Below are 144,179 nucleotides of genomic sequence, written 5' to 3'. Positions count from 1 at the left end.
GTGTGTGTGTGTGTGTGTGTGTGTGTGTGTGTGTGTGTGTGAGAGAGAGAGAGAGAGAGAGAGAGAGAGAGAGATTTGTGTGTGTGTGTGTGTGTGTGTGTGTGTGTGTGTGTGTGTGTGTGTGTGTGTGTGTGTGTGTGAACACAGGCAGTGGTGGTATGGCTAATGAGGCCTGGAGTGGTGAGTGTGAGTGTGTGGGTTGCCAGTGTGTGTGACTGAGGTCCATTATCCAGAGTGCAGTCTACCCTGACCCTCAGCAAGCCTGTCACTTGGAACCAATGGCCCTTTACACATACAGAGAAGGGGGTGTATTCCTTCTCATTCACCCCTGCAACTTCACCAGCAGCTTACACTGTTTGCTAACAATCTCCCTCTCTCTCTCTCTCTCTCTGATCTGTCTTTTTCTTCAGACTAGCATGTTAATCATTTCACAGTACATAACAGTACATTCACACAGAGAAGCAGATGAGTGCTGAAGAAGCCTCAGAAGACGCTGGCTGATTAAAAGAGGGAGTGATCCAGTGGAGCTTGCCAAACTATAACGTGGCTTAAATGAACACCAGGCTTGTCTTACAGTCTATACCTCAATGTCTGATTTCTGTTGCCAAATCCATTTCCCTAATCCTTATCTTATTTCCTATACAGATACAGGACATGTAAGCAAAGTATGATTTTGAATATCTCCAAAAGAAGGAAAGCACAAACACAGAAAGCAAAGATGATTTTTGATATGTCAGTGGTTTTAAAATATCCTGTTTGGTATTCAACCTGACTGCAGGGAGAGAGAGAGAGAGAGAGAGAGAGAGAGAGAGAAGTGAGTTAGAATGGGTTATGAGATGAGATCTCATGTCTTTGGGAGAGTATTGGCAATTCATCATAAGTGTGTTTGTGTGTGTCCTTAAATGCTGTATTCACACACTTTCACACATTCCCCATTAAGAGTACCCATATACATATAATCTTGCAGAACATCTATCACACACATACAAAGGTACATGGCCTAGCTTGCTGTGCTTCAGCTGGTGCTCTTTGTAATTCTCAAAGCGTTACTGCACTCCTCTGCTGCAACTGGCAGGGGCCAAGAGAGTTAGTCTAGACTCAGGTGATAGACATCTCATTAGGCTTCCACACACAGCACCACTGCCAAGCAGGCAGGTAATAGAAGAGAGAGAGAGAGAGAGAGAGAGAGAGAGAGAGAGAGAGAGACAGACAGACAGACAGACAGACAGACAGGGGAGGGAGGCTACTCTGACTCAAGGATGGAGAGAATGAGATGATGATAATGGCAATAATAGTGTTGAACAAGGGGGGCTTTCCCAGAGGCAGGCTCCATTTCTCTGCTACCGCCACCATTTCCAGTCTTAATTAATTTCTCACTCATCGCTGGAGGCATCAGTGCTTCTGCCACTTCTGGCCCCTACACCAAGACTTTTACTTCCCTTCCTGCCTATAAAGAACTAATTCTTCCTTAAGAACTGATCTCTGTCATTCATGGGTTCCATTTAGCCTCACTGACCCGTGCTCAGTCCCTTAGTGGTGATAGGAGGGGGGTTATACAGTAAAAGATGGACCTTGAGTCAGTATTTTTACACACACACACACACACACACACACACACACACACACACACACACACACACACACACACACACACCTGGTGCATCTCCTCCTACTGTAATTGCTCAGGGAGAGAAATAGTTATAACTGTGTATGCAGTTTCCTTTCCATTATGAAGGACACCTGGAGGAGCTAGGTGGGAAGAGCTATGATTCTGTCTTTGATACCAGCTGACCGAACAGGAGAGGTTAAAGGCCAAAGGTCATTGGTGCTTTTTTTTTTTTTTTGAGGGGCTTAGGTGGGTAAATGTATATTTTCTCTTGGTGTGGTTGCAGTGGGATGACTATTTTTACCCAAGAGTGGATGGGTGGAACATTTCCTGACTTTTATGTCATGCTTCATGGTGTCCTGTGTTCTCAGCAAGGACCACCAAGACCCTTTTTTGGCCCTAAGCAGCATGAGAACAGAGAAATTCTGTACTAGTAAATGAGCCCCTGAGGAATACTGCACCCAACCAGATGTGTCTTCCAGCTGTACTGTCTTTTTCTGTTTCTCTTCTTTTCTCACTCACCCTCCGCTTACCCCATATATACTGTATACATGGATTCTATACATGGATTTTATTATTTTCAATGCTAAAAGTTTAAGACTGATGAAGTCATATTCTTATTAATTTAAGGTGAAAATTTTGTTTAGCATTAATTAACAAAACAATATGACAGTTAGGCTGAAATAGGTACGCTGAACTATTCAAGAAAATTTACTAAGCTGTTGCTAAGAAACAGTTGCCACGTATGTAACCTTTCAATACAATGGATGATCAGTTAGCCATTTAAAAGTGACAAAAGATAATTATAACAAATAAGAACATTCATTGCTGCTCTCTCCTACTATATTTCTCTTTTATGAAAAGAAGTTTCCTGCAGTGTTAGTGTCTAAACTACCTCAGTTCTTTTCAGTTGTTCAACCCCAATTCCTAAAAAGTTGGGACACTGTATAAAATGTAAATAAAAACAGAAGACAATGATTTGCAAATCCTTTTTGACCTATACTCAGTTGAATACAATACAAAGACAAGATATTTAATGTTCAAACTGATACATTCTATCTATCTATCTATCTATCTATCTATCTATCTATCTATCTATCTATCTATCTATCTATCTATCTATCTATCTATCTATCCTCATTCTGAATTTGTTGCCTGCAAGATGGTGCAAACAAAGTTGGGACAGAAGCAACAAAAGCCTGGGAAAGTTGTGGAATGCTAAAAAAACACCTGTTTGGAACATACAGGTAAAGTGGTTAATATGTAATTGTAAAAGCTCAGTTGTTCACAGGCAAGGATGGGGTGAGCTTCACCAATTTGTGAAAAACTGCATAGGCAAATAGTCCAACATTTTAAGAACAATGTATCTCAACATACAACTGCAAGGAATTTAGGAATTTCACCATCAACAATCTGTAATATCATCAAAAGATTTAGAGAATCCAGAGAAATCTCTGCACTAAGGGGCAAGGCCGAAAACCAACATTGAATGCCTGTGACCTTCGATTACTCAGGCAGCACTGCATTAAAAACCGACATTATTGTATGAAGGATATCATTATTTCAGCTCAGGAACACTTTGTAAAACTGTTGTCAGTAAACACATTTCATCGCTGCAGCTACAAATGCAAAGCAAAAGCCATATGTCAGCAATATCCAGAAAAACTGCTGAATTCTCTGAGCCCAAGCTCATCTAAAATGAACTGACGCAAAGTGGAAAATTGTGCTGTGACCTGACAAGTCCACAATTTGAATTGTTTTGAAAATCATGGACGTTGTGTCCTCTGGGCTAAAGAGGAAAAGGACCATCCAGATTGTTCAAAATTCAAGTTTGCACAAAGTTCAAAAGCCAGCATCTGAGATGGTATGAGGGTGTGTTACTGCCCATTGCATGGGTAACTTGCAGATCTGTGAAGGCACCATTAATGTGGAAAGGTACATACAGGTTTTGGAGCAACATATGCTGCCATCCAGACAACGTCTTTTTCAGGGACATTCCTGCTTGTTCCAGCAAGACAATGCCAAGCCACATTCTGAATGTGTTACAACAGTGTGGCTTCACAGTAAAAGAGTGTAGGTGCTAAACTGGCTTGCCTGCAGTCCAGACCTGTCTCCCATTGATAATATGTAGCACATCATGAAGTGCAAAGTGCAACAATGGAGACCCCAAACTGTTGAACAACTGAAGTCATATATCAGGCAAGAATGGGAAAGAATTTCATGTTCAAAATTTCAACAATTATTGTCCTCAGTTTCCAAATGTTTACTGAGTGTTGTTAAAAGAAAAGTTGATGTAACACAGTGGTAAACATGCCCCTGTCCCAACATTTTTTGGAACATGCAGGCATCAAATTCAGAATAAGTGTATATTTAAAAAAAAAAAGTTTAGCACTTCGAACATTAAATATCTTGTCTTTGTATTGTATTCAGTTGAATGTAGGTTGAAAATAATTTGCAAATCATTGCATTCTGTTTTGGGCGGCACGGTGGTGTAGTGGTTAGCGCTGTCGCCTCACAGCAAGAAGGTCCTGGGTTCGAGCCCCGGGGCCGGCGAGGGCCTTTCTGTGTGGAGTTTGCATGTTCTCCCCGTGTCCGCGTGGGTTTCCTCCGGGTGCTCCGGTTTCCCCCACAGTCCAAAGACATGCAGGTTAGGTTAACTGGTGACTCTAAATTGACCGTAGGTGTGAATGTGAGTGTGAATGGTTGTCTGTGTCTATGTGTCAGCCCTGTGATGACCTGGCGACTTGTCCAGGGTGTACCCCGCCTTTCGCCCGTAGTCAGCTGGGATAGGCTCCAGCTTACCTGCGACCCTGCAGAAGGATAAAGCGGCTAGAGATAATGAGATGAGATGAGTGCATTCTGTTTTTATTTTCATTTTATACAGTGTTCCAACTTCTTTTGGAATTGGAGTTGCTCCCACTCCAGTTTTAACCAATTATAAATCTCTTCTGCATTAGATATTATGGTTGAGAACAAATGACAGAAATTTTTCATTTGTATCAAGTTATTCACAAAATAATGCCAGGGTGGTTATACAGTCCCCTCTGAAAGTACTGGAACAGCAAGGCCAATTCTTTTGTTTTTGCTGTACACAGATGACATTTGGGTTTGATCAAAATTTCAGATCAGAATATCAATTGATCAGATTGAGAGATCAGAATTTCAGGTTGCATTTCATAATATTTACATCTAGATGTGTTAAACAACTTAGAACATGGCACCCACCATTTTTCAAGTGATCAAAAAATATTGGGATATGTTTGTAACAGATGTTCCTTGTTGCCCAGATGTATCTTGTTAGATTGATTGTTTAAACAATTAATAGATCTGAATGTCTACTCTTGAGAAGAATGTATTTGTTGTTTAAAAAGGATAAACCAACATGAAGACCAGAGAGTTGTCTATGGGAGAAAATCAAGCTGAGAAAAGAGGGAAAATCAAAGAGAGCCATTGTACAAGCATTGGACTTAGCCAATACAACAATTTGGAATGTCCTGAAAAAGAAAGAAACCACTGGTATACTAGCAACTAGACATCAAACAGGTCAGCCAAAAAAAACCCACAACAGCAGTCAATGACAGAAACATTGTGAGAGCTGTGAAGAAAACCCCCAAAAAGAAGAGACAGTGACATCACCAACAACCCTTCAATGGTGGTGTAGTGGTTAGCAGTGTTGCTTCACAGCAAGAAGGTTCTGGGTTTGAGCCCAGCAGCCAACGGGGGCCTTTCTGTGTGGAGTTTGCATGTTCTCCCCATGTCTGTGTGGGTTTCCTCTGGGTGCTCCGGTTTCCCCCACAGTTCAAAGACGTGGTTAGGTTAACATGGGGTGGCCTTAGGCTGAATTGCCCTTGAGCAAAGCATCTAACCCCCAACTGCTCCCTGGGAGCTGTAGCATAGCAGCTCACTGCTCTAGGTATGTGTGTGTGCTCATTACTCACTCGTGTGCGTGCATGTGTTCACTGCTTCAGATGAGTTAAATGCAGAGGAGGAATTTCACTGTGCTTGAGTGTGTATGTGACAAATAAAGGCTTCTTCTTCTTCTAAGATGACATTAAGAGCAGAAATATAGAGGCCATGGCACAAGATTCAAACCACTCATCAGCAGTAAAAATCAAAAGGACTGACTGGAATTTGTAAAGAAATACAGATATAAGCCACAAAAGTTCTAGAACCAAGCTTAACTTCCACCAAAGTGATGGAAAAGCCAAAGTGTGGAGAAAGAAAGGATCTGCTCATGATCCAAAACATACAAGCTCATCAGTCAAGCATGATAGAGGCGTGTCATGGCTTAGGCTTGCATGACTGCTTCTGGAATGGGCTCACTAATCTTTCACTAATCTTTATTAATGATGGAACTCATGATGGTAGAAGCAGAATGAATTCAGAAGTCTATAGAAACATTTGCTTGCCAATTTACAGAGAAATGCATCTAATCTAATTGGGACAAACTTCATCAAGCAGCAACACAATGACGCAAAACACACTGCCAACACAACAAAGGACTTCATCAGGGGAAAAAAGTGGAAGGTTTTAGACTAGCCAAGTCAATCACCAGATCTTAACCCAATTAAGAACGCATTTCACTTCCTAAAGAGGAGACTGAAGGGAGACTGAAAGAAGACACCCCCCCCCCCCAAAAAAAAGAAGAAGAAAAAGAAAAACCAACCCCAAACAATCACTGAAAGAAGATGCGGTACAAGCCTGGAAAAGCATCAGAAGAGAAGAATGCAACAGTTGTTGTAGAATGCAACAGGCTGTCAGCTTAATGCAGTTTTTGCAAGCAAAGTATGAAAGCATGATATGCAACCAAATATTAAGTGATATTTACTTTAATTTACTTTAAGACTATCTGTTTGTATATCTACTCACCAATAAATTGGGTGGTCTGCCAGAAGATGCCATGTTCTAATTTAAAAAAAACAAAAAACAAAACAACATCTAGATGTACAGTGGTGCTTGAAAGTTTGTGAACCCTTCAGAATTTTCTATATTTCTGCATAAATATGACCGAAAACATCATCACTTTTTCACAAGTCCTAAAAGTAGATTAAAAAGAACTCAGTTAAACAAATGAGACAAAAATATTATACTTGGTCATTTATTTATTGAGGAAAATGATCCAATATTACATATCTGTGAGCGACAAAAGTATGTGAACCACTAGGATTAGCAGTTAATTTGAAGGTGAAATTAGAGTCAGGTGTTTTCAATCAATGGGATAACAATCAGGTGTGAGTGGGCACTCTGTTTTATTTAAAGAACAGGGATCTATCAAAGTCTGAGCTTCACAACACATGTTTGTGGAAGTGTATCATGGCACGAACAAAGGAGATTTCTGAGGACCTCAGAAAAAGAATTGTTGATACTCATCAGGCTGGAAAAGGTTACAAAACCATTTCAAAAGAGTTTGGACTCAACCAATCCACAGTCAGACAGATTGTGTACAAATGGAGGAAATTCAAGACCATTGTTACCTTCCCCAGGAGTGGTCAACCAACAAAGATCACTCCAAGGGAAAGGTGTGTAATAGTCGGTGAGGTCACAAAGGATCCCAGGGTAACTTCTAAGCAACTGAAGGCCTCTCTCACATTGGCTAATGTTAATGTTCATGAGTCCACCATCAGGAGAACACTGAACAACAATGGTGTGCATGGCAGGGTTGCAAGGAGAAAGCCACTGCTCTTCAAAAAGAACATTGCTGCTCATCTGCAGTTTGCTAAAGATCACGTGGACAAGCCAGAAGGCTATTGGGAAAAATGTTTTGTGGATGAATGAGACCAAAATAGAACTTTTTGGTTTAAATGAGAAGTGTTATGTTTGGAGAAAGGAAAAGACTGCATTCCAGCATAAGAACCTTATCCCATCTGTGAAACATGGTGGTGGTAGTATCATGGTTTGGGCCTGTTTGCTGCATCTGGGCCAGGACAGCTTGCCATCATTGATGGAACAATGAATTCTGAATTATACTAGTGAATTCTAAAGTAAAATGTCAGGACATCTGTCCATGAACTGAATCTCAAGAGAAGGTGGGTCATGCAGCAAGACAACGACCCTAAGCACACAAGTTGTTCTACCAAAGAATGGTTAAAGAAGAATAAAGTTAATGTTTTGGAACGGCCAAGTCAAAGTCCTGACCTTAATCCAATCGAAATGTTGTGGAAGGACCTGAAGTGAGCAGTTCATGTGAGGAAACCCACCAACATCCCAGAGTTGAAGCTGTTCTGTACGGAGGAATGGGCTAAAATTCCTCCAAGCTGGTGTGCAGGACTGATCAACAGTTACCGGAAACGTTTAGTTGCAGTTATTGCTGCACAAAGGGGTCACACCAGATACTGAAAGCAAAGGTTCACATACTTTGGCCACTCACAGATATGTAATATTGGATCATTTTCCTCAATAAATAAATGATCAAGTATAATATTTTTGTCTCATTTGTTTATCTGGGTTATCTTTATCTACTTTTAGGACTTGTGTGAAAATTTGATGTTTTCGGATATATTTGTGCATAAATATAGAAAATTCTAAAGGGTTCACAAACTTTCAAGTACCACTGTAAATATCAGGAAATGAAAGCTGAAATTTTGATATATCGTTTCTTCATGTTTTAATCTCAAACCCGAATGTCTTCAGTGTATAACAAAAGAAAGAACAAGTGTATCACAAAAACAAGCCTTGCTGTTCCAGTACATTCAGAGAGGACTGTATCAGTGGACTTTGGATTAAAAACATCATATATTTTAAACCAGTAGCAGAGTTAAAAATGAGACTATTCTTTGAGAAGAACTCACTTTTATGCTAAATTGTTCAGAGTGAGCAATGTGGGCTGAAGGCTTCCTTTGATGTTCCAAAAGGACTCTTTCAGACAGAAAAAAAAGTAAGACAGCTTCACAGATCATATTACTTTCATCCAACCGATGTTTTGTAAAGCTGAATAAAAAAATTTGTAGCAATAACAGTGACTTCGCCAATTGCATCTGATTACGCATCCTTAACTGTTTGGCACATAGGTTATTCTTTTATAACTTTATTTTTGCATTTGTATTTGTTTCTACATCATTTTTAAAATGTGTTTTTTCCTACTAGGTGCATTTTGGTTAAAGCAAAGTTTTATTTTGTACTTGGTCAGAAATATTTAACCTGAAAACCATGTTGTATAATAAAGTTTTAAATTAGTTTTTTATATAATTAAACATTTTTAAACTATTTGCATCGTTTCTGTATGTATCTTTTTGTATCTGTCTTTATTGGTAAGTCAGCTCTTACCTCTGTGGAATGAAGGAGTTTTAACACAGCACTGGCTTCCAGTTGGTACAGTTACATGAGTACAGAGTTCCAGGAAGGACTAAGACCTCCAGTTTTTGACAGTCATTCAAAAACATCAATTATTTTCATATTTCAGTAGAAAAATAGCTTTTCTTGCTCTTCTTAACATCTGACCTGCAGCAGCATTCCATATCAGATCTGTAAGAAAACTAGCACGTGTTCATTAAAGAAGAGAGTGGAAGCAAGAGAGATTCTGTTGGAGGAGAGATGTCTAGGTGTTTCTTCATTCCAGTCTGGAGGACTAAAATTGTTCTCTCTCTCTCTCTCTCTCTCTCTCTCTCTAGTCAGTGAGCTGGGTGAATAATTGATAGGCATGGAGCTAAAAGTTTGATGCTTTGCTTGTGGGCAGATTTAACCTGCAGGGGGCATGCCTGTACCCACTGGCAAGTTTCATACTGCCAAGGCCTGCTTTATAACACACACACACTCAAAAGATCAGTCTTCATAACATTCATACAATTCATTCATTCAGTCTGTGTTGATTATCCATCCATCCATTATCTGCAGCCACTTATCCTGTCCTACAGGGTCACAGGCAAGCTGGAGCCTATCCCAGCTGACTATGGGCGAGAGGCGGGGTACACCCTGGACAAGTCGCCAGGGCTAACACATAGACACAGACAACCATTCACACTCACACCTACGGTCAATTTAGAGCCACCAATTAGCCTAACCTGCCTTTGGACTGTGGGGGAAACTGGAGCACCCGGAGGAAACCCATGCAGACACGGGGAGAACATGCAAACTCCACACAGAAAGGCCCTCGTCAGCTGCTGGGCTCGAACCCAGGACCTTCTTGCTGTGAGGCGACAGTGCTAACCACTACACCACTGTGCCGCCCTGTGTTGATTATGCAACAAATATTTAGCATAGGCACTTGAGTGTATCTGGGGAAATTAGCATGTACTGAAATACTCTTGTGTGCACTTTGGGACAGTGTGAGGAGTTAGAAAGTATGGTGTACATGGCTGCATTTTCCAGCCTTACAGAAATGTCATGTTGGTGAGAAGGAGTGCCTACCTCCTGCATGATTTGATTTTTAATATCATTTCCACTTGCACAAGATGCTGCATCTGAACTAAGCATGCTGTTCCATCAGTGTTCACATGTGTGGGCTTGTACATAGCTCTTTGTGGGGGTCAAATGCAATTATGATTGTAGGAATATGTGACAATTTATGACAACGTGTGGGAGCATTTGGCATGAAGAATTGGCTTTTATTAAAAATGGAACTTAATTTTATTTTTATCTGAAAATGCCAAAAGATTTTGTTTCGGTTAGGGTCAGTGTTTGGCAAAGCATAAGATGTGATATTTCGTACAGCTAGTGTAAGGTTGTATCAGTAACCTGCTCTGGATCATGTGCAATCATGTCTCATAATTAATGTATGCCGATTATACAGTTGAGCTTTCATTTATCACTGGAGCAGACAGTGTAAAATATGTTCAGCTAATACCATGCTGTGTCGAACCTTCCTACTGTGTTCCATTGTGTGGGAATGTGTGTGTTACACCTAAGTGTATACAAGGGGGAGGGGTGTATGTTATGCCATCCTGCTGATATGGTATGGCACGTAGGAGGAGGGGATATGTGTGTGTGTGTGTGTGTGTGTGTGTGTGTGTGTGTGTGTGTGTGTGTGTGTGCGCGCGCGCGCTCTTTGTAGTTGTGTGTCTTGCTGTCATTCCTAAATATGCATACATATTAATCTATGTGCATACATATGTATAAACATAGATGAATGTATTTTCATCTTGGTGAGTACTAACACTTCATTAGTACATTTCAGACACTACACATCAAGCCTAGTTTCTAACATTACAGCACTAGAGTTCCATAAACAATGTTTACTATGGAACATAATAGTGTCCTGCATTTACATTAATGTTGATCTGCAATCAGTATTTTATATGACTAAAGCCAGTGACATTTGGTGGGGTGCTTTAAAGTATACAAATCTTCCTCAAATGTCAGTTTACAGAACAGACCTTTATTTATTTATTTATTTATTTATGCACACAAGGGATGAGAATCTAACTGACATACACCCTGTATTTTCATTATTTCGATTTACACAAGCCCTAAAATGAATTAACAGGAAAAAAGTGGGCTGAAACTACTTTACACTGTGATGGGAGACACTGAATAGAAGTTGATGTGTAGAAAATGGTTTTATTACAAATCAGCATGCTATGACTCCTGTGTGTGTTTTACACAGTGTGTTATGTTGAGCTTGGTAGAATCACAGGTATCCATTTGTGTGAGAGTGTGTGTATGTATGTATGTGTGTGTGTGTGTGTGTGTGTGTGTGTGTGTGTGTGTGTGTGTGTGTGTGTGTTAATAATGAACATTCCCTTGTGAATAAATCCAATTCCAAGAGTGATCAGGCTTGGAATTTATTTATTAATTTATTTTCTTATTGGCGACTCTCATTTAATGGTGGAGGGTGGGGGGCTGGTGATGTTGCAGACGAGGGTTTTGTAGGAAGTGTAATTTAATTTGGTTATAATCTAATTTGCTTTGATTAAAAATTTATGCAAATCCCTTTCAGCACAGGAATCAGTGAAGAGAAGCATCTCTCTCTCTCTCTCTCTCTCTCTCTCTCTCTCTCTCTCTCTCTCTCTGTGTCATACCTTAGTCCCTTCTCCCTCAGCACAACTTGACAGTAAAGTGATTACAGAGTTTTTCAGGTTCTAATCCATTGCTGGTTCTTAAGCTCTTCAATAACATGATCTAACCTAAAATACATTGCATGTAACACATCAAAATACGCGATTCTAACTTGTTCACAACATATGCTTAATACCATGTATAGCTCCAGTGAACTGAATGAAAGACTGTGAAAAGGCAGTCTAATTATTATGAAGCAGGAACTGTGCTAAGGACATAGCTGACTAACTATTGCATTATACTGAGGCTAACAGTATAATAGTCTTTTAGTCACTGGGTACAAGGAAAAGGCCCAATTAAATGTAAATTGCAGGATGAGGAATATGTAACTCAGTGCAACAAGATAGACCATGATCTTAATAAAAAGAGTTAAATCCTTTAAGGTGTTTCGGGCTGTTACTTTTATGGAACGCTTAAAGGGTCTGACTATAATGTTAAAACTGAGTGCTTTCATATCAGAAAGGGGCACTATAAGTAGAATCCCTTTAAGGAACTCAATAACCCTTAACTATATAAATGTACCCTATAAGGTATACACACACTTGTTTTTTAATGCATTAATCACGGTATATAGTTATAGTCACAAATTGTCACAAATATATAAAAGTACTGTTAATAAAATGTTTATTTATAGGTAGCAACTATGTGTGTGTGTGTGTGTGTGTGTGTGTGTGTGTGTGTGTGTGTGTTCCAAGAATCTTAGAATGTGTGCCCTCAGATGTAGATTGTCTGAGAGTGACTTTGCCAAGTCTCAGATGTCTCACTGAAGTTAACATCCCCTCTAGCTGCTTACTGGTGAAGGTCAGAGCTCTTCTTGCTCTCTCTCTCTCTCTCTCTCTCTCTCTCTCTCTCTCTCTCTCTCTCTCTCTCTGTCTCTCTCTCTCTCTCTCACACACACACACACACACACACACACACACACACACACACACACACACACACACACAGAGTCTCTTGACGTCCACTGCAGCTTGTCTTCAGAGCTTCAGTGTCTCCAGGACTATGGTACCAGGCACTCTGGTTTCCCTCTGGCCACTGACAACCTTCTACCATCAACTTTGCCAACACACTACCTGTGAGTCTTTGAGCCTGAGGGTTCTGTATGTTTCTATGTGAGTGACTGGGTGAGAGAGAGAGAGAGAGAGAGAGAGAGAGAGAGAGAGCGAGCACAGACAGTGGTGGTATGGCTAATGAGGCCTGGAGTGGTGTGAGAGAGTGTGTGGGTTGCCACTGTGTGTGTGACTGAGGTCCATTATCCAGAGTACAGTCTACCCTGACCCTCATGTTCCTGTTTTATCCCTTGTTGATAGTCGAGTATACTATACTTTTTAACCTGTTTTCTTACTCATTTGCTCAGTCTTGCTTTGTCTCTTTCTACCTTTCATTTATTTCCCATTCTGTCTTTCCCTATGAGTATTTAGCTCTCTTCTTCTCAGTATCTCTCTTCCTGCTTCACTCAGACAGATGCTGAATCATCAATTGCCCTCTGGCTCTCTAAGCACCCTGAGGGCGCCAGGAGACGAATCTCTCTCTCTCTCTCTCTCTCTCTCTCTGTCTCACACACACACACACACACACACACACACACACACACACACACACACACACACACACACACACACACACACACAACTTATTTACAACTGGACTGTATAAACAGGGGCTGGTAAGGCCATAGGTCAATCTCATGTACACTTCCTTAATATTGTAAATGTAAGCATTCCACTGGACAGGAGGGGAAGGAGAGAGAGAGAGAGAGAGAGAGAGAGAGAGAGAGAGAGAGAGAGAGAGAGAGAGAGAGAGTCATCTGGATCCCATCTAGGTGTTTTGATGTAGTGGACTTAATTCTTAGTTTGAAGAATTTTACTTGTGTTTGTACTGATTGGCTTGAACAATATATGTTCAGTAGAGAACAATAAGTAGAGAACACCAGAATGTAAAAGCACACTTTCACTTTCCAAGTGATTTTTTTTCTTTTTATAAGAAACAGGGAATGTCAAAACAAACATTTGCTTGATTCACTGTTTTGACTGCTACTATTGGTTATATCTATAATGCACTATATGCACTGTACAAAACAATATTATCACTGCTGTACATGGCAACCTGCATTTCTATTATTATTTAATTTATATCTAAATGCATCTTGCACAATATTTTATTATAACTCATATTTGTGTATCTGCCCACAAATCTAGAAATTTCCTTGAATGCACACTACTTACTGACTGATTCTGGTCGTGATCAAAAAATATTAAATTAATTCAGTAAGACTGGATAAAAACTCAAGGATGGAAACTGTGTATTGATGAGAAGTTTATAATCCCTATGCACTGACAGTAAAGAGTTTTTGAACACCCTATATTTTAGTATTTTTTGTCTAAATGACGGGCAACATGGTGGTTAGCACTGCCACCTCACAGCAAGCACTTTCTGGGTTTCCTCCAGGTGCTCCAGTTTCCTCCCACAGTCCAAAGACATGTGGATTAGTCAACTGGTTACTATAAATTGCACATAGGTGTGAATGTGAGTGTAAATGGCTGTCTGTCTCTCTGTATTAGCCCTGCAATTGGTTGGTGACCTTGCCTGATTGACACCAGGTCACCCAAGACCCTCAATGTATAAGTGGCATAGAAAATCAATGAATGGATAAATGACTCCATTTAAGTATTTTACATTTTTATAAACTTAACCAAGCAATTGGTATAAGTGAGCCAATAAATGTTTATTATTAAATGTATAGCAAATTAAGAAATGTTAGAAAGAACTTTTCTTTTATTTGAATAATATGGAACTAATCTAATCAGACAAGGCCAAAATCATTATTACTCTAATTAGACACTTGTAGCACACCACATATTTATGTTTTACAGTTTCCAATTAAATTAGATTAGATTCAACTTTATTGTCAGTGAGCAGAGTACAAGTACAAAGCCAATGAAATGCACTAAGCATCTAACCAAAAATGCAGAATAGCAAAGAGTGCAGAGACAATGAGGCAGCGTGGTGATTAATGACAGTTAATGCTAACATTACCTATGAGTCTTCTATTTATAGGCTTAATGTGTTTTACCTCCAAGTGCACATGCCTTTAATAAAGCACTCATAGTTCCATTAGGATGTGAGAGTGAGCAGTTCCACAAAGATTTTGGCTTTCTTATTTAATTACTATTCCGTATCATTTTGTTCGGCTTGGTGGCTTTTGACTGGAAGTGTAGTTTTATGAATAGTCTTAGAATAGCTGTCATAATAATAATAATAATAATAATAATAATAATAATAATAATAATAATATCACATGGACCATGTGTGTTTCATTGAAAAACACAAATCCCATCACTTAATTAAATTATTTAGGACTGACATTATTGTCAAATTTCCTACAGTGTTTCAAAGATTTTATAATAGATTAGGGCCTATATGAACCAAGCAGCAGCACCAGCAAAATCAAATGTTAATGTTATGAACATATTATTTACATGTCTTTTTTAATCTTACTCATAGTCTAAATGTTATTGCTCAGTAACATGATCTGGGCTCTGTGTTGTTTGAATTTTATTTGTATTGTATGAAAGGGATAGTTTTTAATCTCAGGCAAAAATTATGCTCAATAAACATAGTCAAGGCATGGAAGAAACGTGAAAAGCAACAACAACAACAACAACCCACCAACCAAGAAATAATATGCAAAACCTGTATTAACTGATGTTAAAATAACCACAGTTTCCAGTCTGACCTTTCTACCTTTTGTAAATGGTCGAATTTCTAACTCTCCCCAGTTCTAATATTGATTTCCATGAGCTAATTCTGAGACTAAGATCATTTTGATTAGATTTCGTTTTAAGTAGTTTATGCAAGCAAATATGTTCCTTACAAGTCATTTGGTCTGCAGGCAGCGTATCTATGAATATTGGTATAAATTGAGAATGTAGTATTTGTAGCAATAGAAAACTTGAAAGTAACTCTGCAGCTGTCTGTCACCTGATTTAGCCTGTGGGGTTTAGGCCATTGAGTCAAGGCTGAAGCATTATCTAACACATTACTTCTTGGCTTCGGCACTACAATGACTACTGCATCATAACAATAAACTCTCAGTTAACATAAATAATTAGTGACTGTTTTTGAACGCAGTGTAGCAATCTCTGACTACCGTGACACTTTTATCCTTTTGTCTCTTCTTCATAACTACCACAGTCCTCACAATTTATTTAGCATTTCTCAAGAGACACCATAATGCATTCTACTCAGATTATTTTATTTAAGGTCTATTCCTTTTTACCTTTCACCCTCATATTTATTCATTTTTTGTTTTTGTGCTGTCTCTCAACCAGTGTTCTCCAATTTATTCCTGTCAAGAAGTCCTGTACCCTTTCACACACCTATCTCTTTTCTTCTCACTCATTCCTCATGCTCCTTCTTCCCTATTCCCCCGCTCTCTTCCTACTGCTTTCTCTCGCTCTGTCTCTCATCAGGCGAAGGCAAGAATAGAACAGGGGAAGCCCTCTCACCTCTCTATCCATGTTGCAATATTAGCATATTCATGAAGGAGTCTATACATTATACATGAGATCCTGGGGGGAAACAGGAGCAGTATGAGGCACGCAAGCACATGCACACACACACAGACACACACACAGAAGAAGACAGAAAAATAATGGAGGCAAATGTGATGTGAGTACACATGAACAGAAATAAATCTGCAGCAGTGTGTATAATCCTAATAGTGAATAATAAAATAATAGACGGTTTTGTTATATTCAGTATTTCAGCATTACCGAGTCATTTAGCTACATATATGCATGTAGAATGCATTTAAAGGTATGTGTAATAAGAGAGAGGAAAATGTAATTTTGTACTTTAAATGATGTAAATTAAGGGAATAGATATTGATATCAGATCATTAAATGATATTTTAATAGTCCACAATTAGTAAAAGTGTACTGTAGGGGATGCAGTACAGGCTGGGACACATAAGGCCACATCATCAGCACGAATGTGAAACGAGGGATGTTCACTGCATGGCAGCATGTGGCTGAATATGGGCTAATTGTGGAAAATGTCTGTGGAGACTGAAGCAGCCAGAGGTAACAGCTGAGAGGAAAAAGGTTAATGCTGCAAGCTCTTCTCATAAGAAGCTGGGCTGCCTCTCAGGGACCCTTAAGGAGAAGAGACGCCATAGCAAACAGACATGTACACACATACACACATTTGCACACACTCTCTCTCTCTCTCTCTCTCTCTCTCTCTCTCTCTCTCTCTCTCTCTCTCACACACACACACACACACACACACCTTGATGGTACAGGAGAAGCTTTTAGTATATGTGGATTACGCTGATACTGTCAAAGATAAAACAAGGATTTTCAGTTGTTATGCAATTCAGAAGAAAGCTTATGATTATGAAGCCATTGCCTAATGGTTAGAGAAGCAGCTTTGGGACCAAAAGGTCACTGGTTCGATTCCCTGGACCAGCAGGAATGGCTGAAGTGCCTTTGAGCAAGGCACCTAACCCCCAACTGCTCCCCAGGCTGGGTGCATTGTACATCACTCTGAATAAGAGCGTCTGATAAATGCCTGTAATGAGAGAAGAGAAGAAGCCTTTATTTGTCACATGCACACTCAAGCACAGTGAAATTCGTCCTCTGCATTTAACCCATCTGAAGCAATGAACACACACATGCACACACACACGTACCCGGATCAGTGGGCAGCTATGCTACAGGGAGCAGTTGGGAGTTAGGTGCCTTGCTCAAGGGCACTTCAGCCCAAGGCCGCCCCATATTAACCTAACCGCATGTCTTTGGACTGTGGGGGAAACTGGAGCACCCGGAGGAAACCCAGGCAGACACAGGGAGAACATGCAAACTCCACACAGAAAGGCCCCTGTCAGCCACTGGGCTTGAACCCAGAACCTTCTTGCTGTGAGCCGACAGTGCTAACCACTGCACTAATGTAAATTTTGATTGTCTTCTGTTAAACCTGCTGAAGTATGAAAAGACTGAACCATTCTAATCATACCTAGAGAGCATGTACTGAACATCTCCTGATAGAGGTAGCATCTTTCAGTTCTGAGCAATAATCAGAACAACAACAACAACAACAAAAACCACTCATAGTTAAGTTCTTTCTTTCTTTCTTTCTTTCTTTCTTTCTTTCTTTCTTTCTTTCTTTCTTTCTTTCTTTCTTTCTTTTTAATGAGACCAGGTGGACAAACCTGTACAGTATGTGTGAATATTTTACTGGAGTAACAAGCTAATGAGTCACTTTATTCAAAAAGAAGAAAAATACACAAAATTCATGGCAGTCACAAAGAGAACGAACTCCTTCTATATGCACCCACACAAACACACATGCACAATTAGCAATCTCTGCTTGCTCTTTCTTAATTAGACAGAAAACCAGAAAGTGAAAACCAGGAAAAAGACATGACTTAATAGCCAAAAATAAGAAGGAATTCAATTTTTGTCTGTCATGCATTTCACAAACCAAATGTATACCATTTCCTCCCTGTGTGAGGCCAACTTGCCATTATTTTGCTTAATTTACTAGCTTTAGTCTCATGTAGTAGCAAGTGTGTGTGGGAGTGAGCAACTGGAGGTTGTATGTGCAGGAGAGTGATGGTCTCCCCTCAGCCTCAGTGACTGAAGATAATGTCACATTACTGCTGTAAATTTGCCAAACTCCCTCATTAACACTAATAAGACTTAAAGAGGTCATGTTTCAGCTCAGTGTAACCCCTACAAACCCCCAGCTGCCCCTCCACCCACCCACACACACACACACACACACACACACGCACACAAATCTAAAATTTAACACTAAACCTAATTAATAATTAAGAATTATTCAGTACATCAGTCATTTGCACATGTAAACCTTCCTTTCCTAATTTTGTACTCTAGTTTTTGGATTCAGCAAACTCTTTCTCTCACACTCCTTCTGTCCCCTCTCCATCTCTCTGTTTCTGTAGATCTCTGACTGTCTCACTGTCACTTTATAGCTGACTCTATGTGAATTCTCATGACTTACAAATCAGTAAATAATTATGGATAACCAATTCGCATGCACAACACACACACACACACACACACACACACACACACACACACACACACACACACACACACACACACACACACACACGGTGTTAGAAAGCACCATTAATCCACAGGTTGAACAAGGTTACTGTCAGCATTATTGACTCATATGGAAAGCACAAAATGCCATTAATTATTACACACCATAATGAAAGTAATAGGAGCAAATATATATCTGTAATGGTTTTAAGTAGGGAGCTCATTGCCTGGATAATGTTTTTTTAAAGAACAGTGTGTGTGTGTGTGTGTGTGTGTGTGTGTGTGTGTGTGTGTGTGTGTGCTCAGAGCCCTTCATCTAGCATGCCCTTAAAAGACTGTCATCATCATTCAGCACAAAACCAATGTGTAGACTTTTATTTCACTTTTAATAAACTATAAAGGGGTGGTTAATTTTTCTATAAACTATAAATAACAAGTCTTAAAAATGAGGACAGTTAGGACTGTAGCCAGGCCCTGAACAACAGTTGTGACAAGATTTCACATAGCCCCTTTCACATATGAATGCCATTAATGTATCAGATAAAAATCACACATTATAGAAAACAAATTTTAATTCCCACTCAGTCTTCCATAACGGTAAAGTAATGGGTTTAATGTATTTCCACCTGACTTTATTTAACAGGATGCTATGGAGTACAGACCTCTGCATGACGTATTAAACATGTGAGAATATGATCAGATATGATGTATAATGCATTCCAGTTTTCGGCCATATCTACCAGTGTTTTCTTTCCTAGTTCTAAATTTGTGGCCAAGGCAGTAAGAATGTTCAAATTATACACCGATCAGCCATAAAATTAAAAACACTGAGAGGTGAAGTGAATTATATTGATTATTCTATCCACATTCACTGGATATGAGCAATTGTGCACTCTGATTGGCTACTCTACTATTAGGATATCAGCTCATATACCGTGAGTAGAGAAAAACAAAATGGTGGAACGCACCAATCAGATATGTCACTTTGTTATCAAGTATTTAAAAAATTAAGAAGAAGAACAACTTTATTCATCACACGCTTGTGAAATTCCTCTCTGCATTTAACCCATCTGAAGCAGTGAACACACACATGCACACACATGTGAGCAATGAGCACACACACATACCCAGAACAGTGGTCAGCCATGCTAACAGCGCCCGGGGAGCAGTTGGGAGTTAGGTGCCTCACTCAAGGGCATCTCAGCCCAAGGCCATCCAATATTAACCTAACCACATGTTTTTGAACTGTGGGGGAAACCGGAGCACCTGGAGGAAACCCACGCAGATTGCCTGTTTCACACTCCAGCTTAGTTGGGGGCAGTAATGCACCTTTAAGTTGGTTTGCCAAACTGCCAAAAAAAAAGCCTAAAGAAGAAGAATAAAATGGTGGAGCGTGTTGCTGAACCATAATGAGGACAAAATACAAACTCTACTTGAAAACAAAACTCCAAAATATACAAAAAAAAGCAACAAAATATCGAATGAAAGTATTTGATGGGAAGAACATATCTGTTTTTATTTTTCAATAATTATTATTATAGCAATTTTCACAAATTGCTACTGTTATTTTGCCAGTTTGTTTACATTCTAAGCAGAAATTATTTTGTCGGACATTTTGTCTAAAGTTTTTATTTACCGAATTTGCAAAAAATAAAAACACTCTGTTTCTCAAAATCCAGTGAATGTGGATAGAATAAAACAGTTATTCCACTCAATCTCATTGTACATGGCTTATAGCCAACTCGGCATTATGCACCTCGTCGGCTATCAGCTCATATATGACTTGATTTCATTGAATAAATGTTAATTATCTCATTACAGTGGCACCTATCAAGGGGTGCGATATATTAGGCAGAAAGAGAACCATCAGTTCTTGAAGTTGAAGGGTTGGAAGCAGGAAAAATGGACAAGCGTAAGGATCTGAGTGACTTTGACAAGGGCCAGATTGTGATGGTGAGATGATTGGGTCTGAGCATCTCCAAAATAGCACATCTTGCAAGGTGTTCCCAGTATGCAGTGGTTAGTACCAACCAAAAGTGGTTCAAGGAAGGACAACTGGTGAACTGGCAACAGCTTCATGGGTGTCAAAGGCTCACTGATTTGCATGGGGCATGAAGGCTAGCTCATATGATCCAATCCCACAGAAGAGCTACTGTAGCACAAACTGCTGAAAAAGTTATTGCTGACACATTTCTGTTTTCGCCAGCATTAACTTTTCAGCAGCTTGTGCTGCAGTAGCTCTTCTGTGGGATTGGGCCATATCACAATTTGGTCCTTGTCAAAGTTGCTCAGATCCTTAGTTACGCTTGCCCATTTTTCCTGCTTCCAACACATCAAAAGTCTGTGACCAAGAATGCACTTGTTGTTGAATCAGTTAAACATTCAGGATATACAGCAGTTTGTCTGTAAGTAAGTGAAGTGATGTATCTTAAAGGAATATTTGCCAGCTTCACGATAACCATGAATTAAGCCGAAAGTGCAGAATCAGTACAGATAGAAAATGGTAGAGCTATTGAATCGCTATTAAACCACAGCTTACACAATTTTGCCATCAGAGTTATCAACAGAAAATGTCATTACAAACCATTACAAAACCAACAGAAAGCAAAATAAATAAATCTATCTATCTATCTATCTATCTATCTATCTATCTATCTATCTATCTATCTATCTATCTATCTATCTATCTATCTATCTATCTATCTATCTATCTATCTATCTATCTATCTATCTATCTATCTATCTATCTATCTATCTATCTATCTATCAGGGTGCTCAATGCCTGTGTGTTTTAGCAACTAAGAAGCAGGAAGTTTTCTCAGGAGCAGTAACTACAGCCCAAAGTCTGTCATTCTGTGTGCGTGTGTGTGTGTGTGTGTGTGTGTGCGTGTGTGTGTGCGTGTGCGTGTGCGTGTGTGTGTGTGTGTGTAACATATGATTACAGTTGCCAAAGAGCAGACAGGCAATCTTTTAAACCATATTTCTTCAGGACACACATAGGCTACTCACGATGTCTATCTCTCATTCTCTGTCAATTTTGCACCCCACACCTATCCACCCCTCATTCCCTCTCTTATTTCAGTTTTTCACATCACTCTTGTAGATAATTGAAGCCTCGCTCTCAGTTCCTCAAAAACCAACAATCCTGGAACTGGTTCCTGCACTACTCTTTTCTCACAGCATATTCTGTTGAATCTTAGCTCTCTCACTCTGTCAGTCTATTGCAGTCTCAGGCAAAATGTGTTATCAACACTGCTGAACTCTCAACCTTCTGCCTAATAGTTGTTAGGAGTTATAGCGAGAAAGGAATAGTCTCAAAGGTGATACTGAAGAGAGCAAAATGTACAATGGTGACTTGGAACAGCAAAACAACAGTGTCAAGAAAGTAGCATCTAGCCATCCCTGGATGCTGCTTCTGTCTGATTACAGTCACTCCTCTCTCCATCTAATAGGCCTTTTCCTGAGCTAATTTCCTCTCAAAATTAATCCTGAATGCAGCATCAAAATCATAATTCTACTCTGTACCTCTGATTTCACTTGTAATACAAATCCTCTCCATACATTTCTTTGTAACGTTATTATCGACAGATTACCATATTATTGTATGAGCAGAGTTTGATGGGACATATTATGATAGGCAAATAATCAACAATGTGGAAATTAGTTCCCACAGTTATTTTCCACCACTGCTATTTTATTTATTAAAGAACATATTGTACATTTGATCTGTTTAGGGTTATAGATAATGTTGTGGAATAACCATGAAAGATAGTAGTTCCTGATTTCAGTTACATTATAACAGCTTTAAACAGTCATTCCCTCACAACCTCCTTCTCTCTCTCTCTGTCTGTTTCTCTAAGTTAAAATGTTGTTAATAATAATAATAATAATAATAATAGGGGCGGCACGGTGGTGTAGTGGTTAACACTGTCGCCTCACAGCAAGAAGGTCCTGGGTTCTATCCCAGCGGCCGGCGAGGGCTTTTCTGTGTGGAGTTTGCATGTTGTCCACGTGGGTTTCCTCCGGGTGCTCCGGTTTCCCCCACAGTCCAAAGACATGCAGGTTAGGTTAACTGGTGACTCTAAATTGACCGTAGGTGTGAATGTGAGTGTGAATGGTTGTCTGTGTCTATGTGTCAGCCCTGTGATGACCTGGCGACTTGTCCAGGGTGTACCCCGCCTTTCGCCCGTAGTCAGCTGGGATAGGCTCCAGCTTGCCTGCGACCCTGTAGAACAGGATAAAGCGGCTAGAGATAATGAGATGAGATGAGATGAGATGAGATGAGATTAATAATAATAGGGGTGGCACGGTGGTGTAGTGGTTAACACTGTCGCCTCACAGCAAGAAGGTCCTGGGTTCTATCCCAGCGGCCGGCGAGGGCTTTTCTGTGTGGAGTTTGCATGTTGTCCGCGTGGGTTTCCTCCGGGTGCTCCGGTTTCCCCCACAGTCCAAAGGCATGCAGGTTAGGCTAAATGGTGGCTCTAAATTGACCGTAGGTGTGAATGTGAGTGTGAATGGTTGTCTGTGTCTATGTGTCAGCCCTGTGATGACCTGGCAACTTGTCCAGGGTGTACCCCGCCTCTTGCCCATAGTCAGCTGGGATAGGCTCCAGCTTGCCTGCGACCCTGTAGGACAAGATAAGTGGCTACAGATGATGGATGGATGAATAATAATACAACCCCGATTCCAAAAAAGTTGGGGCAAAGTACAAATTGTAAACAAAAATGGAATGCAATGATGTGGAAGTTTCAAAATTCCATATTTTATTCAGAATAGAACATAGATGACATATCAAATGTTTAAACTGAGAAAATGTATCATTTAACGAGAAAAATTAGGTGATTTTAAATTTCATGACAACAACACATCTCAAAAAAGTTGGGACAAGGCCATGTTTACCATTGTGAGATATCCCCTTTTCTCTTTACAACAGTCTGTAAACGTCTGGGGACTGAGGAGACAAGTTGCTCAAGTTTAGGGATAGGAATGTTAACCCATTCTTGTCTAATGTAGGATTCTAGTTGCTCAACTGTCTTAGGTCTTTTTTGTCGTATCTTCCGTTTTATGATGCGCCAAATGTTTTGTATGGGTGAAAGATCTGGACTGCAGGCTGGCCAGTTCAGTACCCGGACCCTTCTTCTACGCAGCCATGATGCTGTAATTGATGCAGTATGTGATTTGGCATTGTCATGTTGGAAAATGCAAGGTCTTCCCTGAAAGAGACGTCGTCTGGATGGGAGCATATGTTGCTCTAGAACCTGGATATACCTTTCAGCATTGATGGTGTCTTTCCAGATGTGTAAGCTGCCCATGCCACACGCACTAATGCAACCCCATACCATCAGAGATGCAGGCTTCTGAACTGAGCGCCGATAACAACTTGGGTCGTCCTTCTCCTCTTTAGTCCGAATGACACGGCGTCCCTGATTTCCATAAAGAACTTCAAATTTTGATTTGTCTGACCACAGAACAGTTTTCCACTTTGCCACAGTCCATTTTAAATGAGCCTTGGCCCAGAGAAGACGTCTGCGCTTCTGGATCATGTTTAGATACGGCTTCTTCTTTGAACTATAGAGTTTTAGCTGGCAACGGCAGATGGCACGGTGAATTGTGTTCACAGATAATGTTCTCTGGAAATATTCCTGAGCCCATTTTGTGATTTCCAATACAGAAGCATGCCTGTCTGTGATGCAGTGCCGTCTAAGGGCCCGAAGATCACGGGCACCCAGTATGGTTTTCCGGCCTTGACCCTTACATACAGAGATTCTTCCAGATTCTCTGAATCTTTTGATGATATTATGCACTGTAGATGAGGATATGTTCAAACTCTTTGCAATTTTACACTGTCGAACTCCTTTCTAATATTGCTCCACTATTTGTTGGCGCAGAATTAGGGGCATTGGTGATCCTCTTCCCATCTTTACTTCTGAGAGCTGCTGCCACTCCAAGATGCTCTTTTTATACCTAGTCATGTTAATGACCTATTGCCAATTGACCTAATGAGTTGCAATTTGGTCCTCCAACTGTTCCTTTTTTGTACCTTTAACTTTTCCAGCCTCTTATTGCCCCTGTCCCAACTTTTTTGAGATGTGTCGCTGTCATGAAATTTCAAATGAGCCAATATTTGGCATGAAATTTCAAAATGTCTCACTTTCGACATTTGATATGTTGTCTATGTTCTATTGTGAATACAATATCAGTTTTTGAGATTTGTAAATTATTGCATTCCATTTTTATTTGCAATTTGTACTTTGTCCCAACTTTTTTGGAATTGGGGCTGTAATAATAATAATAATAACCCAGCTTGTCAAGTTACTGTAAAACTGCAAAGTACAAAGTACTGAAGACCAACATCATGAAGACCATGGCAGAAAAGTCCCAAGTTTTCTGGAGACTCCTTTCAAAAATGCTAAATAAATGTCTCCTCAGAGAAAACCTAAGCATATTGTTGATTATACATGTTTTTCAATCCATTTATGTAGAGTCTCTGCCACACAAGTTCCTGTGTGAGTTGTTACTATAGAATTGGTAATGTATTAGAATAAGTGCATTAATAAAAGCCTGTGATTTACCTTGCTGCTTGAACTATTGTCAGAGCTGTGCTGTTACAGAAAACTAAACACCTTTTGACCAGGCGGATTCAAGAACTCAGTACCACTTGAGCTAATTTAATTGTGTATGACTATGTGACTGTTGCTTTTAAGGGAATGTCATAAAGCTGGTGAATCCAGTCCAGTGTTTGCAATATTGTTCCCTTTGTTACACGTGGAGTCTTAGATGAAAGAGTGTATGAATGTTAAATGCAGTGTACAGACTGTCAGTGCTTTCTCTCTCTCTCTCTCTCTCTCTCTCTCTCTCTCTCTCTCTCTCTCTCTCTCACACACACACACACACACACACACACATTCATATTCCTTATGAGAAGCTGTGTGTGGGTGCAATTAGCTTCTCCTTTACTGGAGCAATTGGCACATCCTCAGCTATACTAGAAGAAGGGGGAGAAAAATAATTGCCCGTTTTGGAGAAGTGTAATGTATAAAATCTGTGTGTTGCTCAGTGCAGCTTCAAAAGGCCTTTTGCGACAGTGCGAGGGAGCGAATGTTAGTGCGGAGCGTTTAGGACTTCAAACGGCTCACAATCAACAGCCTTACAGAGAGCTCCTTCCATGTTCTTCACTGCAGAGTGAAAATAACCTACCTAGCTCCTCTGGAACTTCAAACAAGTCATCATGAGAGAGAGCGTGGAAGGGGTGGGGGTTGTAGAGCTGAGCTGCAACTTCAAATGAAGAGGAATCAGAGAGAAGACAGAAAGGAAACAAGCAGCATGATAAAAAAATGTTACAAATGTTCAGCCAATAAGTTTTGCTCTGGTTCAGATTCAGGATGTCCATTCGCTCAGAGTAAAAAGGGTACCCTGAGGTACCCAGGGCTCAACATGATGCACCTTAATTGAATTACATTTCTATGCCGACCTTTAGTTTTCATTTTTAACCTCTGGTATATCTGAATGCTGCACAGCAAATTCCTCAGTGTTGAATTAACACTTTCAGAGTTAATTTGTGTCCAATTGGGCCTATATAAACACAGTAGGGTGTTAAATCAACACTCTGGGTGTTAATTCAACACTGGGGATTTTGCTGTGTGTCACGAAGCTTAACACAATTAAGACCTAAACAAAAAGAATAATGGACCACTTTAATGATGTAACCTTTGCCTTTGTGTGTTGTGATTATTACAGGATACGCAGCCTTATGTTGAGCTTTTAAACATTTCTTGTGGTTTAGATTGGCGCTATTTCTCTCATTTAATGAATTTCAAATGAATAGGTCGTCCAAACGTGGAATGTCTGCATGAGTGAAAGAGTAAATATCCAGGCAAGTAAGGTGGGGTTTACATTAGACCGTATCAGCGGATCATCAGATTAACGTTTTTAAAACGATTAGCGTGCACACAGCAACGCCAATACACGATTCACGTGCACACAGCAACATCAATACACGGATACGCTTGGCTCCGCAGGCATCCTGCGCTCCAAATCACTCCGCCCTGAACAGCGAGTGCCCTCTGGAGGGTGCGCACTCCGGCCCTGCGCAGCTCACAGAGCGTGCGAGTGGAGCGCACAAGCAGTGATTTGGGACTGAGCCGCTGTGTGTGTGATCTCAGTGCATGTCGGGCATGCGCGTCACTTACCACTTGCAAGTGGAAGGATGGCAAGCCTAAAGACAATCATAACTACACAATGGGCAGTATTTGCATCAGTATTTGCTGTATTTTCATACTTTTATACTCTTTAATGAAAGGTGATACAAGGCGGAAGTCCGCGCCGTTTTTCAGCAGTCGCGTCACATGACCAACGCCAGTGAATCAGGAAGGTGGATGTCACAGTGACGTTGTCCAATGACGACGCCAGCTAGAGCTCAGCACAGCGTATCTGCGTATTCTCAATGTTTGCACAGCACCGGACCAGACACGATCTGGATTGAATACGTGGACCCTGGCGGATTCCCGTTTCCCGGCGTTTCCAGGCGTTTTAATGTAAATGGACAGTGCATCCGCGAAGAAAACGAGACAGATACGGTCTAATGTAAACTTGGCCTAAGTAAAGAACTGAATGCTTATGTAGGTCAAAAGAGTGAACAGTTCAATAACAAAGAGATTGTTTATCTCATCATCAGAATACTCTTTTATTTTAATGGCTGGTCCTGATACTGTGTTAAGATGTGAGGGTTAAAATCAAACACACCAACAGCTTGATAATGAAACTATTAGGGTTGGGCAGTCAAAAGGTTTCACCACTGGGATAATAAGAATGATGGTGGGGCAAAGTATCATATTTTTTAATGTGTTTTAAGCGTGTAATGTTTTACTCGGTTCATGCAGTGTTTCTCATGTTATGGATAAGTCAATAACATAATCTGTAAAAATAAATAAATAAATAAATATCAGCTCAATAGCAAACATGCCAAACAAAACAAAATGAAACAAAACCTCCAGAAAACTATGGTTCTGTCATCTGTCCGTATGTGTAATTTGTACTTGCACTGGATAATGTGCACTTAGTCTATATATGTTTCCAGTTCTCCTCCAAAGGCATTTTAGGGGAAAAAAAGGTCAAATTCATTACTTCCATGACTGTATTTCGCATGCATTTTCTCAATAACTGATAGCATGTTATGGATGTCAATAATGTAAGCTGAAGAAAAAAAATCAGCCAAAAATGAAAATCAAATCTAGGAGCATTTCATTCTGTGTAATCACCTGACATGGCTGACACTGACAGATTGTGCGAGAAAGAAAATCGATCTCCCTTCTACCTACCATTCTATGTGTTTTTTCTTATGACCTTTAGTGGTGTTTTTCCACTCAGTTTCACAAAAATCCAAAATAATCTGCCTTAAGGCATTTATTAACAGCTAATAATCTGATGTGGAGGCCAAAAAATGAACTCAACTTTGATTTCTTGGGGCCATGCTAGCACATTTATACCAGCCACTCCTGCACATTTTCTTTCTTTTTTTCTTTCATTCTTTCTTTCTTTGGCCCTCTTTCTTTGCCTTGTCCTTGATTATTGAATGTAACAATTTCGCTGTGCCTCTAAGTAATAGTTGATTTGCATGCAAATGGCACCACCTCTGAAGATTAAAGAAGCTGGCAAGAGAAATAAACACAACTAGTCAGCCTCTGTGGATGTGTGTGAGAGAAAGTGTGTGTGTGTGTGTGTGCGTGCGTGCGCGCATGCGTGCACACATGCATATGTGTGTGTGTATATATATATTCGAGAGGGTGAGGAATAGACAGAAGAAAGTCTGTGTGAAAGAAGAAAGATCATGGCGTGAATGTCACATCCAAATAAATTTCAGTTAATGACTAATGGATCTCATTCATCTCTCTTCTTTATTTTCATCTCACTCACTCATTCTTTTTAAACTGTGCTGTGATAACTTTATGATCTTCGGTCCCATAATAATCTCTTTCACTTGTCTCACTTCTTCTATATGTCCTACTTTCTTTTCCTGGATGTAACCTTCTCTTATTCAGATTACATTATGTATTGCCCTATATATTAATTTGGATTTTTAATTATTAACTCTCTCAATTTTTTTTTCCAATTCAATTCAGCAAATTTTATTGGCATGACCGTATGCATGTACAGTTTTGCCAAAGCATTACAGGAAAAATAAGAACTGTTATTAATGAATGTGTTGGTTATAACACTGAGTGTTCATAAAAAAACATAGAGATGAGCGGCAATCTTAAAGAAGTAATAATAATAATAATAATAATAATAATAATAAAAATAAAAGAGAACAGAAGACAAACAGAGCTCTCTCTCTCTCTCTCTCTCTCCCTGTGTGTGTGTGTGTGTGTGTGTGTGTGTGTGTGTGTGTGTGTGTGTGTGTGTGTGTGTGTGTGAGGGGGAGGGGGGTTACTCACTGTCCTTCTGGTTGTGGTAGGCAGGTATGTACTGCCCTGCTAAAGCTCAGCTCTCCTTCATTTCTCCTAATAGAATAGGCAGTTTGTCATTGGGAAAAAGGGAGAACTGGGGGTATGTGATTTGAAAAGTTACAAAATATATGCATGTATAAGATATATTTCACGTACGAATTTATTACACTCTGTGAGAAAGTGCAGCTCTGTCTCCACTGTGTTGTTGCTCTGTCTGTCTGTCTATCTGTCTCTCTCTCTCTCTCTCTCTCTCTCTCTCTCACACACACACACACACACACACACACACACACACACACACACACACACACACACACACAGGTATTTCTTCTGCAGATCTGACAGGCTCTGCTTAGAGGCGCAAGCATCCCGGCTGAGATTCAGCAGAGCCAATGGGAGTTTGAGCCCATTCCCGGGATGCCTACACAGCTGTGTACAGAGCCAATTTGCTCAGAGAAACACTGGTGTGACAATCAGATGGAGCATCCTAACCCAGTACTGGCCCACATAACATGAAGTGAGTTTCCATATGTCTGTGTAAGAAAAAGAATATTGCGAGATAAGTGTGTATATGTTAGTGTTTGAAATACAGATTGTATAGAGGCTCTGTGTGTGTGTGTGTGTGTGTGTGTGTGTGTGTGTGTGTGTGTGTGTGTGTGTGTGTTGTTCATGTATGTGGATGAGAGCCTCTAACCCCTCTCATCCACAGGCGCTTGTGTGATATTGCGGCAGTGCAAAATGAAAGTCAGTCACCAGAGACTATTAGTCTGGGGAGAGCAGGCTTCTGCTCAGCCTACCCAAATAAATAAGAATTTTTGATTACAGTAACAGGCCCATGAATTATGCAGATGTGGGGATGATGCAGTAGAGATGAAAGATGGGCTCTTTAACCTTTCACTGCTTCACCACCACAAGTGCTGCTAGCTAGACGGTGCTGTCTTCTTCCTCCAGAGCTGTCTGGACATGAATGGATCATGAGGCAGAGAGATGGTGCCTCTCAGAATGATCCAGCCACATCATACTATGAACACCTGGCTTGGCTTCAATAGAAAAACTCCTATACCGTATTTTGAGATTAAAAAAAAAAGTTATTTTTCAACTCATATAATGTTGCAGTGTATTAGGCATGACCGAGCAACCTTCCTTTACACCTGATGCATTCCTTTTCTTATGCTCTTATACAGCTCAAGGTCTCAGTCTCTCTATCTGAAAAGTTTTAAATACACACATCCATTCCCACATTCCTCTTCATGCTTATTTGACACAGACAAGAAAAGGAGAATGACAGAAAGGGAGCACAACTAAGAAAGACAGCATATTAGCCATAGTAGTCAAAGCTGTTAATCAGCTCAATATGCAGTCAGTCTGGAATGCGTGAAGAAGAAAAGGACAGGATGCACACACACACACACACACACACACACACACACACACACACACACACACACTTGATTCAATCATCTTTGTTCCTCACCAAGTGCTCATTTTGAATATCCATTTGGATTGATCATCCATTGTTTCCAACAAAATGCATTAATACATTTATTGAAAAATAATTACATAAAGGCAAAACAAACCTCATTAAGGACAACAGTTATAGGTAATACAACAACACTAATTTTTCACACTGCAAATCAATATAACATGATTAAAGGAGTATGATGAAGATAATGTGCAGCCAGCAGAAATCAGTGAAACACTAAAGGCCATCTTACAGGTCCAGGGAGCATCTGGAAAAAGGGATTGAGGGGAGAGATACAGAGGGAGGAGGCAGAAATTAACATGCACATGCCTTGTAGTGCTTTTTCACACTCAAATGCCTGGACATTATGGGCATATCAGCTTTGTATTTAACTGGTATGCACACATTCACATTTCTCAGTTACATAGGATGCGACATTTAACAGTTATTCCATGAAATCGAGTCGTACATGAGCTGTTAGCCGACGAGGCGCATAGCGCTGAGTTGTGTATAAGCCATGTACGACGAGATTGCAAGGAATAACTGTTTTATTCTATCCATATTCACTGGATTTTGAGAAATACAGCATTTTTATTTTTTGCAAATTCAATAAATAAAAACTTTATAGAAAATGTCCAACAAAATAATTTCCATTTAGACTAAAACAAACCAGCAAAATAACAGTAGCAATTTATGAAAAATGCTATAATAATAATTCTTGAAAAATAAAAAAAGATGTTGCTTTTTCGTATTTTGGGGAATTTTCTTCTTCTTCTTCTTTAGAGTTTTTTGGCAGTTGTCAAACCAACTTAAAGGTGCATTACTGCCATCGACTGGGCTGGAGTGTGGAACAGGAGATTTTTTTTTTGGGGGGGGGTATATTCTGTTAGCTATTTCTGTTTCTTTTAAATACTTGATAATAATTTTGGGGGTTTTGTTTTCGAGTAGAGTTTTTATTTCATCCTTGGTTGGTTAGCGCAACACCCTCCGCCATTTTGTTTTTCTCTACTCACAGTATATGAGCTGATAGCCTAGTAGTAGAGTAGCCAATCAGAGTGTGCAATTGCTCATATCCAGTGAATGTAGATAGAATAAATAGCAAATATACTACATGTAGTGGATATGACACTTGAGTTCCCTGTGTTTTCTCTCTACTTTAACAGCATTCTCAAAGCCTGCTGGTGATTTGTTAATACATGTTTACATACTGCATACTGTGCGTTCATCTGAAGAATTTCATCCTCAGCACGAGTTTCTGAATTGCTCCATTTTCCCATCATTTCTTCTGTTTTCCTTTGTTCATGTTCAACTTTTGTTTCAATTGTCACTTGATTGTATTAATGTTTTAAATCAGCTGCCTCGAAATGTGTCATAGGATAAATACATCACTGAGGCATCATCTTTCTTCCTGATAATTTATTGACTTTTGTTAACACATAACTCCTGTAAAATGTATTTGGTATTATCCTGCTGGATTACAGCATCAATTTTGTCTGTATTTTGACTCTGGCTTGCCTTTACTTTTAACCCCTTACAATTAATCATCATCGATTCTACAGCATAAATGTGTGTGTGTGTGTGTGTGTGTGTGTGTGTGTGTGTGTGTGTGTGTGTGTGAAAGGAGCTTTATAAACATATATTTCATCTCCTGCATGTGCACACATACACACACACACATACACACACACACAAAATAGCAGAGTATAGGTTCTGGACATTTTACAAAGGGCAGGATACATATGGAATTGGTTCACACTCAGACTTCACTGGTATTCCCACCCGTCTCCCTCAGTGCCTTTAATAGAGTTCTGTGGTAATGTTCTTGGCTAATAGCGGACAGCCGAGCACAATCTAAGCTCAGTACACTCTGGCACTGAGTTTAGGGGAGTGCCAAAGTTTTATTTAGTCTCAATTACAGCTCCATATTAAAGTCAGTCTGTGGTCTAGTGGGGGCTGCTAACAACTATATTAGTCAAGAAGTACAGCAATTGTAATCCTCCAAGGTCCATTTCAGAACTACTGAGGATTAAAGTGCGGAATAATCACAATATCCTCCTTGTTTGTATTTGGTTTGACTGATTTTTCATCTGTTTAGTTAAACCTATTTTGGTGCAAACCAGCTATTGTTTGTACTAGCTATTGTTTAATTACTAGCAGAAGCCATTCAGCATTCATGGATATAAAAATAGAAACCAATAAGGACTCTAAACACTCACTTTGTTAACAGGATCCATGCTCTTCATCCTTATCTTTTTGTCTGATATTTCTGAATTCCATTCCTAATGTGATGAAAAATCTGTCTAATAATCAATGGGGACTATAGAGCAAACTGAACTAAATTATTTCTATCACCATCTAGCTTGAAGAAATGCAATTTCTAATTTGAAAGATTCCTATTACTGTAATAGCCAGTTTAACTGTTATTTTTTTAAAAGTCTCAGAAATCTTTAATAACCAGTTCTCTATAGATTGCTTGAATGGTACATTGTAGGAGTATAATGCAATGTCACTATCTGTATCTTTAGTGCTCCAAATATCTGTATTCAGATTTGAACAGTAAATGTATGTGGTCTAAACAAAGTTTGTTTTTATGTGAACACTACCATTATGTCCTTGGAAAAACATGTAAAACACTGGGGAAAAACAGGGCTGCTGGAAAACGAAGACACTTTTCATTCACAAAAGATAACAACAAATACCAAGTTGCAGAACATTCCATGCAACTTTATTTAACCTGAGCATCTACAGTTCCTCCGCTTCAGCTACATCACTCAAGTTCATAATTGGTAACAACCTGATGCCCTGTGGAACTTTCTGGAATGCTTTTTATCTAAAGTCACTGATTATCTCTTTCACATATCAGGGAACTATTGTTATACTAGTTGACAACAATAGCCACCTAATAATATTTCAGAAACATCAGAAACATTCACTGGACCTGCTGTTAAAATCGAGTACGAAGCTGAGACAGTGCTGCTGTTAGTCATGGTCGAATCCTTTAAGTAGCATTTCATTCTAATGCCTGTTTGCTTTTCACATCAGACTTTCATTTCATAATGATGAAGAATGTTCATTAAAAATGAAGAACAAGCACAAGGAGCTTAACGAAAGTTAATTTCTTTCTAATTAATTTTTTTGAGAACCCAGTTGTGATATGCAATAGATCAGCTGCTTCAAGTGAGTGAGAAGCTGGAACAAGTGGATCTTTGTGGTAATAAGTTCACACTCCTGCCTGAAGCTTGATGCCTGTTCTTCCATCGGCTTGTGCTCACCTGTTACCTTGCTCTGCCCATTAACTGCTTCAGTGGGCAGATTTAGAGTCCTATCACACCATCAGTGGCTCCCATTAAAAATAAAGCATGGCAGAATGCAGACAGAAAAAAAGCCTGTGTCTCAGGCTGAGGAGCTCCAAACTGTTTGGGTTTTCCACCACCAGTTCAAAGCCACTTTACAGCCCTGATGGGTGCTATCTTCTGTCATGTAAGCCATTCAGGTGTAATGCACTAATTTTTTCCTTCACAAGCACACACCACCAAGGCCAAATCATATAAATAGGTCTGTAGAGTGTGTGTGTGTGTGTGTGTGTGTGTGTGTGTGTGTGTGTGTGTGTGTGTGTGTGTGTGTATTCATAAACATACCTGAATGCAGGCCTACTGTGTGCAAAAAACGAGTGAATGACTCATTTTGTCCCTCTCAGAAGTCATTCGGGTGTTGGTAAGTGGTGCGTTAGGCCATTTTATCACCATACAGAAGATCAGTACAGGTGTGGTAGAAAAATGGTTACCATGACAGGAGCTGTTCCAGGGCCAGTGGTCTGACCAATGTAAATAGTGATGGAGACTGGTGAGTGTGATGGTGCGGTGCACAGGAGAACACTATAATTAGTGTCAGCTCCCTCACAGGGGTGTGTGACGCCAAGGTGCATATTAAGAAAAATGGCATAGCAGAGAGGGAAGGAGCTAGACAAAGAGAATATCACTCTGTCATTCTCTCTTACAGCACAAACACACTGACCTGCACAGAAGCCCTGCTGCTGATGGCTTGAAGATGTGCAATCATGAAAAAGGAGATACAGTGAGGAAAATGCTGACCTTGTTGAAAAAGTGTTACATATGTATACATAATATTATTTATTTTTCTCGCAGTCTGGTTTCCATCAAATCCTGCGCTCTGATTGGCTGGCGAGCGGGTCCTTATTCTACGATACGGACCCCAGTTACGGACCCCGGTTACGGACCTCTGGCGACTTGCTCATTCACAATAGCAACAAACATCGTAGCAATTTTTGTCAACATTTATTTTCGCATTTCTCAGGAGAATAGCATTAATTTTACATCATGGATAGTGATAATGACAGTCTTCACAGCGAAAGCGAGTTTTACTACCCTGAGGAAGAAGAAATAAAAGCAAACATTTCAGGAGAAAGCTAAAAACCTGTAACTGTTGCGAACGCCGAGCAAAAACATGGCTGAATTCTGAATAACTCAATTTTGTATAAATAGGGGACTACATAGGCGGCAAAATGTAATGTTTTTTCCTGCCATGGAAGTGCACTTGTATACTGAGGAGGAAGCAATTTGCATTACAGCCGTGAATGAGGATTCAAAATGGCGGCTTGCCTCGGCTCGGTTTTCCCTTTCGGGCGCTCTCGTTTTCTGTTAGAATTTGGTAAAGAAAAAAATAAATATACTGTATTATTTACCAGCTTAGGGTTGGTCTGTATGGTGAAATACCATGACCTCGGCCTTGAATACTGACCTCGGCCCAGAGGGCCTCGGTCAGTACTTTCAAGACCTCAGTCACAGTATTTCATGATATGGACCTCCCAGCTGGTAAATAACATATATATTATTATGAAGCCAGGATAAACAGCTTAAACCTTTTTAGTATATTTCAAAACCAAATGGTATTTCTGTAAATTCCATATTTTTCAGTCATACACTTTTTTCATTGGATAGCTTTTTCATTAGAGTTCATCAAAATACCTAACTAGTGTACAGATGTGGCAACACTGAAAAAAGGGGGGGGGGGGGACTCCTGACATTCAATAATTCTCCCTGAAATCTAAGAAAAATATACATAGAGTAGAAAATATCTGGTGCTACATAAATCGATTTCATATTATTAACATACACTGCCCAACCAAAAAAAGTCACCATTTCAATTTAAATAAGCAAACACACAAGAGCCTTTGATTGGATAATTACTGGAGTGATTAACACGTTTCAGATGGCAACAATTCTTTTAACCCTAACTGATGCAGTGAGTGGCTTCTCATTTCTTAAACAAACATGTCTAAACACAAATCATGTGGTCATGGAAAAGATGTTACTGTGTTTGTATTTCAAAAGGGTCAAATTATTGTGCTGCATCAAGCAAAGAAAACAACTAAGGAGATTGCCAAAATTACTGGAATTGGATTAAGAACTGTCCAATGTATTGTTAAAACCTGGAAGGATAGAACTTGAAAACTTGAAGGATGGTGGTGAACCATCAGCTTCACAGAAGAAATGTAATTGGAAAAAATCTTGACTGACCATGATCAGAGATCACTTAAACATTTGGTGAAGTCGATTCATAAAAAATATAAATAAATAAATAAATAAAAATAAAAACCAACCAGTATAATTCACAGCTGTATTTATCAGTGAAAGTAAGAGCATTTCCACATGCACAATATGATGAGAACTCACAGGATAGGGATTAAACAGCTGTGTGGCCATAAGAAAACCACTTGTTAGTGAGGCTAATTGAAAGAAAAAAGCTTTAATTTGCTAGGGAGCATAAAGATTGGACTCTGGAGCAATGGAAAAAGGTCATATGGTCTAATGAGTCCAGATTTACTCTATTCCAGAATGATGGGCATGTCAGGGTAAGAAAGGAAGCGCATCAAGCAATGAACCCATCATGCATAGTGGTCACTGTACAGGCCTCTGGAGGCAGTGTTATGATCTGGTGTTGCTTCAGTTGGTCAGGTCAAGGCTCAGCAACGTTATGAAGCAATAAAATGCTGCTACTTGAATATACTGAATGAACTCATTATCCCATCAATGGATTTTTTCTTCCCTGATGGCACGGGCATAAAATTAGGGTTCAAACTGTGAAAGAGTGGTTCAGGCAGCATGAGGCACTTTTACACATGAACTGACTACCACAGAGTCCTGACCTTAACCCCACTGAAAGTCTTTGGGATATGCTTTGACTCTCATCATCAAAACAAGATCTCTATGAAAAATGATGGAGATAAATGTCGTGACTTTGCATAAGGTTGTTGAAACAACGCCATGGTGAATGCATGCCAAAATCAAAGCTAAAAGCGATACAATGAAATATTAGAGTGGGCAACTTTTTTGAGCCGTATAATGTATTTTTACTTATCTAGACAGTATGTTTTGTATTAGTTAGCAAGTAGTATACAAGCTATCCTCAGAGTTAAGGTAACATTAAAGATAGTTTGTATCAGCAGAGTAATCAGGCCAGATAATATTTGAAAGATTAGGGATGTTGCTGGTGATAGAAAACTATGATGTTTTCAATTGTGTTCAGCGACAAGACTGAATTTTATTTATACAAATATTTTAGCGAGAGGATTAGCTAGTTTCTGAAGAATGAATATCCATTCGAACATGACACATCTTAAAGAGGTAATTAGTGACAAAATAAGTTCAGGTTAGCAGATTTTTTTAATATTATGATTCTAGGAACTATTGGTTTTCCAAAGGTCAGTGTTTCAGATGTTTTGGGTGTTCTGAGAAAATTATTAAACAATATATAAATAATAAATTTTGGCTAAGCATGTGCAAATTATTTTTCTATTACAGCATGATTGGTCAGTTTATTATAACTCAGTCCCAAAGTATTTTATTCCTCTGCAATTTATACCAGAGCAATTCTTCAACAATTATAACTTTTAATTTATTAATGATTGATGTATTGTGCTTTTTAACTTTTTATAGTTATCAGTATAATGAGCATTGCAGAATGTCCTTGATGCTTTTCGTTAATTAGTTCCTGTTATTACTCATGTTATAGTAGCTATAAACCTTCCTTTTCTAGCCTTTCTTTTTTTCCTTTTCAAAGTAACACAGAGAAGCCAGAAAGCACAAACTGCTCTGTCCTGGAGAACTTACTGACTATTACAAAGTGTTGATAACCAAGACTCCAAACAAACAAACAAACAAACAAACAAACAAACAAACAAACAAACAAACAAACAAACAGAAAATTTCAGAGTATCAATGATGATTTTTTTTTTAATCTGGCTTTTTTATTAGCCTTAGATTATGTCAAGAGTCCACCCTCCAAGTCCTTGTGCATGAGCTGTCACTATAGAAAAGATAATGTGTTAGAACAAGTGCATTAATATAAAAAAAAAAATCATTTGAATTACAGATGGTACTACTGTTAGAGCTTACTTCTACAATCAACAGCTGCTGTCCTATTCAACAGCACTGTGATATAATAATAATAATAATTATTATTATTATTATGGGCGGCACGGTGGTGTAGTGGTTAGCGCTGTCGCCTCACAGCAAGAAGGTCCGGGTTCGAGCCCCGTGGCCGACAAGGGCCTTTCTGTGTGGAGTTTGCATGGTCTCCCTGTGTGGGTTTCCTCCGGGTGCTCCAGTTTCCCCCACAGTCCAAAGACATGCAGGTTAGGTTAACTGGTGACTCTAAATTGACCGTAGGTGTGAATGTGAGTGTGAATGGTTGTCTGTGTCTATGTGTCAGCCCTGTGATGACCTGGCGACTTGTTCAGGGTGTACCCTGCCTTTCACCCGTAGTCAGCTGGGATAGGCTCCAGCTTGCCTGCGACCCTGTAGAACAGGATAAAGCGGCTAGAGATAATGAGATGAGATGATGATGATGATTATTATTATTATTATTATTATCAATATAATTGTTCCTACATTCTTAGAACATTTTTGTAAGAATAAGAATAATCTCGGTAATGTTTTTTTTTTGTCTAACTGAGGAAATTTGTTTTTATATTACATTATAGGAAATTTATGAAGTGACCATTATTACAGCAGATGTTTTTAGAACACCAGAGGAAGTTTTTTTTTTTTGTGACACTACAGGCTAATCTTTTCCTGCCATTCTCTGTTAGTTGGGACCTAAATTGTGTGAATGCTCTACATGCTCCAATATATACATGTATATGTATCTAAATATATATTGTGCTAAACATGTAACATGAACATTTTCTACCCTGAAGATTTCAGTATAGTGACTCCAGGACTTAGAGAAAGAGAGAGAGAGAGAGAGAGAGAGAGAGAGAGAGAGAGAGAGAGAGAGAGAGAGAGAGAGAACAGACATGAGGGCAAGCTTTAGGCACAGTTGGCACACAGCTGCCACCCTATAGCTCCCCCAGGCTTTACTCTGCTCCGATGGAGAGAGGAGAGACCAAGGGGGATGGGTGTGTGTCTCTAAGTGTGTGTGTCTGTACACCGTACTATTCACATATGTGCATCTCTTCACCTGTGCCATTGTCTCTTTCAGCTCGTCTCCTGTCTCCTTGCTCCCCTCCCCTCTCTCTCCTCAGACAGACGAATATGGGTCTGTTGTACTGTGGCAGTGAGACAGGGTGGAGGACTGTCTGCCTGTCGCTGTCTCCAACCCCCTCTCTCGTGGTTATTTCTGTTTTGCACGCAGTCTCACCCATACTCCCACTCTCTCTGCCTGGTGCTCCTCCTCTGATCTTGCCCTCCATGCATGGCGCACCCACAACTAGCCTTGCTTGACCCTTCTGTGCATCGTGTGTGTGTGTGTGTGTGTGTGTGTGTGTGTGTGTGTGTGTGTGTGTGTGTGTGTGTGTGAGAGAGAGAGAGAGAGAGAGAGAGAGAGAGAGAGAAAGAGTGAGAGAGAACTAGTCAGATAAAGAGAAATTGACTAAGAGAGAGTGAGTGTGGTTTAGGGTGGGGGTTTCTTCTCATTAGCTCCACACACGCAGCAGTGGGAGCTTTTACAGGCCTGGAATTATTTTACGCTTGGGCTTTTTACCACACCACAGGGCGGCTGGAGTCTGCCATGCTGGGCTTACTCTTATACTGTCTCTTTTGCTCTCTCTCTCTCTCTCTCTCTCTCTCTCTCTCTTTCTCTCGCTCTGTCTCGCACACCAGTCCACCCAGTGCGGTCAACATACACAGACAAACATAGAGGTGAATTAACAGGATGAAAGTACATAATGACACCCACACCAACATTTCCAGGGTTTTTGCCTGTTTGCGTCTTTGTTTCTCTTTATTATGGCCCACATGTCTATATGCAACACTTGTTGAATTGTGTTTGGGTTATCTTCAAGGAATACAGCAGCACTGATTTCTGTCTGACTTATTTCTATCTAATGCATTTGTAGGAGATGTGTGATTATCATGGACAAGAGTTTTGACACACTTCTTGGTGCTGAAAACAGAATGGGAAATCTGTCCCCAGGAAACTCACTTATATTTATATAATGGAAGTCTAAGGGCAGTTGTTGAGGTGGTCAGTAAGCATTAATGTTAAACTTATTTCTGTTGAATTCTTTATGAAATTTTCAGACACCAAATCAGAAACATGTTACAATATTTCTGCTAAGTTGCATTCCGTTAATTATTTGGTTTGCTTGTTTTTGTCCCCACCGAAAGTACCCCTCTAATGTTCATAAGACACATTGTCATCAGAAATTGGAAGACTCACAATCCTGTGTCCTCCAAGCTCCTTTACTGATTTAGGCATGCAACAACACGCCAGGGTAAAAAAAAAAAGAAAAAGAAAAGGTAAACTGCTGCAGCACAGAGAGAGTGAATACTTGTCCACATGCCAGATTCTTAATAAGGACACATGTAAGTCATTACAAAAACATTCTGGGATCTTTTCTGTCAGTGTGACTCTCCCTGTAAGTCAGTGTATTTTCAAGTATGATAGACGAAGAGAGGATTTGTTTTAAAATGCACAGAGAGACATAATGATTATAGGCGGCACTCATTAAAATGATCTACAAGTTGCAGTTAGGGAGGCTGAGCTCAAAGCAGCAGTCTCTTTCAGAGTTAGATCAGTTGGACAGAACTGTTTGAACATGGGATATGCTGTGCACCCACCCTCATCCCCTCAACCCCCAACTCTCTGTTTCTCTCTGTGAACCTGGCTATTTGAGACAACTTGCATGGATGTAGTAACTGAACTTTAAGTTGTTGATCCATATGGCAGTGACGTGGCTAGGCAACCAGTGCTCCCCTTCTTTGCCAAGCTCTTTGTATGTGGCAGGAAGTGTAAATTTGCCACCATTCTGCTCATTTTCCTTTATTCTCTCTCTCTCTCTCTCTCTCTCTCTCTCTCTCTCTCTCTCAGAAGAGAAATGGAAGTTGTGAAGGGCTTGGTGGGGAGTGTGGGGTATTGAAGTGGTGTCTCGTCAGAGACGGTGAGGCTCGAAGAGAACAGCGTCTGGTCTGAAGAGCTCAAAGTCCCCCCTCAGGCGCTAGTGCCGACTCTCTCCCCTCTTTCTTTCCTCTTCTCCTATCCCAGTTTCCCTTTCTCTGATGCATTTCTCTACAGACCAGTGTTTTCTTTTTTCGATTGCACTTTTTCTCTTTTCCATTCATCTCTTGCTTTAGACAGAAATTACTGAGTGTTCTCTCCCTTTAGCATTCTCTGTGTGTCTGTCTTTCTACATGCTTCTTTGGTGCAACATCTCTCTTTGTCTTTCTCTCTGTCCTTTCCGCCATTTCTCATGGCGTGATATAGAGAGGACAGAGGGGTCATGGATGAGGACGTTCTGAATAAAACATGGCCATGTTCTGCAAATGCCCTTTTCATGATGACTTTTGAGCTCCAACACTCACTCACTTACACTTTACCTGCTCTTCTTTACCAGCTCTGATGTGTCTATGACTGACAGATTGTCTGAGTTGCCAGCAGGTCTCTCGATGCTTATTGCTTTTCCCCCTCAAATATGCGATAATAATTGGATTGCATCCTGGAATACTATGCTAGAGTGTAAAAAAAAAAGGCTTTGTGTTATATGGTTTTTAATTGCTTGCATAGTGTCCCAACAGCTGCCAGTAGACTTTCCTGTGCTAATCTCAGAAATCCATCCATCCATCCATCCATTATCTGTAGCTGCTTATCTTGTCTTATAGGGTCGCAAGCAAGCTGGAGCCTATCCCAGCTGATTATGGGTGAGAAGCGGGGTACACCCTGGACAAGTCGCCAGATCATCGCAGGGCTGACACAGAGACAAACAACTATTCACACTCACATTCACACCTATGGTCAATTTAGAGCCACCAATTAGCCTAACCTGCATGTCTTTGGACTGTGGGGGAAACCGGAGCACCCAGAGGAAACCCACACAGACACGGGGAGAACATGCAAACTCCATACAGAAAGGCCCTCGTCGGCCACGGGGCTCGAACCCAGGACCTTCTTGCTGTGAGGCGACAGTGTTAACCACTACACCACTGTGCCGCCCAATCTCAGAAATCATTTTCAGAAAATATTTATACTAAATATCCTTTCAACACACTCAAATATGGTTACCTTTACTCTTCTGCAGCTGTATACTGTAATGAAGGGCTTCCCAATTTAGGGTTCATGATGTCATTTGGGGTCACCTGATTTACAAATGGGGTCATGAGAGAAACTCATAATTTTCTCTTTTAATTAATTTATTTATTATACAAATTATTACAAAATGTTGCCCCAACTATGAAGAAAGAGTTTCAAATAAACCACATTTAAATGAAGAGTCTATGTGCTATTTTAGTCTTTTTCACTATCCTGACATGCAGCACTAGCGTAGGCGTTCAGCAATAAAAATGGACAAATTTCTCCATCCATCTACTTCAACTAGTTCCTCCACCACATCAAGTGACTCTGACTGAACAACAAAAAAAGAACCTGAAAATATGCAGGAACATTTATTGAAATGAAGTTACAGGCATGATGGGGAAAAAAATAACAAGAAACCAAAATGCTAAAACTTGGGATGCCAGAAAAATGCCTATTTTGGGGTAGTTTGGGAACCTCTGCTGTAACGCTTTGTAATCCCACTAGCCAATGTCTACTTGAAAAGAGGACAGGTTCCCTTTTGATTCTGGTTCTTCTCATGGTTTCTTCCTCATGTCATCTCAGTGTCTATGCCTATTTTTAAAACCACTAGACAAATAAAATCCAATTGAACTAAACTTTTTTGACAGCTTTTCCAGACTTTTCTTTGTACAGAAAAACTTGTTGAAATTCTTGTCTGTGGTGACTGTACATACATTACAGTAGACTGAAATTGTTTGGTAAACTGCATTCTGATTTTTACCAAGTTTATATTGTAGTCCTCCAAAGCAAATGATCAGTTACTGATATTGAAAATGGTGACTTAAGTCAGTCTATAGTCCAAAAGTTGCATCAGTATTTATGCTGAATAGATTCAGATTATGCAACGTCTTCAATATTTATATCCAACTTCAACATAAATTTAAAAAATGGTTTTGGGAAAAAATCCTTTTCATGGATAATATTATTAATTAAATTATAATGTCATATTTATGTATAGGATACTGGCCTGATTTTTAGTGTATTTACATCCCAAAACACATTTCATCAAGACATATTGTGATTACATCAAACTATGAGCCAATGGAGCTGGATGTAAAACTGGTCCTTGCTTGATATCTCATCTCATCTCATTATCTCTAGCCGCTTTATCCTGTTCTACAGGGTCGCAGGCAAGCTGGAGCCTATCCCAGCTGACTACGGGCGAAAGGCAGGGTACACCCTGGACAAGTCGCCAGGTCATCACAGGGCTGACACATAGACACAGACAACCATCCACACTCACATTCACACCTACAGTCAATTTAGAGTCACCAGTTAACCTAACCTGCATGTCTTTGGACTGTGGGGGAAACCGGAGCACCCGGAGGAAACCCACGCGGACACGGGGAGAACATGCAAACTCCGCACAAAAAGGCCTTCGCCAGCCACGGGGCTCGAACCCAGGACCTTCTTGCTGTGAGGCGACAGCGCTAACCACTACACCACCGTGCCGCCTTGCTTGATATCATGTAAGAAAAATGTGCTTAAGGGGGCTGGCTCACCCTTCCCAGAATCCAGTTTGCTATTTACATATGGGCCACTGCATTTTAAAAGAATGTGACTGCTACTCTGTTAACTCTTAAAGCAGCAAAACCTCTGCAAATTCTCTGTTAGTGATCCTTTCAAAACCCAACTCAAACTTTTTCTTCATTGATGTATCACATATGGAAGCTTTGAATAAAATATGCCTTATCAATTCTTTCCTTCACAGCTGCCCTTGAGCTGGCCAAGGCCGATTATGGTCCATTGCAACGGAATAATCATACAAAAACAGAATGGATCAGTTGAAGAATTTAACATATAGATACTTTGACTTTCACGATACAATTTAAGATCTATGGCCTAGTATGTCACCAAATTGCAGCGTATTGTTTTTGGAATTTCACTAGCATCGAAAATGGTGACTCAATACTTGGTACAGATGATTCTGGAAAGGGTGAGCTGGCTCCTCAAAGTTCAAGGTCAGAATTATGTATCAGTGAGACACACCTGTTTCAGGCAAATTCTGACTAAACTGATTACTCTATTCAGCTCAATAAGAAAAGCAAAGCTGATTTGATCACATAATTCTGCTTGAGATTAGTGATATCATAGGTTTCAGGTTGGATAACATTGTCCTGGTATGGTATAGTGCATGGCGTAATAAATTTCTCTACCATGTGTGTGAAGGGTGTGTGAGAGAGTTGGCACCCTGATAGCCTGAAAGAGATATAATTGCACAGTGTATGAATTCTTGAGGGGGTGTAGAGTAGGAATGGTGTAATGGAGGCAGAGAGATGGGTATAAAACAGAAGGTGAGGCCTTTTCAGACACATGGGGGTCAGAGGAGAGTGGTGCATTATAAAGGCATGGAGATGAAGACAATAAGATGATGAGTGAACAAACACCTTACTCACAAATATGGTTGCAATCTTTTTTTAAATTCTGTCCGGTGCGCTCTCTCTCTCTCTCTCTCCATTCATTTCAATCTGATATTTAGAGACATAATCAGTTCTCAAAGGCAGAGTCAGCATTGCTGGTTTAACACAGATAGCAACATTGTTTCTGTGATATGTTTTTGGATAACATTGTCCTGATATAGTGCATAGTGTAATAAATTTCTCTACCAGATGTGTGAAGGGTGAACTCTCCATTTTAATTGATGCATGACAAATCTAACGGCCTCGCTAATATCATCTCGTTGACACTAGTTTTTCACGAGGAGACATTCCTCTGATGATAAACATCTGCACTGGCTTTAATGATCACTTCATCACTTCACACATACATTATTTACATTATATATATATATATATATATATATATATATATATATATATATATATATATATATATATATATATATATATATATGATGCATGTGCTAAAATATTAGACATGTTTAAATCAGATACTTGAGGGCAAAAAAATGCAGTTGAGAATTATTGATAATGACAAACCCTTTCAGCATGAACAAAAATATCAACCTCACACTTCCATTTCCCCGACTCTCCATTTTAATCGATGCATGACAAATCTAATGGCCTCGCTAATATCATCTCGTTGACGCTAGTTTTTCATGATGAGACGTTCCTCTGACGATAAACATCTGCACTGGCTTTAATGATATGCTGTCTGAGCTTCACTTGTAATAACTGCTGTTCAAAGGTCTGAACAAAATGATGAATTAGTCAAGTTTGCCATCGTGGAGGCTGTAGAGAAGCTCTCCTTTCTTTAGCCAAGGCAGGGCGGCATCAGAGTTGGCACCTGACAGCTCCACCTATTATTTGATGATGGTTAGGGGGTGCTTTTTGCTCTGCTCAAATTGGATCCTGTCTCCTGGAATGAATTACCAAAGGCAGTGGAGAGGATTAATAAATCATCAGCCTGTTTTCTCCCTCATGTTATGTTTATTTCACAAACTGAATGGCTCCTCTCATTCTGCCATGCTTTCCCTCTCTCTCTCTCTCTCTCTCTCTTCCCGTCTTTCTTCTGAATATCAAGTAGCTTCCTCTTTGCCCCAGCGCTGCCTGCACAGGTGACAAGGATGATGGGAAGTGTTCTTGTGCATGTGTGATGCAAGTTTGTGTGAGTGTGTGTAGTGTCACTGGAGCATGACGTGTCCTCAGACGTGGTTGAGAGTGCAAGCGTTGACTAGCACAGCTCGGCCTCTACTATTTCTCCTGCTCATGGTGAGAAAAGGCCACTAGGGTTCTGGCCCTGATTAACAGTCTGTTATGTCCCTTTCTCATCAAAGGTATCAGGAAAAGGAAGGTCAAACAACTGAAGAAAGGGAGGGGGTGAGTGAAAGAAAGAGAGAGTATTAATAATCACAGACTCCCCGTACATCCTAAATATTTTATCACTTCCAGCTGTTTGATGTTATGGAGGCTCACTACACAGTACACCCCCCTACCACCCCCCTCAACACACACACACACACACACTCTCTCTCTCTCTCTCTAATATCTACATAGTATCTACTACACTCACTACCATCTACATAATATAATATGGGTCAGCATGGGATCTTATCTAGTGTGTGCCCTTTCATTCCAACATTTCCACACAACGGTACATTCCTTTACTAATCTCCCTAACTCATATTCCTCATTTTCAGCTTCTGTTTACAGACATATAAAGAGACAGATCAGAATCTCTGCACACAAATGACAGATGTCTTGATTGTTACCATTTTCATGCTCTCAGTTGTGCACAATAATTGTACTTGAACACAATCTAATAATACAAAGTGCCATTATCATTATTTACACTGTTATAAATAATGGCATTGATTATTCATTATGAGCCTTGAAAATAATTTGAATAAGAAACATTTACATGTGTTAGTTTCGTATTGGGTAGAGCTGAGTGCTCCTTAGTCTTCCATAGTTTTTGCATGTTCACATGTGGGTTTCTTTCAGGTTCTCCAGCTTTCTCAGAATTTTCAAAAAGAAAAAACAAACAAACAAACAAACAAACAAACAAACAAACAAACATGCCAGTAGTTAGTTTGGTTACTTTAAATTACCCCTAGGTGTGAATGAGTGTGTGAATGTGTATGCATGGTGTACTGTGACAAACTGGCATCCCATCCTGGGTGTATTCCTACCTCACTTCCAGTGTTCCTCAGATAAACTTTGGATCCCATAAAAACTAAAATATTTACTGAAGACGAATCTTCTTCTTCTTCTTCTTTTGGCTGCTCCCGATTAGGGGTCGCCACAGCGGATCTTTCGTCTCCATTGCTCCCTGTCTTCTGCATCCTTCTCTACCACACCTGCCACTTTCATGTCCTCTTTCACCACATCCATGTATCTCCTCTTTGGCCTTCCTCATTTTCATGTGCCTGGCAGCTCCATCCTCAACATTCTCCTTCCAACATGCTCTGCATCTCTTCTCAGGATGTGCCCATACCATCTCAGTCTCATCTCTCTTAGCTTAATTCCCAAGCTCTCCACATGTGCTGTCCCTCTGATGTGCTCGTTTCTTATCCTGTCCAACCTTGTCACTCCCATCGCAAACCTTAACATCCTCAACTCCACCACCTCCAACTTTGCCTCCTGTCTCTTCGCTAAGGGTACGGTCTCCAATCCATACATCACAGCTGGCCTCACTACTGTCTTATACATCTTACCTTTCACTTTTGCTGGGACTTTCCTATCACAAATGACTCCCGAAATCCTTCTCCAACTGCTCCACCCTGCCTGCACTCTCTTTCTCACCTCACTATCACAGCCCCCATTTTCCTGCACAGTTGACCCCAGGTACTTGAATTCGCCAACTTTCTTTACGTCTACTCCTTGCATCTTCACTACACTCTCATCCCCATTCTCATTGATGCACATGTATTCTGTTTTGCTACTGCTCACCTTCATTCCTCTTCTTTCCAATGCATACCTCCATCTCTCCAAACCCAACTCAACCTCCTTTCTACTTTCACCACATATCACAATATCATCCGCAAACATCATGTTGCATGGTGACTCTTGCCTCACTTCGTCCAACAAGCTATCCATCACTATGGCAAACAAGAAAGGACTCAAAACAGATCCTTGATGAAGTCCCACCTTCACCTTGAACCATTCAGTCATTCCAACTGCACACCTCACTGCTGTTTCACTGTTCTCATACATTTCTTGCACCACTCTAATATACTTCTCATTCACGTCACACTTTCTTATACAATACCATAACTCATCTCTCGGCACTCTATCGTATGCCTTCTCCAGGTCTACAAACACACAATGTAGCTTTCTCTGGCCTTCCCTGTACTTCTCCATTCACATTTTTAAAGCAAAAATTGCATCCGACGTGCTCTTCCTTGGCATAAACCCATACTGCTGTTCACAGATTGCTACCTCTCTTTCCAATCTCGCCTCCAATACCCTTTCCCATAACTTCATGGTGTGGCTCATCAATTTTATCCCTCTGTAATTACTGCAGCTCTGTACATCTCCCTTATTCTTGTATATTGGGACTAGCACACTCTTTCTCCATTCATTTGGCATTTTCTCATTCTCTAGGATCTTATTAAACAATCTCGTTAGGAACTCCACAGCCATCTCACCCAAACATCTCCAAGCCTCAATCAGGATACCATCTGGTCCAACTACTTTCCCAGTCTTCATTCTTTTCATGGCTGCCCTCACCTCATCCTTATTAACCAACTCTGCTTCCTGATTTGCTGTCTCCAACGAATCTGACCTTTTCTCTCTTGGATTCTCCTCATTTAATAAATCCTCAAAGTACTCTTTCCACCTTCTTAATACACTCTCTTTGTTTGTCAGCACATTTCCATTTACATCTTTCATCACTCTTACCTGCTGTACATCCCTCGCTTCCCTGTTTCTCTGCCTAGCTAGTCTGTACAGGTCTTTCTCTCCTTCTTTGGTCTCCAGTCTTTCGTACAACTCCTGGTATGCATCTGCTTTCGCCTTCGCTACTGCTCTTTTTGCCTTCCGTCTCATCTCTCTGTATAACCGCCTGCTTTCCTCGTCTCTCTGATTGTCCCAATTCTTCTTTGCTAGCTTCTTCTCTTTTATAATTTCCTGCACTTCTTTGTTCCGCCACCATGTCTCCTTGTCTTCCTTCCTCCTTCCTGATGACCACCCTAGCACCTTCCTTGCTGCCTCTCTTACTAGTACAGCAGTAGTATCCCAATCTTCTGGCAGACTTCCATTACCACTCAATGCTCGTCTCATTGCTTCCCTAAACTCCTTCTGATGTTCAACCTCTTTTAGTTTCCACCACTTAATCTTCGGCTTCACTATTTCACGCTTCCTCTTTTTCACTTTCAAGCTCATCCTGCACACAACCACTCGATGTTGTCTAGCTACACTCCCCTGCCATCACTTTACAGTCTCCAATCTCCTTCAGGTTACCCCTTCTGCAGAGTATGTAGTCCACCTGTGTAGATCTTCCTCCACTCTTAAACATCACCCTGTGCTGCTCTTTCTTCTCAAAGTATGTATTGACTATTGCCAAATTCATCCTCTTTGAAAATCAACCACCATTTGCCCTTCCACATTCTTCTCTCTTACACCATATCTGCCCATCACATCCTCATCTCCTCTGTTTCCCTCACCAACATGTCCGTTGAAATCTGCTCCTATCAGCAGATTGAAGACGAATGATTGAACAAATATCTTAAACATACACTATTCTGCCATCTCCATATTTTTGTATATGTTTTTGTATGTTACATTTCTTATTCTTCTTCCTTTTGCTCTAAGTGCTTGCAAACTTTTTCATTCAACTGTCCAATAAACTTTGTTTTAAAAAAAATCAGCTGTTCTCAACAGAAACATATAATCTATTTTCAGCAACTGCGACGTGGTGCTGGACTAAACTGTGAATAATACATTTCCATACACGAATATTTCTCCACAGTGCTCCAATCAAATTAATGAGGAACTTTGCCCAAATGCATCACTTTTTAGTATTTTTTTAATGGGAGAGAAGGTGGCTCTGTTGTATTGCAGTTGCATGCTGGTCTACAAGTTGTGAGTTCAGTTCCAGCATTCTGTGGTTACCTTTGTGCCCTTCTCCAAAACTATTTTTAAAGCATTATTAAACAGATACAGTATTCAAATAGCTTTACCAAATGAACAAATTTACAGGCAGTCTGTGAAGAGTTACTGCATGGCAGATTTGCTATAAAACAAAAAAAGAAAAGAAAAAAAATAAGTGTCATGAAAGGGGGAGGCAACCATGAGGCCTGCAGTCCATCTGGATCTAAACTGGAGACTTTCTCATTTCTGTCTCTGTCCCTGTCTTCCTCCTCTTGTTTTCGTCTCTTGGTCTCTTTGTCTTTCTCTGTGTATCTCACTAGTGCTATATTTCAGCAGCATTTTTAAGCACAGGGTGAACTGGCCAGCTGATAGATGGAGGACTATAGGGCAGGAATAGGACGGCTGTTGGAGGGCATGCTGGGTTTATTTATTGGACTGAGGCTGTCGGGTCTAGTGTTATTAATAACAGTGATAGACTGGACCTCACATACTCCATCACACACAGTGTTGTTTCACACACACACACACACACACACACACACACACACACACACACACACACACACACACACACACAAGGTTGATAACCAGAGGAATACAATATTCCCATATTGCTCTAAGGGATGTATGTTATCTTGTGTTTATCTTCAAGTCTAATTTAAAGTATTGAAAAAAATATTTTCCCCTCATTATTTGTATATTAGTTGGCTGTGTACATGCTTATCCCATGATTAAAGGAATCCTCCAGCAGATTTACTCTTAAACTTATGTTAAGTAAAAGTATTCGTAGATTTCAATAGTCAAAGATTAATTTTCGGAGACCAAATAGTGTTCTAGAAAAATTCATTTTTATTAAAATACCAGATGGGCCTCCTGCGGAAGTGACGTATGTGATGACGTGGTTTAGTGGAAGCTTGGAGCAACTTGGCTGTTTATATCCTCTGCTTACATTGTGGTTTTGCTAGTTTTACAAGTATTTTTACTGAATTTATAGGTTTTCAAATAAGTAAAGTATGCCTCATTACGCAGCATGCTAAAAAGAAGGACAAGAAGATTTCTTTTCACCGTTTACCTGGCCAGAATCGTCCAACTATTCGCAAGAAATGGATTCATGCCATCAGAAGACCTCAAAACAATCTGCCTGCGGTGCCCTACTTATGCTCCGAACATTTTGAATCATCCTGTTTTGATGAATCAACGGAATTAAAAGCAAAGTTAATGGGGGCTTCCAGAATAAAAAGGAAGAAAGGACGATGATGTGCCAACAATATTTGCCCATCGTTCAGCTCCAAAAGTCCGCCCATGCAGTGTTGAGCAGCAACAGAGACAACAACACCAGGAGGTTAGTTTCAACTTTATTCTACTGTGGTTCTTTGGAGTATATTTTTGCAAATGTGAATCTGACAGATGCACATTTGCAGAAATATTTTCACTAATTTTAACAGATTGCTGTGGATTTTCACAGGGGCATAGAGCACTCTGAGCCCTTTCTGAAGAGGGCAGCCATGACCCGCTACGACCGCGGCTTGGCCTGGTCTGTTGGTTGAGTGTGGCTATAGCCCATGTAGCTGGCTAGCAGTAAAGTAAACAAACACCTCATGATCGATACCAAGTGGTGCACATATATTTCTGCATGCACATCGGTCTGGATCCGTCCCTGGTATATTATCGGTGTCTTACCGGCGAGTGGCCTAGTGGTTAGTGTGTCCGCCTCTTGATCGGGAGATCATGAGTTCTACTCACAGTCGGGTCATACCAAAGACCATCATAAAAATGATGCCTACTACCATCTGGCAAGGCACGTTGCAATACAGATGCGAGTGGGGAGTCAAACTCTCGCGGTTACCAGAGGACTAGCCCCCCCACTGTAACCCTAGCTATGTAATATATGCAAGAGGCCGAGGGCTACGAAATGGAGCTCGGCGCTGCCAAACGCGCCATTGAATGGTGCAGGAAGGACTTTGACTTCTGACTTACCTGGTGAATTGTAATTGGTATTTCAATGTGTTGTAGGCTCTTCAGTGTATACTGGAAGAAAAGATGGGTAACAAAGAAAACACCGACATTAAAGAACAATCACTGACGGATCAAGAGACGGAGCATTCGTTTGAGCTTCAGGTACAGTCGACTAAACTCCAGATAAGAGAATTACTCAGAACATTTTGAATGAAACTCACTCATTTTAAATTTCCAAAGTTTTATTTCATGGTAGTTTCAATTTCATTTTCATTTATGTGCTAGGAACGTGAATTGACCAGAAGGAGGGATATTGCTGTGCAAACAGATGAACCAGTCAGTGCTGAAATCCAGACAGAGACAGTTGTCTTTGAAGACAAGATGATCCAGTGTTCTTTGTTGGGAAATGAAAATGGCTCATTAGATGATTTGTTTAAACTCTACTAGCAAAACCACGATGTAAGCAGAGAATATAAACAGCCAAGTTGCTCCAAGCTTCCATTAAGCCACGTCATCGCATACGTCACTTCCGCGGGAGGCCCATCTGGTATTTTAATAAAAATTAATTTTTCTAGAACACTATTTGGTCTCTGAAAATGAATGTTTGACTGTTAAAATCTATTAATACTTTTACTTAATATAAGTTTAAGAGTAAATTCACTGGAGGATCCCTTTAATGTGCATGTGCAATATGTAAAGAAATATGTCGAGCAACTGTTCTTCAGGTAACTGAGAATGTCAATGGAGGATGTAATCAAACTGCCAGCAGGAACTGCCTACAGAGTTCTACATAGAGAAGGATGCTATATAAGGGTTGTAGTGCATTGACTAAAAGATGCATTTTTGAGAATTCACTGTTACAAAAATCACAGGGACTGGACTATAGACATCTCATCTCATTATCTCTAGCCGCTTTATCCTTCTACAGGGTCGCAGGCAAGCTGGAGCCTATCCCAGCTGACTACGGGCGAGAGGCGGGGTACACCCTGGACAAGTCGCCAGGTCATCACAGGGCTGACACATAGATACAGACAACCATTCACACTCACATTCACACCTACGGTCAATTTAGAGTCACCAGTTAACCTAACCTGCATGTCTTTGGACTGTGGGGGAAACCGGAGCACCCGGAGGAAACCCACGCGGACACGGGGAGAACATGCAAACTCCACACAGAAAGGCCCTCGCCGGCCCCGGGGCTCGAACCCAGGACCTTCTTGCTGTGAGGCGACAGTGCTAACCACTACACCACCGTGCCGCCCGACTATAGACATGTGGGGGAAAAATGATATAGTAGAATGTGTTATCCTTTACCATATTAACAATATGTGGCATACACCATGATAGTATTACAGGCATGACCTCTGGAGTAAAAGGTCTGGAGGCTCTGGTATGCTGTGGTGGGCATTTTGATGGCATGCTTTGTGTCCACTTGTCCCCCTAGTGGGAAGGGTCACTGCAAATCAATACAAACTTATTCTGGCTGAACATCTTGAACATAGGAAACATCTCTCCTGAAAGAGGGCTCTCAATTCCCCCATCTGCAGGACACAAATGTGCACCTAATGAATGATGTGTATGAAATGATGAAACTCATATGCTCTGGCTTTGTGACCAGATCTCAGCCTAATTTAGCAACTTTGGGGACATGCACAGATACAGTGTACTGTATACCATAGCACTGCACTGTGGTTAATATTGCTTATGGTTATTATAGTTCATGGCACTGTTGTTTATGTTTGCGATCACATCAAGCTGATTAGAACATTGATGCTAACATTTAGGTCAACATCTTCATATGGTTATACAAGTAACGCTGTGTGTGTGTGTGTGTGTGTGTGTGTGTGTGTGTGTGTGTGTGTGTGTGTGTGTGTGTGTGTGTGTGTGTGTGGCATGCCTCTCCAGAAGGACCCCAGATCAAAACCATGCCCCATCTTCAGCCTCCATCTCTCTGTTCTTTCTCCGCCCCCTCACTCATTAAAAAACTGCAGCTCCAGCTTCTACTTAAATCCCAGTTGCCTAAAAATATTAATACATGGGTCAAATCATACATCTTTCTACACTATGCCATAACAATCTATACATAAAAAATTAAATTCCCCCTTTGCAGATAAAATATGGGAGACACACACAAACACACGCTTTCTTGGCCGTGACAGGAATCTGATGATGGCAGGACTGTGGGGCCTTGCACACTGCATTGCTTCCAAGAGAACAACACATGTGAGAGTACACTGAGATCCAAAGTGCTGTCACAACAGTTAAATCAGGCTAACAGCTTCAGCATGATGACTTAATAGACCTCTAGTGAATGAGTATGAATGGCAGTCATAAAAAAAAGGTTCAAAAAGACCCTTGATCTGTTTCAATAAAATGAAGGAGTCCTATAAGTGTACCCACTGCCTAAGTGTGTTTGTCTTGGCCCTGCACTCCTGAAATAAAATGATGATTAACATGTAGCCAACTATAAGGAATTAGACAAATTACCATGAAATTTAGCAGGTTGCTTCTGGTCATTGTCTTCTACAGCGTATTCTGAGAGCAGTAGTCACTGAGCTGGAAGGTATTCCATGGCATGAGAAGAGTTCAAATATTTCAGAATTCACTGCACTGCATGAGTGTATCACAACACGCACTAAAGACAAGAGAGACAGTTTTATTTGCAGCTAAACATGCCCATGTCAGAATGTTTCACAGCTGAGTTGGTGTACACGTAGCATATTTATCACAGAAGAGCCTCTGGACAAAGTGAATCCTTTTTTAATCTGCATGCCATGTTTTTAAGTGGTCATTTTGCAGTTCATTTATAAATAATTTCTGATGATCACCTCTACTTTTCATGATGGGCCTTTTAGGGTCATAAAACAGCCTGATTGACTGTGTAAAATGAAAGCAAGAGTGACCCCTGCTGCAAAAACAGGGATCTCAGAAATCTACACAGAAATTATTTCTATTGTCAATCAGTATTGTACATTTCATCCATTCCTATTTTGTAACAGGCATTATGATACATGCATTTGCATTTTATATTCATCAATTTAGTACTGAATAAAACCGGGCTTATAGGGATTATTGTGCATCAGTATGTCTCACTGAGGTTCTAGGGTGTGTGTATTTTGGTATGTGTGTATTGCCTATTAATGACACAGAGTGACTTCTGCTACGGTCTGGTTGATGCGATGGGGTCCGACAGGCGTGAAGCAGCTCAAATCAGGCATGCAGACGGCAGCAATTAACCACTTTTAGTATGTGAATTCACTCCACATTGAGCCTGGAGAAAGAGGGATGCTGATACAGAGACGTGCTTACTGCTGCTATCACTGTCACTAAGAATGGCAGTAACTTCTACTGCCTACTGTTGTTCAGGCTAAACCCATCAGAAATAGTGGAATATATTGTAGTATGAGGGTAATAAATCATTTTGTAAGCGCAGTTATTTGGTGTGTTAGCCTGCATAAAAAAAACTGTCTTTGAGGCCTGTAGACTATAAGACTCTATACTTCGTTCTGCCACTATTGAAATACTGTATCTTGATATTATAATTAAGTTTGTTTTAATGTTTGTGAAGTGTGTAAAGAAAAATGATAAGACACAGGTGACATTGGGGAACTGGGGAAATGCTAAGAAATAATAATAATAGTAGGCAGTGGGAAGCACGGGGGTGTAGTGGTTAGCAATGTCGCCTCACAGCAAGAAGGTTTACTGCAACACTATTTGATCTAAATTACACATACATTAAACTACATCTGAACATGATATATCTATTGTCACTTATAAACAGACACAAATCAATGGTATTTTATATTATTCATCTAAACGATTTAAAATGGGGGCATTTAAAATGCCACCATGGGTGGCACGGTGGTGTAGTGGTTAGCACTGTCTCCTTGCAGCAAGAAGGTTCTGGGTTCGAGCCCAGTGGCTGACGGGGGCCTTTCTGTGTGGAGTTTGCATGTTCTCCCCATGTCTGCATGGGTTTCCTCTGGGTGCTCCAGTTTCCTCTACAGTCCAAAGACATATGACAGGTTAACATGGGGCGGCCTTTGGCTGAAGTGCCCTTGAGCAAGGCGCCTAACCCCCAACCGCTCCCCAGGTGCTGTAGCATGGCTGCCCACCGCTCTGGGTATGTGTGTGTGCTCATTGTGCATGTGTGCGTTCACTGCTTCAGATGGATTAAATGCAGAGAGGAATTTCACTGTGCTTAAGTGTACGTGTGATAAATGAAGTTGTTGTTCTAATTAAAAAAAAAAAGTTTCTCATTGTGGCGGCATGGTGGTGTAGTGGTTAGCGCTGTCGCCTCACAGCAAGAAGGTCCTGGGTTCGAGCCCAGTGGCCGGCGAGGGCCCTTCTGTGCGGAGTTTGTATGTTCTCCCCGTGTCCGCGTGGGTTTCCTCTGGGTGCTCCGGTTTCCCCCACAGTCCAAAGACATGCAGGTTAGGTTAACTGGTGACTCTAAATTGACCGTAGGTGTGAATGTGAGTGTGAATGGTTCTCTGTGACTATGTGTCAGCCCTGTGATGACCTGGCGACTTGTCCAGGGTGTACCCCGCCTTTCGCCCGTATTCAGCTGGGATAGGCTCCAGCTTGCCTGCGACCCTGTAGAAGGATAAAGCGGCTAGAGATAATGAGATGAGAAGTTTCTCATTGTAATAGCAGGCCTGTAAGTAAATCTGCTGCTTTTTTTAATTAGAATTATTGATCAATCTCTAATGGAAAAACATGTAGAGTAAATTTTCATCATTTAAATATATTTAAGAAAGTATTATAAGTATTAAAGAATAGTATGTATTAGTAGGCAAGTTTGTGTAACAAAAGCAGACCTAATAGCCACCTAAACCATCCCAGAATACATGTCAGTGGCCAAAGGGAACAAGCCACCAAACGTGACAAGCTCAACCAAAACTAGCTCAAAGAAAGTACATAACTGCAGTGTATGGGAGAGTGGGGCCAGTTGTAACAATACTGACTTGTAACACTATAAATTGCTCCAATCAGCAACACTACAGTGGTGTTACTAACTCTGCACAAGCTCACGAGCATCCTCTGTCTGCCAGCAATAAAACATCAACTGCTGTTCACAGCTCTGCACAATGTATTGTCAAAAGTTTGATTTTGAGGTATGAATGTAATTTTCCTCATCTGGAGACCATTGTGAATTATGCATATTCAAATGAAAATAAAATTTCAAAACCAAGGTTAGCATGACTGACATTTGTCATTGCTAAGGTGGTTAGCTAGCAGATCAGATTTCTGTCAAAGATGGTTGACATTGTGGAGTCAGTTGCAACACTGTGGACTTTGACTTCTAACTTTATTAAACTTTGACAAAAAGAGTGAAAAAAGAGAAAAATAAAAAGCATGGCCATCTTGAACAATAAGAAGAGTCAGAGGAGTCTGAGAAAGAGGAGGCATTTTGCATTGTGTGCCTTGAAAGTTGCTCCCAGTGTGGAGAAATATGGATACAGTGCTGGTCGTGTAAGCACTGAGCACATAAGTCTTTCATTAAGGGTGCAACAACATATAGCTATCATAATTGTAACTCTGATAGATGCTTTGCATAATATCACTAAACAATTCAAGGAATTTGAAAAAATTTTGGTGTGTAAAGGGCAAGCCTAAGCTGAACACCCATGGTCTTTGATCCCTCAGACGGCACTGCATCAAGAACCCTCATTCATCTATAGCTGATATCACCACATGGGCTCAAGATAACGTTGGCAAACCTTTGTCAAGCACCACAATATGGAGTTACATCCAAAAATGCCTGTGAACACTTTACTGTGCAAAAAGAAAGCCTTCTGTTAACTGTGTCCAGAAGCGCCATCGACTTCTGTGGGCTCGGAGGCATCTGGGATGGATCATCACACAGTGGAAACATGTATTGTGGTCAGACAAATCAATATTCCAGGTTTTTTTTTGTGGTAAAAAATGGATGTTGTGTCATCTGGACCAAAGATGAAAAGGACCATCCAGACTGTTACCAGCAACAAGTCCAAAAGCCAGGGTCTGTCATGGTATGGGGTTGTGTCTGTGCCCTTGGCAAAGGTAACTAACACTGCTGTGATGGCAGCATCTTTTCCAAGGACATTTCAACAAGGCAATGCAAAACCATATTCTGCACACATTACATGGGAAGAAGAGGGTGTCTGTCCCCTCTGTCCCCAGTAGAGAATGTGTGGTGAATTTTGAAATGGAAAAATATGACAATGATGACTCCCGTACTGTTGCACACTTTAAGACCTGTTTGTAGGAAGAATGGGACAACACCTGAAACGCTTCACCACTTGGTAGCTTCAGTCTCTAAACATCTTTTCAGTGTCATGAGAAGGAATTGCAACATTACAAAGTGGTAAATGCTTTACCGTCCCAACTTTTTGTGAAATGTGTTTAATTTGAAAAAAAATTGAGATAAAACATCAAATAACATGATGTATTGTTTTGAGTGCAATGCAGGTCAAATATTGTCTGCAAATCATTGTTTTCAGTTTTAATTTCAATTTTAACATCCTGTCCCAACTTTTTCTGGTTTGGGGTTGTATATGGATTTTTTTTTCAACCAATACAATTTAATATATTTAACAAAATATCTCCCCTATTTCAGTAATGATAGTGGATGTAGTAAAATAGTTGATCATAGTCCACAAAGTTTCCAGGGAAACAGGACAGTTCAGAAAAACATCCCATAACCTGAGGCTTGAGGAGATGAAACCTGGTTTTGTCCCAAAATATCCTATTTCTCTGTAAACTTCTACGCTCATATATTCCCAGAGGCAGGGTAATATTTACAATGGAACAGCACAACATCTATCTATTATGGGGGCTCTATTAGCACAAAGGGAATATCTCATCTCATCTCTCATCTCATTATCTCTAGCCGCTTTATCCTGTTCTACAGGGTCGCAGGCAAGCTGGAGCCTATCCCAGCTGACTACGGGCGAAAGGCAGGGTACACCCTGGACAAGTCACCAGGTCATCACAGGGCTGACACATAGACACAGACAACCATTCACACTCACATTCACACCTACGGTCAATTTAGAGTCACCAGTTAACCTAACCTGCATGTCTTTGGACTGTGGGGGAAACCGGAGCACCCGGAGGAAACCCATGCGGACATGGGGAGAACACGCAAACTCCGCACAGAAAGGTCCTCGCCGGCCACGGGGCTCGAACCCGGACCTTCTTGCTGTGAGGCGACAGCGCTAACCACTACACCACCGTGCCGCCCACAAAGGGAATATAGTATTCATAATTATGTTTTGCAACCATGTTGTATTGTCTTGATTGTGCAGTAGCTCAGAACAGACAAGCAAGCTCTAGAGGAATTTTAAACTTTTATTTGTCACATGTACATTACAGCACAGTGAAACTCTCTGCCTTTATCCCATCTGGAGATGTGAGCACACATACTCAGAGCAGTGGGCAGCTCTGCAGCTGTGCCTGGGGAGCAGCTGGGGGTTAGGTGGCTTGCTCAGGACATCTGCAGGTCTTGGGAATTGACCCGGTGACCTTTTTGTCCCAAGACTGCTTTACAAACCTTGAGGCCCCACAGAGAGCATATTCCACGAATTGGCAGCCAGCACCAGAACAAAGCTGAAGAATGCAGAAACCATTTTAAGAGACAGATGGTGTTCAGTATATGTTTACATTTTCTTTTAATTTGGTAATTTGTTAAACATTAATCTAAATGTTTGGTCCTGATACTTATTTATATAGCTGTTTTGAAATAGCCCAGTAGTAGTAGAAGAATGTATTATTTGTCTGAACTGTCATAAAAAAAATTCATATAAAATAGAAAGTGCACTAAAATCCATAAACACATCCTAAGGGGTGTGTTTTAGAGCGGAGGCTCGGAGGTGATCTATCCGTCACTTTCGTCCTCATTTCATTCTCATTATCTCTAGCCACTTTATCCTGTCCTACAGGGTCGCAGGCAAGCTGGAGCCTATCCCAGCTGACTACGGGCGAAAGGCGGGGTACACCCTGGACAAGTCGCCAGGTCATCACAGGGCTGACACATAGACACAGACAACCATTCACACTCACATTCACACCTACGGTCAATTTAGAGCCACCAGTTAACCTAACCTGCATGTCTTTGGACTGTGGGGGAAACCGGAGCACCCGGAGGAAACCCACGCGGACACGGGGAGAACATGCAAACTCCGCACAGAAAGGCCCTCGCCGGCCATGGGGCTCGAACCCGGACCTTCTTGCTGTGAGGTGACAGCGCTAACCACTACACCACCGTGCCGCCCCACTTTCGTCCTATATTTTCTAAAGTTGTTAATTTGGTTAATAGTCTTCCGGTTCCAGCTTGTAATCCTTTGGTTGATCCTTTTCTATTCTGGGAATCCCAAACTCCAAAAGTTGACTTAGATTTAGTCCTTAAAATCTCTAAACAAGAGGATACCAACACTTTACTGATGGTTCAAAAAAAAGATTTCGATTGTGCATCTGGCATTGTAATTCCAAGTCTAAACATTCAAAAAGATTATATAATCTCAAATGGTACTATCTTTAGAGCTGTGTTACTCGCAATTACAAAGGTTTTGGAACTTCTTATTGATAAACCCCCCTTTCAAAGTGTGATATTTTCTGATTCCTTGTCTGTCTTACAAAAAAAATTCAAAAGGAAGATAATGACATAGAATTATTAGATTTCCAATATCTTGTGTATCAGTTTAATCTTATTAGTGGTAAGGTTGTTTTTCTTTTTGTTGGATTCCAGCTCATGTGGGTATTATAGGAAATGAAATGGCTGATAAATTGGCCAAAAGATCAGTAAATAAAGCCTATGATGACATTCATTACCCTTTTACCACTTCTGATATCACAAAACATATCAAAGATGTTGTTTTTACAATATGGCAAGACAGACAGGAAAATTCTCAAATTCTTCTACCAACTAGAACCAAATATTACAACACATACTACATATTCTGACAAAAACAGAAACAAACAAAAGGATAATTACAAGACTTAGATTTGGAAAATGTCTACTCAATGATACACTATTTCTTAAAAAAAAGTCAATGTACAACTTGTGGTGTAAAAGAAAATGTCAAACACCTGCTTCTAGATTGTATCAAATATCCAAACTTTCATGATAAAATTATTCAAAAAATGAAACAATTAGAAATTAATATTACAATTTTACTTTTACATAAAGAACTTTATGATGACATTTATAAAAGTTTATTATTGAAAAAGAAATACAAATTTAATTTTGAAAAAGAAAGAAAAGAAACTCGTATTTAATGTGTGCGCTTGGTCACAATAAAGAAGGGGGAAAAAAAAGAGGTAAATGTCCGTGAAGCTGTACAGGTAGTCGTCGACTTACGACTGCGTTTGGTTACGACTGACGGGTCGTAAACCGATCTGGTCGTAAGTCGGCCTATGTTAAATGAACGTAAGTATATTGTGATGTGTAATGATATTGTAATCATCTTAAAGTCTTATTTTATCAACATTTTCTTCTTTCATTACCTTGGCTCATTATTTGGTTTAAGTCAAACACTGCATACTCAGGGGTGAAAGTAACTTTTATTTCTTGCCGGTATATTATTCTGAGTCATAGTGCGCGCACCGAAAAATACACCTAATTATTTATTATTGTTTACTTATCAAGCATTCACTAGGACTTCTTATCACTCAGTAGTACTAGTATAGTACTTTTTTATCACACTATCACTCTTTCATCCACCTGTATCAGTTTTTGATTATAAATAAATTGCAAACATCATTTCAACAACACAATCGTTTTAATTGCATTTTTTTTTAGCTGAACAGTTGAAAACTAACTTTTCATTTTGGAAATTGGACACAGAGCAGTGCAACAGAACAGAAAAGTGAAAGTTACTCTGATTACCAGCTGCGCACGGTATAGCACAACATCTGGTTAAGCCGCACGCGCGCTGTAGCTCGCTCGTTGTTTGTCCAGCGAAACACTGCACACATAATAGAAGAGGCTGGATGCAGTGTTGCCAGATTGGGCTGTTTTAAGTACATTTTGAACATATTTTGGGGTGGAAACCGTCAGCAGTATCTGGCAACACTGGCTGGATGCTGGGCGCTGCCGGGAGCTGGGGCGGAAACTGTCATACGCTCAGCTGGGAAACACTTGCCAGTCATAACCAGACGGTCGTAAAGTCGATCGGTCGTAAGTCGACGACTACCTGTATTCTTGTTTTGTAATTGCTTAGTGCTTCCAATAAAATATTATGCTCACAGTTTAAGCTTGCTTGAAGTGCTTTATTCCTGCACATGTAGTGTAAACATACACACAAAGCCCAGGCTTTTAGTTTCTGGAAGAGAACCATAAAAGTTTCAAAAGTATTTATGTTGTTTAATTTTATATCATAAATTTATCAGAAACCCACCTAAAATGACTGAACTACTAATTAAGAGAAACAAGTGAACGCGCATGCGCTGCCACGACTCTGGAGATGGATTTAATTGCACCTTAACCACCCACAAGCAGCTCATGACTCCCACTAGAGAGGTTTGTGTTTAATGAATTCTCGTTTTGATTACACTTATTCTTCTGTACCATTTCACCACCAAATAGTTACCTACTGCCACCTAGTGGACAAAGCGAGTGACTACAAACATCTCATCATCTCTAGCCGCTTTATCCTGTTCTACAGGGTCGCAGGCAAGCTGGAGCCTATCCCAGCTGACTACGGGCGAAAGGCGGGGTACACCCTGGACAAGTCGCCAGGTCATCACAGGGCTGACACAGACAACCAGTCACACTCACGGTCAATTTAGAGTCACCAGTTAACCTAACCTGCATGTCTTTGGACTGTGGGGGAAACCGGAGCACCTGGAGGAAACGGGGAGAACATGCAAACTCCGCACAGAAGGGCCCTCGCCGGCCCCGGGGCTCGAACCCGGACCTTCTTGCTGTGAGGCGACAGCACTAACCACTACACCACCGTGCCGCCCACTCTATTATTATTATTATTATCTTCTTTAAGGTTTTATGGCGGTCGGCAAACCAACTTAAAGGTGCATTACCGCTACTGACTGGGCCGGAGTGTGGAACAGGGGCTATAAGGGAGGAAAGAAACCAAAACACCTTATATTCTTTTAGCTAATTCTGAATCTTTCAGAAATTTGATAACAATACATCTGACTTGATGCTCTCCCTAATAAACCAGCTAATGTGAAATTGTGATGATTCACCACTCTGAGAGATCTATAAAGCTTATTTATTTCGCGTTCATATTTCTTACAGTCAGGCATTACTCTACTGATTCCGGATGGCTGCAGCATTCACAATTTCCGGTTGGGTGTTTATCTATTTTGTTAAGATAATAGTTAAGTCCTGTATGTCCAATTCTTAATTAGGTGATCATGATGTCTTCTCTCCGATTTAATTGCACCTGACGGCCACTGTAGGTTCTAATACACACTTGGAAAGGGAGGGACTGAGAGAAGGGTTTTCAGTTGGTTGCAATCTGCAACCTCACCGCTAGATGTCATTCAATCCTACACAGTACAACTTTTCATTCACCTTTTCGTTTTTCCACCAAGGTCCTAAAATGTCTCATAGTATTGTCGTGACTACATGGAATGACTAACTATAATGCTTTGTGTTGATTTGAGATTTAATCCAATTAACTTAATGTATTCTGATTTCTACTCCGAGTCGTGCTTGATAGCCTAAGTCAGCGGGGAAAGCGTGGATCTGGCAACCCTAGCTCACACGCACTTGCCTACTATTAACGACTCCATCAGCAATATATGCACTGTTAATAGCATATGAATCACATTTTGCATCTGAGTTTTATGACAGAAAGACGTAAGTGATGGATGTAGGCCTATAATTTTCTTTCTTTCTTTCTTTCTTTCTTTCTTTCTTTCTTTCTTTCTCGACCTTGGGTAAGCAAGAATCACATGTTTGTAGTCACTCGCTTTGTCCACTAGGTGGCAGTAGGTAACTATTTGGTGGTGAAATGGTACAGAAGAATAAGTGTAATCAAAACGAGAATTCATCAACACAAACCTCTCTGTTGGGAATCATGAGCTGCTTGTGGATGGGTAATGTAAGTGCTTTCTCAATGAAATGGAGTGCGATCTAACATCTAACGAAAACGCTAGAACAATGTTAACTCGATATTTGAGAACTTGTTAGAGTAAGATTTGATCTGAAATTGAAACTGGAATTATGCTTTAATATTGCAGTCTTCAAAAGAGAAATGAGATTTTGGCAGGTAGAAAAGTGAGAGCACAGGTAACCAGTTGTTAATTATTTCCCTGCAGTAACAGCTGAAGCATTACTGTATTGTTTTAAGTCTTTTTTTTTATTGTTGAAAGGTTGACCCTTACATGGATGAAAAATTTGTTTCCCGTGCTTTTGCCACCATGGGAGAGCTCGTGGTCAGTGTAAAAATTGTTCGAAACAAAACAAACAAGTAAGTTTGGAAATTACACGCACTGTCTTAGCTAAAACATAGCTCAGGTTTTCCTTTTTTTTTCTTATGATTTTCTCTTTTAAAAATGGGCCATTTTTCTTTGGCCAAATGCACATATTTTTCTGCAGTGTGAAAATATTGCTGACTGAATTACAGGTCTGCTGTTGGTTATTGCTTTGTGGAAATGGCAGATGAAGCTACAGCAGAGAGATGCCTCCGAAAAGTCAATGGGAAACTTCTACCAAGATCCATGCCGGTAGTACATTTGTCTCCTCTCCAGCTATAGATAATACGCCCTTTTTTTTAAAAAACACATCTTTTCCCCACTTCTGTGTGCGGTCGATGAGGATAGGTTGAGCCGATAAGATTAAGGGACTTGTTCAACAGTGACAGCTTGATATTGCTGGGGTGTGATTCCCTGACCCTCCAATCATTAACCCAGACCCTTAAAGTGCATATCCTGGACCAATTTCATGTTTTTTTAATATGAAAGTATGTCCCTTTACACACTCATCCAGAAGGGTAATTTTGCACAAGGCCATCTGTCTACAGCTGAAAAAAATCAAATAACAAAACGCGTCTGGAAAAATCCCAAGAGAGTCTGGAGCCAGATTCGTGACGTCACCTGCGGAAGCGCCAGCAGGCTGCATGAGCTTTGCACGGTTTCAGTGCACAGCCTGTGTAGACCAAGCACTCCCATTTCTCTCTCATTGTCCGGTCTTTTGGGAAACGATGAGTACTAATCCCATCAAGACTGGTGTTGCTACACCCTCCTACGATACATCTGTTAACCATTTTAATAATTACGTGATAACGTTGAAGAAATTTGCAGAAAACCACCAGGTCGTTTTCTCATAAACAAACCAGCGCTGACGTAGGATTCAGAGGGAGGCATCCCGCGCGCGATGTCACGAAAATCAATGTTTGCCGGGAAATCCAAATGCCAAGTTTTTTCAGAGGCGGACCAATTCGCCTCAAATGGCTTGATTTCAACTGAATTTTTCTGGTATTGTGCAAGGTAAAAAAAAAATTGCAGAGAATGCAGAATGTTACAGATATTTGACCAAAGTTTAATATAAAATAGAAGAATTGCATTGATCTTGCGCCTGAATTTACCTGTGATATGCACTTTAACTCGTTGAGTCACCACTGCTCTACCAGCCATAGATAATACAGTGCATCACCAAAAAGAGGACACTCAATTTTCATACCCACATGTTTGTTGAAAATCCCATTCCAGAACCATAGGTATTAATATGGATAATACCTCTCCCCCTTCCCTTGCTGCTAGAACAGCCTCCAATGTTCTGACAAGGGTATCCACTAAATTTTGGAGCATGGCTGTGGGGATTTACCCATTCAGCCACAGGAGCGTTAGTGAAGCTGGGCCCTGATGTCAGATAAGGAGGTCTGGGGTTCCAGACCAGCGTCCTAATTCATCTGAAGTCATCTGATCAGGGCTCTGTGCAGGCCACTCAAATTTTTTCATGTTGACAAACCACATCTAAAACCACTTTATCGATCTAGCTTCGTGCACAGGGGCATTGTCATGCAGGTGCTAGAATTTGACCTTGGGCTAGTTTAGACTAGGCCTGTTGGATCCAGTTTGGAGAAATATTAATGCTAGCGCATACAAAGACATTGAACAAGTGTGTGCTTAGAACTTTATGGCAACAGTTTAGGGAAGGTGCACACACACACACGGGTGAGATGCTCAGGTGTCCACATACTTTTGGTGTAATACTCGCTGGATAACCGTAATATTAGTGATGTAGGCAAAACACTTCATAAGGGACAGCTGGTTAAATATTATGAAATGTCAATAATTGCTTTTTTTGTTCCAGCTGGTATTTGTGTATCTTGTGTGTGCTATTTCCTCTGCATGTAGACAGTATGTACAGCTTGAAAAGTTTTATACTTGAGTAATTTTTGTTCATGGGTAAATTAGTTTAATCAAACCTAATTTGAGGTGCTTCTTCCATGTTTCTAGAGATTCAGTTTAGACAGCTTGATGAGTTATGCATGCCAAACTATTCCTGAGGTTATTAGTTCCTAAGCCTTAGTCAATACATGCTCGCAAGCAAGTGGAATTGGAATAATGAGCCAACATATGAACAAAAGTGTGTGAGAGAGAATAAAATTCACTTGTAGCAAGAAAGGGGTTTGCTTATGATGACTGGGTGGCTACAAGGCTATTGCTTCTTCTACAGTCGTACTGACACACCAGTTTAATAATGCCTATGGGGAACATGTTGATATTTTACATACAGTGGGGCAAAAAAGTATTTAGTCAGCCACCAATTGTGCAAGTTCTCCCACTTAAAAAGATGAGAGAGGCCTGTAATTTTCATCATAGGTACACTTCAACTATGAGAGACAGAATGGGGGGAAAGAATCCAGGAAATCACATTGTAGGATTTTTAATGAATTAATTGGTAAATTCCTCAGTAAAATAAGTATTTGGTCACCTACAAACAAGCAAGATTTCTGGCTTTCACAGACCTATAACTTCTTCGTTAAGAGGCTCCTCTGTCCTCCACTCGTTACCTGTATTAATGGCACCTGTTTGACCTCGTTATCAGTATAAAAGACACCTGTCCACAACCTCAAACAGTCACACTCCAAACTCCACTATGGCCAAGGCCAAAGAGCTGTCAAAGGACACCAGAAACAAAATTGTAGACCTGCACCAGGCTGGGAAGACTGAATCTGCAATAGGTAAGCAGCTTGGTGTGAAGAAATCAACTGTGGGAGCAATTATTAGAAAATGGAAGACATACAAGACCACTGATAATCTCCCTCCATCTGGGGCTCCATGCAAGATCTCACCCCATGGGGTCAAAATGATCACAAGAACGGTGAGCAAAAATCCCAGAACCACACGGGGGGACCTAGTGAATGACCTGCAGAGAGCTGGGACCAAAGTAACAAAGGCTACCATCAGTAACACACTACGCCGCCAGGGACTCAAATCCTGCAGTGCCAGACGTGTCCCCCTGCTTAAGCCAGTACATGTCCAGACCCGTCTGAAGTTTGCTAGAGAGCATTTGGATGATCCAGAAGAGGATTGGGAGAATGTCATATGGTCAGATGAAACCAAAATAGAACTTTTTGGTAAAAACTCAGCTTGTCGTGTTTGGAGGAGAAAGAATGCTGAGTTGCATCCAAAGAACATCATACCTACTGTGAAGCATGGGGGTGGAAACATCATGCTTTGGGGCTGTTTTTCTGCAAAGGAACCAGGATGACTGATCCGTGTAAAGGAAAGAATGAATGGGGCCATGTATCGTGAGATTTTGAGTGAAAACCTCCTTCCATCAGCAAGGGCATTGAAGATGAAACATGGCTGGGTCTTTCAGCATGACAATGATCCCAAACACACCACCCGGGCAACGAAGGAGTGGCTCTGTAAGAAGCATTTCAAGGTCCTGGAGTGGCCTAGCCAGTCTCCAGATCTCAACCCCATAGAAAATCTTTGGAGGGAGTTGAAAGTCCGTGTTGCCCAGCGACAGCCCCAAAACATCACTGCTCTAGAGGAGATCTGCATGGAGGAATGGGCCAAAATACCAGCAACAGTGTGTGAAAACCTTGTGAAGACTTACAGAAAACGTTTGACCTCTGTCATTGCCAACAAAGGGCATATAACAAAGTACTGAGATGAACTTTTGTTATTGACCAAATACTTATTTTCCACCATAATTTGTAAATAAATTCTTTAAAAATCAGACAATGTGATTTTTCTGGATTTTTTTTTCCTCATTTTGTCTCTCATAGTTGAGGTATTGCTATTACAGTGAGGTATGCTATTACAGGCCTCTCTCATCTTTTTAAGTGGGAGAACTTGCACAATTGGTGACTAACTAAATACTTTTTTGCCCCACTGTATACCATCTGAGAAGGAAGTTGAGCTCAGGTACTGCACACCAGCCCTGAACCAGTTTGAAGGCTTTGCCTAAGGGTCAAACAGTGAGAGTCTGACAGTTTTTGTATTTGAATTCCTTTGTCTTAATGGCACAGAACCTTAAAATGTTGTGTATGCTGATACACAATTCTCAAGGTTTGTACAAACATTTGTAAAAATGATTAGTTAAAACCTGATTTTGTTTAGTAAGCATCAATAAGCCTTCAATCAGACTTACTCTCTTGGGTGAGTCAGTAATCATAACTGCAATCATGTACTTGTACTGACCACACAACATACTAGTGATCTGGTTAAGGGAAACTTTTTTAGGGTTTTGCAAATATTATTGAGACAGCAGCACCGATATTTCTGTTAGATGTGGTTCCTTTGAACTTGGTGTCTTGCAAAAGTATTCATCCCCCTTGGTGTTTGTCCTGTTTTTGTTGCATTACAAGCTGGAATTAAAATGGATTTTTGTGGGGTTAGCACCCTTTGATTTATACAATATGCCTACCACTTTTAAAGGTGCAAATTGTTGTTTTATTGTGACACAAACAATAAATAAAATGGGGAAAAAACCCACAAATCTGGAGTATGCATAGGTATTCACCCCCTTTTGTATGAAACCCCTAAATAAGAGCTGGTCCAACCAATTCGCTTCATAAGTCGCATAATTAATTGGTTAAGATCTACCTGTGTACAGTCAGATCATGTGACACTGTCATATGATGTCTGGATAAATCAACCTTTTCTGGAAAGACCCTAACTCTGCAACACTACTAAACAAGCAACACGAAAACCAAGGAGCACTCCAAACAGGTCAGAGACAAAGTTGTGGAGAAGTATAGATCAGGGTTGGGTTATAAAAAAAAAACAAACCACATTTTGAATATCCCAGGGAGCACCATTAAATCCATTTATAGCAAAATGAAAAAAAAATGTCACCACTACAAACCTGACAAGAGAAGGCCACCCACCAAAACTGACAGACCAGGCAAGGAGGGCAGTAATCAGAGATGCAGGAAAGAGAACACTGAAGGAGCTGCAAAAATCCACAGTGGAGATGGGAGTATTTGTCTATAGGACCACTTTAAGCCATACACTCCACTTTATGGAAGAGTGGTCATAAGTCATTGCTTCAGAAAACACATTTGGAGTTTGCCCAACAGCATGTGGCAGAATCCCCAAACACATGGAAGAAGATTCTCTGGTCAGATGAGACTAAAATTGATCTTTTTGGTCATCATGGGAAATGCCATGTGTGACGCAAACCCAACACCCTGAGAACACCATTCCTACAGTGAGGCATGGTGGTGGCAGCATCATGCTGTGGGGATGTTTTTCATCTGCAGGGACAGGAAAGCTGGTCAGGATTAAAGGAAAGATGGATGGCACTAAATACAGGGCAATTCTGGAGGAAAGCCTGTTTGAGACTGGGATGAAGGTTCACACTCCAGCAGGGCAATTACCCTAAACATACTGCAAAAGCTACATTGGAGTGATTTAAAGGGAAACATTTAAATGTATTGGAATGGTCTAATCAAAGCCCAGACCTCAATCCAATTGAGAATCTGTAGCATAACTTGAAGATTGCTGTACACCAATGCAACCCATCTAACTTGAAGGAGTTGGAGCAGTTTTGCCTTGAGGAATGGGCAAAAAAACCCAGTGGATTAGATGTGCTAAGCTAATAGAGACATACCCCAAGAGACTTGCAGCTGTAATTGAAGCAAAAGGTGGCTCTACAAAGTATTGACTTTGGGGGGTGAATATCTATGCACACTCCAGATTTCTGTTTCTAAATCTTAATTATTGTTTGTGTCACAATAAAAAAAAACTTTCACCTTTAAAGTGGCAGGCATGTTGTGTAAATCAAATGGAGCTAACCCCACAAAAATCCATTTTAATTCGAGCTTGTAATGCAACAAAACAGGACAAACACCAAGGGGGATGAATACTTTTGCAAGACATTGTAAATGCAGAAAACACTTGTCTCTGGTCACCTTGTATTTGTGATTCATAGTTTTGTGTTGAAAATCATGTTCTGTGCATGCTTTTTAAATGCGCACTTTTTTTTTTTTAAACTTCCTCAGCCCAGAAAATTCAAGCTAAAAGCAGCAACTAATGTGAAGCAAGGAGATACCAGGTAGCCATTACTTGCTTTTCTTCTTTTAGTTCCTTGCCTTTTTTCATATGATATAAAATGTATACCATGCTGTGTATCTGCTTAACATTTTTGATAATTGTTGCTGTGAATATTTTATCACATGTACATTGTCATAATAATTGAGTCAGTAGTTAAGTAGACTACGTTTTCCCTTGGAAAAAGAAACATGCAATTAGATGATGGCTGTTTTCAAAGCAAAATAATTGTTTTGTGACCCTTCTGTAGTAAAATTTAGCTCATATAAAACATTTTAAATTTGGTTTATATATTCTGTATATAAAGAAAGAAGGCATGATTATACATTCACAATAACTGATGTTTTTCCAAACACAGTGTACAAACTTGGTGTTGCTTGAAAGTTTGTGAACCCTTTAGAATTTTCTGTATTTCTGCATAAATATGACCTAAAACGGCAGATTTTTGCACAAGTCCTAAAAGTAGATAAAAAGAACCCAATTAAACAAATGAGACAAAAATATATTTGGCCACTTTTATTTATTGAGGAAGATGATCCAATATTACATATCTGTGAGTAGCAAAAGTATGTGAACCTCTAGGATCAGGCATTTTCAATCCATGGGATGACAATCAGGTGTGAGGGTTTGCCCTGTTTTTATTTAAAGAAAAAGGATCTATCAGGGCGGCACGGTGGTGTAGTGGTTAGCGCTGTCTCCTCACAGCAAGAAGGTCCGGGTTCGAGCCCCGTGGCTGGCGAGGGCCTTTCTGTGCCGAGCTTGCATGTTCTCCCCGTGTCCGCGTGGGTTTCCTCCGGGTGCTCTGGTTTCCCCCACAGTCCAAAGACATGCATGTTAGGTTAACTGGTGACTCTAAATTGACCGTAGGTGTGAATGTGAGTGTGACTGGTTGTCTGTGTCTATGTGTCAGCCCTGTGATGACCTGGCGACTTGTCCAGGGTGTACCCCGCCTTTTGCCCGTAGTCAGCTGGGATAGGCTCCAGCTTGCCTGCGACCCTGTAGAACAGGATAAAGCTGCTAGAGATAATGAGATGAGATGAGGATCTATCAGTCTGAGCTTCACAACACATTTGTGGAAGTGTATCATGGCACAAATAAAGGAGTTTTCTGAGGACCTTAGAAAAAGAGTTGCTGCTCATCAGGCTGGAAAAGATTACAAAAAAAAATCTCTAGAGTTTAGACTCCGGATGGAGGAAATTCAAGATCACTGTTACTCTACCCAGAAGTGGTTGACTAACTATGATCACTCCAAGAGTAAGGTGCAGAATAGTCCACGCAGTCCCAAAGGAACCCAGGGTAACTCCTAAGCAACTAAAGGCCTCTCTCACTTTGACTCATGTTAAAGTTCATGAGTCCACCATCAGGAGAACACGGAACACAATGGTGTGCATGGCAGGGTAACAAGGAGAAATCCACTGCTCTCCAAAAAAGAACATTGCTGCCTGAGTACAGTTCGCTAAAGATCACATGGACAAGCCAGAAGGCTATTGGAAATATTGTGTGGACAAATGAGAGCAAAATAGAACTTTTTGGTTTAAACAAGAATCATTGTTTTTGGAGAAAGAAAAACACTGCATTCTAGCATAAGAACCTTATCCCTTCTGTGAAATGTGGAGGTGGTAGTGTCATGGTTTGGGCCTGTTTTGCTGTATCTGGACCAAGATGGCTTGACATCTTTGACAGAACAATGAATTCTGAATTACTGCAGAGAATTCTAAAGGAAAATGTCAGGACATCTGTCTGTGAACTGAAACTTAAGATAAAGTGGGTCATACAGCAAGATAACCCCAAGTACACAAGTCATTCTACCAAAGAATGGTTTAAAAAGAATATAGTACAGTTTTGGAATGGCCAAGCCAAAAGTCCTGACCTTAATCCAATATAAATGTTATGCAAGCAATTCATGTGAGGAAACCCAACAACATCCCAGAGTTGAAGCTGTTCTGTATGCGGAATGAGCTAAAATTCCTCCAAGCCAATGTACACATTTAGCTGCAGTTATTGCTACACAAATGGGTCATACCAGATGCTGAAAGTAAAGGTTCACGTACTTTTTGTCACTCACTGATATGTAATATTGGTTTATTGTCTTTAATAAATAAATGACCAAGTATAATGTTTTCCTTGTTTGTTTAACTGGGTTCTCTTTTTTTAATCTACTTTTAGGACTTATCTGATGTTTGGGTCATATTTGTGCAGAAATATAAAACATTCTAAAGGGTTCACAAACTTACAAGCACCACTGTAAAACTTCTGGAGTATCTTGTGTGAAGAATCAGGTGGTTTCTTGTCATTGTGGTCTTGTAAGCCAGATGTTTTTTTTTTGTTTGTTTGTTTGTTTGTTTTAAATAGTTTGTTACTTTTCTTAACTACACATGTGCAAAAGACATTTAGCTTGCAGCAAAATATCTGAGGCCGAGAGACTAAGGTTATTACATTTGCATGCTGGACAGCCTTGTTCATATGTGGCGTCAATATTATTGTTGCAGAAACGAGAGCAGGTATTTTGATCTCGCCTGCTCTCAACCATACACATATGACAACCAGTACTTTGATTTCAACTGCTCTCAGCCATACACATGTGACCACAACCAATACTACCAGCAATGCCCCAGCTACTACTCAAACTGGGGATATGATGAGAGTGCAGGCTACAGTTCATATAACTGCTATAATCAGGTAGGTTCTGTCCTCCAAGATTACTTCTAACTAGATGCATGTACAGTACCAGTCAAGTTTGGACACACCTCCTAATTCAGTGGTATTTCTTTATTTTTATTAATTAAGACACTTCATGTCTTAAAGAGAAAGGACAGCCATCATTACTTACTTAACCCATTTAATCCCACTGGCAACAATAGTTGCCGCACTTTTTTTTTTTTAAACTTCTGAAATCTCGAAGTGTTGGTTTGACTAAGTTTTAAAATGAAAAAATAAGTTGTCTTCTATAAATTACATCAATATCATGTAACTAGTGTGAATGGTCACATGACCAGGCCTCTTTACTTCCTGCCTGCACCTCCAGAAGGATATGTCTGGCTCAAACTTTTACAAGAGGAAGTAAGTAAAATACCTTAATGTACAGATATAACTAAAATATTTTCAACATGCATCTTTTAAAGGGTCTACTACTGATGTATAATGAGAACTATGTGCCTTCATGCATATTTTGATCATAAGAAGAGTAAATATAAGCATGGCAACATTTGTTGCCGCTAGCATAAAACAGCCATAGTGTTATACCAAGTTTTATGCTAGGCTAGGTTTTAGGTGTTTATTCTTTTTTGGGGGGGATTTTTTTTCTACACAGCTTAAAACTGTCAGAGGTTTTGGATCTCCTAGACCTTAAGGAACCCCAAAGTGATGTATGCTACATCACAGTCATTCCTACAGTTGAAAAAGATGCAATTGAAAGTGACTGTGATGGTGACTGCTCAGATAGAGAGTACCAAGGCGAAACAGGCCATTTGCCTGCTCGATTGCTAAATGGTGAAGCAGAAGTGGCCCATCAGGTGGATGAGGAAAATTTCATCTTGACAAGTCCAGACTTACTCCCAGACCCTCTCTGTCCCCCCCCCCCAATGGCCCCACTCTCTCACCTCTAATTCCTGCAGCGTTTGGTGATGAAGAAAACCCATTGCCACTATTTGGTGAGTCTCCCACAGTGTCCAGCCATAAAAGGGGACTCCCTGAGGAAAATGAGACTCCACTACCAAAAAAAAGATGTCCTGAGGAAAATGAAACCCCAAAACAGAAAATATCCCTTGATTCTAGTGTGTCTCCCACAGCACCAAGCCGAAAAAGAAGATGCCCAGTGGTTACTGATACCCCACAGCACAGTAAAAGGAGATGCTCAGATGAAAATGAAACCCTGAAACGCAATAAAAAACAAAGTCCCTTCAAAATAAGCAAAATAGGGACAGGGTTTTTAAAAGATCTCGACGACCAGCCACATCCAATATACCAGATTTTTTGGCCTATGGCCCAACTGCAGCAGATTGCATCAAACAAACCAAACCTGACCCTGCTGATTTGTTCCTGCTGATGTATCCTCCTACTCTGAGGGAGCTCACTGTTGAGATGTCAAATGCATATTCAATGCAAACCAAAGGGAAGGCACTTGATCTGAACATGGATGAGTTGCTGACTTTCTATGGGATTCTGCTCACATCTGGCTACAGTTCTGTGCCATGGAGGCACATGTATTGGTCATATGACCCTGATGTCTACAATGAAGCCATCTCAAATGCAACGAGAAGAAACCACTTTGATGAGATAATGGCCTCAATACATCTGGTTGAGGCGGCACGGTGGTGTAGTGGTTAGCACTGTCGCCTCACAGCAAGAAGGTCCGGGTTCGAGCCCCGTGGCCGGCGAGGGCCTTTCTGTGCGGAGTTTGCATGTTCTCCCCGTGTCCGCGTGGGTTTCCTCCGGGTGCTCCGGTTTCCCCCACAGTCCAAAGACATGCAGGTTAGGTTAACTGGTGACTCTAAATTGACCGTAGGTGTGAATGTGAGTGTGAATGGTTGTCCGTGTCTGTGTCAGCCCTGTGATGACCTGGCGACTTGTCCAGGGTGTACCCCGCCTTTCGCCCGTAGTCAGCTGGGATAGGCTCCAGCTTGCCTGTGACCCTGTAGAACAGGATAAAGCGGCTAGAGATAATGAGATGAGATGACATCTGGTTGATAACTCAAAAGCCACAGATGACCCTTTCTGAAAAAATTGTGTAGATTTCGACTATGCTGTTTCCCACTGGCAACAATTGTTGCTGAGTATATTACCTATATTTTCACTAACATAACCAGCATAAAATGAAAAAAAAAATCATACATATTATGTACTAGTGAGGTTTAAGGAATGAAATGCATGCACTTATTTTGCAGGGGAAAATTTGGGATTAAACGGGTTAAGCGGTTCTTGACATAATATGGATTGCCACAGTTGTGGAATAGGGTTATTTACTGTATTTTTATTATTCGCTATTTACTGTTTGATCTCAAACACATTTAAGAAAGCAAGAAATTGCACTAATTAACTTTTGACGAGGCACACCTGTTAATTGAAAAGTATTCCAGGTGACTACCTCATGAAGCTGGTTAAGATGATGTTAATACTGTGTAAAGCATCAAGGTAAACGGTGGCTACGCTGAAGAATATAAACTATCAAACGTTTTGTTTTTTTAACACACTTCTGTATACACTCACTGACCACTTTAATAGGAACTTGTTCTTGATTCTAAGATTCTTGTTCTTGACTGGCAGGAGCATAACCCAATGTGGTTTTCTGCTGTTGCATGCTGAGATGCTGTGTGTGGTGTTTTTTTTTTTTTGCCTTTCCCCCCTCCCCCCCTTTACATGCTCACCATGGCTGTAAAGAGTTGCTGTGAGTTACTGTCTCCTTCCTGGCAGCTTAAACCAATGTGGCCATTTTTCTCTGACCTTTCATCAAGGCGTTTGTTTCCACCCACAGAACTGTCGCTCACTCAATGTTTTTTATTTTTCGCGCCATTCTGTGTAAACTCTAGAGACGTGTGTGTGTGTGTGTGTGTGTGTGTGTGTGTGTGTGTGTGTGTGTGTGTGTGTGTGTGAGAGAGGGAGAGAAAAACCCAGGAGATCAGCAGTTTCTGAAATGCTCAAACCAGTCCATCTGGCACAAACACCCAAGCTGCAGTGAAAGTCACAGAGATAAAAAAAAAAAAATTCCCATTCTGATGTTTGACGTGAATGTTAACTTAAGTTCTTGATTTTGTATCTGCATGATTTTATACATTGTGCTGCTGTCAGGGGATTGGCTGATTAGATAACTGCATAAGACAGGTGTGTGGGTGTTCCTAATAAAGTGGCCAGTGAGTATGTTCCATATGTTATTTCATAGTTTTGATGTCTTCAGTATTGTTCTAGGATGTAGAAAATGGTCAAAATACAGAAAAACCTATGAATGAGCAGGTATCCAAACATTTGACAAGTACTGTAAATAAATTTTAATTTGGTTCGTAAATACTTAAGTTACCAGATATTTGCACAAGCCTAGATATTAATATGTAAATTATATTTTCCAACATTTTAGGCTTATGAAGACACAAGTGAAGATGATGGGCTTGAGGGTAAGTACTCCTCGTCAGTTGTGTCAAATTACCCATCTCTTTTAAATTGATGTTCTTTCTTTCTGACTTTCCTTCAGACCCCAGTTCAGGCTTGGATGTGGCAGAAGCAAACAGACAGTTCATGTTGAACAGTGAGGAGCTGTATGATGCCCTTATAGATTGCCATTGGCCTGCATTTGACCTTCCTGACTCTCCTGAATACTCGTAGGATGAGTAGGCAAGCTACATATCCTCTGGTGTGACAGAGGACTAATGTGGTCCCTTCAGATGGCCCTGTGTGAAGGTGTGAGAATGAAGCTGTTCTATGCCATTTCCTCCAGTGCCCTCAGAAACAGGAATGAGTTTAAACATGTATCTGAAACATGAAGATAAAACATGAACATTTTTTTACAGTACTTGAAAGGATACAATCCACAGATGTTCAGTTTCTTTTCTTTCAGGTTTTCTTTTTTTTTTTTAATGGACAAGCTGCACAACCTAGTCACGCTGTTATTTTAATGTATTGAACTTCTTTTCTTTCCTATGAATCAATATCCCGACACTATAGGTTAATTTGAGGTGCAGTGTTTGGTTAGGTTAAATAATGATGAACCTCCAGATTTTGATTTGGTGGTGGGTGCATTATTGTCTACTAGCAGTAAGTTTTTCAACTATCTATTTATACATACCATTGTGTTCCTCATTTATAGAATTTGTTGATTGTTCTGTTGGTGTTCCTACTGAAAATCTGTTGTTAATTTTTTGGATTTTTGTAAGGAATATATTTTCATCATTGGCATGACAACTGCTCTATGTTGTTGCAACTAGTTGTTTTGAAGTACTTCCAGAGGCTTCACTTTTTCTATCCATCCTCTTCTGTTGTAAATTATCACTTGTATTTATTTACCATAGTTGATTAACCTGCAACAAGATAATTTATAATTGGGATGATTTAACTGAAGACAATAGTTTGGTGCTGGTCAACAACTGTAGAGATCTCATTATTTGATTTCTGCTGGAGCAGCAGCATGTTCTAGCATCCAACACATTGCCGTAAAATATTTTCAAGTTGTAATACTTGCTTTGAGACCTATATCTGTCCCTTGTTATGGGTAAGGGGATGATATTGGCTTGCTAGTGAGAGTTTCTTAGCAAAAGTGGGTGAGTTTGAGCTTTTGCTACATCCGGCTACAACAGTTGTTTACAGAACCCCTGACTTGTATTGCATATGAAATGCTTTTAGATATGCTGGCTTGTTAAAGAGGAAATATTTTAAAGTGAAGTTTGTAATAAATACTACGTTATTATTTTAAAACCTCTGTTGGGGACCTAGCTCTGGGCTATTTATGAAAGCCTACATAAGTACCTTAGAGCAAGACCTTAATACATTCTGGATCCTTACTTAGAAGTGAACATGTATGCAGAAACTGCATCGACATTTGCGTTAGCTGACTTCCACTGGGCAAGATTTCTTTTTGGTACTGTCAAAAAGAAATTCATACCTGTTTTCTCTTCAAGAACGTCCGTTTAAATGTGACTGTTACTAATAATTTGCAAAGATTATAAAATGCAGCCAGCTCTAAATTTATATTTACGCCCTCACCCAAAAGACAACACGCAAAGCCTAAAATTCCCCTTTCATTCAAATAAAATAATTTTCTTAGTATGCTTACACTTTCAACACATGATGGAGTCTCCTGTCGACCTGATGGATGAGTAGGAAAACAGTCTACGTCTGGATTCCCAGAGTGCGTCCTGGTGTGAGAGTGGAGGCTAGTCCTCGAAGCACCGGGTCGTCCACATCGACTGCAGGGAAATGACTCTGCTCGTGTCGCACCTTTCAGGCTTGTGTTATCATAGCCCTGTGTTGCTCAAATGCTTCAACACCTGATAACTTCTCTATTAAAACAGGCTATGAAGTACATGGTACATCCAAGCCCTGAACAATTTCAGCTGTGTTTCGATACACAAATAATGCATCAGGTTTCTATCTGCATAATTAATTGTTGCATAAATGAACTGTTCCAAATGATATAAATGCCAAGCCGGTGTGAGCCAGATAAATTCTCTTTAGACTACTAAAACCAAATGATGTATACTATTGTACTGTAAATGACTTTGCATTTACTGACTCCCATTTGCAGCACACACACACATGGAATTTGGATAAACACAAGCTCAGCATGATGCTTCTGGATTTTCTCGAGTAGTTATTCTGAATTGGTTCCAGCCGGTTACCTTAGGCATGTAAGGGGTATTGGTAAATGCAGTGTGTTTGTGATGACACTCACACTCCTCAGACATGTATTATAGTGGTAGTGAGCTTAGAAGTATTATAACTGTCTTAAATTCGTCCACATTGAGATAGATACAAATCTCCAATGTCCCCAATGTCTATTCCAAAGAACTGTTTTATAGTTAAATAACCTGGAGCTAAGCAACTGACATTTACCTTGCTGACATCCTACTTTGTGAAATACAACTCTGTTGGACAACAGCGATATTCAGAATCTATTCTGGTACTTTTTACTGACTGCTTAGTATGTAGATATTTGAACCAAAAAGTGGTTTTGTACATAAACTCTTAATTATTAAGCTGTTATAAGTCAAGCCACATTGTCTTACAATGTGTTCATGCTTTTAGGCTAACTGAAAGATTTATGGCCTTTTATTACTCATTGAACTTGGGTTTTTAATCTGTCTATAAATGCATATTTGTAGCATCTTTGGAGATTACTGCTCTATATAAAAATTAGGTACAAATATATCTAGAATGGAAATCCAACTTATGTATCTTAATTTGAGTAGCCTATTTGGAGGGGGGACTCACTGTAGCAGGGACAATGTACCTATGAAAAAAAATGGCTGTTGTGACTAAAAATGAACAAGTTTCTGTAGTAGAGCTTCTGTTGCAGCTCATCCAAACCCATGCATTTATATAAATAATTGAGCTGAAGGCACCACATTGGACACCACACTAGCTACAGGGTTGAGACATTAGCTCAGTTTTCAAACTGAAAACTGGAGTTTTCAGTTTGAAAAAGGGAGTTTTCAAAGGCATTTTATTTACCCTCTTTGGTTTAATTAGACAGCTGACAATACAAGTTGTTGCTTTTGGTGCTCTTAAGTTTTAATGTCAGTTTACAGACAGGAAAGTCTGTGATGAAAACAGTATGTTTAAAGATGATGGGAAGAAGTACTAAGCTATTCTTATTATAAGTTCAACCATCTCTTCAGAGTCAATGAAGCTAGTCAAAACTGGTAACATAGGCCCTGATTTCACTTGGTTTTAAAATGTGTCTTGGGCTATCGTATCACAAGTGGACAGCCAAGACACATTTCCATTTATACCTGTGTGTATCATGCATCTCCAAGGTGTCCAGCTGACCACTTGTGTTCAGATTTTGCTACTGCCTATATCACTTACACTAGGTCAAAGAGCTCCATGCGCAGTTATGTAAAAAACACTAAACCTACAACATACTATTATTATTTTCTTTCACCCCGAACAAGTACATCAATGCTTCTCTCCATTTTTCAAGCGTTGGCATGCTGTCACCAAAACAACCACGTTTTGCATTGATGACACATTTTCCTGTTATGTACTTGTCAGGGAGGCATCAGGACGTGTTCTAGACCACCTCTGCAAGTGGTTTGAATGATTGGTTCACAATGTGTCTTGGTGGTTGTTTACACTTGTGATTCAATCGCTCAAGATACATTTTAAAACTAAGTGTAAACAGGGCCATAGAGTGACACAGGGTCATTCCAATATTCTCAGGCTCTTCTGTTCTCCAGTCCTATATAGCATGTAATTAGAACCTGAAAATATGTTCCCCTTTGTATTAGACTATTTTTTAAATGTATGTTTTAGGTTAACTGGTGACTCTAAATTGACCTTACGTGTGAATGTGAGTGTGACTGGTTGTCTATGTGTCAGCCCTGTGATGACCTGGTGACTTGTCCAGGGTGTACCCCGCCTTTCACCCGTAGTCAGCTGGGATAGGCTCCAGCTCGCCTGCGACCCTGTAGAACAGGATAAAGCGGCTAGAGATGATGAGATGAGATGAGAGGTTAACTGGTGACTCTAAATTGACCGTAGGTGTGAATGTGAGTGTGAATGGTTGTCTGTGTCTGTGTCAGCCCTGTGATGACCTGTTGACTTGTCCAGGGTGTACCCCGCCTTTCGCCCGTAGTCAGCTGGGATAGGCTCCAGCTCGCCTGCAACCCTGTAGGACAGGATAAAGCGGCTAGAGATGATGAGATGAGATGAGATGAGAGGTTAACTGGTGACTCTAAATTGACCGTACGTGTGAATGTGAGTGTGGCTGGTTGTCTATGTGTCAGCCCTGTGATGACCTGGCGACTTGTCCAGGGTGTACCCTGCCTTTCGCCCGTAGTCAGCTGGGATAGGCTCCAGCTCGCCTGTGACCCTGTAGGACAGGATAAAGCGGCTAGAGATGATGAGATGAGATGAGAGGTTAACTGGTGACTCTAAATTGACCGTACGTGTGAATGTGAGTGTGGCTGGTTGTCTATGTGTCAGCCCTGTGATGACCTGGCGACTTGTCCAGGGTGTACCCCGCCTTTCACCCGTAGTCAGCTGGGATAGGCTCCAGCTCGCCTGTGACCCTGTAGGACAGGATAAAGCGGCTAGAGGAGATGAGATGAGATGAGAGGTTAACTGGTGACTCTAAATTGACCGTACGTGTGAATGTGAGTGTGGCTGGTTGTCTATGTGTCAGCCCTGTGATGACCTGGTGACTTGTCCAGGGTGTACCCTGCCTTTCGCCTGTAGTCAGCTGGGATAGGCTCCAGCTCGCCTGTGACCCTGTAGGACAGGATAAAGCGGCTAGAGATAATGAGATGAGATGAGAGGTTAACTGGTGACTCTAAATTGACCGTAGGTGTGAATGTGAGTGTGAATGGTTGTCTGTGTCTATGTGTCAGCCCTGTGATGACCTGTTGACTTGTCCAGGGTGTACCCTGCCTTTCGCCCGTAGTCAGCTGGGATAGGCTCCAGCTCGCCTGCAACCCTGTAGGACAGGATAAAGCGGCTAGAGATGATGAGATGAGATGAGAGGTTAACTGGTGACTCTAAATTGACCGTACGTGTGAATGTGAGTGTGGCTGGTTGTCTATGTGTCAGCCCTGTGATGACCTGGCGACTTGTCCAGGGTGTACCCCGCCTTTCACCCGTAGTCAGCTGGGATAGGCTCCAGCTCGCCTGCGACCCTGTAGGACAGGATAAAGCGGCTAGAGATGATGAGATGAGATGAGATTTTTGTTCTTATTGTGTCAGGGTTAGAACCCTAGGACCCTGAGAACAATACACTCCTGATTGGTAAATAAAATTTAACTTGAAATAGTCTTTTTGCAGCCATAAATGTATACACAAATAATTGCTAGTTCTTCATGTTAGTAGAAAACATTTTCAGCTGGATATCCCTGAGATATAGTGGGTCAGACCTTAAAATGTAGGCTACACAGTTTTCTTTTTCTTTGCCCTGGGTAGTGAGTAATCATGTGAGTGTAGCCGGAACCCTGTGAAAGTCATGAGACACACAGTGCAACCACGTGTCCAACCGGCATGTGTACAACTAATCTTCACTCACTTATATGAGTAGAAAGGATGGAAAATTATACGCTTTAATGCTTATTTCTGATGAAGAACATGCGGTTCAACCTGCAGTGCTAAATTAATGTTTGTTTGTTTATAAATAAATAAGTGATGACTATATCTTAACTATTTCTAATGACATGACAAGTTGTAGGTTATTATTTCCTTCCCGAAAAATTTCCGTGATATATTTAGGACACTTAATAAACAAACAAACAGGGTCTTTTGTCTGCTTTTCAACAGGAAGCGCGCCCCCCCCCCCCCCCCAACTGAAACACTCGCCGGATTAAATGGGAGCGGCTTAAGGCGCGCGCTGGCTGCTGGGTCTCCACAGCAACACTGAGAAACGGCAGAAAACTGTGCTGCATCAACGCATCGTAAGTAAACAATTTATCACCGGTTGCTTTATTAAACTGTTAATAACTCGCATTTAGGACTCATTGCTGTATTTTTCGTAGAAAAATCCAGAAACGTGTGCTAGCCGGTGGTATGACTCGTACGTAAACATTAGCCTGTCCGCCCCGCATGAACGTTATTCAGGGAACGCGGATGTATCATTCTTCCAGTTATAAACAGTCAAGCTTTTTATTATTATTATAACCTCAATAGCATGTGTAATAATCGCACCAGTCAGTACAGACATGTTCATTGGCATTCGCTTTAGTTTTATGACGACTAACAAACAAAACTCGCGTACATACAGTGAAATGCGGATCAGAATTTGACAGGCTTGGAGGAAACGGCCGTCTCGTAGCTCAAGGCACATTTCTAATGATTTTACATTCGAATAAATTAGCGAAGATAAACAATGTTTGCAACAAATGAAAGCCTTGAACCTTTGACCCACGCAGATACCATTTAAATTATTTCGAATAGACGAGTGGTGATGCTGTTTAATGTTCCGACTGAAACCCCGTGTGTAGATGACCGTTCCGGCCGCACTTCCTGGTGTCCCAAAGCGTCAGTAAACCAGCGTCCATTTGACAGGTGTAAAGTGCACCAGAACTACATTAGGAGGAAGGCAGAAAGCCAGAAGGAGGAAATCCCAAATCTTCCGGTGTAAACGTAACGGCTGTGGGGTCTTTGAGGAGAAACCAGAGACCGTACTTTTTGAATGGAATCCTATGGGAGAAGTGGCTAACTAACTACAGTTTTGTGAAAATAGGTTTCATACCAATTAGACTACCTCTGTAATGATCTTTTAATAGCTCATCCGTAGACCAGCAAATTATGACGCCATTTGCTAAGATCTAAAACAAAAGTTGCGACAGATGGAACCCATTTACGGCAGCTGTATACTCTATTTATTAGACAACACTCTTGTGCACGTGGCAGGCTACACGATAAACATTTACATTATACTGCAGGGGTGTCAAACCTGATCCATAAAGGGCCTTGTGGCTGCAGGTTTTCATTCCAACCATGCAGCAGCACACCTGACTTGGCTCATTCAATCAACTGAACTGTCTTCACACAGTCAAATACTTGCAGCCACACCCACCCTTGATTAAAGGGTGGGTGTGTCAGTTGATTGAATAAGCCAAATCAGGGTGCTGCTGCATGGCTGGAATGAAAACCTGCAGCCACACGGCCCTTTATGGATCAGGTTTGACACCCCTGTTATACTGCATTAAGTGTCAGTTCATGTTGCTAATTCCGACATCAGCTAACCTGTAAGCTAGCTAGGTATGAAGTATATTCTGAGTATTGTCCTGTCAGTCTGTAGCAGTCCGTGTTTTAAAGTACAATCCTGGGTGGAAATATATAAATTACAAGGCTAAAATAAAATCTGCTCTGCTCTACCATAAGAATAACTGTCGTAAACGCCAGGTAAAGTCGGAGAACTGATACCATTGGCTCATAGTGATGCACGTGACCCAGGCTAACGCTAGCCATGTTTTTGACAATGAGTAAACTAAGATTGCTATCTCCCCTTTTTAAGAAGATCTCTGGGGGAAGTTCTGCTGTGACAAAATAAGCGCATGACCAGGCTCTTCATTACCCAGACTTCCATTCAAGAGCAGGTTCTACAAAAAGTAGAGTTGTTTTGCTTCTTTAGTTTAGCACGATAAAAAAAAAATGCAAGTCATCACACACTCATGAAGCACAGTTTTCACAATACCTCTTAGTGCTGTCTGACTGTACTCATCTACATCTGTATGCAGTAATTAATAATCCCAGTATCTGGTGTCACCCAGAACAGGATGGGTTCTCTTTGTGGTCTGGGTCCTCATAAGGTTTTTTCCTCATGTCATGTCAGGGAGCTTTTCCCTCTAGTGTTGCCTCTGGCTTTCTCTTAAAGGATCTTGATTTAGACGGATGCCCTTCCTGCTGCAAACCTCCCATTTCCCAGCTTGGGAAACAACCATTCATACACACATTCATACCTATGGACAACTTAGCTAGTAGCCAGTTAACCCAACTGCATGTCTTTGGACTGTGGGGGGAAACCGGAGCACCCAGAGGAAACCCATGCAGACACGGGGAGAACATGCAAACATCACACAGAAAGGCTCCAGTCGGCCACTGAGCTTGAACCCAGAACCTTCTTGCTGTGAGGCGACAGTACTAACCACTACAACACCATGCCACTCAGCTTTTCTCTGTTACTGCTTTTGTGTTATCGTTTCTTTTTCTGTAAGATCAAAACGTTTGGTGTATAACTCCATACCGTGGAGTTGAGCCCATGCATGCTAAAGCTAAGATAGCTAAGCACTAGCTAGAATGATTTAGTTATCTGTCCAGAAGAATGATACATCATCTAACCTTGCTCTGTCTTGCAGTTGCATTCACTAGGCAGGCTTTCCTTTTCTTTTTGGCTGGCTTTTAGCTGGTGGGAGAGCGGAGTCCACCATGTTTGTCCATGTCGACTTGTTTTAGTTAAAAGTAGGTCAAATGCCCCATGGTGGTCACATGATATTATTGTTCACTTGCTTTGGCAATCTCCAGAACTGTAAAATGCAGGTCACATTTTATCTCAGCAAAACATTTACACACAGGATACATGGTGTGTGCAGCAGCAAAGCATCTCGAAACTCCAACAGCAATAGAAATTGAAAATTTTGCCCAGAATTCAATTTTGTTGTCAGCACCTTGAACTGAACTTTTGGGCTATAATTTACTAGTTAGGGTGCCACTATACAGAATGCAAGCATGCCTGACATTATGCACAAAGGAACACCTGACATCCCTTTTCTTCATGTGTTATTAAGGAATAATAATAATAATAATAATAATACTGTTCTGTAGGGTTCTGTGATCTGTCTCCAACATGTCCGGAAAGATGGGGCTGTATCGCTCGCAGCCGCGAGACTTCAGCAACCTGTTTCAGACATGCAGCTCTAATATTCAGAAAATAACACACAACAGTAAGTGTCCTATGTAGCAACATTTGTGCCACAAGCAATATTTCAACAAGGAGCAGGGGGTTTTGGGTTTTTTTTTTGGAATGCCATTTAAATACTTAGATTTTATTATAACTGTTATATGAATTATGTACATGGAGGAATAGGCTTACTGCTAAATTATTATTCACTTGCCTCTCCTCAGGATTAAACTCCCTTGACATTCTTCTATTACTCAGCATGAATAAAAAAAACAAAATTAGATTTCCAGTACAAGTGTAACTAAGAATAATACTTGGAATTTTGCGCTACATGATTATTAAATCTTGATTGTAGTGCTCTCCATTGATGTATATTTTTTTTGTGCATATTCCTCTGTCCTTTGTGTTTAGCTGGCCAAATAAAATCCATGCTGTTCCAGCTTGGTAGCAGACCAGACACTCCTGAACTTCAGGACAGACTGTGAGTCATGCCTGTCTTTGTTTCTAGTACATTCATCTATCACACTCTTCTAATGCCTTTCTGAACCCTTGATCTGTCCTCCTGAACAAACGCCGATCAGCCATAACATTATGACCACTGATAGGTGACGTGAAGAACATTTTGATTATCTCATTACAATGGCACCTGTGAAGGGGTGGGATATATTAGGCAGCAAGAGAACAGTCAGTTCTGAGTTGATGTGTTGGAAGCAGGAAAAATGGGCAAGCATAAGGATCCCTTGACAAGGGCCAAATTTTGATAGCTAGATGACTGGATCTGAACATCTTCAAAATGGCACATATTGTGGGGTGATCCTGGTATCAGTGTTCTCTTGCTGCCTACTACAGTGGTGCTTGAAAGTTTGTGAACCCTTTAGAATTTTCCATTTCTTCATAAATATGACCTAAAACATCAGATTTTCACGCAAGTCCTAAAAGTAGATAAAGAGAACCCAGTTAAACAAATGAGACAAAAATATTATACTTGGTCATTTATTTATTGAGGAAAATGATCCAATATTACATATCTGTGAGTGGCAAAAAGTATGTGAACCTTCGCTTTCAGTATCTGGTGTGACCCCCTTGTGCAGCAATAACTGCAACTAAACGTTTCTGGTAACTGTTGATCAGTCCTGCACACCGGCTTGGAGGAATTTTAGCCCATTCCTCCGTACAGAACAGCTTCAACTCTGGGATGTTGGTGGGTTTCCTCACATGAACTGCTCGCTTCAGGTCCTTTCACAACATTTCGATTGGATTAAGGTCAGGACTTTGACTTGGCCATTCCAAAACATTAACTTTGTTATTCTTTAACCATTCTTTGGTAGAACAACTTGTGTGCTTAAGGTCGTTGTCTTGCTGCATGACCCACCTTCTCTTGAGATTCAGTTCATGGACAGATGTCCTGACATTTTCCTTTAGAATTCGCTGGTAGAATTCAGAATTCATTGTTCCATCAATGATGGCAAGCTGTCCTGGCCCAGATGCAGCAAACAGGCCCAAACCATGATACTACCACCACCATGTTTCACATGGGATAAGGTTCTTATGCTGGAATGCAGTGTTTTTCCTTTCTCCAAACATGACGCTTCTCATTTAAACCAAAAAGTTATATTTTGCTCTCCTCCGTCCACAAAACATTTTTCCAATAGCCTTCTTGCTTGTCCACATGATCTTTAGCAAACTGCAGACGAGCAGCAATGTTCTTTTTGGAGAGCAGTGGCTTTCTCCTTGCAACCCTGCCATGCACACCACTGTTGTTCAGTGTTCTCCTGATGGTGGACTCATGAACATTAACATTAGCCAATGTGAGGGAGGCCTTCAGTTTCTTACAAGTTACCCTGGGGTCTTTTGTGACCTTGCTGACTATTACACACCTTGCCCTTGGAGTGAGCTTTGTTGGTCGACCACTCCTGGGGAGGGTAACAATGGTCTTGAATTTCCTCTATTTGTACACAATCTGTCTGACTGTGGATTGGTGGAGTCCAAACTCTTTAGAGATGGTTTTGTAACCTTTTCCAGCCTGATGAGCATCAACAACGCTTTTTCTGAGGTCCTCAGAAATCTCCTTTGTTTGTGCCTTGATACACTTCCACAAACATGTGTTGTGAAGATCAGGCTTTGATAGATCCCTGTTCTTTAAATAAAACAGGGTGCACACTCACACCTGATTATCATCCCATTGATTGAAAACACCTGAATCTAATTTCACCTTCAAATTAACTGCTAATCCTAGAGGTTCACATACTTTTTGCCACTCACAGATATGTAATATTGGATCATTTTCCTCAATAAATAAATGAGCAAGTATATTTTTGTCTCCTTTGTTTAACTGGGTTCTCTTTATCTACTTTTAGGACTTGTGTGAAAATCTGATGACGTTTTAGGCCATATTTATGCAGAAATATAGAAAATTCTAAAAGGTTCACAAACTTTCAAGCACCACTGTATATCTTACCCTTTGACAGGTGCCATTGTAATGAGAGAATCAATGTTACTCATTTCACTTGTCAGTACTTTTAATGTTATTGCTGATTGGTGTAATATCCTGCACAGAACAATTTTATTAAAGCATTTTCTTTGAAAAGAAAAATGCAAGAAGGACAATGAGTCTAATTTTCAACGCAGATGTACATCTGTAGACCGTCTCAAAACAGTTAATAAATTAATTGTTACTGAATTCATCCTCAGCTATGAATTTCTGTGGGATATTTGTTGCCTGTATGTCAGTATGTCCACTTCTTGAACTTGAATTTGTATATATATATTTTTTATTCTATTTATGTAACTTTTTTTTTTTTTTTATCTTGACTGTTCAAGCACCAACCAACAAAGCAAATTCCTTGAATGTACTTGGCAATAAACTTGGTTCTAATTCTATTATACTGCTGTTGAAATAAAATATGGTTGTTAATGGAGCTTCCTGAATTTTACAAGTTTCTTCTAACAGACTTGTTTCATGTGGTTCTCAGTCAGCAGATGCAGCATTACACAAATCAGCTAGCCAAAGAGACCAACAAGCACCTGAAAGAACTGGGCTCTTTACCTCTACCCTTGTCTCCTTCAGAACAGGTAAGCTCATTTTCTCACTGCAAAGATGCATTCAAGCCAAGAGCTGTTAAACACATTTAGTTTCTTCGCACAGCGGCAGCAGAGGCTCCAGAAGGACCGGCTGATGAGCGAATTCTCGGCGGCCCTCAACAACTTCCAGGTGGTGCAACGTCGAGCTGCTGAGAGGGAGAGAGAGTCCATGGCCAGGGCTCGAGGTGGCTCACGTTTACTGGTATGATGCAGTGGAACAAGCACACCTTGTTTTGCCTTTTACATTCAACAATTGTAACAGAGAGCTTTTTTTCCTAAATATGTACACATGTTGAGTACATTTTTGCATAATCCTCTGCTAAAGGCTTCTCTGAATATTTTCTGTGTCTATTTTTGTAGGTTGAAGAAAGCAACCAAGATGAACAACTTGTGACTTTTGAAAAGTAGGTGAACTTACATTTTCACTCTGGCTGACGTGAACCATTAAGTCGCTTGTCCTAAGGAAGATGCTGAATTTATGTTGTGTTATAACCAAGTTACTGTCATTGTAACACTAACTGTAATAAGAATTAAAAAAAAACTATGCAAGGTGTTTAAAGGATGGATGAAGTCTTTGGCTATCACTATCACGTGTTGTGCTCTGAGCTTGTAGGAATGAAGACTTGGGGCCGTTCCAGAGTCAGGTTGAAGAGCAGCCCATTACAGAAGAGGACTTGGAGCTGATCAAGGAGAGGGAAACCAACATCCGGCAACTGGAGGTGATGATTGTGGTTATAGAATTTCCGAGTAAACAACCACCATGCAGTGTTCAATTCTAGTTCTTCAATGCAAGCTCTAATTTTATTCCAAGCTTGCAAAATTGATCTATTTTTAGTGCAGATTAGTAGAGTTTAGTTGATGTCTTTAATGTTGGAAAAGTGAGTTTGCAATATTATTTACACACAGCAAAGTGACACCATGTTTTGTTCTTGTTTTTTTTTCTTTTCCCTCTTTCTTTCAACACTTGTGCAGTAAATATGTTAGGATACCACATTGCCTTCTTGGTGTTATTTCCTTTGTGATACTTTTCCACTCTATTTTTCTCCTTTATTTGCACTTCAGTTTTGCTTCCCTTTTGATATGGGCTTTGGGAAAGAGGAGTGAAGCATTACCAGAGAGGAATATGTGTCATGTATGCATTGTAGCTTTAACCTGTGCCACCTCACAGTCAGCCAGTTCAACTCGTAGCATTATGTTCAGCCTGAGGTTTAAAAAAACGTGACCAAGGGTATGCATGGTTTGTTAACTTGTTGGTTGACTTTATAGACACAGAATCTATGACAAACTTTATTAGGTTCCAGTCTTAATTCATGAAAACATTGGGTAAAAACAAGCCTGTTACATACAAACACTAAATAATGTAAATCCAGCAGTTATCCATCTACAACATACTGTCATACATTTATAAAGCACAGTCTGACCGGAACAAAAGCAAGTAGATGCACAAAAAGGGAGAGTAGTCAGAGATTTTGTATAAAAATTGGAACCAGTCAAAAGTTTGGCCACGCCATCTAATTCAATGGTTTTTCTTTGTTTTTATTAATTAAGACTCTTGATGCATTAAAGTAATGATGGATGTCGTTTCTCTTGACTTAGTTGAGCGGTTCTTGACATAATATGGATTACTACAGTTGTGGAATTAAGATATTTACTGTATTTAGTGTTTGATTTCAAATGTATTAAGAAAGCAAGAAATTGCACTAATTAATTTTTGACGAGGCACACCTGTTAATTGAAAAGCATTCCAGGTGACTACCTCATGCAGCTGGTTAAGATAATGCATACAATGTGTAAAGCGTCAAGGTAAACGGGGACTACTAGGGCTGGTAATGTTAAATATATATTGAGTATCTCACTTATGATATCAAAATGTTTTAAGGCAGAAAATAATCTGACTGTTAATGTTCTTCCAGGCAGATATCATGGACGTGAATCAGATTTTCAAAGATTTGGCAGTTATGATTCATGATCAGGGCGATATAATAGGTGGGTGTACCCATCAGTCATGCAGGACATGCTGTTGTCTTGTTTTACTCAATGTGCACTGTTCTGTTCATGTCTGTGGTACATGTCACACACAGATAGCATAGAGGCTAATGTGGAGAGCGCTGAGGTGCATGTGGAGCACGGGACTGAGCAGCTACAACGTGCTGCCTACTACCAGGTACAGCAATATCGCTGTAAGAAATCTAACCTTATTTTATTGTGGCACAACATCTATCATCAGTGACGTATCTGTTTCTCTTTGTTCTCTCCAGAGGAAGTCACGCAAGAGGATGTGTATTCTGGCTTTAGTGCTGTCTTTAGTGGTGACTGTCTTCGCCATTATTATTTGGCAAGCTACCAAATAAGGTGATATATTACACATTTGAATTTGGCGCACTTTAAGATACCCAGTGGTGAGTGGTTTGTTTGTGTATGGAAATTAACTGCAAATTATTGCTTTTATTATTTAGAACATCCATAGATACACTAAATATTGACAGCATCTTGCATGTCCAGTATTGCTTTTTACATCTTTATGGGGCAAGTTGAGTCTTTGTGCATTTTCTAAGTATCATGCAAAATAATATGAAGGGTGACTGTTCACTGATGATGGATTTGGTGAACAAATATGAAGTTGATTAAAATGCAAGTGAAACAGTGAGTGTCATTTAATTTGATAGAAATACAATTTAATTAAATCTGCAGGTTTTATAAAACATGAGCCATATTTTATTAATTTATCATTTGGAAAGGTTTTGTTGCTTTTTTGTAAGTAAAAATAACTTATTTAAATGATAAAATGATGCAAAGGTTAAAAAAGGTAAATGATTACTGCTCAGTTCATGCTTTTCATTATGTATTTTTTGTTAGTATTACTCAATGACTAATATACAATAGTGAACAACAGATAAATGATAAATATGGCTTTTTTGTAGAAAATCTACTTTTGTAATCAGAATTCATCAGATCACTGTGTTCCCTTTTATTTTCAGTTGAATGGTTTTGTTCAGTTTTTACTGGACAAGTTTGTGCAGTATCCATTTCTTTTTGTTTCTTTAAATCCACTTACAACAATTAGTAGCACAATGATATATGGGTGATTTTGCACGTCTGCAGGCCAAGAAACACTTTTAAATGAGACGGTCTCCATTTATTTTTAGTCTCATAATGGTAGCACTATACATAAGTCATTGCTACATAATTTACCCAATGTAGACCTACAAAGTACCAAATTAAAGCTGACGGTCTGCTCTTCAACGTCATTCATGGCTTCATTTCAAATCTGTTGTGCTGGGGTACAGAAATAACAGTAAATCTGTCTCATTGTTCTGATGTAAATTGCTCTAATGAAGGTGCGGCACATATTGTACAGGTAGTTACTAATTCTCTTTTGTCTCTGAATGCATATTGTAGATTCCAAAAGTGGCTTTATTATTATTATTATTATTATTTTTTTTTTAAATAAGAGCATTATTGTTATCTTAAAGAATGCATTTTTCAACATGTATGTAACATTGGTGGGACACAATGTATATATCATTTGGTGGCTGCCATTCATATGATGAAGCTCCTGTGGGATGTTCTTTCAGACGTGTGTGTGTGTGCGCACGCGTGCTTTTTTTAATTCAGAATATCAATTCCTTAATCTAAGTGCAGTAACTGAAACTCTTAACTCTGCTACAATTATCTGCTGAGATTTGGCTCAACCTGATGAACTGTGAGAATGGGTTTTTTTTTTTTTTCCCTTTCCTAAATGTAAAATCTGATGTTAGTAAATTATCACAAATTGATTGCAGGTGCACCTTCTTTCTCACTATGAACAACTTTTAACATTATTTAAAATCTTTCATTAATGTTTGTTGTTTGTTTTTCCCTGAAAATAACTTGTGTGGCGATTACAGTAAATTTTAGGTACCAAAAACTAGTGGGAAATACGAAGTCCAAGTTTTCATTATGATCCATGTAATGAGGTCTCTCACTTTACACCTGTGTGTATGTATGTGTGTGTGTGTGTGTGTGTGTGTGTGTGTATATATATTAAATAAATGAGAATGTCCATCATCTAGGTCTATTGTTCTCCTGCGATCTCTGGTCCACTTGAAAATATTCATCTGTATTTTTGTAGGATTTGTTTCATTACCATAAGATTTGTGAATGCAGACATGGGTGCATTGATCAGGTCCTGCTGATGGGGGTTCATGTCAGTTTTGCTCAGTCACCTTCACTAACTGCTTTATCCTGATCAGGCTTGTGCTGGAACTAAAGTCTCTCCCAGGAACTCTAGGTATGAGGTGGGAATGCACCCTCTATGGAATGAATCTGTATCAGAGCACATACTTTCATGCAATCATTCAGACAAAGGTGCAATTTATCTTTGCTAGTTCATGAGCATGGTTTTGGGAAATGGGAGAAAACCAGATAACCTAGAGGAATCCTATACAGACGAGGGAAAACCATGTAAAACTCCACACCGATGGAACTTGGGACCCTAAAGCTGAGAGACATCAGTGATGTCTGCGGTGTCGCCACACCACCCTTTATTTTAAGGGGAGTAACCGAGGGCATGAGCAAGTAAGAGAATGAGGTATGAAGTGAGATGAATTGTATAATAAATTGCCCAAAACTATTTTAGTCCATGCAGTCTCTGCTGGTAGTTGGAGAAGGTTTTCTTTTTCTTTCTTTTTTAAAACCACTAGGTGGCAAGGAAGATACAGAAATAAAATTACATAGTCCATAGTTACAAATATATTGACTGTAAATGTACACAAGTTATTAAATAATTGTAACCTTTCTGCACTTTGACAAAATGAATTGCAATTTTTGTTGTGGGTATTAGGACAAGGCAAGGACCTGACTGATGCATTTTGTTGATTGCTAAAGAATATTTTAGAATACTGCTATTTTTGTCATTTTTATTATTATTAAAAATTGATACATGGTTGCGTGAGGACATGAAGTTTATCTTCAACTGGTGAACATATTCATGAGTGAGTGAAGCTAGCAAGTGGAAATGTTTGCAATATGAGAAGATAAACTTCATATCTTCGCACCACTATGTAATATTTTTATTAAATGGACACATCCACAAAAGTAAATAAACATGCGCAAGTTATTCAAAATAACTTTTAATTTTGAACCGGATCACCATTTTGACAACACTCATCTATTCAGCGGAGTGACATCATCGGAGTGAAATACCAGGAATTATTATACATATGGGCCACTTTTTCCATGGAATAAGAACAGGTATTCTATTCCCTTCTAGTGGGTTTATTGATGGCATGCAATACTGTTATATTGCTTATCCTCCATGTATTACGCCACACTACCCAATGGAGAAAGATCGTGCAATGTTGTTAAATTATTGCACGTTGTCAAGACAACATGACGTCACACTTCGGAGCTCATGTAAAGATCTGATGACACAACTTTGCTGTTGCGTATGCGCACGTTCTCGTGGCTGACAAAGAAATGAGAGAGAAGACTGGGTTAATTCAGTGCTTGGTTTAAGCACTTACTAAATAGACTGAAACTAAAGATGCGCTGAACGCCCAAAAAGCTACCAAAACTTTATTATATGTTCTTGATGCATATTTAAAAGAGCAAAACATACCAATGGACATCGAAAAACTGGAAAAGAGACACTTCAGAGACATAAAACTTCTGCACTAGCAAGTGACGTGACAATTTGTAAACAAACATGGCCGTGAGATTTGCTTCATTAAAAGCGGAAGACTTGAAGAGAATTTTGAAAGTGAACGATGTGCTGAACACCCAAAAGGCTACCAAAACTTCACTGGATATTCTTCACGCATATTTACAAGATAAAAACATACCAACGGACATCGAAAAACTGGAAAAGAGAGCAATAGTGGAAATATTGTCAAAGGTCTACTTGGAGGTGAGAACAACTGACGGAGACTTTTACAAAAGGACTTCACTCAGCAAAGCCCTTTGGTTTTTGAACAACTGCAATGTAACAATTAACTATGATCAAAAGTAATTTTGAACTTGAACTGGATATAGCTTGTATATAAGTTGGGTGGTTGTTCAGGCTTTTTGGACTTGTACCATTTTTATTGTTAGAATTCTGACTTTGTACATTGGATTGACAGAACAATGAATTACATTCGATCAGAATTAGCATTCAATATTGGTAAGTTACCCCCCCCCCCCCCCCCCCATTCTTAACTTTTTGTAAAATCTATAATTGTTCCACTGAATGTGTATGTATAATAATAATATTGGCTGGCTTTTTTTTCGTGGTCTATCAAATATATTCCATTCAGCAAGCATGATACTAGCTGAATGGAATATATCTGATATACCACTCAAAGCCAGCTAACATTATTTAATTATTATACATACGGGCCACTTTTTCCATGGGATAAAAACATGTATTCTATTCCCTTCTAGCAGGTTTATTGATGGCATGCAATATTATCATATCACTTATCCTCCATGTATTATGCCACTCTCGCCAATGGAGAATGAGTGTGCAATATTGTTACAATATTGCATGTTGTTAAGACAACACATCACACATCAGAGTTCATGCGAATATCCAGTGACAACTTCTGCTGCGCTTGCGCAGAATCATTTCTTTGTCCGCTGGGAAAGAGAGAAGACAAGGCTAATCCAGTGCTACTGCTAGGATTAGCTACAATATAATCCATCCATCCATCTGTAACCACTTATCCTGTGCAGGGTCGCAGGCAAGCTGGATCCTATCCCAGCTGACTACGGGTGAAAGGCGGGGTACACCCTGGACAAGTTGCCAGGTCATCACAGGGCTGACACATAGACACAAACAACCATTCACACTCTCATTCACACCTACGGTCAATTTAGAGTCACCAGTTAGCCTAACCTGCATGTCTTTGGACTGTGGGGGAAACGGGAGCACCCGGAGGAAACCTACACAGACACAGGGGCTATGCTATAATTAAACACTAAATAAATAAACTAAAAACTGAAAGTGAAGATTCACTGAACACCCAAAAGGCTACCAAAACTTCATTATATATTCTTCATGCATATTTACAAGAGAAAAACATACCAATGAACATCGAACAACTGGAAAAGAGACACGTCGGAGATGTAAAACTTCCGTGCTAGTGAGCGACTGTGATAATTTGTAAACAAACATGGCCATGAGGTTTGCTTCATTAAAAGCAGAAGATTTTGTGACAATTTTGGCTGCCAGGTCACTCCATTGTGTGTAGTTGATGTTGATTTTAAAAGTAACTAAGTAAATTACACAGGGATAAGAATATCTGGCTTAACTGCTCTAGCATTGGCCTGCACTAACGCTACACCGGCTAGAAGGTAACTGGACTGCCGTGCTAATGGCACCAAGTCGTGAGTAAGCTCCTGTTGGCCTTCAAGAATGCTGATATGAAGAGAATGTGTATGTATAATAATATTGGCTGGCTTTTTTTTCGTGGTCTATCAGATATATTCCATTCAGCTAGCATGATATTGAACTCGTCTTCAACTCGTTCAGTATCATACTAGCTGAATGGAATATATCTGATATACCACTCAAAGCCAGCCAATATTATTCAGATCTGCGATGTTTTTCATATGAAAATACATGTTTTTCAACATGAGAAGACAAAGTTCATATCTTCAAGCCAATGTGTGATTTTCTTTGTGTTATATAGACACGTTTACCAACAAAACGTACACAAATTTATCAAAACAATTCATCAGTTCCCTCACAAGTGACATAGAGATTTATGTCATGGTTGCCGTCTGGATGTAGCCATATGAAAAATACGAGATTATAAAAATATGAGATAGATATAGTTCTACAATTCAAAAAAAGACAACGTCCTAGATTATGTATTCTAATAGACTTTTTTATGAAGGAGTCCTGGCAAAATGATACTAATTCTTCCTATAAGTAGGAGCAGCAGACAATGCTGTAGCTTTCAAGCAACTAGCTTCAATAACTTTTTGTCTTTGGAATATATCTTCTTATATTTGTTATTATCTAAGCAACAGTGCTAGCCACTGCACCACCGTGCCACCTTTAACAGCAAACAATATATCTCTTTGCATAGAAAATGAGCCTCCTGGAATTCTGAGTCTCTGATAGCCAGAGCTTGTGGGTCTGGAGTGATCCTTGAGGTGCTGTAGAGTGCTCTTTGTTCACTTTTCATGCGTCATGTGTGGTATCAATCAGCCAGTGATCACCCCCGCAGCCCATCACAGCTCAAAGCACCAAGAGTCTAATTGCTTTTGCCATGCACATCTCTCATTTGACTCAGTGTGATTAAGAGTGATTTTAATGATGATTGAAATGTATTCCCTGCTTTAATTAATGTTAAACCAATAACTAAAGGCTCACCCTGTTTGTACGAGTGTTTTTGTGTGTTTGTTGTGAGCATTACATTACTCATCACAATGATGCAAATGAAATTACTGATCTCCCTCTTAGAAATGTCACTGTTTTTATAATACATGTAATATGGATTGATCTTTTTTCTTACACTGAAATAACACCTACTCCAAAAATCCATTATTTCTAAATTTCACTGTTTAAAGAAACATTGTGTAGGCTTTATTCTGAATCGCTAAATATGTGCAAACAACTCTAAACCTCTCCCTGCTCTTGCTCTGTAGGTTTACAAATCCCTGTTTTTTAAATGACATTTTTTAACGTGGATTCTGAATTTAGGATATATTGATTGAGGTTACAGGTGGCACAGTGGTGCAGTTGTTAGCATTGTCACCTCAAGCAGGTTCTGGGTTTGAACCTGCCGGCCAACTGGGGCCTTTCTGTGTGGAGTGCCTCATGCTTGTATGGGTTTCCTCCCACAGTCCAAAGACATGTGGATTAGGTCAGCTGGCTCCTCTAAATTGCCCAGAGGTGTACATGTGAAGCTGTCTGTCTCTCTGTGTTAGCCCTGTGACAGACTGGTGACCTGTCCAGGGTGTGCCCCGCCTCTTGTCCAATCTCAGCTGGGATTGGCTCCAGCTCACCCACAATCTGCAATAGATAAGCTATATAGAAAATGGATGAATGAACGTTTTTGATGTTTCTTTAAAATTATACGGTAATGGTCACAAATGTAAGTGGCAATCTGATCCCAACCTTTATTAAGTACATTCTTGTCTATCCTATTAGCATGGTAAACATTTTGCTTTTTCAATTAAATACTTTAACAGTGGGGGCGGCATGGTGGTGTAGTGGTTAGCGCTGTCGCCTCACAGCAAGAAGGTCCGGGTTTGAGCCCCGTGGCCGGCGAGGGCCTTTCTGTGCGGAGTTTGCATGTTCTCCCCATGTTCGCGTGGGTTTCCTCCGGGTGCTCTGGTTTCCCCCACAGTCCAAAGACATGCAGGTTAGGTTAACTGGTGACTCTAAATTGACCGTAGGTGTGAGTGTGAATGGTTGTCTGTGTCTATGTGTCAGCCCTGTGATGACCTGGCGACTTGCCCAGGGTGTACCCCGCCTTTCGCCCGTAGTCAGCTGGGATAGGCTCCAGCTTGCCTGTGACCCTGTTGAACAGGATAAAGCGGCTAGAGATAATGAGATGACTTTAACACACGGGCGATTGCTCTAAGACAGAGGGAGGCTCAGCCTCCTCTAAAAATGACGAACATCGTGTAGGATGAATTGCGCTAGGCTTATGTTATAGCCGACCTTTTAACATTGCTATTTCAGATCCAGAATCATAGAAATATATGTGCTCAACCCAACTACAGTGCGAAATCATTCTGTTATAACTTTCCCCAGTTCGCCTAATGTGTGCGTGAGTTTTTCCCCCTCGTGACAGCGCGATGCAGCCCAGCCTCAGTGGATTGGGAGCTATGTGCTTGTCAATCTCAAAATGCAAGACGATTATTGGACAAATATTGCGAAAATGCCCGCCCACGGAGTCTCACGGACTCCCAGCCTCAATGGACTTCAACGGCATTTGGGAGCTATGCGCTTTTCAATCTCAAAATGCAAGATGGTTATTGGACAAATACTGCGAAAACGCCCGCCCACAGACTCCGAGCCTCACATGGGAGGGACATGGCAGTTTCCGCGAAGAGACTGGTGATTGGTGAAAGCGGCCGGATATTTTCTTTGATTGACAGCTCGTTTCAACTATAGACAGGCAGCAGACAGTGTTGCCAGATTGGGCGATTTATATTTTGCATTTTGGCGGGTTTTGAACATATTTTGGGCTGGATAACGTCAGCAGTATCTGGCAACATCAGTTCAGTCCCATGCGGATTCGCAAGTGCTGCGTGTATTGTAAGAGATCGGCTTACATTTCGATTTCATTCATTACATACGGTTTCTACCAGCTTTTTTAGTTTGTATATATTTTCATTGTAAATAAAGTGTAAATATAGTGTTGTCAAGTTTGCTTTCTTAGTTCCAGAAATTTCGTTTATTTGAGTGACTGAACTTGAACTTGAGGGGGCTAGTCAGCTAGCAAGAAAGCTGCGCACGGATGCCAAGCATTGTTGATTTAATTTTGGCGAAGCCATTTGCCAGTCTTCCTTTCGAGGAAAAAATTAAAATTAAAGAGCAGGGTAGACCAACGCCTCAAATTGACTTGGTGAAAAAGGTAGGGAATAATACTCGTTCCTTTCAGCTCTCCTGGTACGAGAAAGTGAATTGGCTAACAGCAAGTGACCCACATCAACAACAGTAAATAGGCTACTTTAGTAATATGTCATGGATGGACCAAAAATATAGAATCTATTTAAAATGTTTATGCTGAGTATATTATATTGGAATATATATTTCTCTGGATATTAATTAAACACAGCTACAATTTGGAAAACATTTTTAAACAAAAACACAGCCGAGAACATTTCACACTACAGACCTGGATTAAAAGTGAAGGGTTATCAAAATTGTCAATAAAACATTTCTCAGTCAAAATAAGTAAAATATAGGGAAAGTGTCATTGAATGAAATGTGTGGCACCCAGCTCTACTGCTGAGGTTCCTGACAAAGAGCTGCTTTCAATAATGATCAATTTTTAAACAACATGCCACAATTTTAAAATATAAAATGTTAAAATATACCCCCCCAACACCACCATCATGTATATTGGACAGTAGGCTAATGGGCCAAAAGAACCTGTTATTTCACAGTTTGTGACGCTGCCAACAATCAGCCAGATCAGAGGCAAGAGTATGGGCAAAATTGATGTTTTTTCTTTTAAAATCTGGAAATATCGTAACTGACCAGCCTCCCCTGTTTGAAAGACTACCAGCCGCCACTGCTTTAACAGTGATCTCTGTTGTTTCATGATATACTTTTATTACTAAGTTTATTTTGAAAATAAAGAAGGTTACATCCATAAATTCTATTTTACAGCATTCCTAAGCTTGTTCAGCAGAATTTTACACACACACACACACACACACACAGTTAATTGTGCCAAATAAGCTAAGAACACTGTGTAGGAAGCACTAACGAATTCATAACCCATCATGTTCTGAGATTGACTGGAGGGTCGAAGCCTGAAATAATTTCACCATGCCAGCTCAACTCAAGTATGAGTGGGAGTGAATCTTTGAAATCCATTTCACAACATGAATATTTAACAATATCCACTTTGAGGGATTTAACTCTAGAATTCACCTGGATTGGCATTTCTAATAATCATTATAATAGATTATATAAATCTGTTCAAAAAAGCTGTTACAAGTAGCTCCTCATGTTACAAGTAGATGTTTTACAAATCTGACCAGAAGTTAATTTGCTCAAAGATGAATCTCTCGTCTGGGGCCCCTACAGTATGAGTTCCCCCACAACCACAGGGGTGTCCTGTACACCACTGTCAGTAATGGGTTTGAATGTCTCCTGAGCTAAAAGAGAAAAACAGGGCTGATAAAATGTATGTTTTCTCTGCTTCAAATGAAAACAGGTATGTTTCTTTCTTATTTTCCATTTTATCAGAGATAGATTTTACTCTCTTGTCTTTCATTTCCGCCTTCAGAACACTGACACATCATCATATGTCACAGCTGACATATCATCAGAGAGGAAATGAGGTGTGTGTGTGTGTGTGTGTGTGTGTGTATTTTTATCAGATGAGAGGGACCTTTTCAATGCACAATGTGTACAGAAGTAATAGGGAAGTTATTAAAACAATCAGATGTCAACTTTATTATTCTCAGTTATACTATATCATTATTTCAAATATTAATAGGTTTTGTTTGAGACTATTGCTGAAGGCATCGTAGAATATGGAAAACAAAAAATGAGAGTCGCTATAAAGAGCATGTTCAGCATGAACACTGTTATTCTCCTTTTTTAACTTAAATGTGAATTATTTGATTGCTTCATTACTTCTGGATTCAATTTAAGTTTTTGGGCAACTGTGTGGCATTGTTCATTTTGCCCTTTACCTAGATTAAATTTATAATGATTATAAAGGGCAGTGGAAGCTTCGTGGTTAAGACATTGGACTTCTGATCAGAACTTTGTGATGTCACACCCCAGCATCACCAAGCTGCCACTGCTGGGCCATTGAGCAAGGCCCTTAACCGTCAAATGTTTAACTGTATAAAAATTAATGTAAGTCCCTCTGGATAAGGGCATCTGCCAAATGCTAAATGTAAATAATTCCTGAATTGCAAGTCTCTTGGCTGAACATTGATATCATAGTCTAATTTAGTCTTCACTCAATAAGCTATTTCTCTGGTATCTGGTCTACACTGGTCCAAATAAAACACAAATTGTGCAAATGTTTATAGTATCATTCAGGTAAATTCCAGTATGCTGTTGTGATGATGAGTAAGGACTGGGTTTCATAAAAGGTGTAATGCAACAATATGTAATCTTAGTTTGTTTTTTAAAAAACGGCGGTGTAGGCTCTTAAGGCTGGCTGTGTGGTTGGCATTCTCGTCAGGTGACCAAACCACTGTCCTCTCTGCTTGGCGATGAACTGTAGGACAGGTTTGGTTCCAACCATCTCTCTAACCACTTCGTTCCTCAACCTGTCTCTCCTTGTCTTTCCAGCTGCTCTTCTCAGGACCCTTATCTCACAGCTTGTGAGTTTTCTCTCCTGTGCTCTGTTCAGGGTCCAGGTTTGGCACTGGTATGTGAGTGTCGGAATGAAGATGGCATTGATCAGTCTGGCCTTGGTCTCCATAGGAATACTTGGGTGCCTTAGTAGAGGTGCTAGTTGGTAGTTGACAGAGTTTGCTTTCTTTATTCTTGTCTCTATCTCTCTGTCTAATTTCCCATCCTCTGTAAAGATGCTCCCCAGGTATTTAAACTCCGTGGTCTGTTTGAGGAGTTGTCCATTAACTGTGATCTCCAGTCTCTCTGGGCAGCGGCCAACTGACATGGATTCTGTCTTCCCAATGCTGATCTTCATCTCGTGACGATCGCATGCACTGTTTAGCTCATCTGTGTGGTGCTGGAGTTCCTCCTTGCTCTCGTTCAGGATACCTTGATCATCAGCAAAAAGCAGTTCGTTCAAGGACTCTGGATCTGGGTTAGCTTCCTTTGTGATTTTATCCATGTACAGTATCTCCAGTACACAATATCTCCAAGGCAAATGAAAGGAATTTCACCAAACTTTCACCATTTGTGCATTTGGCGACAAAGATAAACTGATTAGATTTTGAGATCAAAAGGTCTAAGGTCAAGGTCACTGTGAGGTCAAATGTCTGTCTGAAAACCTTGTGAACACAATATCTCCAAGGCTGATACAAGACATTTCACCAGGTCAAGATTACTGTCAAATGTCCATCCCCAAATCACAACTTAATAAGGCGTGTAGTCTACTGGGTGGAGGCATGCCCATCGACGCCGTTGGCATCGAGTTCTATCTAGTTTTATAATGTTCTCATAGTTGTTTTATAATGTTTGTATAGTTTTAAATTGTTTCGGATTTTTTGTTTCACGGTCGCTGCCACCGTTGCCGTTTGCCCCGTTGTCATGGTGACCGCTGTAGTCCAGAGGAAGTCTGGTCTGAGTCGCTAGAGTTTAGCAGTTTATACTCGCTACAACTTTAGTAGTGTGTTTTTATCTGTGTGTTTACATGTGTTGCATGAAAATACCCCCCCCAACACATGAAACGACAGTGTCTGATTTCAGTGTTAAACTCATTTGAGTGTTAAACTCATATTTCCAACTAACCTCTGCAAAGTTCTTAGTAAGTTACAGTCAGTCACAGATGGATGATTCTGGTTACTTGTTATACTGAAGTTTCTATAGTGTCCCAGTCTGTGGGATATTGGTTGGAGGTTTAATCCCATCTTGATTAATCCAAACTAGTTTGTGAAGTTTAGTAAATAAAAGCTTGATTGACTGTAAGTGGCATTAGCAGTCTTTTGAAAATAGTCATTTTGAGAAGTCAGGGAATGAGTCAGATGATTGCAAAGAACCTCTTTGTGTACTTTTCCAAATCTTTGTTTTAAAATATTGGGACATATCACCCCTAAATGTTATAGATGTTACAGAAAGATTTGATGGCAGTCAACATGAAAATAGAAAAGTGAGAGGATATGTCTTTTCTCATGGAAAGTTTACTTCCATTTTCATATTACAACAGTGAACTAAACAACAGATTTCCTGGGTAACTGAATAGTACTAGCGTTATATTATGGCCATGGGTTAGGAGATATCCTTTGTGTCTTTGTTTTGGCATGGAGAATGGCTCTAAATACTGAGTGAGACTTAACTACCAGTTAAGTTGTACTACGTAGATGTACCACTCTTCTGTCTTTGTGAAAAATATACATTTGAAATTATTTGTTGAATTGGTTGGAGTTGCTTAAATCATCTTGCATTCTAGATAACTCAGACCATACCAGCATTAATACACCCAGTTTTAAATACTGGATAGTGACTGCAAAATGTTAAGGGATACTTCTATAGTGGCCATGGAGCTTTGGGAAATTCAAATACCCAGATTGCCTGTATAAATCCACCTATTTTTGCGTTTTGTTTATTACAGGTCAAAGCATATGCATTGTTTGTGTTTCATTTAACTTGAAAGCTGGCTGAAGCTTAATTGAATATTGGTATTGTGATATAAGGAGCCTTGTTGAAGTCTTAAGTAATGTCAGAGAAAAATATATGTTTCTGTTTAGAAAGATCTGCATCTCATCTCATCATCTGTAGCCGCTTTATCCTGTTCAACAGGGTTGCAGGCAAGCTGGAGCCTATCCCAGCTGACTACGGGCGAAAGGCGGGGTACACCCTGGACAAGTCGCCAGGTCATCACAGGGCTGACACATAGACACGGACAACCATTCACACTCACACCTATGGTCAATTTAGAGTCACCAGTTAACCTAACCTGCATGTCTTTGGACTGTGGGGGAAACCGGAGCACCCGGAGGAAACCCACGCAGACACAGGGAGAACATGCAAACTCTGCACAGAAAGGCCCTCGCCGGCCACGGGGCTCAAACCCGGACCTTCTTGCTGTGAGGTGACAGCGCTAACCACTACACCACCGTGCCGCCCCAAAGATTTGCATATAAAAGATTACTTTACAAGGCTTACATATTTGTTTTTATTTTATTTGTTTCCACAAACAGTGGCCTTTGCTTAAGATGCACAATTACATTTTGTTCCAATAATAAAATAAGCCTGCAAACTTATCATTCTTTGTTCTGCTTACTTGATTTTTTTAGTGTAATTGGTTTCCTAGATTCTACGGAGTAAGCACAACTGTTCAGTGAAGTCAGACTAACTTCAGACTAACTAAGTTTATTATACTTGCTATTTTTAAGTTTAATTAACTTCACAAAATTAAGTAGATTTAAAGTAAACTTAACAAGTAGATATGAAGTAAACTTAACTTGAGACTATTAGTTATATTTACTTACCTTTTTTTAGTAAAATCGGTTTCCTAGATTCTTTTAAGTAAGCTCAACTTGTCACATTTTAGAGTGTATGACTCAGGTGCACATTTCTCAGGTGCATGTAAATAATGTATTACATTCATTATGGTATCAGTGGAATACCTGAAAAGACTTGGAAAAGTTAGTAAGACACAAATGAACAGCTCATTATATGTGATGGAAATGCTGTATAATTGCCAGGATGTTGAACCTTCCTTGTTCTTCCCTTGGAGAGTGCAAAGCTTATGAAGTACAAAGCAGAATTTCTCAAGCCTGCTGTGCACAGTTTAATTAGTTCTTCTGTTCTGAATTCACACCATTGCAGCTTCTTGGCTCTGGTGAATTGAAATACGCTGAACTAAAACAGACTTTGAACAGATTTATTAGCCACATTCAAATAATTCCTTTATTAATGTGGCGCTGAATGACAGAGTTGTGGAATGGTAAATTACTGCATTTTTTTTTCACCAAGCAATAGGGTGTCTGCTACAAAAAATAAATAAATAAATAAATAAATAAAGTTTGTTTGCTTGCCTACTTACTTAATTACTTGGTGAACAGTATCCCCCCCACACACACACACACACACACGTGCAAACAGACAGCTGGTCTCTGGTTCTATACATAGACGTGTTGGGTGTCTGATATCCAGCATAAAGATAGTGCCAGAGGACAGCCTTGAAGCTCATATTTGTTTCGCTCAGTAGAAACTTCCACATTCAGAAAACAGTCCACTGAACATTATTTTCTTGCATGGTTGTATTACTCATGCATCATCATGCATAATCTACTGGAGGAAAGGGAAGTGGATCCATAAAGGATTGGGGATGGCTGTGGCATTTTAATGTTACTTTGTAGCAGGCATTACTCCCTGGGAATTTCATATAGTAAGAATGTGATCTTATTTTTATGAGATGTAGGTCATGTTTTTTTGGCCTGGAGAAAATGCTTGTCCCCAATCTCTCACTCAGGTGAGCTCAACTGAGACTCAACCAAAGTCACCTTCCTCTGTCTGGTTATCCACAAGGAACCAGGGAAGCTATTTTAGTCTAAAAATGGTATTTCTCTGACACTGATTTATCTCCCAAACAGCGCTGAGCAAATGTCACTAGCACATACGGAGTGTTTCATGCCTCATTACTGGGAGCCCTCCGAGCTCATGGAGCCCATCTATCCTCCATATACGCACTGTAGAGGAAGCAAACATGCTGTTATTTTAACGTGATCTCTAACAGACGCTCTGTCTAACTTTCTTTCTCTAATGGTGAATCTGTTTCTCGGTGATTATTTGTCGGACGCCAGGACCTTGGAGACGACTTTAATAGTCTATTACATTACACAGATGCCAGTCTATTTTAAGCGGTGATTAAAAAGAGCATACTGAGTCATGCTGCACCGCTATGTCGCGCGTAAAACCTACTCCGGACTTCTTTTTCCTTTTTACTGACATAATGCAAGCGATGTGAGCGCATATAACGTTTCCCAGTGGTTATTTTTGGGAACGCATTTGTGGGAGCGCTCTGCTTAAGCTTACTGTTCCAAAGGGAACATGACTAATGTTCTCTCGTGATCACTCAGAAATGTCGGTTGTCTTGCGAGTTTATTTATCTATTTATTTGTTATGAATTAACCCTCCCAGTTTGATCTATAGGCAATAATAGGGACTGGAGTGATAATCTGTGCCTGGGACTAGACACCTGCTACTGTGATTGGCACTGGGTCTGATTTATGGAACATTTTTTGTGATTTAAAAGGTGGGGTTATGATGGATCCTGTGATTCCTCTGGAGCAGAATAACTTCACTTTGAGCGCAGTGCCACTGACACATCCGCTGTGCACAGAATGGAAAAGAGACCCAGAAGGATCAGTGTTTCATCTCGCGAATATCCTCCTGGTACTGGGTTTCATGGGCGGGAGTGGATTTTACGGATTGATCTACATGTTTAGTTTGATGTCGCTTGGCTTTTTGTGCTACTCCTTTTGGGCATGGTCTAATCCCTGCACCACGGACTCGTTTTCATGGGCTTTTGTCCTGTTTGTTATTTCTGTTGCTCAAGTCGTCTATATTGCGTACCGCCTGCGGAGTGTGACTTTTGAGAAGGACTTCCAGGATCTCTATGCATCCATGTTCAAAAAGTTAGGAGTGTCACTCAGTCACTTCGGCAAGATCGTCTCTTGTTGTGAGCAGGAAATCCATACAATCGAAAAAGAGCACTACTTTGCAGTCGAGGGGAAAACTCCTATCGATAAACTGTCTGTTCTTCTCTCCGGGAGGTAAATATATAGACATCTGTAATTCTGCACTCCATAAAGTGATGACTGGATGATCATTTCGGGCTTATTCGGATCATCTCATCGACAGAACCCTCAATACTGTAACTTTAGGAACTTTGTTTCTGAAATATGAATGGTTCTTCAAAGAGCCCTACACTCTCAGAAATAAATATACTAAATTTTACGTTTCCTTGTCGCCTGGTACATCAAGGGTATCTTTTGCGCCTTTAGTGCGTATCGCTCACCTGGGAAGGTGCATGTGGTTTACTTTTAATTCGTTTTTAAAGTAAAGCTTTAAAGGTAAATCCACGGGTGGCTTTTAAGCTCTAATGTGCACTTTAAATCATTTTCAATTTGAAAGATACATACTAAAGATACAAAAGATGTACCCTTGATGGTAGGCGACCATTAAAGTTTGACTGTATTATCCTATTTCTGTGAGTGTAATTTCAATAAGAACCGTTATTTCTAGCGTGTATGTTCTGATTTTTTTTTAGAAGTGGATGAATTACACATCATAGGATATAGGCCTGGACAAATGTTTTATAATGCACTTTTGTAGGAAGCAGGGCACCATTCGGGATTCAGTCAGTGAGGAATTTGTTTGTTCCAACAGAATCCGTGTTACAGTGGATGGAGAATTTCTGCACTACATCTACCCTTTCCAGTTCTTGGATTCACCTGAGTGGGATTCACTCAAACCGTCGGAGGAGGGGGTTTTCCAGGTTTGAATAATAATAATAATAATAATAATAATAATAATGCCCTTGCACAACGCGTTGTTGCTCCAGCTGCTTTGTTGTTGTTTTTTTCTTTCTTTTTAGGTAACACTAAAAGCAGACGATCGCTGCACATATGTCGCTTGGAGACGCAAGACTTTATATCTGCTCTTTGCCAAACACCGCTATATCGCCAAGATATTCGCACTGGTGGTGCGCAGTGACATCGCCGATAAGCTGTACTCGCTGAACGACAGAGCGCTGGACGCACACGGCTTCCGCTATGATCTGCGTTTACCCAGCTTCTGCCATACGCCACAGGCACAGTTAGAAAAACCACATAACTGTTAAAAACCACGCCATGACCCTGATCTGGAATGTCCTCTCACTTATTCAGGAGAAAGTAGGTCTTAAAGAAATCAAAAGGAAGTCCACGAGAGAGGTGTATTTCCTTGACCTTTGCACCTTGTTAGTAATATATATATTTTTTAAATCATCATATTCCATGTTCAGTGCATCATTCATGCCTCAAATTCAAGTTTAATTGTGTATTATTCTTACGTTATTATTTGCATAAAAGGAAAAAAAAAACTATCTAAAGTTGCCATTATAATATGTGCCCGTTTTAGTAGGTTAACTCAATGTTTGAACAGCTATTTGAATATTCTCTGTTGATAGTATAAAAGACATTTAGCTGATGCCTTTACAGATCTGAATAAATAAAGAATAAAGATTTTATAAGCACCTTTTGCTGCTCGTGCCTTGATTACTTGTGGTCAGAAAACGCTTCCTGATAAATAGCCTACATCATTTCCGTTTTGTTATGTCTCTGGCCATGGTGCTGATTTTCATTTGTTGCACTTCAAACCGAACACTCTCACAACACTAACACATATTTTATCACACTTCCTAACCTAATCTATCCGAACACTACACTCTTAGGGGGGGAAATGGCTCTTCAAGGGTTCTTCAGTAGGTCCCTTGTGTAAGTTCTTCGCTCTGAAAAAGACTTCAGTTTACGCCACTTTCTACCGTAGTGCTCTACATACTGTAAGAGCTCGCATGGTTTCCCCAGAAAAATAAACTCTTCAGGGTTCAAGTTTGACCAGTTTGTTTCTAAGGATGCACTGGGTGACAAGTTCGAGAAAAAGAAAGCATTCGGAAATTGTCCTAAGCAAACAAGCAAACAGAAAGAAAGAAAGAAAGAAAGAAAGAAAGAATAACAACACAATTAAAAAAAGGCCTGTCTATAGGCTACTATTTCCCCCACTCAGTTCAGATACACTATATAGCCACAGGTTTGTGGATACTTGGCCATCACACCCTTTCCCCAAACTGTTTGAAGCACTTCTTGCCCGACATCAGTGTCTGACCTCACTAATGCTCTTGTGGCTGAAAGAGTAATTCCTCACAACCATACATCAAAACTTAGTGGAAAGCCTTCCCAGAACTGAAGAGGTTATTATAACAGCAAAGGGGGAGGGGAGGATACATTTGGAATAGGATGTTTATGGTTGTGATGGTCACAACCATACAAACGTTTGACAATAATCCATAATCAGGAATAATCAGGAATCTGTCAGCCCTGCGATTACCTGGCGACTTTTCCAGGGTGTACCCCGCATCTCACCCATAGTCAGGCTCCAGCTCACCTGCGACCCTGTGGGACAGGATAAGCGGCTACAGATAATGGATGGATGGATGGATAATCAGGAATCTCATCCTTTTGTCAAAACGTCGACATGAAGTGTGTAGTTCGCTTTTGATGAGCGCCTTCTAGCGGTGTAGTTGTTCAGGTGTAAGTGCGCGTGCACGAGGCGCGGGTGCTGTTTGTTAGTGTGTGAGCTTCCTGCCCATTTTAGTCGATGACTGTCAGCAGGGTGGAATGCGCTACTCACACTGTGCAGCCCCCTGCTCTCCTGCATTCACACACACACAGCGCCTTCTTTCCCGCTTCAATCACCAGCCAATTATTAATATACTTTCTCTCAACTGAGTGCGAATACGGTAAGTGTTTAAAAGCTTTTGTATTATATTTTAAACTTTTTTTTTTTTTGCATTATTATATGGAAGAAACTCCAGGTTGTTGATCTGGTGGAATCTGTCTTTCGCTCCCCAGAGACTCTTTTGTGTTATCGTAGTGTTCTTGTTTCTGTATTGATTTACCTATTTTCTGGAAATATGCTTTGTCTAAATGTAGTGGAGTTTTAACTGTATAGGATACTCGAAGCCTGAACTAGGTTTCAGACTGAATATCTCATCTCATCTCATTATCTCTAGCCGCTTTATCCTTCTACAGGGTCGCAGGCAAGCTGGAGCCTATCCCAGCTGACTACAGGCGAAAGGCGGGGTACACCCTGGACAAGTCGCCAGGTCATCACAGGGCTGACACATAGACACAGACAACCATTCACACTCACATTCACACCTACGGTCAATTTAGAGTCACCAGTTAACTTAACCTGCATGTCTTTGGACTGTGGGGGAAACCGGAGCACCCGGAGGAAACCCACGCGGACACGGGGAGAACATGCAAACTCCACACAGAAAGGCCCTCGCCGGACCCGGGGTTCGAACCCAGGACCTTCTTGCTGTGAGGCGACAGCGCTAACCACTACACCACCGTGCCGCCCTCAGACTGAATATAGCAAAAAAAAAAAAAAAAAAACCCAACACACAAGTGCACTGACAGATGTCCAATCTAAAAGAAGTTTAGTAAAGTAATGGGGGTCTATTGGTCGGTTTATACTAGGCACGTTTATTTGTGTGTGAGCTTGAGCATGTAGACTCATTACTAAAATGCTCTTTATGGTAAAATGAATGTCTTTAATGTTCATGCTTTTTGTGGTGCGGAATTTTTCCACCTGTGGTCCTAAAATGTTGCCATTTTTTCACTTGTTTCCCATAAATTCCACTCCAGTTTGTTGTCCTTCAGAATGTCAGCCATACCAGATTTAACAATGACCATGACCCCCCTGGACTTAAGTGTGACACCAAGCTATGGTAACTCAGAGATGGCAGAAAATGTCACATCTTGTCAGGAGTGGGAGAAAACTCATCACCTACTCTTCCATCTGGGAAACCTGAGTTTAGTTGTGGGCCTGCTCATTCCTACCACTTTGGGCCTGCACATGATCCTCCTCAGACTTCTACTGATGACTGGTCAGTTTGAGCGCACTCTGCTGGCGCGCACACACACACACACACACACCTTCCCTACCTTGCACGATCATTTGTTGACATGCCCTTGCTGCAGCCTTACAGATGTCTCATCTCATCTCATCTCATCTCATCTCATCTCATCTCATCTCATCTCATCTCATCTCATTATCTCTAGCCGCTTTATCCTGTTCTACAGGGTCGCAGGCAAGCTGGAGCCTATCCCAGCTGACTACGGGCGAAAGGCGGGGTACACCCTGGACAAGTCGCCAGGTCATCACAGGGCTGACACATACTGTAGACACAGACAACCATTCACACTCACATTCACACCTACGGTCAATTTAGAGTCACCAGGTAACCTAACCTGCATGTCTTTGGACTGTGGGGGAAACCGGAGCACCTGGAGGAAACCCACGCAGACACGGGGAGAACATGCAAACTCCGCACAGAAAGGCCCTCGCTGGCCACGGGGCTCGAACCTGGACCTTCTTGCTGTGAGGCGACAGCGCTAACCACTACACCACCATGCTGCCCCCCCCACAGATGTAATCAGTATAAACTACTTTTGGTGTGCTGCTGAAGTTACTTTCCCCCTCGTTAACAAATTACATGTACAAAGAGAGAAAAAGGTTGCAGAGCGTATATTAAATGGAACAGGATTCCCAAGATGCATTATATTTTTGATAGATATAGACATATTTACTTTTATTCAGCTTCAGGGGACATTTGGTCATTATAATAGCCAAAGAACATGGATCATTAAATATACATAATAAATACACCTACTGTATTACACAGACAGTGCAAAGACATTAGTGCACAAGCAAGACAAAACACTAGAGAAAAAAACAGGGTATTCAGGCTTTCGTGTTTTAGCAGGCACATGTTCAACTGTAAAAAGTTAACGTGTGCAAAATTAGAAGTTTGAGAAAAATAGTGTTCGTTACAACAGTGGTGGGATTTTGTCCCATTAGTTTTGGAGGGCAGGATAGCATGGTGGGAGGAGTTCATTTTGAAACAATTTGTAGAGCAATGTACAGAGAGTCCAGACACACTGCAGATTACTACTAAATCATACAAACCATTTTAGTGCTGCAAATTAAATTATTAGCTCTTGAATTAAGACTGTATTACTTTGAATGAAAAGTTGTCAACAAAGCTTTTTTAAAACTGTTTTAAGTGTAACATAAATTTATTAGAATTTGAAACTTGCTGTTGATTTTCTTTGTTGTCCAAAATGGTCCAAATGACTGCAGACCTGCTTTGTTAATTAAACCGTATAGGTGTTTCATATACAGTACTGTGCAAAAGTCTTAGACACATGCAAATAAATGCTGTAGACCACAAATGGCTTCAAAATAATGAAGTGAAATGTTTCAACATTAAAAAAAATACTATCAACAGCAGTAAGCCATAATAAACGGGGGAAAAATAGCCTCAATGAGGCTATAGCTCATACCAGCCAAGATGGCTATAAAATCATAAATAGCTCATCCGGCCGCAGGCCAGGTCATGCATCATCATTAATTCCCTGGAACTGTTTAAGTCTAAGGCCGAATCCCATTTCACCCCTTGGACCAACCCCTTGGCCCTTCCCCTCCATTTTGCGCGTTCACGTGAAGGGGTAGGGGTATCCCAATCCCAGTTAACGCGGAGGGGTAGGGGAAGGGGTAGGGCTTCTGTACCCCTCCAAACGGAGATTTTCCTGGAGCTGACTCCGAACGAAGGGGTTTGAGTGATTTCCCACAATGCCATGCGGATTTCAGCGAGATTTCATGCGGATTTCAGAAAGATGGCGGTTCCCGCGGCGAAAGATTGTCATAAATGTATTTTCTCCATTATTTACGTGTTTTAAGTTGTTATCCAGAGGAAACACGCCGCTTGATTCGCTTTCGAGCTGAGAATGAGCAGCGATTTCTGAAATCCAAGCTGCTGCTAAAAAGCTTTGGGAGTGAGTATTGTTTTCGGTTGCTTGACTGCGTACGTTTTGTTCTGTTATTCTCGCTTTTATTGTTTACATGAGTGTTCTGACACCTCATTCTGTCGGATGTGGTGCACGAAGCGCCAAAGATATCCCATTCAGTGGTGTTAGTTAACAAATCACACCCTGCCAGCAGAGATTTCTGGCTCTGACTGTAGCGGCTGGTCGCAGCCAATGACGCATTTGGTCGCGTTTTGCTAACGTAAACGCTGACGGAGGTACGCGATGACGTATGCGATCGTTGAAGGGCTATCCCAATACGTAAGGGTTGAATTTCAAGCCCTATCCCTTGTAGCTCAGTTTCAAGGGGAAGGGCCAAGGGGAAGGGGGAGGGGTAGAAATTAGAATTGGGATTGGGCCTTAATCATTTCTGTGATGGGTTTAAATCACATCAGGCCACACGAAATGAAAATTTGCATTAATACACAGTACTGTAGGGTGTCTTAGGCACCCTATTTTTCATACATACTTTGTTATATCATAGTGATGCCACCATCTTGACAACTTTTATGCACACCCACCTGGGAAACATTGTATGTGAGTTTGATCGAAATCTGATCAATCCTGTAGGAGGAATAGTGGTTTTTGTTTTTTTTTTGTAAATTGTGGACGGATGACAGACAGACAGACAATGGATGACGAGTGACCTGGCCTGTGGCCGGATGAGCTAATAACAAAGTCAATATTTGGTGTGAGATATCCCTTTACTTTAAAAAAAAAAAAAGTAGTCTCAGGTACAATGAGTGCAGTTTTATAAGGAAATGAGTTGTAGGTTTTACTGAGCATCTTACAGAACCAGCCACAGTTCTTCTGGACACTTTGTCACACTCGCTTCTTAATTTTGCAGCAAAAACCAGTAGCCTTCATTATGTTTCCTTTTTTAATCTGAAAAGTGGTCTCTTATGTAATATGCTGCTCAGATACAATTTTTTCTGTAACATTTAATTTTGTGCTGGAAAACTAACGTTTGGACTCGGAAAGCATCTATGACATATATTTGCTAAAATGTTTTTGTACTGACTCGATAATGTAGAAGTCATAAAATAGAAATCTATAGCAAAGTTTGCATGAAAAATAGAGTGCCTAAGACTTTTGTATAGTACTGTGTATTAATGCAAATTTACATTTTGTGTGGCTTGATGTGATTTAAACCCATCACAGAAATGATTTAGACTTAAAAAGTTCTAGGGAATTAAATGTAGTATATTGTACTGCATCACTTGTTAAGACTGAAAAGTGAACTGCCACATCTTTTCAAAAAAAAAAAAAGCATAAAATAATTTACATTTTTTATTTTATTTTATAGGTTGCTGCTTGTTTATGACATGGGCTGCCCTGTACAGGTGCACACTAGATGTGATGATCTGGAATGCTGTCTTTCTCATAGTCAACTCCATGCATTTATGCTACTTGCTGTACAAACGCAGACCTGTGAGTACTGACTACTGAGGTACATTCTGTAATTAAAAAGTCTTTGGTTCTTCATTCACTATTTTGCCATGCAAAGTGACTGAAGGTATTTCACTGAATTTTCACTGCCTCACTGGTTTACTAACCCCCTGACCCCACATCATCAGTTAATTCACCTGAGTTTTATACTGTAGGTGTATATACAGTCATATTTATCTGCTAGCATTTACTATGACATATCTTGTCTATTTAGATTCTGACCACAGGTCTACAATTTTCTCTTGTCCTTTACCTCAATGTTTTGTAACAATTGATCATGTTGTATACATATCAAGTATGTCAAGGACATTTGTGTGCTGAAAATATACATTTAGGCAAACTTATTATGCATTATTATTAATTTATTAAAACAATTAACACTGATAATTTTGCAGCTTGAATGGCTTCAATGGCTTAATGTTGGATCTCAATGGAATAAAAATAATGCCTGGTTTGATGACCAATCTTAATGGTGCTATCTTAAAAAAAGAGAGAGAGAGAGAGAGAGAGAGAGAATTGCTCAGGCTTTCATTATTTTTAAGAATTCTCTTCATAATCAGCATAAACCTAACATCTTATATATTTTCAATACATTTCTATTTTTTGATGTATGACTATAATGATCAAAGTCACACTATCTGTTGTTCTCCAGAAGAGAATGGGTCTGAGTCCTCTCAAGGTTTCTTCTTCATTCCATCTCATGGACATGGAGTTTTTTCCTCAAGGAACTGCCACTGTTGTCTCTGGCTTGCTCATTATTTAAAGCAACATCCAGATCTCTGTAAATCTACATTGTGACAACGCCTGTTATAAAATCTTCTATATAAATAAATTTGAGTTGAATAATGTCATCTTGCAGCACTAGGCAAGTTGTTTCCTGTTCGAACAGAAGAGGTGTGTCTTTTAGCATAATTTCAACAGTCTTGTGCTTTACAATTACATTTGTATCAGGATTAATTCTAGTGCATAATTTTAAAATTCAGTGATTATTTATGCTTAGAATAATGCTTCAAAAAGCCACAGTGATGGATGTCTGTGATTGGTTAATTTGTTAGAAGAAAATCACACTGACCCTTCTGAAATTGGAGGCATGAATCTCCTCTGGTGATGCACCATATTGAGCCTGCAGGGTCACCTGGAAAGTGAGGCTAATTTCTGTGCTCTTGAGGTTTCATAAAACCAGGTCATACCTCTGAGATGTCATACACATCTCATACTCTGTCACACCTCATTGCTCTCTCCTATGAAGCTTTTTGGATACAAAGTCTGGGATACTGGATGCCTTTTTGCTTGTAATTTTTCAGTGATAATCACTTCAGTCAGAAAGCTGATGAGTTTTTTTTTTTTTTTAATATATATTCCTAGATTAAGATTGACCGAGAGCTGAAATCAGTGTATAAGCGGATGTTTGAACCCCTGCATGTACGTGAAGCTTTGTTCCAGAGGCTCACTGGTCAGTTCTGCACCATCCAGACCCTTAAGAAAGGCCAAGTGTATGCTGCCGAGGATAAGACCTCAGTGGATGAGCGCCTCAGCATTCTCCTGAAAGGGAAGTACGTGGCTCTAGAGAATACTAGCACTGTGGGAAACCAATGCTTAGAACATGAAATAGCTTGAATCAATTAAGACTTTATCTTTAAGAGATCGGTTTTATTACCTATAACTGTGTAAGATAATCTTACACTTCTGCAGGTGCTTTTGGTTTTGGAGCATTTATTTATTAAATTCTGTTTGCCCCCCCCCCCCCCCCCCCCAAAAGAGAGCTAATTTCACTTGAGTAAAATGTCTATACAAATGTCTAGCAGTCAGCTGAATACTTTTTGATGAAGAAAAAATATTTTCCTTCATTCCAACATTTAAGCTTCTAAGAGTCACTTTTTTTTTGCATTGATCATGTTTGCTTTCTTTAACTTTCTATAATCACCACAATTTTTCTTACAATGTCACTATAATTCATGCGCAAGTCTGTGCTTTTATTACAGAATGAAGGTGTCATATCGGGGCCATTTTCTTCACAACATTTACACTAGTGCCTTTATTGATTCTCCTGAGTTCAGATCAACACAGATGAACAGGGGAGAAAAGTTCCAGGTAATGCCCTTAAAATTGAAAGCTCTGTCCACATCTAAATTAAGTACGGTTAAAAGCAGTGCCTTCATCAACAGATGTAGGGGAACGGGTTCTTGTGCTGGCAGATTTGCTGAATTCAGAGCTATGGAAAGATGTAAAATGGTGGTGATGAGTAACTTCTTACTGACAGGTGACGATCACGGCTGAGGAAAATTGTAAATACCTGTGCTGGTCTAGAGAGAGGCTGACTTACTTTCTGGAGTCTGACACATTTCTGAATGAGGTTTTCAAGTACCTCATCGGCAAGGACATTACTAACAAGCTGTACTCCCTAAATGATCCCACTCTTAGTGACAAGGTAATATGACCATGAAGGTGATGAAAATGATTATATGAAACTGACTCTGATATGATTCTGTTGATGTGCATGGCACAGATGCACATCCTGACAGTGGTTATTACTATGATGTCACTGTTTCTTAGGCTGTAAAGAAGATGGAGAGGCAGCCGAGTTTGTGTTCCCAGCTCTCCATGATGCAGATGAGAAACAGCATGGCCAGCACCAGTGACACAGATGATGTGCTTAATCAGATTCTAAGAGGCGGATCAGGTGGTTCATCAATCCGTAAGTCTTATCCTGTTAACACCACATGCTTATGAGCTTTAAGCACTAATGCTAATCTTGCTGCAGCTTTAATCAAAACTTACTATACATGTGCATTCAATTGCCTTGTAATATGCCCAATTCCAGATCTGATATCCTCCTTTTTACTTTCATCTCTGTTTCTCACTTTCCTATTCAAATATGAAACACAATTTCATTTCCATTTTCACTTATCAAACCTAATGATTTCCACCTCCAGCATTGTCCATTACTATCCGCTGAATGTCTGGTGCTCTTCTCCTTCCATATGGACTCATGTTATTGTATCAGTGTTTCTCTGATATTATTTCCTCCTGTCCTTCCTTTAGCTCTGACCTCAGATCGCACCTGATGGGGCTGTAAGACTTTTTATTTTCTCTCACCATCATTTTCTTCCACAACCCCCAAATCTACTAGTGATCAGCTCCAATGTAACCAAGTGACCTGATGCATTTTCCTGTAAAATTCCTAACTGCCTCCCAGTGTACTGAACGTGTGCCAATTTGGTCATCTGTCATGGACCTCACCTCATTAACTTCATCACACATCACAAGCCACAAACCTATAACTCAACTTCTCACAGACCCATTGCAACTAATGCTTAGCTTATAAACTGTTTCAGTCTTGTTCCATTGATGACTGCTTTAAAATAGCACTGTATTGAATAAAAGTGACATTTCAATTTAAGACATCTAAGACACATTTGCTTGCATTTCAGAATACTGAGTGTTACATAATACTCTATAATGTTACATTGCTACACATTGAATTTGTTATTACAAATACACCAGTTGTCAATAAGATGTGTGGTTAATGATCAACCTGCATGATTTTAACCAAAATTGACACATTTTAATATTGCTATCAAATTTGTAAAGGGATTTTACATTTGTATGAATTGTAAGGCTTCAGAAGAGTCATGACAAATGCATTTGAGCACCAGACAAAGTTTTTTTCTCCTGTCAAAACATCCAAAATTCTGAATACATGAAGAGTAAAGGAAGGAAAGTTCCAAACAATATAATTAAGTTATTTCATGAAATCAAGCCGTACATGCGCTGATAGCCGACGAGGTGCATAGTGCAGAGTTGGTTATAAGCCATGTACGACCAGATTGAGTGGAATAACTGTTTTATTCTATCCACATTCACTGGGTTTTGAGAATCGGAGCATTTTGATTTTTTGTAAATTTGCTAAATAAAAACTTGATAGAAAATGTCCAACAAAATAATTTCCGCTTGAATGTAAACAAACCAGCAAAATTATAGTAGCAATTTGTGAAAAATGGCATTAATAATAATAATAATAATAATAATAGTAGAAAAATAAAAAAGATACGTTCTTACCATCAGATACTTTTATTCCATATATATATATATATATATATATATATATATATATATATATTTTTTTTTGTGTGTGTGTGTGTGTTTCTTCTTCTCCTTTAAGGTGTTTTGGCAAACCAACTTAAAGGTGCATTACCACCACCGACTGGGCTGGAGTGTGGAACAAGCGATATGGGGGGCTGCAGCTATTTAGCTATTTCTGTTTCTTTTAAATACTTAACAATTTTGGGGGTTTTGTTTTTGAGTAGTTTTTATTTCGTCCTCGGTTGGTTCAGCAACATGCGCTGCCATTTTGTTTATCTCTACTGATGGTATATGAGCTGATAGCCTAGTAGTAGGGTAGCCAATCAGAGCGCACGATTGCTCATATCCAGTGAATGTGGATAGAATAATTCAAATTGTTGTGGAAGCCACAATATTATCAGTTTTTCACAAATGTGATGCATCAGACTACAGTTTGTTCAGCAAAAAAAGTTTTTTTTTTTAATCGATAAAATGGACACACAATATATTACCATCCTGCTTAAGTTACCTTAAATCACTATATGTAAGGATCTAATCAACAATAACTTTTAGGATACAGCCCATCTTATCAGGGGATTTTTTTGGTAAATGGTGATGCATATGTAATTTATTTGTTATAATTTTTATTGTCACTGCATGTGACTGAAATCATCATAAAAGTTAAAATCCTAAAATATATAAACATTATCAATGCTTCTTTTTTGACATTGGGCATCTTGTTTTCAGAAAAAAATCCACTTGGCAAGTCCTCCACGACTATGAAACCAATTGAAGAAGCCATGGAAGATGAAGTTTTTGAAGCTGACTCGGCTAATGATTTCCAAAACAGCCCAGAAGAGGTGTAGGATGATACTGTAGATGATTTGCAGCCTCAGCTGATATTATTTGTTGGACTGCTGTGTGAATATGGTGTAGACTGTTCCAGATCAAAAATTACACCTGGGGCTAGGTTAATATCCTACATGTTCTCTATGTAATATACAGACTAGATAGCAAGTTCAAGCAGTGATTCCTGTCATGAAACCATGATTGCATCTTATCACAGGCTGCACTTTCTTTGGAATGGCTTAACAAATTCATTGTGTTTTGAGTGAAAACAAGAGGCACATTTTAGCTTTTTTCTATGTATATCAATTATTCAATATATATATTTGAAATCAATATTTAGCTTATCACTTTGGTACATATAATCTCTGATAGCAAATGTAAACACAGTGTTTAACTTTTTGACCCCCATTGCTTTCTTTTACCTAGGGATTTTACTTTAATTAAATGAAAAATACACCCTGAATAATGTGCATATTGATCTTTATAATTAACATGTGGTCTCCATGGAGCGCCTGAGTGTTGCAACAGAAAAGTGCTCACCATATCGTCAGGAGATTGAGAGTTTGAATTCTTATGATGTCACAGCCATCTGTGCCCAGAAGCCAAAAGAGCAAAATTAGCCATGCACTCTGGTTGGGAAGGATAGCATGCTTTCTCTCCACCTGTCAATCACAGTAATTACCAGCCAATCATGGCATCTGTGATCTCATGTACGCACAACAGGTCAGTTAGGGCTTTCCTCCAAGTGAGTAGTTTGCAGCATGAGCAGTAATTCAAAATGATGTTGGCTGGCTTAACATATCTCAGAGGAAGCATATGTTAGCCCTCCCCTTCCCCAGTTGCCAGCTGTTGTATGGCAGGGGAGAGTAGCCAGTGGGTAGGAATTAGCAGGTGAAAAAATTGGGGAGAAAAATCAGGGAAAAACAAAAATGGTGTTCAACACTTACTTTATAAATGAAATTCTGAGTTAACCATTTTTTATTTTATTCATCGACATGGAATTTTGACTTTAATTAGTTTATTTTCACTTTGTTTCCCACTTTACAATGTTGTTCAACTACCTACTGATTGTGGTGCCAGTGGAATTTACCACTTGTTTCATCACTATTTTGTATTCATCACATCAATGCAGCAGTGCTTTTGTCCATTAGTCTGTCCAACTGTCCACTCTACTCAAAGCAGGTTCCAAAGCTTTAACTTTCCTGCTAATACCATCACACTCGATTAATATCATACAGCTTGTCAACTCATAGATCACCAGCTAGGCAAAATGGGTCTCTTCTGTAACTCAATGCAACTGTCATATACTGTAGCAGCATTAAATTCTGGTACTTTGAATCCAACATTTGCTGTCTCCACCGGTTATATGTTGGATTCCTCATTAATTTGCTGTTGTTGAAAATTACATTACAGGCATTTAGCAAATGCTCTTATCCAGAGTGACATACAATATACCCAGATGAGTAGTTGGGGATTAAGTACTTTGCTGAAGGGCAGTTCAGACATTCTTGCTGGTCCAGGGAATCGAACCAGCAACCTTTTGGTCCCAAAGCTGCTTCTCTAACCTTTAGGCTATGGCTTCCCCCCTAGTAAATGGTGTAAAGGGTCTCTTGCCCTTTTATTAGAAGCTAACAGCAAACCTTTCTCTGACTGATCACTATTGTAACTGTGCTGTGTCTTTCTATGATGTAAGAGAGGAAACAAAATCGCTAGGTTCTCATGGTGGTAATAAAAATAGGACCATAATCAATAAACACATCACAAATATTTCAATATAAACATACTTGATGCACTTCAGAGTGGAGAAAAAATGTAAGCATTGTGACAATATAGATGTGGAAAAATGTAAGAGATCACTAGCTTTATAGATAAGAAGGCCACATTTTGTGTAACAGTCGCCTTTTGAGGACTCATACTAAAATCTGCTCATTTCAGTTTTCCATATTCATCCATCATCTATACCATTTATCTGTCAGGGTTACAGGGAAGCTGAAGTCAATTCCAGCTGACTTTGGGTAAGAGGCGGGGGTACATCCTGGGCAGGCCACTAATCTATATCTCATCTCATCTCATTATCTCTAGCCGCTTTATCCTTCTACAGGGTCGCAGGCAAGCTGGAGCCTATCCCAGCTGACTACGGGCGAAAGGCAGGGCACACCCTGGACAAGTCGCCAGGCCATCACAGGGCTGACACATAGACACAGACAACCATCCACACTCACATTCACACCTACGGTCAATTTAGAGTCACCAGTTAACCTAACCTGCATGTCTTTGGACTGTGGGGGAAACTGGAGCACCCGGAGGAAACCCACGCGGACAACATGCAAACTCCACACAGAAAGGCCCTCGCCGGCCCCGGGGCTCGAACCCAGGACCTTCTTGCTGTGAGGCGACAGCGCTAACCACTATACCACTGTGCCGCCCCCTAATCTATATCATAGGGTTAAAACAGAGACCAATAGCCATTCACACCAATGAGCAATCTAGAGTAGCCAGTTAACCTAATCTGTATGTCTTTGGACTATGGGAGGAAACCAGAGTACCCACAGGAAACCCATACAGACACGAAAACTCCACAGAGAAAGGCTGCAGTCGGCCACGAGGTTCGAACACAGAATGTTCTTGCAGTGAGGCAGCAGTGCTAACCACTGCGCTGCCTTTTGGATATTCAAAGAAATTTAATGAAGAAATGCAATAATAATAAAAAATAATAATAATAATGTGAAATTAATTACAGATTGACTTATTCACTTGATAGGGTCTAGGGCAATTTATTAGATATGGTCTTTATCCCACATCACACTTAATCCTGTCAAATGATGGTGTAATGATGCTTCTAAAGCTTTATGGTGGCTGCACATTAAATATTAGAAACATGCTTTATTATTTTTAAAGTCTAGCACTCTAAGAAGATAAAGATTGCTGAGGACTTCTCTGAGCTTTTGCATTCCATAACGTAATGAAGTGAAATTACTATTACACTCAAAATGTAACAAAACCAAACAGACAGTAAAAAGAAAAGTTTTGGGGGAAAAAAACCTCCACATGAATATTAACAGTCCCAACAACTTTATCAATATCTTTGATTCATTTAATAATTTTAACAAAAAAAAATCACAATTTGCTCATGTTTATACAGAGAAATGTTCACATCAGTGGGTTTAGAAAAGAAGAAAACTTCCAGATCTAAAACTCTCAGGAGAAAAACTGTGTTGATTAGAATGTGATTAGAATAGGTTTTAGCTCGTACAGCTGTGAAAACCCTCAGGTCAGAGATAAGCAGTAAATCTGTCGTCTTTAGCAGTGTGACAACAAAGACCTAATAAAAGAAATTATGCACGCATGCCATTTTGTGTAGCATGACAGAGGCAAAACATAACAGAGGCATTTTACAGTAAATTGCATTTAATGTCACATATTTTGCTCTTCTTAGTTACAAACTGTCCAAGGCAAATCATCACTCTTTTGTGCAGTAATCTGTCTTTTAGAAACAAAACAATTGAGGTAGGAGTTACTATGCTCAGAAGAATACCCTCCATAACCACTAGGAGGCACTAAACTTCAAAACAGCAGGTACAGTACTAGCCGGTTTTTGCAGACCTTGAGATATTGCCTGGACATAGAGCTTCCATCACTACAGATATGTCAGTACAGAAAGATCCAGCAAGTCATGGGTTTGTACTTCAGTAATAAATTCACAAGATGTAAAAATCTCAAAGCAGTACTCAACAGCTTTAGAGAAACAGTCCTGTTTCTCTATTAACTTTTCTGATTTTTTTACAACCTCTATAATTCATACAGATGTTTTACAGTTAAACCATTGTTTAGGAATAAACTAGCTCTAAATTACAGTCATAAGTTACATATTTGGTAAACAAATCCCTGAGAGGAAGCTTCTCACTGAGAAGCTCATTGTTCAGTTCTGTGTAACAGTCAGGGATACAGCTTAGCTTGTTTGTTTGCTTGTTTGTGGTGCCACAGGAAACAAATTTAATAGCTGAGTCTAGAACAAAATAATATAAAATAAAACTTTGCTCATTCATCTCTAGAACGCTACCTTCTGTTAACTTGCAAAAAGCTACATGCAAGGTTGTAAATAATTTGTAAACATAAGCTCCAATAATTTACTTCACCTTAGACTGACTAGTTGTTCAAATCATGGCAAAATTCCAACCATTTCCAACGTCAAAGAAAATACATCAAGGTGAGGAGCATTCTCTGAAGACTATTAATTGAAGACTAATCACGTAATATCTAGCCATGAATGCATATTTCTAGAAAATCACAAACAGACCCTAATTATTTTATCCCGTTACATAATTTAATCTTACGTATGATAAAAAAAGAAGCAGCAAAAAAAACCAAATTTTAGTTATTACCATGAATATATTAACTGATATGACCCTGATTTAAGCATAATAGTTGATAACATGTAAGATCACATGTAAGATGTTCAAATTAAATACACAACAATCACAAACTCTTTTACTCCATATCCACTTATAATGGAAGTCTAAGGGTAGTTATTAAGTTCCTGAAATAAACATTTAAAATATACAACTGTATAATGCAACTTCAAAGTTACACTGTCAGCAATGGTGTGAAGATGAGGCCAAAAAATTTTAGAAAATTTTATACCAATGCAGGACATAGAGATTTATAGTAGCATATAATTTCTAAAACTGGAGCAAAAACATTTTTAAAAAAATCCATTCCGATCACTTCCACTTTCCTAAAGGTTTTGTGGTATCTGTGTGATTAGTTGGAAACTGATTTGTTAACCACTTCTCCCTGAAAGGAAACGCAATACATTTCACATAAATGTTGTTTCTTGGCTGGTCCAACAACTGCCTTAGACATCCATTATGAAAGAGAGTTTGGAGTAAAAATGCATTCTGTTCTTTCTTCATTCGAGGGGAAACTTGATGGGAAACATTTATTTAAAAAAAAAAAAAATCCCTGTAGACATCTCATCTCAACATCTCTACAGTTTAAACTCGCCCACTAATCACATACGCTACAGATGTAGGACATATAGATTAGGTTGAAAATGCTGGAATATTCCTTTAAAAGTTTAAACTTTTCTTTGTTTAAAAAGAAAAGAAAAGAAAAGAAAAAAAAAGTTACTTCATTATAAAAATCCCCCTTGCTTCTTCATGTTTGCTTGTCCACCCTTTGGATCAGTGAACGCAGCAATGACTTCTTTATGTAAAATTAAGCTGACTGCTACATTAGCATAACCAACAAGAGATGTGTTACTTCTGATAATACAGTCTGATCTTGTGCATACGGTGTGTGCTTAAAATCCTGCACTTAATTACACTAGTAGTTTCAGCTTTAAAATTTTCTCTGCAAGACTTTTTCCTCACCAAAAATATACTGTCATAGCAATCATGGAGTCAACAGAAACAGTACCGAGGGAGAGTACATCTATTCATGCATCTAATCTGAACTTAGAAAAAGACAGATCAATACTGTGAGGGTTAAAATTTAGAACCTGATTTTAAACATGTAAACAATAAGACAAAATAAAATCTCTGTAGACATCTCATGATTGTTATCACATTCATATTCATTAATCATGTGACAATATAGATTTTTCTGGCTTTAGAACAGTGGAAAGGGGAATTAAGCATACTGATACAAGAAGCTTGTTTAAACCTTTAAAAACACGAATGCTCCAATCTCTTATTTTCTTTGGCTCAAGATTGTACAGTGTGCCTACAGAAGTCAAGAATCCCTGCAGCCATTTTAAAATGCTTTATACTGCATTCAATCAGAGAATATGGTTAAGAATAAACAGCTTAACAATAAAATTAGTAAAATGCATTCTAGATAGATGTATTTTGTGCATAAGGTATCAGTGTCTTAAAAGCACTGGACAGCCTTTTGCGCTTCCTAAATAATCGTTCACAGTGCAGTTGATCATGAATAAAGAAAGCAGCGCACATTCCCTCTCTTTAGGTTAAAGAGATCCAGAGATGTCAACCTGGCCTTTACTCATTGGTCTGAGGTAGGGTAAGTCCAGCAGAATTCTCATGATGAGGAACTGGATAAAACGAGGCAGCCTGAAAGACTGGTGTGCTGATAAAGCGACTCATTTCTTCCTCTTTTTTCTTTGTGATGAGGCAGCTTTTGGTGTGGGAGAGCTGGAGGCTTTGCTAAGGTTGGAGCTGTCCTGAGATGTGTGTGAGGATCTTTGAGGGCTTGAACTTTGGACCGAGCTTGTGCTAGGTGGCTCTAAGCTGCATCTTCCCTGAGTGGCTGAGGGTGATTTGTGAGGACAGTGCGCCACCATGTGGGAGGCACTCTGGCAGTAGTGGCACTTTTTGGGTTGAGGAGGGAGGCCACACTCTTTGGCATGATGGTCCAGACCACCACAATTATAACAGCTGCTGGAAGAGACAAACTGAATCAGCAATCTGACAGAAGTGTTTTTTTTTAAATTCATTCAATCATACATCTCATATTTGTACCCCAGTTAATAAGGAAGTCATGGATTACAGCTTGAAAGTTCCTACACACTCCAATCAACTTTCAAATGTACAATTTAAATGGGAAGCAGGCTTCAGTTACATTGTGTTCACTATAATTTCAAGGGGTGTCAATAACAGTGGCACATGTTTTTGTTGAAAATAATTTATTGTGGGATTTGTTTTTCTCTGAATAACTTTATTTCAATTAAAGTTTGGATTTTTCTGTTTTTTCCAGTGTGAGATGAAGCCATTTCACCAGAAGGTGGATTTTTTTCCTAACCTTTTTTCATCTCATCTCATCTCATTCATTATCTCTAGCCGCTTTATCCTGTTCTACAGGGTCGCAGGCAAGCTGGAGCCTATCCCAGCTGACTACAGGCGAAAGGCGGGGTACACCCTGGACAAGTCGCCAGGTCATCACAGGGCTGACACATAGACACAGACAACCATTCACACTCACGGTCAATTTAGAGTCACCAGTTAACCTAACCTGCATGTCTTTGGACTGTAGGGGAAACCGGAGCAAACCCACGCGGACAACATGCAAACTCCGCGCAGAAAGGCCCTCGCCGGCCATGGGGCTCAAACCCGGACCTTCTTGCTGTGAGGCGACAGTGCTAACCACTACACCACCGTGCCGCCCTTTTTCATCTCATTATCTCTAGCGGCTTTTTTTTTTTAACTAAACTTTACAAAGGATGCCAATAATCATGGAGGGCACTGCACTGTAAATATTTTATCATTGTTGAAGAAAATGATTCTTAAAAAGACAACACATTCCAAATTTCCATTATGACTAAGCTAATGAACAGTCCTTCTGAGTTAAAAAGTTAGAGCAGGAAAAACATTAAAATGTGCAGAACAAGGGGGCATCATGGCTCAGGTGGATAAGGCGCCATACCATAAATCCGGAGACCCGGGTTCGATTCCGGCCCGAGGTCATTTCCCGATCCCTCCCCGTCTCTCTCTCCCGCTCATTTCCTGTCTCTACACTGTCCTATACAATAAAGGTGCAAAAAGCCCAAAAAAATATCTTTAAAAAAATAAATGTGCAGAACATGGCGTACTGCAGGACTGGGTTTGGGTCCAGTTCTAACTGCCTACCTGGTATGTATGCATAATTACGTTCTTAACAACATTATACTGATGGTTACAGTTAACGATATTTTCTGTACACCTCCCATTGCAGCAGTCTCTAGTCCAGGTAGATCAAAGAGAGCCAACTGGGGAAGCGCTTGTCCCATATTTCCCCCCATTAGTCAATTTGTCTTTCAGCACGACACACATTTCAGTCTGATGTTCTTCAGCATTGTGTCCTCAATTTCACAACCCTCCATGGTTCAAGGTCTGCTACTGCAATCATGCCAAGTATGGCTTTGTATTTCTTGTTACTTCATTTATAAGCTGATACACTTAATGGGTTCCCCAGTTCTTATTTAAGCAAAATGTCTTCATGGTCAGACATGCAGCTTGTAGGGGGTCTTGCATGGTGAACAGGTGAGTTGAAGGGCTAGGGAATTTGGCACATCACTGCTTTTCCTTGCTCCCTTTTCAGCTCCAACCACTTTCCCAAAAAATGTTTAAGCAAGTAGATTTTGCCTCATGAGTATCCATGTCCTATTATTTTCACAGCCCCTTTTAAAGGTATTTGCCTTGAAAAGCTGCACTAATGCCGCTTTTCCACTACAAACGCGGCTGAGTCGGGCTGAGCCGTGCCGTGCTGAGTTGGGCTGAGTCGAGCTGAGCGGGGCTGTTGGAGTTGCATTTCGACTACAACTGTGCTGAACCGTGCTGGCTGGAAGTGGGTGGACACATTGGGTGGAGTTAGCGAAAGTGGGTGGACGTCACGTGATGTCGTTAAGCAGCGCAAACAGTGACATCAGTGAGCTTTTAAGCGGTAGTCTCACGACCCGGATAGTAAACAATAAACATGGAGTCGTTAGTGTTGCTGGTCTTGGTGCTGTGGCTTGTTGTCAACGACAACGGCAACAGATACTGGCAAGAGCGTATAGATGAGGCGAGGCACAAAGGCTTCAGAAATTCTCGTAATTCGTAATTCTTCTTCTTCCGGGTTTACGGTGTTTACAGATCCCAGCGTGCTCGCGGGGCGTGTGTGGGCATGTGAGGACACTCCTCCTCACCAATCAGTGCACAGGGGAGTGTCTGCTCACGCCCCCAGCCTCACTCGGCACGGTTTGGCTCGCTTCAGTCCTACTCCAGAACAGTGCGAGTTTTAGGGGCTAAGCAGGGCTGAAGCGAGCTGAGTCGTGCTGTTTTTTGGTAGTCGAAACGCGAGCCGTGTCGGGCTGAAGTGAGCTGAAGCGAGCTGAAAAAGGGTAGTGGAAAAGGGCCATAAGCTGATCATCTCAGATACGACTGTTTTTAGAATCCACTGAGAGAAATATTAAAAAGTAAATCTCTTGAAGAATGTTGTAGCAATACTGTACAGTGGTGCTTGAAAGTTTGTGAACCCTTTAGAATTTTCTATATTTCTGCATAAATATGACCTAAAACATCATCAGATTTTCACACAAGTCCTAAAAGTAGATAAAGAGAACCTAGTTAAACAAATGAGACAAAAATATTTTACTTGCTCATTTATTTATTGAGGAAAATGATCCAATATTACATATCTGTGAGTGGCAAAAGTATGTGAACCTCTAGGATTAGCAGTTAATTTGAAGGTGAAATTAGAGTCAGATGTTTTCAATCAATGGGATGACAATCAGGTGTGAGTGGGCACCCTGTTTTATTTAAAGAACAGGGATCTATCAAAGTCTGATCTTCACAACATGTTTGTGGAAGTGTATCATGGCACGAACAAAGGAGATTTCTGAGGACCTCAGAAAAAGTGTTGTTGATGCTCATCAGGCTGGAAAAGGTTATAAAACCATCTCTAAAGAGTTTGGACTCCACCAATCCACAGTCAGGCAGATTGTGTACAAATGGAGGAAATTCAAGACCATTGTTACCCTCTCCAGGAGTGGTCGACCAACAAAGATCACTCCAAGAGCAAGGCGTGGAATAGTCAGTGAGGTCACAAAGGACCCCAGGGTAACTTCTAAGCAACTGAAGGCCTCTCTCACATTGGCTAATGTTAATGTTCATGAGTCCACCATCAGGAGAACACTGAACAACAATGGTGTGCATGGCAGGGTTGCAAGGAGAATGCCACTGCTCTCCAAAAAGAACATTGCTGCTCGTCTGTACTTTGCTAAAGATCATGTGCACAAGCCAGAAGCCTATTGGAAAAATATTTTGTGGACAGATGAGACCAAAATAGAACTTTTTGGTTTAAATGAGAAGTGTTATGTTTGGAGAAAGGAGAACACTGCATTCCAGCATAAGAACCTTATCCCATCTGTGAAACATGGTGGTGGTACTATCATGGTTTGGGCCTGTTTAGCTGCATCTGGGCCAGGACAGCTTGCCATCATCGATGGAACAATGAATTCTGAATTATACCAGCGAATTCTAAAGGAAAATGTCAGGACATCTGTCCATGAACTGAATCTCAAGAGAAGGTGGGTCATGCAGCAAGACAACGACCCTAAGCACACAAGTCCTTCTACCAAAGAATGGTTAAAGAAGAATGAAGTTAAGGTTTTGGAATGGCCAAGTGAAAGTCCTGACCGTAATCCAATGGAATTGTTGTGGAAGGACCTGAAGTGAGCAGTTCATGTGAGGAAACCCAACAACATCCCAGAGTTGAAGCTGTTCTGTACGGAGGAATGGGCTAAAATTCCTCCAAGCCGGTGTGCAGGACTGATCAACAGTTACGGGAAACATTTAGTTGCAGTTATTGCTGCACAAGGGGGTCACACCAGATAATGAAAGCAAAGGTTCACATACTTTTGCCACTCACAGATATGTAAATATTGGATCATTTTCCTCATTAAATAAATGACCAAGGATAATATTTTTGTCTCATTTGTTTAACTGGGTTCTCTTTATCTACTTTTAGGACTTGTGTGAAAATCTCTTGATGTTTTAGGTCATATTTATGCAGAAATATAGAAAATTCTAAAGGGTTCACAAACTTTCAAGCACCACTGTAGATTGTGCAGGACTTGAGAGGTTAAGATTAGCGCTTGCATAGGATGCAGTATAGAGGACATTCGTTTATATTACAAGATAAATATCATATAATCTCCACATGAATGTGAGCAGCACAGCTCAGTTTAAATGTACAAAAAAAAAATTGTATGTTCCATGCATAGCCTTGTCAAAAGTAGTTGAAAGGCATGTTATAGTCATTTCAAGGTATGTTTAGATATTTGGCTGATACAATGTACACTCTCAGAAAATAAAAGTACCTTACTGTACCTTTAGAAGTACAATGGCTGGTCACTGGGGCGTACCCCCTAAGGTACTTATATGTACTCTTTATATACTGCTTGGGAACATATGTACCTTTTTGACCCTAAAAAGGTACAGTTATGCTGTGTTCACACTTATACCGGTACGAAAGTGGTATAACTGTATCGTTACAAAGTATACCGGTACAGTTTAGTGCATCTGTCCACACTAGCGAGAAATGTTTGCGGTTTTCTTTCACGGTAGTTGAAATGCGTGTGCGCGAAATGTTTCCGTGGTTACCGAGTAACTTCCTTCCGAGAATATATGGCATCCGTTATTTCGAGATCTCGAGAAAACAAAACAATTATTTCATGATCTCAGCTGGATCACTGTATCTCCGTCGGCAGAGACGAAGCCGGGCCAGTCTTCTGCGGAGGTGCCGCGGACTAATTTTGAAATTATCCCTTATTAAAAGACTTAATGCAATCTCTCCCTGTGTCAACCCCTGATCAAAATATTGCCTTATTAGGTGATCGATTATTCCAGATATTCTAATGACCAAAGCTGCATCTATACAGAATGAGAAATAGCCCCAAAGTCAGCATATCACAAATCTCTTGGCGTACCTGAATGAACCATTTCTCAGCTGTTTTCTCAAGATCACGGAATAATTGTTTTGTTTTCTCGAGATCTCGAAATAACGGTTTTGTTTTCTCGAGATCTCGAATTAGTTGTGTTGTTTTCTCGAGATCCTGAATTAATTATGTCGTTATCTCGGGATAACAAGGTGAATAAAAAAAAAGGATTATATGAAGGGCCTCTCTCGGCTTCCGTAAGGATGAAACAACGCGTGTGTGCTTTTTGTTGTCAATGTACAGTCTGTATTTCTGGTGGTCATTTATTCAGTCGCATCGTATAAAACGCCCAAGGCAGTTGAGAAAGAAACAAACGAATCTCCGTTCTTCACTATTTTATTCAGCGAAGACATCAATTGAGGTGTGTGACTTTGCGCATGTGCATTATATTTGTATCGATACAGAGCCGCTTCATCTGTCCACACTACAGCGAAGCGCTACAGTACCGATACGAAACCCATACATTTGTGGGTTTCGTACCGATACAGTTATACCGCTACAGTACCGGTATAGTTGCTAGTGTGGACAGGTGTTGCGGTACGAAAGTAGTTGCGTATCGGTACAAAATCCCTAGTGTGGACAGGGTATTAGTTTCCTTGAGGTCCAATAATGAGCCCTGGGGGTACATTAGTGTAGACTGTACCTTGGGGGACAGAAATGGACTCCTACTCTACCCCCATTTCTGACAGTGTAAAGTAATATATTATAAAGATCATTCTGTGTCTTAAATCACTAAACTGCCATGACTGTAGTATATTACTTAGCAACAAGAATCTACCTCACTGAACATGGCACCTTTTTTTATTAGGAATTATGGAAAACACCATGTAACAACACTGTCAGGAATCTTGAAATACATCAAGAGATTATAATTATTAACAGAAAAGCAAACAACTCATGAGCATGATGACAAATAAAGCACTAAATAACCCCTGACATCTTAAAGAAATGAATTATATCGGGGGGTCATCATAATCCAGGATTATGGGGTTGTTGATCACTTCTCTAATATATATTATTACACACACACACACACACACACACACACACACACACACACACACACACACTATCAAAACTTTACTTGTGTATTGAGGTCTTAGCAAGATGTCAGACAGTTTTTTTTTCTTCTGCACTGTTAAGAACCAAAGTGATGCTACAAGGGTTTACTCAAACCCAAGAATAGCAGAAATAGAAGGAATTTAGCAATGAAAAAAAGCTCCTACACAAAATGTGATAAAACCATGGCAACAAGCACAGACTCACAGAGCAACCTCTCTCTCGAAGAACGGAGTCAAACAGACCATCGCCACAATCACATTTCAAAATACAGCACTGTAATGACAAGACCTTCTTCCAACATAACACATATGAAAGCTTGCTCTATCACTTATGAAATATTTTAACTGAAACAGGTTAGTCCTCATGGTCCAATCCACATCAACCAGTCCTTACATAATTCCCTTCAGTGTGACATTAGAAAGAATACCGCACTTTACAGGAAAGGCTCAGGACCACTGCTATTTCACACTCTCACTCACCGGTCTCCCTTTGGCTTCCGTTTTTGCTGCACATTTTTCCCTTTGGGCCTTTTCTCGCTGCCGATGCAGTACACTCCTCCAGGCCCAGTCACCCTCACACACTCCAGGCCTTTGGAAGACTTCTTGAACGTGAACTCAACTTCCTCACCTTCCTTCAGACTCCGAAACCCCTCCATGTACAGCTTACTCTGAGACAGCAGAAAGGAACATCAAAACAGAAAGACAAGAATATTTCACATTACCTGATAAATTTTTTCTATGATATATATTATATATAGGGATGAAATATTTGGTTGGTGGAAGGTTATAAAGAACAGTAAACAGAAACAATACTAAAATGCACACATACGGTACAGTTAGACTCTCAAGAACATCTTAATATCCATTGTGTATTACAGCATATAGCAATGACAACCAATACAGGAAACAATACCAAATAATAGACACCTCGTCTACCATACTGAACCTTTAATGTGAATTTATTTGCCTTCAATCAAAATTAGTACACAGACGGTAAAATAAATGCACCTAAACCATAGCATAAACATTAACTTAATATTAATGACCATATTAATATTAAAAGGAGAGAGGATTTATGACATATGACTGATTGAGTGTGTGATAAAATTGTATTATGCTGATTTAATTAAATTACCATAATGCAATCAAATTTAAACATGCATGTATTTTAACCAACAAAATTGAGAATATACTTTTCAATAAAGAATGTTTCAAATATAAGAATTGGTTCTTCCTAACTGACAAATTTGTATTCACCAAATTATTTTTTTACATTAACTACAAAAATGTAAAATATAATGATTCTATCTGGTCTAATTGATGCAGATTAATTAGTATTAAGTGTTAAATTATGCAGTAATGTAATCACTGGCATGACAGGGAAAAAAATAAAAATAATAAAATTACCCGATAATACTGAATAGCAATTCATTAACAAGTTTCCAAATAATAGATTTCTAAAATTATCTTCATATTTAACAACATTAACAATTTAGTTATAATTTGTTTTAATACTTTTAAATAAATTCAAAAGCAACTTTTGTTCATGTCTATATCTAATGTTGAAAGTTTATTTTTAAATGGTATGTCTCAAGTAGAAAATATGAATTGTCATTTTGATTACAAAAAAGTAATCATGATTCTATATATAACTTGTTGCATGTTCAATCATTATTTCAACTTAATATTAAATTAGCAAATTAATAAAAAAAGATCATGGTGTAAATGATTTATGTTCAAATCTTCTGCAAAAATAATATAAAAAATAATTACTAAATTATTTAAATGTATCAATTAATGTAGAATTATTACTCATTATAAAATGTAACTTGTTGCAAGTCACCATAGAATAATTAGCATGCCATTTTCATAGACCATAATCAAATCTTCCCCAACTTATATGTTTAAACAATAAAATACTTTTAAATAATAATAATTATTTTTTTCAAAGTAATCTGTAGTAAGATAAAAGCATAAATAAAAAATATATTTGTATCATTAGTTGTTATTGCTATTCTTTTAAATTAATACAAAGAAAAATCAGTGCACAGCAAAATCATTTTTTGAAATTCTGAACCATAGAACTAAATTTTAAACAGAGTTAAAATTCTGCATGATAGAGGTAGTAGCTATACCCAAGACATGAAAATGTATGAATGAGGCTAAAACCTTTAGAACAGCGTAATAACCACATTGCCTATTTAGCTGAACAACTGAAAAAAGAAAGAAAAGAAAAAAAGATGAAATACAACACTCAAATCAATAAAATGCTAGGTGTCACATGAAAAGGCGTCCCAAGGGCAAAAACATATAAGAGGGAAATATGGCTTAAAGAACAAATGCAAAACATCATGATTGTTGTTTTTGCAAATTAATTGTAAATGGCATTCTAGAGCAGTGTTTCTGGAACAGAGGAAAATAATGACAACAAGAGATTACAAACTGTTTCTGGCAACCATGAGAGGCCACTCACTCAGAGGCATTTCTGCTCCTCCCAGTAGAGATCAAGCATGTATGGACGACTCAAGAGGAAGTCACGTGAACAGAAGCTACCTTTTTTCCATCCTTTCTTCTTCTTTTTTTTTTAAAGGAACAGAGTTTAAAAAAAAAATAAAGAAAAAGCCCACAAGTAAGAGAAACAAAGCCTGGTATTAGCCGAGAAGGGTGGGGCCTACATGCCAAATGGTGAAATGGGCTGTTGGTTAATCTTACCAGGGGCCCACACAGTCTTCTCAACACACTAACAAAATCTAACCACCTCTGTACAACACAAACATGTGAGAAATGTGTACCATCACTCAGCTAAATCCCTTACTGAACTTGCAAATTCCATCTAAGGAGAAAGGAATCCTGAAGCTGAAAATCATTTTTCAGTTTTTCCCCCCTTCTAACTTGTCCCCCTCCTCATAGTTTCACCTCACAAAAAACGCATTTAAAGAAACCCTTCCCCCACATTCATATACCAAGGCTGAGCACAATAAGCAGACACATTTCAGTGGTGCACACACACATTGTTTTTCTACTTAGTGACAATACAGAACAGCTGTTTCTAAAATTCTACAACATAATGACGAAAAATTCACCATCTGAAATATAGGTGGAATTCCAAACACAGTAAAAAGAGCTCAAGCAAAGCTACCAAACACACAAAACCAATATGGATGCAAATGTGAAAACTGGGGAAAAAAAAATAAAAATTGACTGATTTTCCCAAGATGTTTGAATAACTGCAAAACCATCAACTGATAGTCACATAAAGTTAGATCAGAACAATGACGGAGGAATATGTCAAGATGTAAAATGAGACATATGCAAGGACCTTCAGTTGTCAAATGCTGTACCTAGGTGATAAGAGAAAAACCCCTCATGCTTAGTCATCTCCACAGAACTTGTCCACTATAGGTCTATGTTTTTCATTATAGCATTTGACTGTCAAGTGCTACCAATAAAAATGTGCTACCAATAACAAAGAACCAATACAACAAACTACAATTTTTTTTTTTACAATAATACTATAACCTTTACACGTTTATTATGGAGGTATAGATAGTACAATAGCTTAATCATTAAAGATTTATTGTTCTTGACTGCTTACATTTAGAGATTACTCTATACTAGCATAATAAATCTGTAAAGAAGGCTATACTTTAGTATACACTATACTTGTATAGTACAAATCTTTACAGCTTTATTAACCAAGTATAGCATAACATTTGCAGGTTTGTTATGCTATTATAACAATATTTACTGATTATGCTATACTAGAATAATAAACCTGTAAAAGCTATACTACAGTCTCATATGTTATCCCAGTATAGTAATAACCTTTACAGATTTCATTACACTAGTATAACATAATCTTTATATATTTATGCTGGTATAGTTTAATCTTTACAGTATTTCTTTTGCTAATATAGCTTAATCTTCACAGGTTCATTATGCAAGTATAATCATTACAGATTCATTATGCTAGTTTAGCACAGTCTTCACAGGTTTATTATGCTATTATAGTACAATCTTTACAAATTACTTTGAATGGTGGGAATGTCTGAATGTTTAACATGAAGGCTAGGACTGTTCAACTGTGAAAAAGCTGAAAGACAAATCACCCCAATACTGCCAGATAACACTCAGTGCAGCAGCTTTTTTTTTCCCCCTCCCACATAAATTCAAGAGCAGCAAATGCCAAACATATCTAATGTAAAGCAAGTCTCACTTTCCAAACTGAAATGCAACTCAACATTCAGTACCCAAGTTGTTTTCCGTCTAAATGTTCAGAACAACTGAGGTATATATATATATATATATATATATATATATATAAAGCTAGGCTATGAAATTCACACCAAACATCTCTCTCTCTCACAGACACGACCCTGTAGAAGGATAAAGCGGCTAGAGATAATGAGATTTTATATATATATATATATATATATATATATATATATATATATATATATATATATATATATATATATATATATTTTGTGTGTGTGAGAGAGAGAGTGAGAGAGAGATGTCTGGTGTAATTTGGTGTGAATTTCATACCTTGGCTGTATGAGTAAAGGCTGTAATCACGATCAAATATTGGACGTGAGGTAATATGGACATAAACATGATACATATGATACTTATGGGATTGTTGGATCTCTGTTCAAAAAAGCAGCTCAAACAAACAACCATGACAAAACACACCACAACAGCATTTTTGGTCACACACTGTTTTCATAACAAAGTAATAATTTAAAAAGTCTTTATTTAAGGACTGAAGCGAGTCAATTTTTATGATTGTGCTTCACCTCATGATTAATAACAATAATAATATTTATGAGCTTTAATAATGCACCTATTTTTAAATGGTCTTTGAAACAACTCACATAAAGTCAGCCTGTAGTATGTCTTACCTATGGTGAATACTGTGAAATATGAATGAAGTGAAGGGTGAATGAACACCCAGGAGGCATGGCTCTGCTATTAACCGCCCTGTTCACTTTAAGGTTCAGACTGCGGTTGTCAGAAAGCATGGCGTTTTCTGGTTCAAACCGACGAGGTGTTTGGTACTTAAACGTTTACAATAGTTGTGAAAAAATAGGTTAAATGGGCTTGTAACCACAAAAAAACTTAATCTGAAGTGTAAACAATGAGGCCTACGCTAACATGAGCCTGATCCTGTAACCCCGTAGTAATCTTCTGCTGGCAAAACGGAAGGCATGGAGGAGTGAGTGGGGCAATGTGAGTGTAAGTGTGGCTTTCTCTGAAACAAGGCCTTCCCCGGTGAGGAGTTAAAGTGGAATAGGCCTAGGCCACAGGATCTACTCCCTCAAGTGCATTATGTTATTTATCGCGGTGTAAGGTGAACTTACTTGGTGAACAAATACGTCCATTGGAGGATCAATAGGAGTTCCTCCGCGATTTGTCATCGATATGAATCCAAAGCCCATCCGTACATTAAACCACTTACAGTGGCCTGTGCCGAACATGGGCGAGGATCCAGTGCCTTCCAGCACCTCGGAACGAAGGCTCCCTCCACCATTCCCCACTCCTCCTGACAGGGTAAACAAGACACAAGGTTAGCCTGGGCTACAGCATCAAGAAGCACCCTTATAGATCATGATATATTAAGATTACAGGAATGTGTTTCCTTGGTCTTTTTTGTCACACTTATTATGCTATTGGTGTATTTTGGTACTGGATCGGTAAGTCCGGGGTGCATATGGAGTCCAAACCAACATTAGGCTGACTACTGTAGTGTACATAAACAAAACAGGTGTACTTCTGGTCCTAAACGGCGATGTTGTATACAAACACAGTCTGCATATTTATATACCCAGGGAATAAACACAAGATGCACGTTTTAAAAAAAGCATCACACTAGTGAACTAGCCACAACACAAGTGAGAGAGAGAGGGAGGGAGAGAGAGAGAGAGAGAGAGAGAGCAGCGGCGCGGACGCGCTGTGCAGCACAGGCTACGTTGCTACAACCATAGGATACCTTCGGCCATGTTTCCTTTGGCTCCCTTGCTCCAAACTTCGGAGAGTATAAATCCTTCTGTAAAAATGTTTGGTCCTCGTCATAAATGTAACACAATGCTTTACACAAACCATAATGTAGCCTGCATGATCTAGCGCGCCCTCCAACACACAGCCGTTTTTTCACTTTTGCATCTAGTGCACTCCCCCTCTTTTGCTCCTTCTCGTTAGCCCCGCCCACTTCAGTTCACATGCTCCTGCACGCCAATTACAGACGCCCGATTCCCTTCGAATTCAGGTTTAGGGGCGGAGCCTAGCAAGAGTCGGCAGCCAATCGTCGTTGAGTGCACACATTCCCGGAGAATCCTCATTGAAGAAAACATTTATTTTTCTGCGTTTTCACTGCACATGAAATAGTTTTCTCGGAACGAACTTGATTTCACAACGAAGCCGAGGTGATTGTTAATGTTATTAAAATATCTTGTAGGAGTATTCACGGTTTAAAGAGAACAGTAAGGACCATAATTTAGTTTTTTAAATATATATTTTTCTACATTTCATTATGCTTCTAAAACCCTGCTTTACTGGAAACTTACTTATTAAAAAAACCCAAAACTTGTATTATGTTGTGTTTATAAATGTACATACTCGCTGGTATTGGTTTGAATCTTAAGACATTCCTAAATCCTAATTGTAAGAGTTTTTTTTAAATATGTTGTTAAACGATATTTGAGATAAAGATAATAAACTAATGCGTGCTGCTCTTAAGAGGGACCTCCAGTAGAATTCAGTAACAGAGCTTAATAAAAACCCAAACAAAAACAAATAGCAGACGAGAATAGTCTCGGATCAGCAACACGTTTCCCACATCAACAAGAACAACAACAACAACACCAAAATCTAACTAAGAAACACTAAACACATTGTCTAAGGAAACATGATCGACCGGTTATTTTATGTGTCGTTGCACATAATTGCAGATTTATAAGGGTGAATGTTCATTTATGTTATTCTTTAGATTAATTTACTGTATGTCTAAGGTGCAGCAGTAGGCTATAACACTTGATAGATAGATGTGATGTGTGTAACTATATATATATATATATATATATATATATATATATATATATATATATATATATATATATATATAAACCAGTTTACTTTGAACATTTTGAATGTCTGCCTGCACAAATAAACGATTAGTTCTGTAAAATCAAGTAGTCCACATTCACCCCAAAGAAACAGCCTAAATTAAATACACTGAGCATCATTAGTCTAATAACAAGAGAACATCCTATAGCAAATACAATATTAAGTTTTCTGACTTCAGTAAAATGTATGGCATGGCTACTCCTTTAAGGGTAAAGCACGGTTTCCTTTGTTATCGGAAACGCATTGACTTCGTCAGTCGTGTGTGTGTGTGTTCTGATTCTCCGATGCGGATGCAAAAACGCACGGTGGGGGTTGGAAAGCTCTGCATAGCATACATGTTCTCTCTCTCTCTCTCTCTCTCTCTCTCTCTCTCACACACACACACACACACTAAAATTTAAACACATCTCGCCACAAATTGCATACATTGGCAAATGAAAGTATCTTCAATACATTTATTACCTGTAATTAAAATAAATTGGGTATAGTAAATATATTACCCTCGTTTATTCTCTTGTCACTTAATCAAAGTCTGGCAAATTCACAGTTACATGTAATGATGACTTACAAATACAGTAGCTTTAAGTCGAGTCGATTACAACAATAATAAATAGGGACAGCCTAAATATAAAAAAATGAAATTAAAATAAAAAAGTACAAATATATAAATAAATAGGGTTCAGGTTTGTTGTTTTAAAAAATAGTTTGTACTGAAATACTTCGTTTAGCAAAATTCCCTCCATGTATTATGTATTGAATAAGAGCTCTAAATAAAGCATCTGAATAAAAGACAGATTATCTAGTTTAATAGAAATAAGCTACATAAGTACACACAAAAGCTGTGATCTGTACATTCAAAATGTTACATCTACAGCCCTTCAGTTTGTGAACTCTCTTAACTCTTTATCCCTACAAACTTTTACTGATCAGACAGAGTTTCAAATAGAACCGTTTTACTAAGTTAAATAACTTACATGAATCAGTGTTTTTAAAGAGTTGTTTTATTCGGGTATACTCTCAGTACGAGTAGTAGACAAATAATCATCGCTCAGGAAATGTATACATCAGTTGTAATTCAAGAACTGCTTTTGACATGGCTGGAGATGTCTAAGGATTCAAATAAGCTATTGCAGATTTTTATATAATTTTATTGTAATATAAATTAGGTCATTAATCATGATGAGCGCCCCCTCGTTCCTGGCTCTGGGAACTGCATACACTGGGGAACAGAAAGGGTTAAATTTCGCAAGTAAGCTTGACACAGAGCTTCTCAGTCAAACTTTACAGAAAAGAAGCATAAAAAATGAGTCCGTGTGTGTCTCAATAATATGGGACTATCTGCTGGACTGGAATATAAATAGGCCTGTAGTCTGACTGTGAACCGATGAATAAATCCGCAGCTTATTACGTGGAATCCCGGAAGAAGAGGTGGGTGTCAAAGCCTGCCGCCTCATCCATTTCCCAAAATAGCTACTACTACTACTACTACTTTAACGAAAGCTGTTAGAGAACTTCAGGTTTAAAAGGAAACAAGCAATTGCTTTACAGGACTTTTCCCAGGAATATTACAGATTAAATATTACCAGTAATTAAGTAATTTTTGTATCTTATACCTAGAGCTGCACTAGTGATGCTCACACAAACACCAGCACTGACAAATTAGATAAAACTGTCCTACATATTGTCCTACCTATCGAAACATCCTGCTAAGGTTTCTGGGACAGTTAAACTTAGCAGTATTTATTTTCTGGCAGGTAAAAGAAAGTCAGAACCTCGCTCTTGCACTGGAATTGCTTGATAGAAGCTACATAACTTAATTCGTGCTACGTCATCTGAGGAGGCGTGGTCAGCATCACACAGGAAGCTGACCCCCTTTTTAAATTACTGCACTTAAGTTAGCATAAACATTTGTTTTGCAACGACAGACAAGGGAGAAAAAACAGACGGAATTTAACTAGGCTACCAACAACAATAATAAACATACACACAATATATACACTCACCGGCCATTTTAATAGGAACTTCTAGGACTCCTGTTCTTGGCTGGCAGGAGTGGAACCCAATGTGGTCTTCTGCTGTTGCATGCTTAGATGGTTTTCTGCTCACCATGGTTGTAAAGAGTGATTATATGAGTTATTATATCCTTCCTGGCAGCTCAAACCAATCTGGGGTGGGTTTCCCAAAAGCATTGTAACACAAAGATCATTGTTAAATGGTAGAGTGAGCATCACAATGAACACTCTTTCTCCTAGATAAGATGCTCTTAGCGTTAAGAGGCTTTTGGGAAACCCACACCTGGCCATTTTCCTTGGACCTCTCTTATCAACAAGCTGTTTGTTTCCCCCCACAGAACTGTTGCTCACTCCATGTTTTTTGTTTTTCGCATCATTCTGTGTAAACTCTGGAGATTGTTGTGTATGTGAAAACCCCAGGAGATCTGCAGTTTCTGAAATTCTTAAACCAGTCCATTTGGCACCAACACCCATGCCACAGTGAAAGTCACAGAGATCAATTTTTTTCCCATTCTGATCTTTGAAGTAAACATGAACTTGATTTGTATCTGCATGATTTTATGCATTGTGCTGCTGTCAAGCAACTGGCTGATTAGATAACTGCATAAAACAGCAGATGTATGGGTGTACCTACAGTGCATGAGTGTATAGTTTGGTCTTCATAGTGGGAAGTAATCTATTGGGGATTTACAAATACTTTGTTATAATGTGTTCACAAAATTGTAGCTCTTTTGTTATTCATTAGTTTAAATGTTTCAGTAAAGAAATCACACTCTGAACAAAGCTAATGCTTTATAAAAAATTCAAAAAAAGTATAAAACTGTTTGTTTTCTTCCACTAAATGAGCGCAGTGTAATAAATCAAGGATGAGTCTCATATTGTTATTGATATGTTGATTTTTTGTAAAACCAGACTGTTTCACATATAATATTGTCAAGTCCTTGTTTTAACCTATTAGCATAGGCACTTGCAACTTTTTTTTGTACTTAATTGTTTGAAGAGTAATAGGTCTCCAACTGTCAATTTTTAAGTTATCTTTGACAAGTTTAGGTATCAGTGTTATAACACCTTGCTTCATAATATCTGTCATTTCACCATCAGCTAAACATTGCTTAAATATTGCATGGACTAGTTCTTTAACATAAGAAATGCACATAAATTTTTATAATTAGCCCATCAATACCAGGCAAGTTTCTTTTTTTTGTCATGGATAGAATTTCTTTTTTAATTTCACACTTAGAAAGGGGAGAGTCACATATCTCAAAAATCATTTTCTATGATTGGTGTTTTCTCATGAACCATCTAAATGAAGTCCTCAGAATTGTCTGGAAGGTTAGATTGATAAAGTTTTGTATAAAATGAATGACATGTTCTCAGATTTGTTTCAGGTCTTTGCAGTAACTACCACTGATACAGGAAACTGATCCCAAAAATGTTGAGGTAGAAGAAAACATTTGTTGTTGTTGTTTAACAAGGTTATAAATTGGTATTTATAATATATTATACATATACTCATTACACACACACACACACACACACACACACACACACACACACACACACACACATAAGATATTTAATAAAATAATCATAAAATTGATTCAAATCATGTACACATGTTTAGAATGTAATCATTTTCAAGATGTCCCAAATTGGGACAGCATGGTTCAGATTGAAAAGATCAGTCTTAAACTACAGTAAGTGGAGATTAATGTTAAATATGCATTATATGATGTTTTTGTGAAACATCTTAAAAGCAGGGGAATACAGTAGACCGGGGAATATCGAATGTTGGGTAGACCTATTACTTAGTCCACAGTGATTTTTACTTATGATACTGTACTGTGTTCATATCATTTTCATGATTGATGTTGTTCTTTATTTTTTAAAACATATGCTATGGTTTTCTCTGCTGTGATTTTTGTGAATCTTTTCATGCAAATTTAGAAATTTTTTTTGGGAAAGGCTTTAAATTTTGGAAAATATTGAACGTTTTCTAAACCTTGTTATTGTTGCTACTACTATAATATATTTGTTGTAGAATGTCACTTATCAACATCTTAATATATCATCTTTTTACTTAGTGGTCTGTATTCATACAGTATTGAGACATGCTGCTGGTGAATTTGGAAATTTCAAGATTTTTTTTCAGATGGCGGAATCTCAAAAACTAATATGTCTGACTTCATCCCAAAATGAAAGAAATAAGTAATTAAAATTACAGCACATAAATATATCTGCTTTATCTGAAGATGTAAATGTGAATGCAACAAACATATTGTGGAGAAATACTTGGAAATTGGTTGAGTAATTTGATTCCAAACTTCATTACTATGCATATATATATATATATATATATATATATATATATATATATATATATATATATATATATATATATATATATATATATTATTTTGTGGTATTTATACTTTTATTACTTTTCATTGATATTGAACACTTTACTTAATTACATTTGAATATTTTTTACTCCTTACATTTTTATTTAGATATTCAAAATTACAAATATTCTCTTCTTCTCTCATCCAGCCAGTGATTGGATGCTGAATATCAATTGAATGGACTTCTGTGTATTTTGATGCAAGTTTCAGTTTGGCATCCAATCAGGTTCATCAGTGTAGAGCAAATAATTGCCAGTTCATCATCTGCACCATCCTTCTCATGCTACACAATGTAGTTAGCGCTAGCACTAGCTGTGGAAAAGCCACCAGACCGCAATGTTGAACTTGAGGAGGAGAAACCACAAAACCCCACATGACATTAATTTTATCAGCTGAAATATTTACTTTTCAGTTTTTAATACTTGAGAACATTTTAAAGTAGAAACTTTTACTTTTATCAGACATTTTGTCTGGATGCGTCAATGTTTAACTCAGTAATACATTGACACATTATCTATGCTTTAATTTATAATTTCTCAGGAATTTTTCCACCCTTGATAGCATTGCATGAGCATTTCACTATCTCCATTGAGAGCTCAAATGTTAATCAACATTAACTTTTTTTGTCCAGCAGGCTTCATACTATATCTGAAAACTCACTCCCACCCACATGAGACTAAAATACACCTGTGATTGTCCTGGAGGTCCCACAGGATCCTAGTCCTGGTGCACACCTCTAGGCTAGCCTAAGGCATTTTCTGATAATATGATAGACTATCAAAATAATTACATTTCACATTTCCAGATTTTTTTTCATTCACTGTGTTTTTACAAATGCAAACACAATGAGGGTCATAATGAAAAATCTGAAACAGTTGAAAATTTGCCAAGAATTGGACACATAAGCATCGTTGGTCATCAAGTTTTTAAAATCAATTATCAAATCCCACTTTCAACAAGAAGATTGTTGGAGCTGTATGAAAGAAGTCCTTCTCTGAGAGCCTACAGAATGCGGTGCCTGAACTTCTTGAAGCATCAGATGAACTACATTTGTCATTGTGTGTTGTGTTCAGCCAAAATCAAAATCAGCATTCTTGCCCATACACACCATAGACATAATGCATCAAGGTCAAATGTGTGGTCTTGAACATTATTATATTAAAGTCTGCAATGACTGACCAGATAAACAAGGCATAAATGTTCAGTTTATCAAGGATCACATTAAATATAAAAGTAAAATTCTTAGACACCCTGTTTTTTCCTATAGATTTTTATTTTATGACTTCAATATTATTGTGTTAGTACAAATGCATTTCAGATTTCCAAACATTAGGTTTTCCAGCACAAAATTAAATGTGACAGAAAAATGTTTGTATGTCAGTAAAACAAGCAGCATTTTACATGACCACTTTTCAAACAAACAAACAAACAAACAAACAAACAAACAAACAAACAAACAAACAAACAAACACCATAATGAAGGCTACTGGGTTTTTCTGCAAAAATAAGAAGCAAGTGCAACAGTCAAAGTCTCTGAAAGAATGGTGGTTGGTTCTGCAAGATGCTCAGTAAAGCTTACCAGCTAATCCTTATAAAACTGCACTAATTGTCCCTGAGACTATTGTACTTTTTTAAAGTAAAGGTTCATCATACCAAATATTCACTTTGTTTCACTCACTCATTACTG

The 144,179-nt window shown here is 39.6% G+C and overlaps 5 protein-coding genes across 7 annotated transcripts; 4 read left to right on the top strand and 1 right to left on the bottom strand.

The window, feature by feature from the left end:
• The first annotated feature begins 63,575 nt into the window (after positions 1-63,575).
• On the top strand, positions 63,576-78,336 carry LOC132886081 (tRNA selenocysteine 1-associated protein 1-like). 2 transcript variants are annotated; one of them, XM_060920634.1, is made up of 8 exons: positions 63,580-63,652; positions 63,792-63,840; positions 63,924-64,021; positions 64,178-64,277; positions 70,016-70,068; positions 72,554-72,743; positions 76,132-76,168; positions 76,246-78,336. In XM_060920634.1, the coding sequence occupies exons 3-8, from the start codon at positions 63,936-63,938 to the stop codon at positions 76,374-76,376; spliced, it is 597 nt and encodes a 198-aa protein (XP_060776617.1). In that variant the 5' UTR covers positions 63,580-63,652; positions 63,792-63,840; positions 63,924-63,935; the 3' UTR covers positions 76,377-78,336. The 2 variants fall into 2 exon arrangements, with proteins under 2 accessions (XP_060776616.1, XP_060776617.1); XM_060920633.1 differs by lacking the exon at positions 63,792-63,840 and having other exon boundaries at positions 63,576-63,652.
• Positions 78,337-82,057: 3,721 nt separating this feature from the next.
• Positions 82,058-92,220, top strand: stx12l (syntaxin 12, like). The gene is made up of 10 exons (XM_060920632.1): positions 82,058-82,144; positions 85,017-85,135; positions 85,504-85,573; positions 88,065-88,164; positions 88,238-88,375; positions 88,534-88,577; positions 88,787-88,892; positions 90,087-90,159; positions 90,255-90,337; positions 90,432-92,220. Exons 2-10 carry the CDS (start codon positions 85,039-85,041, stop codon positions 90,522-90,524), a joined length of 804 nt encoding a protein of 267 aa, XP_060776615.1. The 5' UTR covers positions 82,058-82,144; positions 85,017-85,038; the 3' UTR covers positions 90,525-92,220.
• A 13,191-nt stretch (positions 92,221-105,411) lies between these two features.
• Positions 105,412-107,498, top strand: popdc3 (popeye domain containing 3). The gene is made up of 3 exons (XM_060920631.1): positions 105,412-106,257; positions 106,874-106,982; positions 107,082-107,498. The coding sequence occupies exons 1-3, from the start codon at positions 105,746-105,748 to the stop codon at positions 107,325-107,327; spliced, it is 867 nt and encodes a 288-aa protein (XP_060776614.1). The 5' UTR covers positions 105,412-105,745; the 3' UTR covers positions 107,328-107,498.
• A 1,396-nt stretch (positions 107,499-108,894) lies between these two features.
• On the top strand, positions 108,895-118,751 carry bves (blood vessel epicardial substance). Of its 2 annotated transcripts, XM_060920629.1 has the most exons (9): positions 108,895-108,983; positions 109,897-110,138; positions 113,426-113,550; positions 114,934-115,121; positions 115,551-115,659; positions 115,829-115,996; positions 116,122-116,263; positions 116,611-116,640; positions 118,378-118,431. In XM_060920629.1, exons 2-8 carry the CDS (start codon positions 109,913-109,915, stop codon positions 116,631-116,633), a joined length of 981 nt encoding a protein of 326 aa, XP_060776612.1. In that variant the 5' UTR covers positions 108,895-108,983; positions 109,897-109,912; the 3' UTR covers positions 116,634-116,640; positions 118,378-118,431. The 2 variants fall into 2 exon arrangements, with proteins under 2 accessions (XP_060776612.1, XP_060776611.1); XM_060920628.1 differs by lacking the exon at positions 116,611-116,640 and having other exon boundaries at positions 118,378-118,751.
• Positions 118,752-124,071: 5,320 nt separating this feature from the next.
• LOC132886077 (protein lin-28 homolog B-like) lies at positions 124,072-137,117 on the bottom strand. The gene is made up of 4 exons (XM_060920627.1): positions 136,946-137,117; positions 136,317-136,498; positions 131,434-131,621; positions 124,072-124,874 (listed from the first exon to the last, which is right to left on the bottom strand). Exons 1-4 carry the CDS (start codon positions 136,953-136,955, stop codon positions 124,580-124,582), a joined length of 675 nt encoding a protein of 224 aa, XP_060776610.1. The 5' UTR covers positions 136,956-137,117; the 3' UTR covers positions 124,072-124,579.
• Between the last annotated feature and the right edge of the window lie 7,062 nt (positions 137,118-144,179).

This window comes from Neoarius graeffei, chromosome 5, assembly GCF_027579695.1.
Source record: "Neoarius graeffei isolate fNeoGra1 chromosome 5, fNeoGra1.pri, whole genome shotgun sequence".
In the NCBI taxonomy this organism is placed as follows: Eukaryota; Metazoa; Chordata; class Actinopteri; order Siluriformes; family Ariidae; genus Neoarius; species Neoarius graeffei.
This window is presented reverse-complemented; position numbering and strand designations above follow the sequence as displayed.

What these genes read in the sequence shown, in the direction of transcription:
- LOC132886081 (XM_060920633.1), top strand. Translation starts at nt 63,629, where the DNA reads ATGAGCTGCTTGTGGATGGGTAAT. An exon ending in CATATAACTGCTATAATCAG is followed by an intron (nt 72,744 to 76,131) that starts GTAGGTTCTGTC and finishes CCAACATTTTAG; the next exon opens with GCTTATGAAGACACAAGTGA. An exon ending in TGAAGATGATGGGCTTGAGG is followed by an intron (nt 76,169 to 76,245) that starts GTAAGTACTCCT and finishes ACTTTCCTTCAG; the next exon opens with ACCCCAGTTCAGGCTTGGAT.
- LOC132886077 (XM_060920627.1), bottom strand. An exon ending in TGGACGTATTTGTTCACCAA is followed by an intron (nt 131,622 to 136,316) that starts GTAAGTTCACCT and finishes CTGCTGTCTCAG; the next exon opens with AGTAAGCTGTACATGGAGGG. An exon ending in CGGAAGCCAAAGGGAGACCG is followed by an intron (nt 124,875 to 131,433) that starts GTGAGTGAGAGT and finishes CTCTTCCAGCAG; the next exon opens with CTGTTATAATTGTGGTGGTC.
- stx12l (XM_060920632.1), top strand. Translation starts at nt 85,039, where the DNA reads ATGTCCGGAAAGATGGGGCTGTATCGCTCGCAGCCGCGAGACTTCAGC. An exon ending in CAACTTGTGACTTTTGAAAA is followed by an intron (nt 88,578 to 88,786) that starts GTAGGTGAACTT and finishes CTGAGCTTGTAG; the next exon opens with GAATGAAGACTTGGGGCCGT. An exon ending in CCAACATCCGGCAACTGGAG is followed by an intron (nt 88,893 to 90,086) that starts GTGATGATTGTG and finishes ATGTTCTTCCAG; the next exon opens with GCAGATATCATGGACGTGAA.
- popdc3 (XM_060920631.1), top strand. Translation starts at nt 105,746, where the DNA reads ATGATGGATCCTGTGATTCCTCTGGAGCAGAATAACTTCACTTTGAGC. An exon ending in TCTGTTCTTCTCTCCGGGAG is followed by an intron (nt 106,258 to 106,873) that starts GTAAATATATAG and finishes TTGTTCCAACAG; the next exon opens with AATCCGTGTTACAGTGGATG. An exon ending in CGGAGGAGGGGGTTTTCCAG is followed by an intron (nt 106,983 to 107,081) that starts GTTTGAATAATA and finishes CTTTCTTTTTAG; the next exon opens with GTAACACTAAAAGCAGACGA.
- bves (XM_060920628.1), top strand. Translation starts at nt 109,913, where the DNA reads ATGTCAGCCATACCAGATTTAACAATGACCATGACCCCCCTGGACTTA. An exon ending in AGCATTCTCCTGAAAGGGAA is followed by an intron (nt 115,122 to 115,550) that starts GTACGTGGCTCT and finishes CTTTTATTACAG; the next exon opens with AATGAAGGTGTCATATCGGG. An exon ending in ACAGGGGAGAAAAGTTCCAG is followed by an intron (nt 115,660 to 115,828) that starts GTAATGCCCTTA and finishes TCTTACTGACAG; the next exon opens with GTGACGATCACGGCTGAGGA.